Below are 144,179 nucleotides of genomic sequence, written 5' to 3'. Positions count from 1 at the left end.
AGGATCCCCTGTTGCCTCCTGAACCCTCCGGGATACCACTCGATGACAAATGGAGAGAGACTTCTCTACACCCGGTACTCAATACTTTGTCCGCTTCGTCCTGTGAGCCTGACAATGGGTACCCCAAAGTGGTAGTTGCCTACGAGTCTCTACACCCCTCCGACCAGGCGGAGGATCTCCAGTTGTCTCCTGAACCCTTCGGGGTGCTACCTGGTAGCGAAAGGACAGAGACTCTCCTATACTCTGTACCTGATACCTCGCTCGCTTCGTCCAGTGAGTCCAACTTAGTGTACTCCGAAGCAGAGGTTACTCCTGAGTCTCTACACCCCTCCGACCAGGCGGAGGACCTCCAGTTGTGTTCAGAATCCTTCGGGGTGCCACCTGGTGGTGAATGGACAGAGACTTTCCTATATCCTGGATCTGATACCTCGCTTGCTTCGTCCAGTGAGTCCAACTTAGTGTACTCCGAAGCAGAGGTTACTCCTGAGTCTCTACACCCCTCCGACCAGGCGGAGGACCTCCAGTTGTGTTCAGAATCCTTCGGGGTGCCACCTGGTGGTGAATGGACAGAGACTTTCCTATATCCTGGATCTGATACCTCGCTTGCTTCGTCCAGTGAGTCCGACCTAGTGTACTCTGAAGCAGAGGTTACCCGTGAGTCTCTACACCCCTCTGACCAGGCGGAGGACCGCCAGCTGTCTCCAGAACCCTTCGGGGTGCCACCTGGTGGTGAATGGACAGGGACTTTCCTATACTCGGTACCCGATACCTCGCCTGCTTCCTCCAGTGAGTCCGACCTAGTGTACTCTGAAGCAGTTGTTTTCTCTGAGCCTCTGCACTCTTCTGACCCGGCGGAGGACCTCCAGTTGTTTCCTGAATCCTCCGGGATACCACCAGATAACAAAGAGACAGTGACTTTTCCTCATTATGTACCTGATAACCCGTCTATTTCTTCCTGTGAGCTTGACAAGATGTACCTCGAAGCAGAGATTACCCTTAAGTCTCTGTCCCCCTCCAACCCAGTGAACGACTGGCCCTCGAATTCCCTGCGGAAGATTCTGGCAGGCCTGAAGAAGAGGGGGCGTAAGGGGGGAGGTACTGTAACATACCTGGCGGCGTCCTTGCATGGTGGTCCATCTCCCACTGTGCAAGAGGGCGCACTTGATCTCCTGTCCAGAATGTCTCTCTGGCTTCCCTCCATGCTGTCTGTTTGTGTCTGTTTCTGCTGCTTAAGGGCGGCGCCCGATCACTTCCTGCCTTTTGTACCTGCTGTGGGTCACACCCCTTGTGCGTCCTCAGCCTATTGCTGTCTGTCACTTGGTATATAGCTCAGCAGCTCCCTTCTATCCCTGCCTGAGCATAGTGTTTCCTTCAGTGTGTGCTTGCACTCTGAAGGTGCCAGGTCCCGTCTCTTGTCTCCTGCTTTTTGTATCAGTTCCCGTGTCTGAACTGAGTCCTGTATGTCTCCTGCTTTGCGGTATCAGCTCCCGTGTCTGAACTGTGTCCTGTATGTCTCCTGCTTTGCGGTATCAGCTCCCGTGTCTGAACTGAGTCCTGTATGTCTCCTGCTTTGCGGTATCAGCTCCCGTGTCTGAACTGAGTCCTGTATGTCTCCTGCTTTGCGGTATCAGCTCCCGTGTCTGAACTGACTCCTTTCTGTGTTCTCTTGTCTGTCCTGTCTGAACTCGCTCCTAGCCTGTTCCTCTCGCCTTCTAGTGGCCGATTTCCTAGACCCGCTCCTGTGTCTGGTCTGTCCTGTCTGAACACGCTCCTTGCCTGTTCGTTCCGCCTTCTAGTGGCCGATTTCCTAGACCCGCTCCTGCGTCTGGTCTGTCCTGTCTGAACACGCTCCTTGCCTGTTCGTTCCGCCTCTCTGGGGGCCGTATTCCCAGACCCGCTCCTGTATCCCTCTGCAGTGTCGGTCTCCTCCGTTCACTCAGTTCCAGTCTGAACTCTCTCCTGTCCTTTACCTGTTTTTGCCTCTATGTCCGTTCCCTTCCTTTTTCTGCAGAGTCTGAACTCGTACCTAACTCCTGCTTGTTGTCTCTGCAAGTACTGTGTGAGTATCTGGCTCTGTCTTTCCCTTCCTGTCTGTTCCGTGTGAACAGAGCCCTGTCCTACCTGCTAGTGCCTCCCTGTCTGCACTCTAGCTGTGCTTGCCTTTACCCCCCTGCCTGCATACCCGCCTGCCTGCATACCAGTCGTGCCTGCCTATACCCACCAGTCTGTGTGCCAGCCTACCAGCCTGTTCCTGTATTCCCCTGTGTGGGTCAACAGCCGTGTCCGGGGTCTGTCCTGGAGTAGCACCTGGTCCCTCTGCTCGGTTCCTCCTTGGTGCACTGGCGTCGTATGCAGTCGTGCGACCCTGGTCGGATCGGGTGAATACTTAGTCACGCCCCTCCAGGCATTCACTCTCCGGCACGGTCCAGTGGAATCACTACCAATCACACGCACACGCCGCTTAGCCCGGGCGTGTGCATAACAGTGGATTTCAGACAATTTTCTGAATTTTTGAAAATTTCACTGTTTTGTGAAAATATCCGCTAAATGAGGGAATGATATGTGTGAGGGTACCCCAGGAGAGTTCCAAATGTGTGGGTAGAATATATATCCCACGGTGGGTAAAATTGAAAAAAAGTTGAAAAAAAAATTTTTTTGGACTTAGTCATTTTTCCGGCGTTTGTCAGACTTTCAGAGAGGGGGAAATGTCAGTGAGCATGTCCGATTTCAGTTCCAGAGTGATTCACAGGATGAGTCCTTGATATTTAGTCATTTTCAGCCAATTTTCTGAATTTTTGAAAATTTCCCTTTTTCGTGAAAATATCTGCTAAATGAGGGAATACTATGTGTGAGGGTACCCCAGGAGAGTTCCAAATGTGTGTGGGTAGAATATATATCCAATGGGTAAAAGTGAAAAATATTTTTTTGGGGACTTAGTCATTTTTCCGGCGTTTGTCAGATTTTCAGAGAGGGGGGAATGTCAGTGAGCATGTCCGATTTCAGTTTCAGAGCAATTCACAGGATGAGTCCTTGATATTCAGTCGTTTTCAGCCAATTTTCTGAATTTTTGAAAATTTCACTTTTTTTGTGAAAATATCCACTAAATGAGGCAATAATATGTGCGAGGGTACCCCAGGAGAGTTCCAAATGTGTGTGGGTAGATTATATATCCCACGGGGGTAAAATTGAAAAAAAGTTGAAAAAATTTTTTGGGGGACTTAGTCATTTTTCCGGCGTTTGTCAGACTTTCATAGAGGTGGAAATGTAAGTGAGCGTTGCGATTTCAGTCATTTTTCCGGTGTTTGTCAGACTTTCATAGAGGTGGAAATGTGAGTGTTGCGATTTCAGTTCCAGAGCGATTCTCCTGATGAGTAGTGTTGAGCCACCCCCGTAGTGTTCGAGTTCGGTTCGGTTCGTCGAACACCAGTGTGTTCGCCGAACTGTTCGTCGAACTGTTCGTCGAACACCTTCGAACACCATTAAAACCAATGGCAGGCAAACAAAAACACATAGAAACACATAGAAAACACCTTCAAAGGTGTCCAAAAGCTGACAAACTGCTCAGAAGACACAACTAACACATGGAAAAGTGACAAGTACAATAGCCCGCTGTCTTGGGGTCATTTTTGACTCAGATCTTTCCTTCACTCCTCACATCAAATCACTTGCTCGTTCATGTCATCTACACCTCAAAAACATCTCAAGAATCAGGACTTTTCTCACCTTTGACTCAGCAAAAACTCTTACTGTAGCTCTTATTCATTCTCGTCTTGACTATTGCAACTCTCTACTGATCGGGCTCCCTCTTACTAAACTCTCCCCTCTCCAATCCGTCCTGAACGCAGCAGCCAGGATCATATTCCTCGCCAACCGCTACTCCGATGCCTCTTCCCTGTGCCAGTCATTGCATTGGTTGCCCATCCAATATAGAGTTCATTTTAAACTTATCACGCTTACCCACAAAGCGCTCCATGCTTCAGTACCGCCCTACATCTCCTCTCTTGTCTCAGTCTACCACCCTACACGTGCCCTCCGTTCTGCAAATGACTTGAAACTAAAATCCTCCATAATCCGAACTTCCCACTCCCGTCTCCAAGATTTCTCGCGTGCTGCGCCAATTCTCTGGAATGCACTACCCAGGACAGTTAGATTAATTCCCAATACCCACAGTTTCAAGCGAACCCTAAAAACACATTTCTTTAGACTGGCGTATCACCTAAACACCCTCTGTCCATCCCAGCTTTCCCCCATATTAAATCTTCTTCAACTTCGGGTTCAAACCAACCATGCACATAAAAGCCTCTGTCAGGACTGTACACATACTGGCTGGCGACCAGTCCATGTATTATTATTTATCCTATTCAGTATATCAAGGCTGCATTATACAATATATGTACTTTTTACCTTTTGTGTCTCCCCCACTTCCTCATAGACTGTAAGCTTGCGAGCAGGGCCCTCACTCCTTTCGATATGAGATATGCTTATTCTGTATTGTCTGTATATGTCCCCCCTTAAAAAAAAATTTGTAAAGTGCTGCGGAATATGTTGGCGCTATAAAAATAAACTATTATTATTATTATTATTATTATAGTCATGCGAAAAGAAAAGAGGTGGAGGAGTAAAAGGAGGGGGAGACACAAATATAGGCATGTCATGTCCTTCTAAAATCCAAAAAGTGAGAAGCCGACACGTTCAGTCCGCTCCTGCCCGTGCCACCTCCGTGTCGCCGGGTTTGTGCCAGAGCCGCGGTGAACCCTGACGGCCAGCCCCCCTCTCCCAATACTGGTGCCTGTCCGCTGGTGGGTCGAGCGAGCCCCCCTGTGGTGGAGGCAGCTCTAAGCTTTTTAATTTAAATTGTCTCTCTAATTTGAATGAATACACTTTAAATCCATTTACAAGGATCTATTGGAGGGCAAGTCTCATGCCAGCAGCCGCGTAATTCCAGCTCCAGTAGCGTCCACTAAAGCTGCTGCAGTTAAAAAGCTTTTATAAGGATCGAGCTCGGCTGTCCACCGCAAGGCATCCTACTGCCAGTCCCAGCCCCTATGCCTTGGGGTGCCTCCTGATGCTCTTCACTGAGTATCCCGTGGTCCCGAAGCATTTCCTTTGAAAAAATTAAGTGTCCAAACTACAGGTGGTGTAGCTTGCTTAACAGCCGGGATAATCCGCTGACTAGCAGACACTGCTACTAGGCACAAAGTATTTCCTGGGCTAGATGCAGTTAAAAATTTGTAATTAGATACTCTCGTTGGATGCTGAGAAAGCATTCCATAGAGTCTCCTGGCACGCCAAAATCACGGCCCTGTATCACAATACGTCACCTAGGCTGAAGATAAATGGAACTGTAGCACCCTGAGGGCTCGGTTGATACAGAGGTATTGCACCTCACCCAGAGGTGTGATATCTCACTCTCAGGTAAGGATGGAGTGTGGATCAGGACCCTACACCTGCATGCATTACACCACATTGCCGTGGGGCAGGGCGACCAATATGCCTCTGAGATGGGCACGACAGTCCCTGTCCCTGGCTGGAGTGGGGGGAGGGAACACTGAGGAAGGGGAACCCTGTAGTGCAGGAGCAGGGAGGAAGCAGTTCCTGGGTGCATTGAGAAGGGAGTATAAAAGGTGGGCACCATCTTAGTTCAGTGCAGAGAAGTCTGAGCAGAAGTGGCAGGGAGCAGGGGCTCTGCATGAGCTCTGCTCTGGAGGTGGGCCTAGTAACAGAGGCCCAGGCCTGGAAGAGGGAGAAGGAAGGAAGAGGAGCGGAGAAGGCTCCAGGAACGAGGAATGAAGGGATCCCAGGGGTGCGGACGGGCGAGTCGCCACCGCACGCCCGAATCCACCTGCGTGGAGGGGTCAGGCCAAAGGGGGAGACCGGTCCCCGAAACTAGTGGAGGCAGGAAATGACCCTCAGCTAGAAACCGGAGGCTCTGACATTTTATGTGGCGCAGCCCCTCGCTACACCCGCTAGGAAGGCACCACATAGGGTCAGGGAAACTGGCGCCAAGTTTACCAAGAGGAGGCCCGAGGCAGCCGGACAGAAGGGTTGGTAAGAAAGGCCAGACAAAGGACACACAAAGGGGGTCCTGTGAAGCGCTCCAAAGTTATCTGGGAGTTGTCTGAGCCCCTCACCTGGTGAGCACAGTACGACGTGGGCAGCCGTTACCTGCAGACGTGGTCTGGATAATAAGAACTGTGAGTAAAGGCCCTGGACTGCATCACTGACTCCGTGTCGTTACTGCTGCTGCCCTGCACCATCACCCCCATCCTCCGCATACACTGCCCTGAGGCTATACTCCTCCCGTGGGGAGTTATGCTACGCTCTGCTGCACCCACAACACCAGCCTCAGCGGTCTGCCCTGCAGCGGCGGTTCACTCTGACCGCAATCCACGGGTGGCGTAGTCGAACATTTAAACATCAAAACCACATAAATAGTTCCGCCACTGGTTTGACCACCCTGAGCCACGGAACCGGGTCGCCGCCACGAAGACTACAACCACCAGCATCCACCAAAAAGGGTCCGGCTCCGGGTGTCCCAAGGCCCAGGGGGTGCATCAGAACATTTTCATCACCTTTCACAATCACCAATGGGACAAGGCAGGGATGTCCTCTGTCCCCTCTCTTATACATCCTAGTGACGGAGCACCTGCTCTCATCAATTCGCCATAACCCCAATATTAGGTGGATTGAGGTGGGAGGCACCGAGTACAAGTGCTCTCTATTTGCTGATGATGTACTAGTATATATCACTCAATCACATATATCCATCCATGCTGTTATGGCTGAAATAGATCACTTTGTTACATGGTCAAATTTTAAAATCAATGCAGCGAAGTCTGAGGCCCTCGATGTCTCCCTCCCCAAATCCATATAGGATTCCATCCAGTCCAACTTTCCCTTTGCCTGGCCCTCACAGGGTATCAAATACTTAGGAATTCCTATTCATAGAGACCTCTCCCATCTATGTTATCTTAATTTTGGGCCCTTTATTGAACAACTCCATACAGACCACGGTTGGCAAGTTAGAACTGTAAGATTCACTACGTGAACCACTGGTGTTTTGTGGAAAAGCACATGTACACTGTGTTCCAAATTATTATGCAAAAAGTGTTTAGGAGTGATAAGGGAAGAATTTGTTTGTTTGTCAGTTAAACTCATTGATGGTGATGTGTGTCAGGGCTCTTTATATCACTGTAAGCAATTGCAGACACCTGTGCTAATGAGTTTGGCAGGTGTGTCCAATGAAAGGCAAGACTACTTAAGAAGGCTGTCTCACATTATTAAGCAGCCTACATTTTCTGCCAAAATGGGAAAGAAAAAGGATGTGTCGGCTGCTGAGAAGCAACAAATTGTGGAGTGTTTAGGTCAAGGCATGACTACAATCAACATTGTGCGATGATCAGGATGAAGTGTCTTGGCAATCAAGAAGTATGTAGCTGATTCACAGTACACACAGTATGTAGAAGAAATTTTAGAACCACTCTCCATAATCTTTGAAAATTCTTGGAGAACAGGAGAAGTCCCAGAAGACTGGAGAAGAGCAAATGTTGTTCCTATCTTCAAAAAGGGGAAGAAGGTGGACCCAGGGAACTATAGGCCGGTGAGTCTGACTTCTATACCAGGAAAGATCTTTGAACAAATTATTAAACAACATGTATGTAAGTACATGGATAAGAATGAAGTGATTAACCAGAGTCAGCATGGGTTTGTAACTAACAAGTCATGTCAGACTAACTTAATTTCCTTCTATGACAGAATCACTGACTGGGTGGATCAGGGAAATGCTGTAGATATAGTATATCTTGACTTCAGCAAAGCATTTGACAAAATATCTCACATCATCCTTATTGAAAAAATGACCAAGTATGCAATGGACCAGGCAACTGTTAGGTGGATTCATAACTGGCTTAGTGATCGGACTCAAAGGGTGGTTGTAAATGGCTTCACATCCAGCTGGATGAATGTCTCAAGTGGGGTACCACAGGGCTCCGTCCTGGGACCTGTATTGTTCAACATCTTTATCAATGATTTAGATGAAGGAATTGAGGGTAAACTGATTAAATTTGCTGATGACACAAAGCTAGGAGGGATAGCTAATACTAGAGAAGAGAGAGAGAGGATTCAAAAAGACCTAAATAAACTGGAGCAGTGGGCAGCAACCAACAGAATGGTTTTTAACAGGGAAAAATGCAAAGTACTACATCTGGGCAATAAAAATGAAAAAAGCATATACAGAATGGGAGGAATAGAGCTAAGCAACAGTACATGTGAAAAAGACTTAGGTATACTAATAGATCATAGACTGAACATGAGTCAACAGTGTGATGCACCTGCAAAAAAGGCAAATACAATTCTGGGATGTATTAACAGAAGCATACAGTCTAGATCACGTGAAGTCATTATCGGTCTTTACTCCTCTTTGGTCAGACCCCATCTGGAATACTGTGTACAGTTTTGGGCACCACATTTTAAAAAAGACATAGACAAACTGGAGCAAGTTCAGAGAAGAGCGACCAGAATGGTGACTGGTCTGCAAACCATGTCCTATGAGGAACGGTTGCAGGATTTGGGAATGTTTAGCTTGCAAAAAAGAAGACTGAGAGGAGACTTAATAGCTGTCTACAAATATGTCAAGGGCTGTCACATTGTAGAAGGATCATCTTTATTCTCATTTGCACAAGGAAAGACTAGAAGCAATGGGATGAAACTAAATGGGAGGAGACACAGATTAGATATTAGAAAAACTTTTTGACAGTTAGGGTGATTAATGAGTGGAACAGGCTGCCACGAGAGGTGGTGAGTTCCCCTTCAATGGACGTCTTCAAACAGGCTGGACAGACATCTGTCTGAGATGATCTAGTGAATCCTGCTTTGAGCAGGGGTTGGACCAGATGACCCAGGAGGTCCCTTCCAACTCTACCATTCTATGATTCTATGATTCTACACACGTGTGCGTGCTGATAAGGGCAAATTGAGGACTCTTTCCTACAGGCAATTACGTCAGGTTAAAAGAGCAGCGGCAAAAAAGCCTTGTCATAGCAGCAGACAAGTTTTTGAAGCTGCTGGTGCCTCCAACGTCCCCCGAACAACAAGATACAGGGTCCTTCATAGGTTTGCAGCTGTGCATACGCCATCCTGTCGACCTCCTCTATCCACTTCACACAAGCAGAAACGGCTCCAGTGGGCTAAACATTACATGAAGACTGATTTCAAAACTGTTTTGTTCACGGATGAGTGCCGTGCAGCGCTCGATGGTCCAGATGGATGGAGTGGAGGATGGCTGGTTGATGGACACCCCACGCAAACACGGCTACAGCGCCAACAAGGAGGAGGTGGAGTAATGTTTTGGGCTGGAATCATGGGGAGAGAGATTGTCGGCCCCTTTAGGATCCCTGAAGGCGCTAAAGATGAACTCCATAATGTATGTGGATTTTCTCAAACAGCACTTCCTGCCATGGTTCAAGAAGAAGAACCGTGTATTTCACAGCAAGATCATTTTTTTGCATGATAATGCACCATCTCATGCTGCACATAAAACATCTGCATCTCTGGCTGATATGGGCATAAAAGGGGACAAACTTATGGTGTGACCCCCATGCTCCCCTGACCTCTACCCCATTCAGAACCTCTGGAGCATCATCAAAAGGAGTGTCTATGATGGCGGGAGGCAGTTCACATCTAAGCAACACCTCTGGGAGGGTATTCTGTCCTCATGCAAAACAATTGAAGCAGAAACCATCCAAAACCTGACAAATTCAATGGACGAGAGAGTTCAGAAGCTCCTTTCGAACAAGTGGTCCTATGTGAAAATGTAACATCACCTAGAATAAAGTTTTGAGTTGAAAACTGTTTGATTTCAGTTTCTAATAACCTGCTAATGCTTATAATTTCAAAAATGACCATTTTTTTGGTCTTTATTAAAATGAAAAGGTTGATCGAAAAGTTTGGGGGATCTAAGAGTGTGGCAACCCAGTAGTCATGATTACTTCGAATTCTGACAATATGAGGGTCATGTTGCAGGTAGTGCAGCAAGAAGGCACTTATGTGTCTTGCGCATCTCGGAGCCCCAAAATTATTTTCCGGGCTAGATGCAGCTAAAAATTATTATTAATTTTAAATCTGGTGGAGCTTAGTATAGATGGCCTAATAGGATCAGTGCTGCACACTGCTACAAAGCCCAAATTATTTTCCAGCCAAGATACAGATAAACATGATTAGTAATTTTAAATCTGGTGGAGCTTATTATAGATGGCCTAATAGAATCAGTGCTGCACACTGCTACAAAGCCCAAATTATTTTCCAGCCAAGATACAGATAAACATGATTAGTAATTTGAAAGCTTAAAACGGTTGGTAGGGTGATTTTAACCAATCATCAAGCTTTTACTCTCCCCAGGATGACACAGGGGTAGAAAAGTCGTTTCGGATCCATGATTTGTTCATCTTTATGAACGTGAGTCTGTCTACATTATCAGTGTAGAGCCGCGTGCGCTTATCTGTCAGCACACCACCAGCAGCGCTGAACACACGTTCAGACAGAACGCTGGCTGCGGGGCATGACAAGATCTCCAAGGCGTAAGTGGCTAGCTCCGGCCATTTATCCAGATTGGAAGCCCAAAAAGAGCAAGGGTCCAGTGACACAGTCATGGCTTCAATGTTTACTTGGAGATACTCCTGTACCATCGTCTCTAGGCGTTGACTATGTGTCATACTTCTTGTCTCCTGTGGCCTTGCAAAGGATGGGCTAAAAAAGTGGTGAAATGATTCCGCAAAATTGATGTTACCTGGATCCGACTCATAAAGATTCTGGGCATCAGTGCAGATCATTTCCTCGTCTGGATTCACAGAAGCGCTGGAGTCGACCTCTGATTCCCAGGCTATAGTATGAGTAAACAGCTCTGCAGACTGAACCATCTGTTCTACCTCATACTCAGACGGGCAGCTGGAGATTTGGGAGCTGTGAGGAAGCAAGTGCGATTGGGGTGACACCTTTGAGGACTGGAGTATTTGTGATGTTGAAGTTGATGTGGAGGAGAGCCCACTTAAAGGAGCACTTGATATCCGTTGAAGCACCTGCTGTTTTTGTGCCTCATCTGGAATTTGTAGCGATTGGCGTGGCCGTAAGAAAGGGATCTTATCACATTGTCCGCTAAAAGAAGTAGACATTTTAGTTTGGCTGGAAGATGGTCTTTCTTCTGCAGATGTTACTGTTGCTTTAACACCTACCCCACGGACACAACCTTTTTTCCCCTTCCCAACACGCCTATTCCCCTTTCCACCAGCAGCAGGCCTTTTTCCACTCATTTTGGTGGTTAACTAATTCACAACTCTGGAGTTGTTTGCACAAAAAAAACAATGGATGGGAACCGAGCAGAGCTGAGTGGCCAAACTGTGGTATTAGGCCAAAACTATTGGCTGAGTTAGATGGAGAAAAAAATTATATTCGATTTGCAACCTGATGGAGGTCAGTATAGATGGACTAATAGAACAAGTCCCACACACAGCTAGAAGGCCAAATATTTTTTCAGAGCTAGATGCAGAAAAAAATTATATTCAGTTTGCAACCTGATGGAGGTCAGTATAGATGGACTAATAGAACAAGTCCCACACACAGCTAGAAGCCCAAATATTTTTTCAGAGGTAGATGCAGATAAAAATTATTTTTAATTTGCAACCTGATGGAGGTCAGTATAGATGGACTAATAGAGAAAGTCCCACACACTACTAGAAGGCCAAATATTTTTTCAGAGCTAGATGCAGAAAAAAATTATATTCAGTTTGCAACCTGATGGAGGTCAGTATAGATGGACTAATAGAACAAGTCCCACACACAGCTAGAAGCCCAAATATTTTTTCAGAGGTAGATGCAGATAAAAATTATTTTTACTTTGCAACCTGATGGAGGTCAGTATAGATGGACTAATAGAGAAAGTCCCACACACTGCTAGAAGGCCAAATATTTTTTCAGAGCTAGATGCAGATAAAAATTATTTTTAATTTGCAACCTGATGGAGGTCAGTATAGATGGACTAATAGAGAAAGTCCCACACACTGCTAGAAGGCCAACTATTTTTTCAGAGGTAGATGCAGAAAAAAATTATATTCAGTTTGCAACCTGATGGAGGTCTGTATAGATGGATTAATAGAACAAGTCCCACACACAGCTAGAAGCCCAATATTTTTTCAGAGGTAGATGCAGAAAAAAAATATATTCAGTTTGCAACCTGATGGAGGTCTGTATAGATGGCTTAATAGAACAAGTCCCACACACAGCTAGAAGCCCAATATTTTTTCAGAGGTAGATGCAGAAAAAAAATATATTCAGTTTGCAACCTGATGGAGGTCAGTATAGATGGACTAATAGAGAAAGACCCACACACTGCTAGAAGGCCAAATATTTTTTCAGAGCTAGATGCAGAAAAAAATTATATTCAGTTTGCAACCTGATGGAGGTCAGTATAGATGGACTAATAGAACAAGTCCCACACACAGCTAGAAGCCCAAATATTTTTTCAGAGGTAGATGCAGATAAAAATTATATTCAATTTGCAACCTGATGGAGGTCAGTATAGATGGACTAATAGAATGATGCTATGCCCAAAAGATTTTACTTCACTAGGTGCAGTAAAAAAATTGGTATTCTATACACAGGTGGTATATCTTGCAACACAGATAGGCTACTCCACTGACTAACACACTCTGCAATAGGCCAAAAAGGATTAGCTTTGCTAGATTCAGCCAAATGCTGTGAAAAAAACTTGCACAGCACTGGCACAGACCTGCCTGGCAAAAACTGATAGGAACTGATGTAACCTAGTCCTGAAAAGGACTGCAATTACAATTAGTCTTTACTCCCACAATCTATCTATTTAAGAGCACAAACCTGCCTGATAAAAGTCGTAGGAAATGCTGTAACCTAGTCCTTAAAAGGACTGCAATCACAACTATTCCCTACTCCCAAGCTATCTGTAGATTTGTGCGAAAATTGGCTTGAAATTAACAAGGTATAGCGCACACAGCAACAGCGGTGCCGTCTAACACGCAGCTGCAGCAGTGAGAAAATGGTGGCGACGGGGAAAATGGCTTGGTCTTATAGGGCAAGGACATGTGACATACACTGCCAATGACACATGCCGTTGCTTGTGTGAAAAACAGCAGTTCGCTCCGTGTGTGCGCTGCTGATAGGCTGACAGACTGCACCTCCCCACTGCAAATGCGGGAAAGAGAAAAAAAAATGGAGATCTTCATTATTCCTGCAGAGATCCATCCCCTGCCCCTCCCCCCACCCCGCTGTACACTCAAACTGCGTATTAACATTAATTTTCATCATTACTGAGAAAAAATCCAGTTATGATTTTGGTGCACGAACAGTTATCGAACATAACCTCGAACAGCCAAATTTTTCTCAAATCGTTCGTGTTCACCGAACGGCTCGAACACCGCCCAAAACAGCTCGAATTTGAGATTGGCGAACAGTTCGAGTAGAACAACGCTCATCTCTACTGATGAGTCCTTGATATTTAGTCATTTTCAGCCAATTTTCTGACTTTTTGAAAATTTTACTTTTTTTGTGAAAATATCCACTAAATGAGGCACTAACATGTGCGAGGGTACCCCAGGAGAGTTCCAAATGTGTGTGGGTAGAATATATATCCCAAGGGGGTAAAATTGAAAAAAAGATGAAAAAAAAAATTTTTTGGACTTAGTCATTTTTCCGCCATTTGTCAGACTTTCATAGTGGTGGAAATGTAAGTGAGCGTTGCGATTTCAGTTCCAGAGCGATTCGCACGATGAGTCCTTGATATTTAGTCATTTTCAGCCAATTTTGACTTTTTGAAAATTTCACTTTTTTTGTGAAAATATCCGCTAAATGAGGGAATGATATGTGTGAGGGTACCGCAGGAGAGTTCCAAATGTGTGGGGGTAGAATATATATCCAACGGGAGGTAAAATTGAAAAAAAGTTTAAAAAAAAATTTTTTTGGACTTAGTCATTTTTCCGCCATTTGTCAGACTTTCAGACAGGGGAAATGTCAGTGAGCATTCCAATTTCAGTTCCAGAACGATTCGCCCATTGAGTCCTTGATATCTAGTCGTTTTCAGCCAATTTTCTGAATTTTTGAAAATTTCACTTTTTCGTAAAAATATCTGCTAAATGAGGGAATAATATGTGTGAGGGTACCCCAGGAGAGTTCCAAATGTGTGGGTAGAATATATATCCCACGGGGGGTAAAATTGAAAAAAAGTTGAAAAAAAAATTTTTGGGGGACTTAGTCATTTTTCCGGCGTTTGTCAGATTTTCAGAGACGGGGAAATGTCAGTGAGCATGTCCGATTTCAGTTCCAGAGCGATTCACAGGATGAGTCCTTGATATTTAGTCATTTTCAGCCAATTTTTGAGTTTTTGAAAATTTCCCTTTTTTTGTGAAAATATCCACTAAATGAGGCAATAACATGTGCGAGGGTACCGCAGGAGAGTTCCAAATGTGTGTGGGTAGAATGTATATCCCACGGGGTAAAATTGAAAAAAAGTTGAAAATAAAATTTTGGGGGACTTAGTCATTTTTCTGGCGTTTGTCAGACTTTCAGAGAGGGGAAATGTCAGTGAGCCTTCCAATTTCAGTTCCAGAGCGAATCGCCCGTTGAGTCCTTGATATTCAGTCGTTTTCAGGCAATTTTCAGAATTTTTGAAAATTTTACTTTTTTGTGAAAATATCCACTAAATGAGGGAATAATATGTGTGAGGGTACCCCAGGAGAGTTCCAAATGTGTGTGGGTAGAATATATATCCCAAGGGGGAAAAATTGAAAAAAAGATGAAAAAAAAAATTTTTTGGACTTAGTCATTTTTCCGGCGTTTATCAGACTTTCAGAGAGGGAAAATGTCAGTGAGCGTTCCAATTTGAGTTCCAGAGCAATTCGCCCAATGAGTCCGTGATATTTAGTCGTTTTCAGCCAATTTTCTGAATTTTTGAAAATTTCACTTTTTTGTGAAAATATCCGCTAAATGAGCAATAATATGTGCGACGGTACCCCAGGAGAGTTCCAAATGTGTGTGGGTAGAATATATATCCCACGGGGGTAAAATTGAAAAAAATAAAAAAAAAATTTTTTTTTTGGTCATTTTTCTGGCGTTTGTCAAACTTTCAGAGAGGGGGAAATGTCAGTGAGCGTTCCGATTTCAGTTCCAGAGCGATTCGCCCTTTGAGTCCTTGATATTTAGTCGTTTTCAGCCAATTTTCTGAATTTTGAAAAATGTCACTTTTTTGTGAAAATATCCACTAAATGAGGGAATAATATGTGTGAGGGTACCCCAGGAGAGTTCCAAATGTGTGTGGGTAGAATATATATCCCACGGGGGTAAAACTGAAAATAAAGATGAAAAAATTTTTTGGGACTTAGTCATTTTTCCGCGGTTTGTCAGACTTTCAGAGAGGGGGAAATGTCAGTGAGCTTGTCCGATTTCAGTTCCAGAGCGATTCGCCCATTGAGTCCTTGATATTTAGTCGTTTTCAGCCAATTTTCTGACTTTTTGAAAATTTCACTTTTTTTGTGAAAATATCCACTAAATGAGGCAATAACATGTGCGAGGGTACCGCAGGAGAGTTCCAAATGTGTGTGGGTAGAATAACAGGGATAGCGGATAACAGATATTTGCATATTGCTGTAGGTGGGCTCCTAGAGTCAATTCCCCCTGTGGGCCCCAGACACCCCAGTCTGACCCTGGATACATTACAATTCTATAGTTTATAGAAACTGTAAATGGTCCTGTAAATGATTAATAGCTGCTGAGTAAAAAAACTGAGTGCATACGGACCGCACACAGATGACAAGTGAGAAAAAAATCGTCCCACTTTCCTGGATGAGAATGGGATCAATTATTTATATGCTATAACACTGGGGAGGAGGGGGGTGTGGATTGGAAGCTTACCACGCTGCTGACCATGAGTTCAATGATTCTACTGGAGTTTATCCCATGGGTGCTGCACCCACTGGTGACCGCTGACAAACACTGGAGAAAAGGATTGTTCGGTACGTCCAACAGGATGTAGATAAAAAAATATCTTTATTGGAAAGTAGATTAAAACATGACAAAAAATGAAACCTCAGCCGACCTGGCGCATTTCTGGTGCAGGAACGCATCCGTATTCATAGGAAAGCTTTCATAGGAAATTTTAGAGCACTTCATGCTTCCCTCCGCTGACAAGCTTTTTGAAGATGGAAATTTCATTCTCCAGCAGGACTTGGCACCTGTCCACACTGCCAAAAGTACCAATAACTGGTTTAAAAACAACAGTATCACTGTGCTTGATTGGCCAGCAAACTCGCCTGACCTTAACCCCATAGAGAATCTATGGGGTATTGTCAAGAGGAAGATGAGACACCAGACCCAACAATGCAGACTGTAGCGCTGGCGTCCCTGCCCTCTGCTAGGCAGGGACGCTGCTCCCCTCACCGCTCTGCTCCGTGCCCGGCGTCCTCTCCCCGCTCTGCTGTCAGCGCGCGCTCCTGCCCGGCGTCCTCTCCCCGCTCTGCTGTCAGCGCGCGCTCCGTCCCGGCGTCCTCCTCCTGCTCTGCTCTCGGCGCGCGCTCCTTCCCGGCCCCTGTGCTTAGGGCGCGCGCGCGCTCCCCTCCTCTTAAAGGGGCCGCGCGCGCCGCCCTAAAGAGTCCCCGGCCAATGGCCGGAGGACTTCATCATATAAAAGGCACCTCCTCCAAAATGGAGGTGCCCGAGCAATGTTGTTTGCACCTGTGTCTCACCTGTGCTTCAGCCCTCAGGTCCCGTTGCCAGTTACCTGCCAGTTTCCTGCCAGTTTCCTGCTAGTTACCTGCTTGATTCCTGCCTGAATACTTGTTACCTGTCTGCCAGCCTGAGGTCCGACGGTCTGCCTTACTACTCCTGTCAGTCTGTCTAAAGGACCAGCCTGCCCGCTCACCTGGGAGCGCATATCAGCTACCTGCCTGCTTGCCTGAGGTCCGACGGTCTGCCTTACTACTCCGGTCAGTCTGTCTATGGACCAGCTTGCCCGCTCACCTGGGAGCGCTTCTCCGTTATCTGCCTGCTTGCCAGCCCGGAGGCTCCGTTGTCACGTGCTGTGACCACCAGCTATCTCAGAGACTCTTGCCCGCTCACCTGGGAGCGCATCTCCGTTACCTGCCTGCTTGCCAGCCCGGAGGTCCCGTTGTCACGTGCGGTGACCATCAGCTATTCCAGAGACTCTTGCCCGCTCACCTGGGAGCGCATCTCCGTTACCTGCCTGCTTGCCAGCCCGGAGGTCCCGTTGTCACGTGCGGTGACCATCAGCTATTCCAGAGACTCTCGCTTGCTCACCTGGGAGCACACATCTACCACCTGCCTGCTAGCCTACCCGGAGGCTCTGCCATCACAGGTCGTACCTACCCCTTACCCAGAGACTGCCCTGATCACTTGCCGTAACTCCCTGTCCGTTCACCCAGAGACTGCCACCCGCTCCCTTACAAGGGCCGCCCCCTTGTATAGTAGCTCAGAGGTTCCGCCTCCCGGACCCGTTACAGTCCGCCTCCCGGACCCGTTACAGTTTGCTCGGGCCATGGAACCCGGTGGCACCCAAGCTCCCTCGCTCTCGGACCTCTGTCTTGAACTGTCCCGTCAGAGGTCCCAACAGGAGACCATCCTGGGTCACCTGCGGAATGTTAATACTCGCCTGAACACTCTGTCTGATCCACCAACAACCTCCGCCAGTACCATGGTATCCTTTTCCGGACCCCGGCTCTCTGCACCTCCTCGCTTCGGAGGCGACTCCGTCCTGGCTCGGGGCTTCATAAATCAGTGCACCCTGCATTTTGAACTATTATCCCACCAGTTTAACTCCGACCGAGCCAAAATTGCCTTTATCATGTCCCATGTCACCGGGGAGGCCCTGGCCTGGCTAAATCCTCTATGGGAGAGAGGAGATCCCCTGGTGTCCGACTTGCCTGCCTTTCTCATGGCTTTCCGGAAAGCCTTCGACGAACCCGGACGGAGGACCTCATCCGCATCTTCTCTGCTTCGCCTCCGTCAGGGAAGCCTCACCGTGGGCCAATATGCCATACGGTTCCGTACCCTTGCCTCGGAGCTGGCCTGGGATAACGAAGCCCTGGTATCCGTCTTCTGGGAGGGTCTGTCCGGCCGTATTAAAGATGAACTTGCTGGTCGGGACATTCCTACCACTCTCGATGATCTAATAACCCTTGCCACCCGGATTGACCTACGGTTCCAGGAGCGTGCCAAAGAGGTCACCCGTGAGAGAAGGATTCCACGTCTAGCTCCTACTTTCCAGGAACCCGTCATTCCTTCCGTTTCTCCACAGGTACACTCTCCTGAGCCTATGCAGGTCGACCAGACCAAGATGGTCAAATCCCGTCAGGATTTCCGCCGTGCCGAGGGGAGCTGCTTCTACTGTGGCAGTAAGGAGCATCTGATCCGTGCCTGCCCGGAGAGGTCGGGAGAACGCCTGTATCTAGGTTCACTCAGAGGGGTCGATCTAGACAAAAATAAATCCTCTCCATCCCTGCTGTTGTCAGTCTCAATCATCTGCGGGGAGAATCGTTATTCCGAACTAGCCCAACTTGACTCTGGAGCAGCCGGAAATCTTATTTCACAGTCCCTGGTGGAGAAATTCCGCATCCCCACCAAACCTCTGGCTGTACCCTTGTCTGTTGTTGCCGTGGATGGGGGCCTCTTACCTCGCCCCATCCAATTCATCACCGAATCCATTACTCTGCAGGTGGGATTGCTGCATTCAGAGAGTATCTCCTTTCACGTTCTGCCTGGTCTCCCTCACGCCCTCTTGCTAGGTCTGCCTTGGCTCCAGAGACATGCACCCGTGCTTGACTGGCAAACCGGAGAAGTCCTTCACTGGGGACAGGCCTGTCATAAAACCTGCCTGGTTCCCGTCCATTCCGTCCGTCCCTCTCAGGTCCCAGCTAATCTACCTGGACTTCCGATTCCTTATTGGTCTAGTGCTGATGTCTTTGTTAAGGAGGAGGCAGAGACATCACCACCTCATAGACCATGTGTCTGCCCCATCGATCCCGCCAGAGTAATGCAGGTGGCTCCCGTGAGTCTAAATTGTCTCCCTCCTGGTAAGACGTTCGTATCGGTACCTGATCGGGAGAGAATCCTACACTGGGGTCATTCGTCTAAACTAGCTGACCACGCCGGTCGGAAAAAGACCCTCCAGCTTATTACCCGACACTACTGGTGGCCTAACCTGCACAAGGATGTTATGGACTTTGTTTCTGCCTGTGTGTCCTGCGCCCGCAACAAAGTTCCGAGACACCTGTCGGCCGGCCGCCTTCTTCCTCTGCCAGTACCTGCTGCCCCCTGGCAGCATTTAGCGATGGACCCTCCTCAATTCCGTCCTGGGGATAAAGTCTGGCTCTCGTCCAAATATGTCCGACTCAAGATCCCTTCCTATAAGTTAGGGTCTCGGTTCATCGGCCCACTGGTGGTCATCGGTCAGATCAACCCGGTAGCCTATAAATTGAAACTCCCGGCCAACTTACGGATCCCTAACTCCTTCCATGTATCTCTCCTCAAACCTGTGGTACTTAACTCTTTTTCTAAGTCTACAGGTACGCCTCCTGCTCTGGTTTCTGCTGAGGACAAGTTTGAGGTAGAGAACATTCTTGCCAGCAAAAGGGTAAAAGGAAAGACCTTTTTTCTGGTAGATTGGAGGGGGTTTGGTCCTGAGGAGAGAACGTGGGAGCCCCGGGAGAACATCCATGCCCCTCTCATCCTAGCTAAATTTCTGTCTGGCCTAAAAAAGGGGGGGCCTAAAGGGGGGGGTACTGTAGCGCTGGCGTCCCTGCCCTCTGCTAGGCAGGGACGCTGCTCCCCTCACCGCTCTGCTCCGTGCCCGGCGTCCTCTCCCCGCTCTGCTGTCAGCGCGCGCTCCTGCCCGGCGTCCTCTCCCCGCTCTGCTGTCAGCGCGCGCTCCGTCCCGGCGTCCTCCTCCTGCTCTGCTCTCGGCGCGCGCTCCTTCCCGGCCCCTGTGCTTAGGGCGCGCGCGCGCTCCCCTCCTCTTAAAGGGGCCGCGCGCGCCGCCCTAAAGAGTCCCCGGCCAATGGCCGGAGGACTTCATCATATAAAAGGCACCTCCTCCAAAATGGAGGTGCCCGAGCAATGTTGTTTGCACCTGTGTCTCACCTGTGCTTCAGCCCTCAGGTCCCGTTGCCAGTTACCTGCCAGTTACCTGCCAGTTTCCTGCCAGTTTCCTGCTAGTTACCTGCTTGATTCCTGCCTGAATACTTGTTACCTGTCTGCCAGCCTGAGGTCCGACGGTCTGCCTTACTACTCCTGTCAGTCTGTCTAAAGGACCAGCCTGCCCGCTCACCTGGGAGCGCATATCAGCTACCTGCCTGCTTGCCTGAGGTCCGACGGTCTGCCTTACTACTCCGGTCAGTCTGTCTATGGACCAGCTTGCCCGCTCACCTGGGAGCGCTTCTCCGTTATCTGCCTGCTTGCCAGCCCGGAGGCTCCGTTGTCACGTGCTGTGACCACCAGCTATCTCAGAGACTCTTGCCCGCTCACCTGGGAGCGCATCTCCGTTACCTGCCTGCTTGCCAGCCCGGAGGTCCCGTTGTCACGTGCGGTGACCATCAGCTATTCCAGAGACTCTTGCCCGCTCACCTGGGAGCGCATCTCCGTTACCTGCCTGCTTGCCAGCCCGGAGGTCCCGTTGTCACGTGCGGTGACCATCAGCTATTCCAGAGACTCTCGCTTGCTCACCTGGGAGCACACATCTACCACCTGCCTGCTAGCCTACCCGGAGGCTCTGCCATCACAGGTCGTACCTACCCCTTACCCAGAGACTGCCCTGATCACTTGCCGTAACTCCCTGTCCGTTCACCCAGAGACTGCCACCCGCTCCCTTACAAGGGCCGCCCCCTTGTATAGTAGCTCAGAGGTTCCGCCTCCCGGACCCGTTACAGTCCGCCTCCCGGACCCGTTACACAGACGAGCTGAAGGCTGCTATCAAAGCAACCTGGGCTTCCATAACACCTCAGCAGTGCCACAGGCTGATCGCCTCCATGCCACGCCGCATTGATGCCGTAATTGATGCAAAAGGAGCCCCGACCAAGTATTGAGTGCATTTACTGAACATACATTTCAATAGGCCAACATTTCAGATTTTAAAAACATTTTTCAAGCTGTTGTTATAAAGTATTCTAATTTACTGAGATAATGTCTTCTACGTTTTCATTGGCTGTAAGCCATAATCATCAACATTAACAGAAATAAACACTTGAAATAGATCACTCTGTTTGTAATGACTCTATATAATATATGAGTTTCACTTTTTGTATTGAATTACTGAAATAAATTAACTTTTTGATGATATTCTCATTTAGTGAGATGCACCTGTATGTCTCTCATCCTGGTATATATGTCTCCCATCCTGGCAAATATGTCCCCCATCCTGGAATATATGCCCCATCCTTGGATATACAAGGGGGAAAAAAAGTATTTAGTCAGCCACCAATTGTGCAAGTTCTCCCTCTTAAAAAGATGAGAGAGGCCTGTAATCGACATCATAGGTAGACCTCAACTATGAGAGACATAATGAGAAAACAAATCCTGAAAATCACATTGTCTGATTTGGAAATAATTTTTTTTCAAATTTTGGTGGAAAATAAGTATTTAGTCAATTACAAAAGTAATTTGTTACTTTGTTATATATCCTTTGCTGGCAATGATCAAGGTCAAACGTTTTTTGTAAGTCTTCACAAGGTTGCCACACACTGTTGCTGGTATGTTGGCCTATTCCTTCATGCAGATCTCCTCTAGAGCAGTGATGTTTTTGGGGCTGTCGCAGGGCAACACGGACTTTCAACTCCCTCCAAAGGTTTTCTATAGGGTTTAGATCTGGAGACTGGCTAGGCCCCTCCAGGACCTTGAAATGCTTTTTATGAAACCACTCTTTCGTTGCCTTGGCGGTGTGCTTAGGATCATTGTCATGCTGAAAGACCCAGCCACATTTCATCTTCAATGCCCTTGCTGATGGAAGGAGGTTTGCACTCAAAATCTCACGATACATGGCCCCATTCATTCTTTTATGTACACGGATCAGTCATCCTGGTCTCTTGGCAGAGAAACAGCCCCAAAGCATGATGTTGCCACCCCCATGCTTCACAGTAGGTATGGGGTTCTTTGGATTCAACTCAGCATTCTTTCTCCTCCAAACACGACGAGTTGTGTTTCTACCAAACAGTTCTACTTTGGTTTCATCTGACAATATGACATTCTCCCAATACTCTTCTGGATTATCCAAATGCTCTCTAGCAAACTTCAGTCTGGCACTGCAGGATGAGTCCCTGGCGGCATAGTGTGTTACTGATGGTAGTCTGTGTAACGTTGGCCCCAGCTCTCTGCAGGTCATTCACTAGGTCCCCCCGTGTGGTTCTGGGATTTTTGCTCACCGTTCTTGAGATCATTTTGACCCCACCGGGTGAGATCTTGTGTGGAGCCCCAGATCGAAGGAGATTATCAGTGGTCTTGTATGTCTTCCATTTTCTAATTATTGCTCCCAGAGTTGATTTCTTCACACCAAGCAGCTTGCCTATTGCAGATTCAGTCTTCCCAGCCTGGTGCAGGGCTACAATTTTGTTTCTGGTGTCCTTCGACAGCTCTTTGGTCTTCACCATAGTGGAGTTTGGAGTGCGACTGTTTGAGGTTGCGGACAGGTGTCTTTTATACTGATAACAAGTCCAAACAGGTGCCAGTACTACAGGTAATGAGTGGAGGACAGAGGAGCCTCTTAAAGAAGAAGCTACAGGTCTGTGAGAGCCAGAAATCTTGCTTGTTTGTAGGTGACCAAATACTTATTTTCCACCAAAATTTGAAAAAAATTCCTTTCCAAATCAGACAATGTGATTTTCAGGATTTGTTTTCACATTTTGTCTCTCATAATTGAGGTCTTCTTATGATGTCAATTACAGGCCTCTCTCATCTTTTTAAGTGGGAGAACTTGCACAATTGGTGGCTGACTAAATACTTTTTTTCCCCATCCTGATATATATGTCCCCAATCCTGGGCCCATCCTGGTGTATATGTCCCCATTTTGGTATACATGTCTCATTTTACACTGCTCAAAAAAATAAAGAAAACATTAAAACAACAGAATATAACTCCAAGTGAATCAAACTTCTGTGAAATCAAACTGTCCACTTAGGAAGCAACACTGATTGACAATCAATTTCACATGCTGTTGTGCAAATGGAATAGACAATAGATGGAAATTATTGGCAATTATCAAGACACACTCAATAAAGGAGTGGTTCTGCAGGTGGGGACCACAGACCACATCTCAGTACCAATGCTTTCTGGCTGATGTTTTGATCACTTTCGAATGTTGGTTGTGCTTTCACACTCGTGGTAGCATGAGACGGACTCTACAACCCACAGAAGTTGCTCAGGTAGTGCAGCTCATCCAGGATGGCGCATCAATGCGAGCTGTGGAAAGAAGGTTTGCTGTGTCTGTCAACATAGTGTCCAGAGGCTGGAGGCGCTACCAGGAGACAAACACAGGCCAGTACACCAGGAGACGTGGAGGGGGCCGTAGGAGAGCAACAACCTAGCAGCAGGACTGCTACCTCCGCCTTTGTGCAAGGAGGAACAGGAGGAGCACTGCCAGAGCCCTGCAAAATGACCTCCAGCAGGCCACAAATGTTCATGTGTCTGCACAAACGGCTAGAAACCGACTCCATGAGGGTGGTATGAGGGTCCGACATCCACAGATGGGGGTTGTGCTCACATGTTATACAAAGAGGTGAAGCTAAGAGCCCACTCGCTCATTAGCACTTGCTGCAGAGCTTCATCCTGAGTCCAGGACGCATTTGCCACAGAACACCAGGATTGGCAAAGTCGCCACTGGCGCCCTGTGCTCTTCACAGATGAAAGCAGGTTCACACTGAGCACATGTGACAGACGTGACAGAGTCTGGAGATGCCGTGGAGAGCGATCTTCTGCCTGCAACATCCTTCAGCATGACCGGTTTGGCAGTGGGTCAGTAATAGTGTGGGGTGGCATTTCTTTGGAGGGCCGTACAGCCCTCCATGTGCTCGCCAGAGGTAGCCTGACTGCCTAATCCCTTCAGTGTTTCCCTCTGTTGTCTGTCAGTGCATAATTTGGGTGTTTTGTATTGTCATTTGGTTTGTGTATATACATACACTATTCCTCCCCACTTCCCTAGATGGGGGAGGGGACAGATAAAGGGTGATTCAGGAGAGCAGCAAGGTACGTGGCCCCAGCATCTTCGCCATCAAAAGTAACCTGGGGAACAGGGATAGATAGGGTGCCCCTAGTGTTAGGGACAGGGTAGGAGCCACTGGTCTCAGGTTGTCAGACAACAGCATTGTGACAGTTATATCGCAGTGAATGATATAATAACAGAGAACCAGCATGGATTCACGAAACATAAGTCATGTCTAACCAACATGTTGGGTTTCTATGAAGAGCTAAGTACAAATCTGAATGCTGGAAATGTGGCTCATGTGATTTATCTGGACTTTGCAAAGGCAATTTGATACTGTACCACCTAACAGTCTTATACTGAAGCTCTAAAATCAAGGACTCGGGGAAACTATATGCAGATAGGTAATACTGCCTCATATATTTTAAATATATTAAATGGGAGTATACTTGGGACTACAGAACATGTGAAGGACTTGGTATTCTGGTTACAAGTAAGCTGAGCAGCAGTACTCAATGTCAAGCAGCAGCTGTAAAAGCAAACAAGATTTTAGGATGTATTAATTGTATTAAAAAAGAGCAGTGATCCCAATATATTATTACCCCTCTATAAATCACTTGTTTAAACCACATCTAGAAAATGGGATCCAGTTTTGGGCTCCACATTTTAAATGGGATATTCGGAAGTTAGAGTCAGTTCAAAGGCGGACAATTAGATTATTACAAGGGATGGAAGGCCTCTCATATGATGAGAGGTTGTAAAAGTTTAGCTTGTTTAGCTCAGAAAAAAGAAGCCTCAGAGGAGATCTCATTTACATGTATAAATATATGTGGTCAGTACAAAGGACTAGCATATGACTTTTTCCTTCCAAAGACCATACTAAGGACCAGGGGGCACTCATTACAGGTGGAAGAAATGCGATTCCGGCACCTAAACAGGAAAGGGTTCTTTACAGTCAGAACAGTCAGGCTGTGGAATGCCGACCACAAGAGGTAGTGATGGCCAACACTATAACAACTTTAATAAAAAGGGCCGGATGTGAATTCCCCAAATTATGCTATACCCATCTTTCTTGAATGCAGATATCACCTTAGAAGAAATAAATATGGCTTTGGCAGATATGGCATCGAGCAAGGCTCCTAGACTGGAATGTCTACCATTAGAACTTTATCACAGATATCAGGATGCCCTGGTACCTCATCTCCTTGAGGTTTTTTTTCTGGAGCTTTACAGTGTGGTTCTTTGCCAGATTCCTTTTATGATGCTAACATTATTGTTTTGAAAAAAGATGGCAAGGACCCTCTGGAGTGTGGATCTTATCGTCCTATCTCACTGTTAAATGTAGATCACAATGTATTTACTAAAATCCTATCTATGAGGCTCAATAAAGTAATTGTTTCCATTGTACAACCAGATCAAAGGGGTTTCATGCCCGGCAAAAATACCTCAATTAACATCAGAAGAGTACAATGTATAGTCCAATAAAGTTCATTAATACAGGAGAATAGGTGGGCCCTGGCTTCACTTGATGCAGCCAAGGCCTTTGATTTACTAGAATGGTCTTTACTCTCGGCCTGTTTCGAGAAATTTGCATTTGGTTCCAGATTCCGTAAATGGATTCAATTGTTATATGCAGCCCCTAAAGCTAATGCTAAAATTGTAATAAATAATATTTCCTCCACATCATTTAGTTAGGGAAGAGGGACTCGTCAGGGATGTCCTCTCTCCCCAGCCTTATTTGCTCTTTGCTCTGGCAATCGAGGCACTGGCAATAAGAATGCAGTCATCACTAAATATTAAAGGGATTACAATAGGAGATAGAACTGATACCATTTGACTTTATACTTATGACATGATAATATTTATTGAACAAGTTGAGGAAACCCTTCCACATGTAATTTCTACCATTGATAAATTCAGTGAATATTCTGGTCTCTCTATCAATTGGGACAAATCTTCACTTATGCCTCTCTGTCTCATACCCCGATTGAGGAGCTTGAAACATTATCATCTTTACCAATGGTCTCTCACTTCAAATATCTGGGAATTGTTATCCAAAAGGACGGCAGGAGGGACATTCTCACAAACGTCTCTCCCTTGTTAGACTATGCAAAATTACAATTTTTCTCATGGGGGAATCCTCCATTAACAGTATCAGGACAAATAAACTTAATTAAACTGATTTTGCTCCCCAAATTTAGCTATATTTTACAACATAGCGCAGTACCAATCCCTAAGTCCTTTTTCAAATCTTTTAATTCATTGAGGTCCACATTTATTTGTGGTAGTTCGAAGCCAAAGCTTGAGTTAACCACTCTTCAGAGGCCAATAGATATGGGCGGTGCGGCTTTGCCTGACTTTTATCTGTATTATTTGGCACGTCAACTAAAGGCAATCTCTAGCTGGATGCCGGATTCTCAGCTACCTAACTCAGAGAATCATTTGGCATGTGTGGCTGGAGCTAACTGCTTGTAAGGCTATGTGCCCACGATGCATCTCCTTGCCAGAAAAAACGGGTGCGGAATTTAACACGTGTTTTTGCGCGTTTTTGACATGCGGAATTGCCTTGCGTTTTTCTAATGCATTGAGTAGGCAATTCCGAATGCGTAAACGCACAAATAATGGACATGCTGCGGATTTTTCCGCAAATAAAATCCGCTGCAGAAAATTCCGCAGCATAGGCACAGAATATGCGGATTGTCATTGGGGACCATGGGTCACGGATTACCAAGCGTTCTTCAAGCGTTTCCACAGTAGAAATTCCGCAGCAAAAACGCTTGAAAAACGCATCGTGGGCACGCAGTCTTAGGCTGTGTGCCCACGTAGCATTTTTCAAGCGTATATGCTGCGGAATTTCCGCAGCGTAAACGCTTGAAAAACGCATGTATATCCGCACCCCATGGTCCCCAATGGGATTCCGCAAGTTCTATGCACATGCTGCGGATTTTTCCGCAGCGTTTATGCCGCGTTCAAAAATCCGCAGCATGTCATTTAATTTTGCGTTTCCGCAAGCGGAATTGCCTTTGTCCAATGCATAAAAAACGCAAGGCAATTCCACATGTGGAAAACGCGTGATAAACGCGCGAAAAATGCGCGATAAACGCGTGCGGAATTCCGCATGCGTTTTTCCGGGAGAGGACTTGCATTTATGCAGCAGAAATTTTCTGCTTCATAAATGCAACGTGGGCACATAGCCTTAGGCTTTTTGGATCTAAATAAATCTACAGTATTACACCTAAAATGTTATCCTTACTTAAATTAGCACGCGCAGTGTGGGGACAGGCCAAGAGTCAAGTTGGTTTTGCACATGTCATAGCTGAAATGCTGATATGGGGAAATCCATACTTTGCCATTAATGGTACACCCTTCTGCCTCTTTCTGGAGTGCCGGTAATGTCAAGATGTTAAAGGACATATATGAAAGGAATGCATTGATGTCATTAGAACAAAGTGCAGATTAGGTTCTAGATCCTAGTTCTTCAGGTATCTTCAGCTCAGGGCAGCACTTCAGTCCCATCTGCCCAATTTGAATGCAAATAGATCTATTTTATCTTTTCCTTTGATAGGCTATGTGCCCACGATGCAGAAATGCTCTGGATTTTTTCCTGAACGTTTCTGCATCTCCTGGGCAGAAAAAAACGCAAGCGGATTGTACATGCGGATTGTACATGTGGATTGTACATGCGGATTGTACATGCGTTTTTCCTGCCAGGGACATGCGGATATGAAGCGTTCTTCACATGCATTTCCGCATGTGGGTTGACAAGCGCTTTCCAAGCGATTTTAGCATCACTTGGAAAGTGCTTGTCAACTTGGTCACACTATATAAATCCATGCAAACGGCATGGATTTATATACTGTGACCCAAGAGAATGTCAAAAAATTTTAAAAAAAATGTATACTTACCCTCCAATGGCCCCCGGTGTCTTGATTCCCTCCGTCCCAGCTGCCGGCAGCGGTAGAGTGAAGGACCTGCCGACGTCAGCGTCGCGTGACCTGTCACATGACTCTGACGTCAGCGCAGGTACTTCATTCCATCGCAAACTGCTGCCAAGCAAGGAGGAGCGCACTGCGGGCCGCCAGAAGGTAAGTATATATTTATTTTTTATTTTATTCTTTTTTTTACAGTTTTCAATGATACCCACGTCCGGAGGAGAGTCCCCTCTTCTCTAGACCCGGGTACCATCCGCACATTGGAACGCATGGATTCCGCATGTACAGATGCAGTGATGCGGAATCCATGCGATCTAATGCAAGTCAATGGCAGCAAAAACGTAGCACTTCCGCAAAATAATTGGTAGTGCTGCGTTTTTTTCCGCAATGATAACCCGCAGCGGAAATCTCCGCAGCATGTGCACAGCACATGCGGATTATCATTGAGGAACATGGCAGGCCTTCTACCATGCGTTTTTAAGCGTTTCTGCAGCGTTTTTGCCGCTGCGGAAACACTTAAAAAACGCATTGTGGGCACATGGCATTCTCAAATATCAGGGTCCTCAGGGTCTTATATCCCATTTATACACATACCTATTATCAACGGGCTTAAATTTAAATCATTTGACAGTAAAAGACAGATAGAGACTTTTAATTCCTAATATTCAGGAGGAGGAATGGCAGGGGATTCTGGAGTCCCCTACTCTCGTTTCTACCTCTGCCAATAATAAAAATGGTTCAACTTTATATTATTCATCAGTCATATCTTACTCCTCTCAGCGTTCTTCTACCTCAGAATGTCTATGGTGTCATGCATTAGACGCATATGATTTGGGCTTGCCCAATTGTTTCATCATTTTGGCGTGAGGTGACTACTCTGTTAGCCGCCTTGATATCCATTCCAATCCCGTGTGACCCATTGATTTGCCTGTTTGGAGTATTGGAGGATGACACTTGGGATCACTACACAGTGTGCAGAATTATTAGGCAAGTTGTATTTTAGAGCATTATTTTTATTATTAATCAACAACTATATTCTCAATCAACCCTAAAGACTCATAAATATCCAAGCTTAATATTTTTGGAAGTTGGAGTGGGGTTTTTTTAGATTTGGTTATCTTAGGAAGATATCTGTTTGTGCAGGTAACTATTACTGTGCAGAATTATTAGGCAACTTAATAAAAACAAATATAATCCCATCTCACTTGTTTATTTTCACCAGGTAAACCAATATCAGTCCACAAAATTTAAAAATAAACATTTCTGACGTGCAAAAACAAAAAAATTAGTGATCAGTATAGCCACCTTTCTTTATGATGACACTCAACAGCCTTCCATACATAGATTCTGTCAGTTGCTTGATCTGTTTTCGATCAACATTGCGTGCCACAGCCTCCCAGACACTGTTCCGAGAGGTGTACTGTTTTCCCTCCCTGTAGATCTCACATTTTATGATGGACCACAGGTTCTCTATGGGGTTCAGATCAGGTGAACAAGGGGGCCATGCCATTATTTTTTCTTCTTTTAGACCTTTACTGGCCAGCCACGCTGTGGAATAGTTTTATGCATGTGATGGAGCATTGTCCTGCATGAAAATCATGTTTTTCTTGAACGATACCGACTTCTTCCTGTACCACTGCTTGAAGAAGTTGTCTTCCGGAAACTGGCAGTAGGTGTGAGAGTTGAGCTTCACTCCATCCTCAACCCAAAAAGGTCCCACAAGTTCATCTTTGATGATACCAGCCCATACCAGTACCCCACCTCCACCTTGCTGGAGTCTGAGTCGGAGTGGAGCTCTCTGTCCTGTACTGATCCAGCCACTGGCCCATCCATCTGGCCCATCAAGAGTCACTCTCATTTCATCAGTCCATAAAACCTTTGAAAAATCAGTCTTAAGATATTTCTTGGCCCAATATTGACGTTTTATATTATGCTTCTTGTTCAATGGTGGCCGTTTTTCAGCCTTCCTTACCTTGGCCATGTCCCTGAGTATCGCACACCTTGTGCTTTTTGCTACTCCAGTAACGTTGCAGCTCGGAAATATGGCAAAACTGGTGGCGAATGGCATCTTGGCAGCTTCACGCTTGATTTTCCTCAATTCATGGGCAGTTATTTTGCGCCTTTTTTTGGCCAACACGCTTCTTCCGATCCTGTTGGCTATTTGCCATGAAACGCTTGATTGTTCGGTGATCACGCTTCAAAAGTTTGGAAATTTTAAGACTGCTGCATCCCTCTGCAAGACATCTCACAATTTTGGACTTTTCAGAGCCCTTCAAATCTCTCTTCTGACCCATTTTGCCAAAGGAAAGGAAGTTGCCTAATAATTAAGCACACCTTATATAGGGTGTTGATGTCATTAGTCAACACCCCTCCTCATTACAGAGATGCACATCACCAGATTTACTTATTTGGTAGTTGGCTCTCAAGCCTATGCAGCTTGGAGTAGGACAACATGTATAAAAAGTATCATGTGATCAAAATACTCATTTGCCTAATAATTCTGCACACAGTGTATATTAAGATTTTCTTACGAGAAACCTTGTTTTAGGTTAGGAAGTTGCTGGCTATGTGTTGGATGGGTACTTCACAGCGGTACTTCACAGCTAACTCTGCGTTCATGGATTACATTAGTTAATTCAATAATTCTGTATGAAAAAAACAGAATACCAAAATAGAGGATGCCTGTTAAAATTCTCCAAAATCTGGGATTTTTGGAATTCTTCACATATTACAATATCTTCTCATTGATGGGAATATAAGTGTTGGGAAAATGTTTTCTGGTATGTGGATGGATTGAGATGAGACTCATTATGAGAATAGAGTCATCACATGCAAGGATATGTACCTATGTCTATTATGATATGTTTTTGATATTAATATGTAAACCTGGCAGCAAAGTTGTTGAAGTTGGAAAGATTTTAATGTTGTTAACACTACAGGTTTAAAGTTTGAGTTAAACCTAAGTCTGTTACTCACATATTGGATTAATATCCATCTATCCAGAAAAATCAATGACTTTATGGGAAAAAAAGGAAAAAGACACATAAACACCAATGTTTTTCTTTATTTTATTTCTATTGATTTTGTATACCTTTTTTATTTGATAACAAATTTCTCAATAATGTGCTGTAATCTGGATGGTATATTGTGATTTATACTTGTTTGGAAAATTGTTGTAATATCTACTCGGTTCTCAGTGACAACTGCTCGGGGCTCAGTGACGACTGCTCGGGGCTCAGTGACGACTGCTCAGGGCTCAGTGACGACTGCTCGGGGCTCAGTGATGACTGCTCGGGGCTCAGTGATGACTGCTCGGGGCTCAGTGATGACTGCTCGGGGCTCAGTGATGACTGCTCGGGGCTCAGTGATAACTGCCCGGTTCTCAGTGATAACTGCTCGGGGCACAGTGATAACTGCTCGGGGCCCAGTGATAACAGCCTTGGGCTCAGTGGCAACTGTCCGGTTCTCAGTGACAACTGCCCAGTTCTCAGTGATAACTGCTCGGTTCTCAGTGATAACTGCTCAGGGCCCAGTGATAACTGCTCGGGGCTCAGTGACAACTGCTCAGGGCCCAGTGATAACTGCTCAGGGCCCAGTGATAACTGCTCGGGGCTCAGTGACAACTGCTCAGGGCCCAGTGATAACTGCTCGGGGCTCAGTGATAAGTAACCAGTTCTCAGTAATAACTGCCCGGTTTTCAGTGATAACTTCTCAGTGATAACTGTTTGGGGCTCAGTGATAACTACCCGGTTCTCAGTGATAACTTCTTAGTGATAACTACTCGGGGCTCAGTGATAACTGCTTGGGGCTCAATGATAATTGCTCGGGGCTCAGTGAAAAGTGCCCTGTTCTCAGTGATAACTGCTCGGGGCTCAGTGATAACCGCTCGGGGCTCAGTGATAACCGCTCGCGGCACAGTGATAACCGCTCAAGGCTCAGTGATAACTGTTCGGGGCTCAGTGACAACTGCTCGGGGCTCAGTGACAACTACCCAGTTCTCAGTAATAACTGCCCGGTTTTCAGTGATAACTTCTCAGTGATAACTGTTCGGGGCTCAGTGATAACTACCCAGTTCTCAGTGATAACTTCTCAGTGATAACTACTTGGGGCTCAGTGATAACTGCTCAGGGCTCAGTGATAACTACTCAGGGCTCAGTGATAACTACCCGGTTCTCAGTAATAACTGCCCGGTTTTCAGTGATAACTTCTCAGTGATAACTGTTTGGGGCCCAGTGACAACAGCTCGGGGCCCAGTGATAACTGCTCGGGGCTCAGTGATAACTGCTTACGGCTCAGTGATAACTGCTCAGGGCTCAGTGATAACTGCTCGGGGCTCAGTGATAACCGCTCGCGGCACAGTAATAACTGCTTACGGCACAGTAATAACTGCTCGGGGCTCAGTGATAACCGCTCAGGGCTCAGTGATAACTGCTCGGGGCTCAGTGATAACTGCTCGGGGCTCAGTGATAACCGCTCGGGGCTCAGTGATGACTGCTCGGGGCTCAGTGATAACCGCTCGGGCTCAGTGATAACTGCTCGGGGCTCAGTGATAACCGCTCGGGGCTCAGTGATCAGTGATGACTGCTCGGGGCTCAGTGATAACTGCTCGGGGCTCAGTGATAACCGCTCGGGGCTCCGTGATGACTGCTCGGGGCTCAGTGATAACCGCTCGGGCTCAGTGATAACTGCTCGGGGCTCAGTGATAACCGCTCGGGGCTCAGTGATAACCGCTCGGGGCTCAGTGATGACTGCTCGGGGCTCAGTGATAACCGCTCGGGGCTCAGTGATAACCGCTCGGGGCTCAGTGATGACTGCTCGGGGCTCAGTGATAACCGCTCGGAGCTCAGTGATAACCGCTCGGGGCTCAGTGATAACCGCTCGGGGGTCAGTGATAACCGCTCAGGGCTCAGTGATAACCGCTCGGGGCTCAGTGATGACCGCTCGGGGCTCAGTGATAACCGCTCGGAGCTCAGTGATAACCGCTCGGGGCTCAGTGATAACCGCTCAGGGCACAGTGGTGACTGCTCGGGGCTCAGTGATAACTATTCGGGGCTCAGTGATAACCGCTCCTGGCTGTCTATTCTAAACAGATTGTGCTAAGTTACTGCCATGCTCTGTATCACAGTGGTGTCAGCGCCAAGTTCTGTACCACCAAGCTCCGCGCCCCCTCTCTGGCCTGTGCCCCGCCCTGAGCTCTTCCCCTGTGCCATCACTGCACCGGTCTCACGCTGACAGCCACGTCTGGGGCCCAGGGCCACAGCAATATGGCATAAGTCATCAATACATTCCTTATTCGGGAGTGCACCCACCATTGCTATATGTCACACAGGTTCTCCGATGGCATCAGCAAGAAAATCTATATATTGGAAAGCAAATACCTGGAAAATGACAGCTGTGTGACTAGATGGAACGGAGCGCGATGTAATTCTACCTGTTTCCTCCTACCAGCTGTGTGTAGACATACCTCCCGCTACCACCAGGCGGAGCTCTGCTCCGAGGCTCTCGCGCTGCGCCTACAAGCAACAGTTGTGTCACTTTAATTCAGAACACGCCCTTCTCTCTCCAGCCAATCACAGTATGGAGCGCGTGTCCACACGACAGAGGTGACAGCGCTGTGCAGGGGAAGCCGGAAGTGTTGTGGTGGAAGCTCGGGGAAGATGCCGGTTATACCGCCGCTGCTGAATGCGGTCTTCCCGTTGCTGGTGAATGCCTTCTTCTCGCTGTTGGGCGGCCTGGCAACGGTGGCTCTGATCCCGGCTTTCCAGAATCACTTCATAGCGGCCAGACTGTGCGGGGTGGACCTGAACAAGCCGAGCAAGAAGGAAATGTAGGTGGCTGCACTGGAGGACGGTGCAGAGCTGGGGCCGTCCCATCCCGTGTGCCCGGGGCCGTCCCATCCCGTGTGCTGGAGGACTGTGCAGAGCTGGGGCCGTCCCATCCCGTGTGCCCGGGGCCGTCCCATCCCGTGTGCCCGGGGCCGTCCCATCCCGTGTGCCCGGGGCCGTCCCATCCCGTGTGCCCGGGGCCGTCCCATCCCGTGTGCCCGGGGCCGTCCCATCCCGTGTGCTGGAGGACTGTGCAGTGCTGGGGCCGTCCCATCCCGTGTGCCCGGGGCCGTCCTATCCCTTGTACTGGAGGACTGTGCAGTGCCGGGGCTGTCCTATCCCGTGTGCCGGGGTCCACGCTATCCCGTGTGCCGGGGGACGGTGCAGCGCCGGGGCCGTCCTATCCCGTGTGCCGGAGGACGGTGCAGCGCCGGGGCCGTCCTATCCCGTGTGCCGGAGGACGGTGCAGCGCCGGGGCCTGCCCTATCCCGGGGGGCGGTGCAGCGCCGGGGCCGTCCTATCCCGTGTGCCGGAGGACGGTGCAGCGCCGGGGCCTGCCCTATCCCGGGGGGCGGTGCAGCGCCGGGGCCGTCCTATCCCGTGTGCCGGAGGACGGTGCAGCACCGGGGTCCGCCCTATCCCGTGTGCTGGGGTCTGCCCTATCCCGGGGGGCGGTGCAGCGCCGGGGCCATCCTATCTCTTGTGCCGGAGGACTGTCCAGCGCCGGGGCCGTCCTATCCCTTGTGCCGGGGCCGTCCTATCCCCTGTGCTGGAGGACTGTCCAGTGCCGGGGCTGTCCTATCCCGTGTGCCCGGGGCCGTCCTATCCCGTGTGCTGGAAATCGGTGCAGTGCTGGGGCCGTCCTATCCCGTGTGCTGGAAATCGGTGCAGTGCTGGGGCCGTCCTATCCCGTGTGCTGGAGATCGGTGCAGTGCTGGGGCCGTCCTATCCCGTGTGCTGGAGATCGGTGCAGTGCTGGGGCCGTCCTATCCCGTGTGCTGGAGATCGGTGCAGTGCTGGGGCCGTCCTATCCCGTGTGCTGGAGATCGGTGCAGTGCTGGGGCCATCCTATCCCGTGTGCTGGAGTACGGTGCAGTGCCGGGGTCCGCCCTATCCCGTGTGCTGGGGTCTGCCCTATCCCGGGGGGCGGTGCAGTGCCGGGGCCGTCCTATCCCGTGTGCTGGGGGACGGTGCAGGGGCTGGGAGACTGTGGAGGGATGGGGAGGTGAATGGGGTCTGTGCCGCTGGGGCTGTCTTGTCCTAGGGGACTGTGGGCACTGTGCAGACATTAATGAGCTGCCATACAACAGTGTACATCAGGGGGCGCTAGCTGGGCTTAGTGTGGAGACTACAATTCATGTCAGTTGTATAGTTTCTAAACTGTAAGACCAAAGCTATAGGGATTTTTTTTTTTATAGCATGCATGATAAGAAGCATCTGTGTAATATATCTCATCAGAGAGATCTGCTTCTTTCTCCTCCTGGTCTGATCATTTATTCTCAGTTCATGGGAGCAAATTGTCTCTTCAGAGAGGAAGAGGACCAGAACTCTAGTGCCACCTACAGGAAGTAGCAATCCTGAAGGTCAGTATTGACCCTTTAACGAGCCTTGTCACATGACTTAGGATATAAGCCAGAACCAGAAACTCAGTTTACAGACACTGTGTTTCAGGGTACTGCCCCTCATCATTGCAAGGTGTGAGTTCTGGTTTGGCTGGGAGAGAGGCGTCAGACCGGTATCTAAGGGGTAACAATTCTCCTTGCTGAGAGCGACATGTTAAGCATGTCACAGTGAGGAGACTTTTAAAGGGCAATACTCCTCTGGGAAATATGCAAATTGTCTCTTCAGAAAGGAAGAGGACCAGAACTCTAGTGCAACCTACAGGAAGTAGCAATCCTAAAAGTCAATAGTGACCCTTTAACGAGCCTCCTCATCGTGGCATGCTTAACATGGCGCTCTCCGCAAGGAGAAATATTACCCCTTAGATACCAGTTCATGGGTAAAATGTGTGTTCAGTGAAGATAGACTATCCCATTGCTGAGAGAGGAGATGGCTGGAGACAGACACAGACATTCTGCTGCAAGTTCTCCTGAAATGTCACTTAGTTCTCCATAGAATGTTATGAGCACCAGCTGTCATCTCCTTAATGGGAAAGTTTGTGTTCACTGAAGACAGATTTACATGTGAATTGGGAATTTTGATAATTATAGAAGTGGATTTCTATGATAAGAACTTTTTCTTGTGTATTACTGATTTAGGGAAAAAAAAAAGTTAAAATGAAAGTCACTCTTTCATAGATCTTTCTTTTTAAATCTGACTACCATGCTGATAGTAACAAACAATTGGTGGTTGTGATGTTCATCACTTCTTGTTTCCACAGCCCGGAGTCTCAAGGAGTGATCAGCGGCGCTGTGTTCCTGCTCATCATGTTTTTCTTCATTCCAGTGCCATTTTTGAGTTGTTTAATTGAAGAGAAGTGTAAAGAGTTTCCCCATCACGAGGTGAGATTATTGTCCCATTTTCTAAGCACACGTATGGATCCTGACTCCGGGGCATGTCCTCGCAGGACTTAAGGCCCCATACACATTAGACAGCTGTCAGCCGAACCATCAAAGGCTCTTCCTCTTCCGACTGCCCCATGCACAGAAACGCTCAGATCTCCTGTTCTCCAGGATTATCTCTGCATGGAGCAAAAAGATTGGCTGTTGGGGGAGATTTGCGAGGCCCCATACACATCAGACTGTCGGGCGAGACCCCTAATATAGCTAGGTATGGCTGACTTTAATGTGTAGGCGGACAATCCTATGTATTACAAGGGGTGAAAATCCCCTCCATTACTTTACAAAATGAGCTCAGAGATCCGGATTCATGAATTGTTCATCTGAGCAGAGAGAGCTTTAACGTTATGGAGAAAGCTGGGGGAGGGGGTGTCTCTGTTTCTGTACCCACATATCCTATATGTACGCATTGATGTGGCTTACGTGACCCATGGGACCAATTGGTTCTCCTGTATCTGTTAAGACGTGGTGCAAATTATGGCTGCAAATCCACAGCAAAAGTCACAGCTTAGTAACTGCACTGTCCGCCCTGCATTCTGTGCAGCCTCCGTCTGCCTGCCCGTCTTACAGAACCAGGAGCTCGTCTTCTACTTTTATGGTGGATTTTCAGTGTAGAAATGTGATCTTTACTTGTCTTGTTCCCTGACAAAGCAGAACTCTTGTAATTGCACATTAGATCTCCGTATCTTCTGTGAGATATCACCGACCTCCGCCATCACTGGCAACTGTACTAAAACATTTCTCATGTCTTTTTTTTTTCAGTTTGTTGCCCTTATTGGATCTCTTCTTGCCATTTGTTGCATGATCTTTCTTGGTTTTGCTGATGACGTCCTAAATCTCCGCTGGCGACATAAGCTGTTGTTACCCACAGCAGCGTCACTGCCATTACTAATGGTCTACTTCACCACCTTTGGCAACACTACTATTGTAGTGCCCAAACCCTTCAGGCCGATCCTCGGGCTTCATGTGGACTTGAGTAAGTTTCTTCACCTGTGTGTATGTGGTATTATTATTATTATTATTATAATGCATATAGATGTAGAGTAGTACAAGTGGAGATGAGGGCAGGGATTTCTTTCAGTAACCACAAAGTTGTGTCATTTTTGGTTCTATTAAATTGCGACCAAAACTGCAGATTTGGAGGCAAAGTGGGAGAAATTCTTTAATACCTCCCTCCCATTAGGACTTACTCCTGTAGAGCTGAGCAGAATGTCCTTTTTCTTGCGCTCTGGCACAGCTCAGGATAATTAGTTTATGGTTATCTGGGACCGCCAAAAATAAAGGGTTGGAAATGACATGAAACAATAAAAGAAGGATGAGCGGCTTAGCGAATTCACCACCACTCTGATGCTTCCCACTGTGTTTTGTAATAAAAATAATTGCAATAATTGGTAGCAGTACTTGACTGTCAGACTGCAGCCAAGTAAGCCAAGACCGATGGACCATTAGCAGCTGTGGATTTATCAAAAAATTATTGCTTTCTTTGCCCATTGTTTTTAATAGTGTCCCTTTTGTCTATGCCGAGCCAATATGGATTTTTTTCTGCTATATAATGTAAATGCTTTTATGCCCAAAAATGACAAAACTATTCTCGGAGTGATACCTTTTATTGGCTAACCAGAAAAAATATATATATGCAAGCTTTCAGAGGCCTCTTCTTCAGGCAATATTACAAATGCTAATCCATACTACTATAATGGAACATTCTGCTGTATAAGGGTGCCTGTGTGCTCCACCTTCCCTTAGAGAGAGGCACAGACGTTTGCATTGGGAAACACTCTCATCATATCACTTCAATTAAATGAAAATTGATATGAGTTCCTTTAAGGCCCCATCACACTTAGCGACGCTACAGCGATCCCGACAACGATACGACCTGTCAGGGATCGTTGCTGCGTCGCTATGTGGTCGCTTGTGAGCTGTCATACAGGCAGGCTCACCAACGATCAGGGGAGCAGCGACATCGTGGAAAGAATCTTTCCACGATGTCCTGCTCCTGGTTACCAGCCTGCTGAAGCAGGAGCAGGCTGGTAACCATGATAAACAGCGGGTTACTAGGGGCACACGCGCACCTAGTAACCCGCTGTTTATCATGGTTACGAGCCTGCTACGGTGAGCGGGAGGTTACTGCTCACCGTAGCAGAGTGGTAACCATGATAAACAGCGGGTTACTAAGTGCGCGTGTGCCCCTAGTAACCCGCTGTTTATCATGGTTACCAGCCTGATCGCTGCTCCCGCTGGTCACACACAGCGATGTGTGCTGACCAGCGGGAGGGCAAAGACCAAAAAATGGTCCAGGACACTTTGCAGCGATCAGCGACCTCACAGCAGGGGCCTGATCGCTGCAAAGTGTCACACATAGCGACATCGCTGGTGAGGTCGCTGTTGCGTCACCAAAACCTTGACTCAGCAGCGATCTCGCTATGTGAGATGGGGGCTTAAGTCCTGTCGATAACTGGTGTAAGTCTGAGCTCTGTGATCTTCTGACATCTATGACATTAGATACTTGCTGACCTCAGTATGACCACTCTACACTCACTGGATAGCGGCATGCCGCCACTGTAAGGTTAACCCTTTCACTGCTTTATAGTTTAGATATTTCTTTTTTCTGAGTATCTTTCTGTTATATATTTTCTCCTTTTTGTTCGTAGGCGTCCTGTATTATGTATACATGGGCATGCTAGCAGTTTTCTGTACCAATGCCATCAATATCCTGGCTGGAATCAATGGTCTGGAGGCCGGTCAGTCTTTGGTCATTGCTGGTTCCATAATCATCTTTAATATTGCAGAACTCAATGGTGAGTACTGGGGGGGGGGGTCTTGAGTGAGTATTGGGGGGGGTCTCTCTCCTTTTCATTTGTTCAGCGCTCCCTTCTCCAGGGGAGAGGAGGTGACTAGGTCACACACACTTGGAGCTATATCCATTAGAGGGTGTTCTAAAACTCCCATAAACTACAATAAAGAGAGACACACATCCTGGAGATACACCACAAATGTCTCATATAAGAATACTACTATAAATCAGAAATCTTGCTAACACTGATGCACAAGTTGTGCCTGAGCATTAATGTACAGGACACAAGGAATCGGAGCACTAAAGAGAGAATAGCAGTCATGGTTGTACTAGGAATACCAAAATAACAGCTGCTTTAAAATGTTTAAAATACAACTTACACAGCCTTGCAATGCCCCATTACAGTGTTTGCCTCATGGCTGGGGCCTCACAGCAAGGCATCATGGACCACAGGTTGTGAACCCCTGATATTGTGGACGGCAAAACAACCTCATTTAATTTTACTTTGCAGGAAAAAATATTGCTTGGTAAGCCCAGAATGAAAGAAATTCACCGTAACCACTGTGCACCATCACTATATGGAGCAGGTGAGCTGATTTGGTAGCTGAGCTCACTCCATACAGTGTGGGTTTGTTACATAGAGTATCTGGTGAAATCAGAGCTAGCTCCAGTTGCAACAGTTTAAACTTTTAAATGCCATTTTTAAGCATGGTAGTGGTATTTAAAAGGGAGTCCTTGGCACAATGCCACAGTAGCGTGCCGACTGGTTGACATGTCAGTCAGGGGATTACTGAAGTCCCCCCCGTGTCTGCCAACTCCTATGAAAGAAACCCAGCCATGAAACAAAATCCTGGAAACCCCATATAAAAGTATCCAGCTTTCAGAAGATAACCATTCACCATTACCATCATGCTTGTATATATTTATAATTCATTTGTGCTGCAAATGATTGTGCCTCCTGGTGGGGGGGGTGTAATTTTTATTTTATTTTTTCTTTTAATTGTCCAGCTCAGACTGGTTGGTTAAAATGTAAAACTTTTGAACACCGTGGAAATCACTGGGCAGTGCGGTGAACTGCCTTAACTAGTGATTGGCAGAGCTGGCATTTCATGTGGATGGACACAGGTCCAGGTAGTGCAGGCCAGCACGGACGGGTAAGCATTACAACTGCAGCAACTGTGGGTGATCGGTGACATTGAAAGAAAGTGACTAAGCGCACCACCAAATCAACAACATTGGAACACTTAAAGACAAAGTTAAAAACGTTTAAAAAGCCGTAAGGCTATAGGCATTCTAATACAGGTGTGCAAAAATATAGCATTCACCTTTCCTCATCTGCCCCACAATACCACCCTCAAAACTGCAAACAGCAAGAATGAAAGTGATATACTGCCATAATCAATTAATTATTGTAAGTGTAGCATATCATCATTAATACCACTATCAACAGCCACATGCTGAATGAACCCAAGAGTTAGAAAAGTAACCAGTATCAAATCCTACCAAAACCCCACTAATGGTTAAATAACAGGGGATTTTTTTTCTCTTAAGGTGTAATTTTGTGATGATTAGGGTGAATCTATGCTTCAGCATTCAAAACCATTTTAGATAATAATGAGCAACTGTCCTCTATGGGTAATATCAATGTGAAGAATGCTAAACACAAATACAAACCTGACCGCTGGTCAGATGGCCTGGTATAGGACGAGCAAGTCCCGTAATACAGTCCTATGGATGGGGCAAAAATAAAGATGAGGGGGAGCCAAATTTACAGCAAGGTGCTATATTTTTGCACGCCTTTACTAGAATGTTTACAGCCTTTTGACTTTCAATGTTTTTAACTTTGTCTTTAAGTATTCCAATGTTGTTCAATAAAATGTAGTAGGTGATCTCAAATGGTATATACATACATGTTTTTGTTCATTGATTGGAGAGATTGTTACTACTTTTCTTTATTTTCTTACTACTTAGAACCCTTTATTAATATTTATCCCCTGGACCACTTCATTAACCCCTTTACAACATATGATGTACTATTACATCATGTGTCGGGTCCCTGTCTTTGATGCAGGATCAGGAGCCCGCATGTGCCAGCAAATGGTGGCAGTGTTACACAGCAATGAATGACCTCGAACAGCAGCAAATGGAGCTGAGCTCCTCCCGCTGCTGTTAACCACTAAATGCCACTGTCAATCTCTTAAATGATAGCTGCATTTATAGGAACCAGGAGGCTCTTCGGTTCATGCGCCCATCGGCCTCCCATGACACGATAATGGGGTGCTGATGGCTACCTGCCACCAATCCCGGGCAGAAATAAACTTTAAAGGAGTGATAGAAGGAGAACAGAGGCATATATAGATGGTAAGTAAATTGTAAACTTGTTTTATCTCTCACTACCTACTGTTATTTCTAATTTTTGATGTGAGAGTAACCCTTTAAAGGGGAAACTTTTTCTCATTTTTCTGAGCTTTTTCATGTAATGCCATTTTTCTCCCAGTGCTTTTCTGCCATCTCATATTTGTATATTTAGGTGTTTCTGGTGCTTTGTTACTTCCCAGCACCTCCAGCATGTTCATTTCACTTTCTGCTTTTTAGGTGACTGCCGTGATGACCATCTCTTTTCCCTCTACCTCATTATTCCTTTCTTTTTCACCACGTTGGGATTGCTGTACCATAACTGGTAAGAGCTGTTTTCTCTATAACTTGCACTAAACATTTTCAGAATATGTGCAGTCTGATATTCTGATTGATGGAAATGATTTATGATGTTTTCTGTTAAGTTTAGGCTGTGTAATGAGTTTCCGACGCTACATAATTTTGCTGTGCAAAAAACCCCAGAATCATACAGTTTCAGCAAAGTGGATGGGATTTATAGAAGTCTCATCTCATGCCCACTGTGCTTTTTCTTTTGTTTTTTCAGCGTGTTTCAAATCTGCAAAATTGTAATTTCTCGTATGATTACGCTTAGGTTTATGTGTGGATTTTCTCCATAGAATTGCATTAGATGCAGAAAATCCCACAGGTAAAAAATGCATATGCATTTTTCATGCTTTTCTGCTTCAGAAACTAAAACACATTTAATCCGCACATGAATGTATCTATAAAGGGGAAAGAAAACACTGACCAATTTTGTTACAGATAACAACTAATCTCAAAGCCAAATACCAGGAAGTATCAAAAACAAAGTAGCTTTATTTAAGCAAGCACTCCTCCTCCTTCTCCTCCTCCTCCCATCAAAGTTTTTATCCTCTTAATATACTGCAGCCATCATATTATATGGCACTGTGTACTTACAATTGCTCATTTTGCCTTTCTACCCAGCTAATTCTTCTCTTTTCTCTGCTCTATGTAGAAGCAGGAAGTCTCTTATTCCTGCATTTATCATCCCCCACTTCACCTCCTGACCCAGCTGCTCGCTTCCACCCCTGCCGGGAACTTTTGCAGAGGAACATGCAGGGTTCAGAATAGGCAGAGGAACAAGAGATGTAATTGCTACCATTAGATGGAAAAGGCCAAAGAATACAACAAGGAGATCTATATTTGCTTCATCAACTACAGCAAAGCCTTCGATTCTGATTACCAGAAGCCTTGGAATACCATGATGGATATGGATGTGCCGAACCATCTGATCAGCCTCATTAGGAACCTTTACATCGACCAAGAAACAGTCCGAATGGGACACAGCATGGTTCAAAGCAGAGCGAGGCGTCCGACAAGGCTGCATTCTGTCACCATTTCTCTTCAATTTATATGCAGAAGCTATTTTCAGGATGGTTAGACTCACCGAAAAAGAAGGAGGAATCAAAATTGCTGGATCAACACTATTAAATAAGCAGACAATGCAATATTGATAGCAACAAGTCTAGATGGAATAAAGGACTTATTACGGAGTGTCAAGACGGAAAGCTGGAACATGGGACTGCTACTCAATACAAGGAAGACCAAGATATTGACTACTGGCAGGTATGATCGGAACACATTTGAGATGGACGGCGATGAACTGGAAGTTGTAAAGGGCTTCAACCTACTCGTATCAATCACTCAAGATGCAGCGACAACACCGGAAGTCAATAGAATAGCTATGGGCAAATCAACAATGAAGTCACTGGACAAGATCATCAAATCGAGGAACATTTCACCGATGACAAATGCACGGCTCGTACATAGTCTGGTCTTTTCTGTAGTAGTATATGGATGCGAAACCATACAGAAGAAAAACAAAGACAGAAGAAAAATCAATGCCTTCGAAATGTGGTGCTGGAGAAGGATGCCATTAATACCGTGGATGGCGAAAAGAACCAATTAATCAAGCCACACATGTCACTCAAAGCAAGGATCACCAAGCTACAACTTGCCTACTTTGGACACCTCATATAAAGACAGCAATCACTGGAGAAGGACATCATGGTCGTGAGAATAGAAGGAACCAGGTGAAGAGGAAGACCAGCAACCCGATGGCTTGATACTATCAAGATAATGGCGGAGGAAACCCTGGTGGACCTATTTAGGCTTGTACAAGATCGATCTTCCTATAGATTGTTCATTCATCAAGTCACCATGGCTGGAGATCAAGCTGAAGGCTGTTAATAAATAAATAAATAAAAATATGACTCATACAGGGAAAATGTACCTCCTGTTCCTACATAGAGCTTAGAAGAATTCATCTAATCAGTTTTTAATCACGTAATGTCATAGACCTAATGGAAAAGAGAAGAATTAGCTAGGTAGAAAGGTAAAATGAGCAGTTGTAAGTACACAGTGCTATATAATATGATGATGGCAATATGAGGATACAAATTTTGATGGGAGGAGGAGTGCTTCTTTGAAACATGAAATAATAAAAAGATACAAACTGCACTGTCACAAATGCAATAAAAAAGCATGTGAAAAAACGCAAATCGCTAATCTAGGCTATGTTCACATGTTGCATTTTGCTGCGGTTTTTTTTTTTTCTGTAGGCAAAACTTGCTCTCTTGGCAGTAAAGAAGCTGCTTATAAAACAGTTTTTGCTGCATTCTTATCGTCTCTTGTGCTTGCTGATAAAGTTTAGTGCCCCCCCCACAAAAAAAAGATGACGCAACTTCCTTAGGTTTTTGCACCAAAAGCACAGCAAAACCTGATACCTGCGTTTTTGGCTGCATTTTTGCACTTACTCATTACTTTCTATGGGTGAAAAAACGCTGAAAGTGACAAACTCAACGTGTGAACATAACCTAATGGGTGCAAAAATACTGCAGAAAATCTGCAACATCAAATACTCATCATGGGAGAGTAGCCTTAGGGCTTCTTCACATGTTGCGTTTTTGCAGCAGTTTTACAGTACCAGCAAAGTGAATCAGTTTTCTGAAATGACATGCACATCTTTCTTCTTTTCTCCATTGCAGATTCAAAACATCAGAGCGGGTTTTCACATTTGCAGCATGTCAATTCTTTCAGTGTTTTGCAGCATTTTCCCCCCATTCAAGTGAATAGGGAAAAAATGCATGTAAAAATGCAAAAAAAAACCAAAACATGTTTTTCCTGCCAACATTCCAGTATTTGCGTCAGAAAACAAACTTGCGCACATATCCTTGATGTTTCTGTAATGCCAATTTTACTACAACCCAGTGCTGGAGCCACAATCATTCACATAAACAGATGATTGTATACTGCAATGTGTGAGTGGGGCTGAAGATTACTGGCGTGTTTTACAAATTTATATATATCCATATATTTTGTGTAGCATGGATTTTATTTTAACTCTTAAAGGTGTCTCTTAACAATAGACAGCACATTGTTCCCCTGCAGGGACCCAGAGACCAAGTTTATAATCCAAGGCCCTTATTTATAAAGAATACCAGTGATGTTCCCATTTTACTACATTAGTACTGCATCAGTACATTTGTTCCTATTGGCCATGTGTGGAAACATAGGAGTTGAAACCTTGGCTCCACTGCTCGGTCTGCAGCTCCCTCTCTGTGGAAATGGTAATCTGTACAATGCAGGACAAGTATTTCAGAGCCAAAGACGCTCCGTGTACACACACTCCAATCTGTGACCTTCCCCGTCTATGATGGGGGCATCCTGGGGACCGTCCCCATCTATGATGGTGGCATCCCAGGGACTGGACAGGAAGCTATGCGGGGAATGTGAGTAGAATTACTATTTTTAAAACTTTACCATTTATTATGCTCTGGGTGTAGAGAGATCTCGGAGTGAACATACTGAGACATATTCAATTCTATTTGAATTTCCGGGAAGAAGCTGAGCGTTTGTGCTGTATTCGTTTCTGCAGATTTGCTCAGCCTTAGTGAAGAGTTCCACAGACTTTGAATTTGAGCGACGGGGCACCTGCACAACCAGCTAGAGGAGGAACACTATGTCTTTAAGACACCGGTAGATCCATCAAGGTTTTCCTGGGCTAAGCCGCTCTAAGAAAACGCAGGCAGCCTTTTTCCAGAAGCGGCTTCACTGGTAGTCTTATATGCTGCTGCTCCACTCTATGCTTACAACTATAAAGCGAGAGCAACTTCCATACTAAGCTGCTAGAAAAATGAATGTTACTACTTTATAGCCTCTTAAAGGGAATCTATCACCACATTTGACCTATCTAACCTTTTAATCTGGACATAAAGGTTATAGACTGCTGAGGATAGTGATCCCTGTGTGTCTCATGCCTTGTTGTGGATAAATATCATTTATGAATGAGCTCTTCCAGGCTGTGGGGAGGACGCTGCCTCCAGAGATTATTGTACATGGAGGAGGAGTTACCAGTGTGATGTGTAATGCCCGCTCTCTGCTCTCCTGATCTCACTGCAGAGCTGTGTGTGATTATACCTGACACATCTGCAGGTTCCTCTCAGCTTCCATCTAACAGGCAGACAGGGGGTGGTATTGTTACAATACAGCAGAGCTGTGACAAGCAAAACATGTTTGCAAGAAGACAAAGTTCATTTCTCCCGTTCTGTGTTAATTACTTGTCTCACACTAGTAACTCCCCCTCCATGTACAATAATCTCTGGAGGCAGAATCATCTTCCAGGCAGCGTCTTCCCCACAGCCTGGAAGAGGTAATTTAAATAAAAAGTGATAAAAGAAGATTTCCCAACTACAAGACATCTGACACGAGACACACAGGGATCACTCTCCTCAGCAGTCTATAACCTGTATGCCCAGATTAATAGTTTACATAGGTCACATGTGGTGACAGATTCCCTTTAAAGGTTTCCTAAGCCTGACCCTTTATGCATATGGCTCTGGAGTGTTTTCCCTTTATGGATATTTGTGTCTCTTTCCCCAGGTATCCTTCCCGAGTCTTTGTTGGTGACACATTTTGTTACTTTGCTGGAATGACTTTTGCTGTGGTTGGAATCATCGGACACTTCAGTAAAACTATGCTGCTGTTCTTCATTCCTCAAGTATTGAACTTCTTATATTCATTGCCACAGTTACTGCACATAATCCCTTGTCCACGTCATCGCCTGCCAAGGTAACGCTTCATCGCTGGTGCACTCGTCTTACAGGGCTTGTATTATTATAGTTAACCCCATCATTTTGGGAGGCACAGCAGTTTTTCTCCTTTGATGCCCATGTGCACTGACAGGAGTGATTGTGACGGAATATCGACTTTTAGGCCAGGTTCACGAGTGTATTTGACAGTCCGAATGCAGACTGCAATGCCCAAACTGACCACAAGTCTCATATATTTCGCTGAGTCTGTTAGTTTGGGTCCGGGCGTTGCAGTCCAGTTATGGACACTGAAATGCGCTCGTGTCACCCTGGCATCAGTCTGCTTTTCACTGGTGTCATGAATGATAAACAGATCTATTATGATCTGCTATGAATAGTTAAGACTAGATCAGGTTTTCTCCATTGGCTTATAATAGACCAGTCCGCTATCTGTCAGCTACACTACTCTCACCATCGAGAAGAAATAATACAGGTGTGTAGAGAGCCTAAGTCCTGTACTCCTCGTATAGACTGTAAGCTAACTCTAGACAAGCTGTATACCTGGTTACAGAGATATAAGTGGTGACCAGTACGTGTAAGCATGCCCTTATACAACACACGTCATCATTGATTCCTATTAACCGCGTGTCTGTATATTTCTTCAGGTTTGACCACAGCACAGGAAACCTGAATATGAGCTACTCCAAATTCAAGATAAAACATCTGTCAGTAACAGGATCGCTTTTTATAAAGGTAACTGTATATCTACACCATGACGTGGATGCAGGAATAATCGTAAGCGCTGTCAATAATCTGATTTATGTCCTTTCTCCTTCCCATCTGTTTGTTTAGGTTGCAGAGGTTCTTCGTGTTGTTGACATCAGACGATATCAGGGTGATGAAGAATTCGTGGAGATGAGTAATTTGACCCTCATTAACTTTGTGCTGAAGATTATTGGGCCCGCTAAAGAGAAATACCTGACCATGCTGTTACTGATGATCCAGGTGAGCAGGATTAGCTTCTGAGTGTTTTAGCATTATTCCCAATAGACTACATCGATGCTCCCTTTTCCCACAAAAATGTTACTTTAGCCCCAAATTTTGCATTTTCACAAGGGTTAACATTAGAAAATGCACCATATAATTTATTGTGCAATTTCTCCTGAGTACACAGATACCTAATATGAGGTGGAAAACTACTGTTTGAGTGCACAGCTCAGAAGGAGCACAAAATTGGCTGGAATCTGGGCTGCCTCCAGGGGGCCCGGGGCTCCGGGGTGTCTATGGCCAGATTGCCCTCATTATATGTGCGGCAGACAGTGGCGGTGGGACCCCCGGACCGCTCTCCCAGCAGCGCCGCACGGCCACTACTTCTTCTTCGGCCAGGCCAGCACTGCAGCTGTTAACTTCCCTGTGCTGGCCCGGCCACGTCACAGCTAGGAGACACGGCCCTGTGCGCGGCCCTGTCTCCTAGCTGTGACGTCACGCAGTGCGCGCCCGGCCTGCACTGCTGCACCGGAGAGGAGCAGGAGGACTGGAGCTGAGCCGGGTGATGGTGTGTGTGTGTGTGTGTGTGTGTGTGTGTGTGTGTGTGTGTGCGTGTGTGTGTGTGCGTGCGTGCGTATATCGTTGTGTGATGTCTGTTAATATGTATTTTTGTGTTTCAAATGTGTTTATGCGTGTATGTATATGTCTGTATATGTTTGTGTGTGCGTGACTGCGTGCGGCCTCCCGCTGTGTGTAGGTGGCTAAGTGCGGCCTCCCGCTGTGTGTAGGTGGCTACGTGTGCTCAATATTGAGTCATACAATTAATGCAAGGCTATGTGCCCACGATGCAGAAATGCTCCTTATTTTTTTTGAGCGTTTCTGCATCTCCCTGGCAGAAAAAAAAGCATGCGGATTGTACATGCGGATTTTACATGCGTTTTTCCTGCCAGGGACAAGCGGAAGTGAAGCGTTCTTCACATGCATTTCTGCATGCGGGTTGACAAGCGCTTTCCAAGCGATTTTAGCGTCACTTGGAAAGTGCTTGTCAACTTGGTCACACTATATAAATCCATGCAACCGGCATGGGTTTATATAGTATGACCTTAAAAGAATGGTAAAAAATAAATATATAATTACCTTCTGATGGCCTGCTGACGTCAGCGGTCGCATGACCCGTCACATGACTAAATGACGTCACGGCAGGTCCTTTTCAGACCATCACGAGCTGCCGGCAAGCCAGGACGCATCGGATAAAGACACCGGGGGCCATCAGAAGGTAAGTATAATATTTATTTTTTATTTTATTATTTTTTTTACAGGTTCTATGGTACCCGGGTCCGGAGTATAGATCCAGTGATGCGGATTCCATGCGTTCCAATGCAAGTCAATGGCAGCGAAAACGCCACGCTTCTGCAAAATAATTGGTAATGCTGCGGATTTTTCCGCAGTGAAAATTTCCGCAGCATGTGGATTATCATTGGGGAACATGGCAGACCTTCTACCAAGCGTTTTTGAAACGTTTCTGCAGCGGAAAAAACGCATAGTGGGCACACAGCCTAAAAAAAATTATTATTATTATTAATATTGTGCCAAATTAATTTCACGTGAACTATCACATGATCTATCACAGGGGATCATGTGACATGTGATACATCAGTGTGTGTGTGGGGGGGGCACGCCTTCTAAACTGCCCGGTGCCCTTGCTACTCTTAATCCACCCCTGTATATACCCATCGACTATAGCCAAGCTGACCAATTGGTGTGAAAATAGTCGGAAAAGCAACCTTAAGTAAAATACAAACTGGTCCAACAGAGGCATTTAGGAAGGGCGGGTGCTTTGTCCCCCAATGAAGATTTTACAGTGAATACACAAAATAATCTTCTTTTCTCTATCACTTCTTTGGGGCACACAGGAAACCATGGGACATCCCAAAGCATGCCCCAAGGGTGGGTAGAAAAAGGACTAGCAAAAGGTAAAAGCAGAGACGAGAATCCCAGGTTGGAAACTGGCCACTGTAATATCCCAAACCCTTGTGCTTAGGCCCGAAACTGCCAAGAAAGGAAGTGAGTACTCTGTAGAACCTGAAAGAAGGTAAGAATAGAAAACTAAGAAGCAGCCTAGAGAGCTGCCAATAGAGGCCTGATGACGAACGGAGTAGTAGGCCACAGGCACAGATGAAGAGAGCAGGAAAGACCGTGATGGCGTTCTGTCCCATGACAATATGCGTCCAGAATGATAGAGCGGATCCACACTGGTAAACCTTATGATGACTCTTCAGACCACGAACAAGGAATCTGAGCGTCTGAAGAATCAGTTCTTGACAGATGGGGACACTGAGACGCTCTCTGACAAGTTATAATATATTCTAGAAGACTGATCAGCAGGCTGAGGAGGAGAAGAACATAGAGCGAGAGAAGGCTATCTCATAAAGAAGAAGAGCGGACCGAACCCTGGACCACCATAACCAGAAGGTCAGGAAGGGGAGAGAAACAGGACTGGGCTGTCAACTCTGAGACTCGCCCAGAAGCGATCGGAAAACAAGGAAGGATGACTAGAAGGGCGTACGAGGAAGAGTGCTGTAAGTCATTCAAAACCAGATGAGGGCCCTCAAAGATCCACCGGAAGCCACTAGAGATTTATTTAGTGTGCGCACTCCACAAGAAACTTGAACAGAGAAAAGTGGAAACTAGTTTCCTTTGAAAGGAAGGTAGAAGCCTGACCTTAGGGAGCTGGGGAACAACTCAGATTCAAGGCCTGACACTAAGGATGCCAGGAGGGAGGAAAGAGGAACGGAAAATTAGAATTAAGAGGGTTCCCCGCTTTGATCGCAATCTAGACCTGATCAAAGGAACCGGAGCTTGAATGCTGTGGTTCACAAGCCAGGCCGTGAAACTGAAAACAGTAAAATTTGTGATGGGACTGGAAAACAGACATGGAAGTTTCCAAGAGGAGTCTTTAAGAAAGTAAGACTACCTTCACGCTACAAGAGGGTGGAAGGAAAGGGGGGAGGATGGGAGTCCAGGAGACCACGAAAGTGTTGGAGAATAATCACAGAGCTTGTAAGTGGATTGAAAGACCCCGTAAAGCACTCTGGATGTCATCGGATCGATGTTGAGTATGTTCCGCTGTAAACGACTTTGGACGAGAGCAATCTGATGAGACAACCTCAAGAACCGTCTGATGAGACAACCCCTCTCCTGTCTAAGGCCTTTCGTAGGTTAGGAACTCGGTAGAACATAGCTTACTGTGGACGAGAACTGCTGAAAACACTGCAAACCTTGTTCAGTCCATGACCAGATACCTCTGCCGAGGTTGATCGGGATAGTGTTCCACCTTGGAAAGGAAAAGAGAATCCTACTATTCAGAGTTCCAGATGAAGAAGAGAGAGAGGCTTACCTAGCCTATGGGTGATCCAGAACTGTGCGACACTGGAATAAAGTTCCCAGCTGAAAAAAAAACATGTCCGTCACGAACTTCCTTCAATCTGGAAGGGTCTCTTGTGAGGAATGAGGATAGAACACTGCTACCAGGCCAAGAATAAGAGCATTCTCAGATGAGAGGAACATGGAAAAGTAGAGAACCGTTCTGCAGGGAGAGGAAACCTGCTTATGCGGATCGAAACAGCATGCTCCGAAAACTAGACACTAGGTTGAGATGGCAGCTGATTTGAACTGTTGAACCCAAACGGTAAGTGTTCTTCGAGAATGTGTAAAAAAAAAAAAAAAAAAAAAAAAAAAAAAAAAAATCTTGCAGCCTGCAGAAAAAAGGAGCCTTGAACCATATGTATGATCCTCGTAAGAATACTGGAGCAGAGGCGAAGCCGAATGGTAACGCTAAGGGATTCTTGGCCTCTTTGGCAGTCCAGAAGAAGGTGAACAGAGGCAAATTCAAGCGCACTGGGTGGAGGAAGGCAGTAGATTCCATGGCGTTATCCATGGAAACGGGCACTCCATCCTGGAGGATGCTGAGGGACACATCAGTACGTAAGCGAGAGATCCAAAATTGAAGGAGGGGTATCGTCCTACCACTGGACCAGAAGAAATTTAAATGAAAAAACCCTGAGTGGCTGGAGTAAAGCTACGCAAACATGGGAAAAGACCTACAAACTCCCTGGAAAGATGTCTATGGTGAGATCTGAACCCAGAACCCAAGTGCTAAGAAACAACCGTGCGAAGCCGAGTTAGGAAACGAATGAATAGCGAAAGAGGATGACAGTGATGAGGATTCTAATCACTTTGAGGATGACTGGTTCAGCCTATGGCAGCAGGTACTGATAACCTGAGGCTTCTTGGGTAGCTCTTGTCTGACCCAGACCATCCTGGAAAGGAAGTGGGCGAGGATCCTCACATGCGGAATCGCTTACCTTGATATGAGCCACAACGCGACAGATAATCACGATTAAGGTTGAGGAATGACGGCAGCTGTAAGAAAAACAAATGATGGGAAATCTGTCGAGGTCCAACCATTCAAAGGAGGGACACCGGAAGGATGCCTAGCGCAGGTAACAGGACAGGCGGTGACAGACTCACCGGCACAACCAGCTGGGCACGAGTACTGACCTTGTGTATCGCAGGGTCAGACTTAGCCAGGGGTTCTGAAAACTGGTATGAGCTGTTCTGGTGAGACAGCACTGGGCCTGATAGTCATAATCTAATCAATGGGAGGGAAGCCTCAGAATTACGACTCTAAATACTGAAAAAGGATATAATTCTTGCCGGAGGTGGGAACTCGTTTATGTGATGTTCGGAAATCGGATCCAGGGCTGAAGAGACTCTCGTACTTTGTAGTTTGCGAAAGATAAGGTGTTATCTGATCTCTGTAAGTAAGAGAAGGTAAGTACCGACAAAACGACAAAGGTGCTGAGATAATGAGGATGCTCAAGGCCCATTGGATCGGAGAATCATGGTAGATGTAGGATCTGCCTCTCTGGATAGTGGACAGAGCACTAGAATTGCTACTTCTATCAGCCATGTAGGTCTGGCTCACAGGGTAGTTAGTAGTGCACTTGGACTGCGCTGCGGACGGTCATGTGGTTCACGGTAGATGGAGGTTCTGACTTATTGGATAGTGGACAGAACGTTTTGACCGCTGCAACGATTAGACATGAAGTTCTCGGCAGATGGCGATTCTGACTCACTGAATAGTGGACAGTGTGCATGGATTGCGGTGTGAGCGTTCACATGGTTCGTGGTAGGTCTGACTCCCCAGATGGTGGACAAAGCACCTGGACTGCAATCCTAATCAGCTTGAGGTGTGTGTGGTAGAAAGTGGGTCTGACTTGCTGGATAGTGGATAGAGCACTTGGACTGCTGCTGTAACCGGTCATATGGTACGTGGTAGATGGTGCGTCTGACTTACTGGATAGAGGACAGGACACTAGTACCTGCGAATGGCCCTATAGTACCTTGCTTCTGACTCACTGTGGATGGAATACCAGGTGGATGTGGGCATAGGAAAAACCACTCCATTGCTGCTGTTGCGGTCTGGATGCTGTAATCGGATCTGACAGCTGCAGGCATAGACTAAAGGAAGTCTGTCCTGGGGTCCTGTCCTGTTATACTAATTTGGGGGGGGGCATGCCTGGGGGCTTGAGTGTGAGAGGAGTACTTATTAAAAAAAAAATTGCCAAGGCATAAACAAGCAGAGAATCTCTCAGGATGACCGCACTACCCTGGACTGGAGTCGGTGACTGTGCCTCTGCGGTCTAGAATGCAGCAGCTGGGGTTGTGGAGGCTGCAGGAGTGTAATGCCAGCATCGGATGATGTAAAGTTGGCACCGAGGAGTGGGGGGCGTCAAAAAGAGCACACTGAGTTCCTGTGCGTCTATTGGTTGTGATTGGATGAGGGTGGGGAGTGCGTGACAGCCCGTGCGACTCATTGGTTGGTTTTCCGGGGGCGTGTCCCACCTGAGCCTAGCGAGGGACGAAATTTAGAGACTCGGCCGCCAGAGAGAACTAGGGTGACGTGGAGGCCATTGGTTGGGCCAGAAGGAAAAAGTAAATGAATCTGAATCGATTCTAAGACTTTTTCTAAGGCCTTTACCTCTCAAATATTGTTCACAAATTTGACTTAATCTGTGTTAGTGAGCTCTTCTCCTTTGCCGAGATAATCCATCCACCTCACCGGTGTGGCATATCCAGATGCTGATTAGACAGCAGGATTATTGCACAAGTGTGCCATAGGGTTGCAATTCATAAATTTGGCACTTAGTAAAAAATTGTCTTTTTTTTTTCTTGTTGTGAATTGTTTTTTTTGTGGCTTTATTGCTCAAAGTCACGCATTTCACAAAATGGCACAAATTGTGGCAGAATGCTGGCACACTCAAAAATACATCGGTTGGGGAGGGGCTGGAGTAAACTTGCACCAAATTTTGCAACTTTAAAAATTAATTTGCGCTAATATATATATATAGATGTGTGTGCATCTCACAAAATTAGAATATCATCAAAAAGTTAATTTATTTTACTACTTCAATACAAAAAGTGAAACTCATTATATAGTCATTACAAACAGCGTAATCTATTTTAAGTGTTTATTTCTGTTAATGTTGATGATTATGGCTTACAGCCAATGAAAACACAAAAGTCATTATCTCAGTAAATTAGAATACTTTATAACAGCTTGAAAAATGTTTTTAAAATCCGAAATGTTGGCCTACTGAAATGTATGTTCAGTAAATGCACTCAATACTTGGTCGCAGCTCCTTTTGCATCAATTACTGCATCAATGCGGCGTGGAATGGAGGCGATCAGCCTGTGGCACTGCTGAGGTGTTATGGAAGCCCAGGTTGCTTTGATAGCTGCCTTCAGCTTGTCTGCATTGTTGGGTCTGGTGTCTCTCATTTTCCTCTTGACAATACCCCATAGATTCTCTATAATAGATTCTCTATAATAGATTCTCTATAATAGATTCTCTATAATAGATTCTCTATAATAGATTCTCTATAATAGATTCTCTATAATAGATTCTCTATGGGGTTAAGGTCAGGCAAGTTTGCTGGCCAATCAAGCACAGTGATACTGTTGTGTGTAAACCAGGTATTGGTACTTTTGGCAGTGTGGACAGGTGCCAAGTCCTGCTGGAAAATGAAATTTCCATTTCCAAAAAGCTTGTCGGCAGAGGGAAGCATGAAGTGCTCTAAAATGTCCTGGTAGACGGCTGCACTGACTTTGGTCTTGATTAAAACACAGTGGACCTACACCAGCAGATGACATGGCTCCCCAAACCATCACTGATTGTGGAAACTGCACACTAGACCTCAAGCAGCTTGGATTGTGGCCTCTACACTCTTCCTCTGGACTCTGGAACTTTGATTTCCAAATAAAAATTGGAACTCTAGGACCTTGTGGAGTGTGTCAATGACTGCCTTCTGTAAACAATGGTGCAGCAGTCTCAGGGAGCGCCAAAGGAATACTGGACAATTTAATAGATGATAACCGACCTTTATTCTTCCTCCAATACCACTGCCACAACGCGTTTCGACGGTCTAAGCCGTCTTCATCAGGTGGGGTCTCTTTACATGTGAGATATCTCCATACGGAGCCAAAGCGGCAGGAGCAGCCTGGCATATTTGGATGTTTGAGGACCTGCGGTTATCCAGCCACCGGGATAAACAACTGAGGACCTGCGGTGACATGGTATCCGGTCCGGCAGGATCGCGTGACCACTCGAGGAGCACGGAGTTGCGATGCAAACACCGACAGGACGGTGTTACAAATAGAGAGAGGCGACCTTGAGCCTCATTAATCACACGCTTAATCTTGGTTGTGTAGACGTACACAACCATCACAGGTGAGTGCACTGGCACTTTTTAATTTATATAAATAGCCCTGTGAGTCTACACATGCGCCCTTTCACTTTTCTTTTTGCATATGACTGCCTTCTGGACGTCTGTCAAGTCAGCAGTCTTCCCCATGATTGTGGAGCCTACTGAAACAGATTAAGGGATCTTTTTAAACGCTTAGGAAGCTTCTGCAGGTGTTTTTTGTTGATTATTCTAATTTACTGAGCTAATGACTTTTGTGTTTTCATTGGCTGTAAGCCATAATCATCAACATTAACAGAAATAAACACTTGAAATACCTATTTTTCGGACTGTAAGACGCACTTTTTTCCTCCAAAATTTGAGGAAAATGGAGGGTGCGTCTAATAGTCCGAATGTTGGGGGGGTGTATATATATTTGCGGGGTGTGGGGGGAGCGGTAGCGGGGCACAGGAGGCAGCAGCCGCCCGCTCCAGCCTACACTGTCCCCGCTGCTAAAGAAAATGAATATTCACTGCTCCCCACGCCCGTGGGGAGCAGTGAATATTCATGCTCCTTAATAGCAGCACACAGTGTAGCCGCGCTGCTGCTCCTGCCGGAATCGCCTGTGCCCGCTGTTAAAGGGCATCAATATTCAACCTCTCTCCATGCCCATGGGCGTGGGGAGGGGTGAATATTCATGCCCTTTAATAAGCGGGCACACGCGATAGCCCAGCAGCAGCGCGGCTAAACTGTGTGCCGGCTATGAAGGAGAGTGAAGTCACTGCTCCCCACGCACACAGTCCCGGCGTGGGGAGCAGTGACTTCCGGCAGCTGATCTCTCCATGTGAGCCGCGCATGGTAGTGACGTCACGCACGACTCACATGGAGAGATCAGTGAGGGCAGACAGGATGCAGCGCTGGAGGAGAGAAGAAAGGAGAGTATGAGCGTTTATTTTTTATTTATTTATTTATTTTTTATGTGCAGCCTGATGGGGATGAGGGGGCCATACATAACAGGGTAACGCTGAGGGGGCCATACATAACAGGATATAGATGAGGGGTGCTGGGCATACCAGGATGGGGATGAGGACCACGTATAAAAGGAAGGGGGGTGCATATATACCAGGATAGGGGATATTGTCAGAATTGGGGGATATTACCCCTATACCAGTGTCAGCAGAAGACCCCCTCCCCCTTAAAAGTGCATCAAGAACATATTTTTTGCTTAAATATTTTTTTTTATTTTCCTCCTCTAAAACCTAGGTGCGTCTTATAGTCCAAAAAATAAGGTAGATCACTGTGTTTGTAATGACTCTATATGAGTTTCACTTTTTGTATTGAAGAACTAAAAAATTAACTTTTTGATGATATTCTAATTTTGTGTGTGTGTGTGTGTGTGTGTGTGTGTGTGTGTGTGTAAGAGCAATGTAATCGCTTGTGTATTTTACATCTACAATATTTTATTTTTCTACTTTCCCTAGTGTATGATTAGAGGGATCCTGCCAGGTTCCCTTTGAGACGGTGGATACACGTCAAGGCACAAAGATTGTGATGTTTCAGGAGCCAGCACATCTTAGGAGTGGCAGTGGGGCTAGATCACAGCTGTAATATAATAATCAGATGCATGAGATGTCACCATGTAGCCCTCCCTTATTACAGATACCATTGTATAAATCATGAATGCAGTATATAAAAAGGCAATGGTTTCAGCATGAGTGTTGTCTTGGCAGGTTCTGGGAAGCTGCTGTGCCTTCTTAATCCGGTACCAGTTGGTTAGACTCTTCTATGATGTGTGACGTCCACCATGGCCTGTACATTTACTCACCTCGCTGCTGCTCTAAGGCCATCCCCAGGATCTGATGTGACTATTTTATCAGAAAAGCCATCACACAACGGGATCCATCTCTACAACAATGCACTAACCTTGTGGGTGGACTTGGACTAAGTACAGTTACAGACAATTTGTTTTGAAGGAACTAAAGCAGGATTATTTTTTTTTCTAAATATTAAAAGATTTATGTTTTTAATTAATTTGCATTTTTATTTGACTTCACCCTTTAAGTGTGAATTTTAGGAGGGTAATTCATAAGATCTGTTACCTTTTATAAAAGCGTATTAGTATGGCAATCGCTATCAATATGATGGTGGACCTATCTAAGCTTGCACAAGATCAATCTTCCTACAGGTCGTTCATCCATCAAGTCACCATGGCTCAACATCAAGCCGAAGGCCATTAAAAAAAGAAAATAAAAAAAGTAGCGGATAACTACCTGGTAATATCAAAATATGTAAGGAGGTACGGCACTCCTGGGATAGCGTTCCATCCCATAAAATGTAAGCATTGAAAGGATCCAGCACTGACGTGCTAGAGCTACTGCTTGTACATGTTACCTGAGTCAGTGTATAGGTGACCTCTCATCTTACCGCCCTGCACCGGACTTGTATATTGTGAAGAAACAGCAGGGAGCAGTGGTACTGGGTTTTATCAGTCACTTATTTATTCACTCTGATTTAACACATATGTAAAATGTACAGGCCCAAATTCTAGGAGAGTATGTCCATACTTTGGTATCTAGGGACAGCTCCACAACTATTTGGGGAAATATGAAAGTGTACATCGTCATACAGAAGAGGTACAGTAGGACCTCAGACGTCTATGCGCCTTATTACCTCTCTGTACAACTAGGAGCTGTAACCCAGACGCGTGCATGATGTCTTGTAAGCCTAGGTGCACATGGCAGTATCTTCTCTCATCAGAGAATCGTCCGAATATGCAAACCACACTCTGATCAGTGTCCGTATACTGTGATCTGATTTTCTCAGATGGGGGGGAAAAAAAATATCTCCATCTTCTCCATTCTGCCAGTCCATAGAAATCAGACTGCACTCAGTTGTCATCCGAATGCAGTCCAATGTTTTCCGTGAACTTGCATGTCCGACTGATTTGAATATTGGATCAAACCAGGCATCTTTTTTTTCCCCGAGAACAGATTGTCTGAGGGGGGGGGGGGAACATACACGGTCATGGTCCCATAGAATAGCACTGGTCTGAGTGTGATCCGATGACCGAAAATACGATCGTGCAGGAGCCCTATGGAGAACCAATTAGAGGAATAATTGCTCCTTGGACAACGATAGTAATGGATAGTAAAGGACAGTTGCTCTGGAGTAGGACTGAATTTTCTGTATACTGACAAAAACAATGAGTACAATAAGTGTGAGGCTAATTCATGCATATTTTCCAAGTGACAAATAATTCTGTTATCTCTCCATGAATGTTTCAATAAAAATATAAAAATCATGGCCAAATCTCAGCCAGCTGTGATGTGTCCCAACCCCGTGGCTGCTGCTCTGTGAGAGGTGAGACACCCGATTGGTGCAGCGTCTCTAATATTTAGGGACAAAGTTTTATTAAAGGAGTTGTCCAGTACTTATTATTTACTATGGCCCAAATGTCCCCTAATGTATTTACTCTGTTCAGATAAGGGTTTTTGTAAATACCTTTCGTTGTCATCACATGATCCCAGCTGCAGCCAGCTCTTAATTCCGCTGATGTCACGTCAAGTGAGGTGTGACATCAGGGATGCAGGGGGTAACCTCGCCCACAGCCCAGCATCCACCATGGAACGCAGCACTGAGTCACCCCCAGCTGCAGCCGGAACTTGACGTGACATCAGCGGATGTGGACCCCGGCTCTGTGATGTCTGTGTACTGTCAGCGATAGCGCCACTCACAGGCAAGAAGGACAAAGAAAGGTATTAACAAAAACCCTTCTCTGAAGAGGGTAAATAAATTGGGGGACATTTGGGCCATTGTAAAGTACTGGACAACTCCTTTTCACTAGTTGCAGAGTGAGGCCGGCGCTGTGAACATCTGACGTCTTTCCGATATCAGCTGCTCTTGCCCTCCAGCTGCTGACCTTCCTGACCATGATTAAAGAAGGTTTAATCATAATCACAGACGCGGATTCTTTACTGTAAGAGCAGTGAGACTATGGAACTCTCTGCCGCATGATGTTGTAATGAGTGATTCACTACTAATATTTAAGAAGGGCATGGATGCCTTTCTTGAAAAGTATATTATTACAGGTTATATATACTAGATTCCTTAATAGGGCGTTGATCCAGGGAACTAGTCTGATTGCCGTATGTGGAGTCCGGAAGGAATTTTTTTCCCCAATGTGGAGCTTAGTGTTTTCCACATGTTTTTTTTTGCCTTCCTCTGGATCAACATGTTAGGCTATGGGTTGAACTAGATGGACTTAGTAACATAGGCTTCCTTCAACCTTAAAAACTATGTATATCAATCTACTTGACCCCTGCTCTACACCATGGTGCCTGCAGATGGGACAGCATGTTTATGGTGACGGACACAGCACTCTGCTACATTGAGGGGCGCCATGCTGCCCTTACAGCACAATAAATGGGGGACAGATTTCCTTTTAATGATCGTAGAATCGGACAGCCTCCATATTAATACTCATCTAGTCACATCACCATACAAATGGGATAAGACCGTTTTATTAGGTGTTTTGAGCAAGGCCAGATGATATACGCAGTTTCTTCTGCCGAGATTGCTGAACCTTCCAACAAGTCATTATGTTCACATAGCGCCATATTATTGTCTGCAGCATTTACTAAACCCAATAATTCCCAGATATGCTGCAGCATTTTTTGATGTAAGCTTTTCCAGCAGTGTACCTGGTAGAGCAGCTTCTTTATTGTACATTGTAAAGAATGATCACAGCCAGAAAGTTACAGAATTCCACATCTTAGCAGCACATTATAAAATACTGACCATTTTCATCTGTATGTTCTAAGAGTGAATGATATCTGCTGGCTGTGTAGGAGGCCCGGCTCTAATGACGTGGCTATCTCTACACTTCCTATTGTGTAGGCTGCACTGTCTGGAGAACCTTGGCAGATCATGTCATTATATGTTCTCCAGACAGTGATACCTACAAAATAGAAAAAGTGATTGAACTTCGTCTTTGTCCGTACTATGGTGTGCATTATCTGGCATCATTCAGCTGTCTTGCCACGGTCAGGATCTCTTTAGCACCTTTGCTCAGTAGTAAGTCTGCTAGTTCTGTTCCTAAATATTCTGCAGATGCCAAGGCCTTACGTGGTACACCAAGTGCTGTGATTCCTACGTGCTGACTATCATCATTTGGTCCATCAACATCCTATATGGGAGGGAGAAAAAAGTGTTACTCAGCATTAGCTAGTGTTCAGCAGGAATGTAACAAAAGAAAAAAGGTTCAACCACAATTCTGCTTGGACGTGTCAATCTGTGATGACAGCAGGCTAAAAACAAACTCTGCATCAATGCCATGGTTAGGGTCTAGGAAGAGCCAAGGGCCTTCTCAGCAAGGTTCTGCAAATGCATTATTAGCGTGTCACGTCTCTGGGCCCGGCCATACAGGAAAGAACAAGTCTTTGGGTTTGCAGTGTTTATCAGGTTGATAAAGGTTGCGCTCCTGTCTTACCTCATCCGGGAACATAACAGTTCTCTGCATCGTCTCCTTCAGGCAGTCGGATCCGTCCAGACTGTATACAGCTCCAGTAAGATACAGCTAAAGAAAAGCGAGCAGAATGAGAGGAACGCAAGAAATAGAATACTAAAAAAAATGTGAAAACATGGAGATCCATTACCTGAGAATCCTGGATAAATGTGCACACTGCCACGGGCACACTGCAACCACCCTCCTGAAATCACAGCACAATGTCAATGAGAACATTCCATACACACACTCAGTCTTACAGGGAACCCGACAGGTCTCCATGTCCTTCAAACCACCAGCATGTGTACATTCATATATTAATGCCCTGCCTAGTGTATAACTCATTAACATGTGTCAAAAAACTTTTTAAAATTCTGTTTTCAATATGCAAATATGTTTCAGACTAATCGATGGGGCGTTGGTTTCGCCAGACAAGTCATCCCTCTCACCATGTTATCTCACCACTGTGGGCTGCCGTGGCGAGAGGGATGACTTGTCTGGCGAAACTAACGCCCCATCGACTAGTCTGAAACATACAGCTCTGGCAAAAATTAAGAGACCACCGAACAGTTTTCTGTTGGAAAGCATGGAAAGACTGGTGGAAAGCATGCCAAGACGCATGAAAGCTGTGATTAAAAATCATGGTTATTCCACCAAATATTGATTTCTGAACTGTTTCTGAGTTAAAACATGAGTAATTTGAGGTGTGAAAGCACTGCTTCTTTTTTAGTATTTTGACCTTTTATCATTTTCTGCAAATAAATACAAAATTTTTAGCTTTGAATTTCGGAGACATGTTGGCAGTAGTTTATAGACTAAAACAACAATGTACATTTTACTCAAAAATATACCTAGAAAGAGATAAATCAGAGAAACTGAAAAATTTGCAGTGGTCTCTTCATTTTTGCCAGAGCTGTATTTGCATATTGAAAACAGAGTTCAAATAGTTTTTTGACACACGTTAATGAGTTATACACTAGGCAGGGCATTAATATATGAATGTACACATGCTGGCAGTTTGGGGAGCATGGGGGACCTGCCAGGTTCCCTTTAAGAAAACCTGAAAATAAAATTACATGTGGAAGGATGAACAATGGTTTATGGGAACTACAACTCATACATATGAGCATTTAAAATATCACTTAATAGTATACAGAAAAATATATTAAAGGTGCAAATAAAAAACCTTCATTCAAATTGGGATAGAATATACCAATATCTTTCCATAAACGCCACCACAGAACAATATAGCGGGCCTCTCATCCTATTTTACCCTAATAAACTATTATAGCCCTGGTACCATAAAGACTCCTGCCCTTACAAGGGCAATCCACAACTAGCCCTCCATTGATAAGCCCTAGTAATACCCCAAGTTTCATCCTTTCAGAGAACTGCTCGATCTGCTGCAGAGAAAACGGATTTTATCAAAACTACAGCAAGCAGCCTAGTAAGTTACAACCCTGTAATCAGGGTCTCTGCCCCTGCATCATGCTGCTCTCAGATGCGGCTGCAAAAACCCAGTGACTGATTCCCACTAAAGGACTTCTTAAACTTGGCTTGGTGCATATATTGGCATTGATAAGTTCTAAAAAAGTAGAATAATTATTGCAGATCTTAAATATAATACATCCTAGTAAAAGGGAAGGTGGGCACAGCTGGTGACATCACTCGTATTCCATTCTGGAAATACAATGAGGCTGACTCATTAGGGGCCTACAATGATTAGACACTTGCTATATGCTCCTGATGAGGGGGTGACAGCAGGCGGACCAATATTATTCAATGGGGAAGTGCATATAAACGATTTTTTTCACTAACCGAATCTGCTTGTGAAAAAAAGAAAAAAAATCACAGCAAGCGCTAGTTTCTTCTGCAAGTCGAATGAGACTCACCCATTCAAGTCTATTGGGGCGTAAAAATAAATACAAGGATGTCATATGGAGCCACAGTATAACGTCTGATTTTCAGCAGCAGAAAGGAAGGAAGGGAGACAGATCCATTACTAGTGGGTAGGCGGAGCCCCACAGGATAGTTCACCTCAGATTAGGTAAAGTGACGACCGGCCCCTCCAGCTTAGGCTCCTCCTACTCCCATGTCCTTCAGTCTAAAATTTGAGGTCGCAGAGGATAGTCGCTGCCTTTGCAGCTCCTCAGAAGAATTTTTTGTTTTATAATTTCCGGAGACCTGGACCCCCCGTGGTCTAGAGCAGTGGTCCCCAACCTTTTTTGCACCAGGGACCGGCTTGAAGCAAGATCATTTTTCCATGGCCCAGCAAGGAGGGGGTGGGGTGGGCGGGGCTTTGGTCATATGGGGGCGGGGTAATGGAGGGATTTGGAGTTTAGTGCATACTTATCATATAGTGTAGACCAGGTACCTGCCAGGAGCTATGCCAGGAGCCCCAGATAATGTGCTGTGCCAGGAGCCGCATCACTGAGGCCCCATCACGCCCTGCAGCAGGACAGGGCAGCTGTCCTGACAGCTGCTGTTCAGCTGCATTTACTTCATCCCAGGGGCGGACACAGACTGTAGTGGGCCCCTGTGCAAGAAATTTTTTGGGGCCCCCCCCGCCCTTCATAAGGCAACAAAGTTATGTAAACATAACCCCCCCATGTGCATCTCTCACCCCCCCATGTGCAGCTCACCCCCGTGCATCTCTCATCCCCCTCCGTGCATCTCTCATCCCCCTCCGTGCATCTCTCATCCCCCTCCGTGCATCTCTCATCCCCTCCGTGCATCTCTCATCCCCCCCGTGCATCTCTCACCCCCCGTGCATCTCTCATCTCTCCCCTCCCTCCCATGTGCATCTCTCATCTCTCCCCTCCCCCATGTGCATCTCTCATCTCTCCCCTCCCCCATGTGCATCTCTCATCTCTCCCCTCCCCCCCATGTGGATCTCTCATCTCTCCCCTCCCCCATGTGCATCTCTCATCTCTCCCCTCCCCCCCATGTGGATCTCTCATCTCTCCCCTCCCCCATGTGCATCTCTCATCTCTCCCCTCCCCCCATGTGCATCTCCCATTCCCCCCACTCCTAGTTAATTGTATTTAAAAAAAAATAAAACTTGTTATACTTACCCCCATGCGATCCCTGCAGAATCCTGGCGCTCGTCCAAATCGCTGACACCAGGTTCTCCTGACTTCCGGCCATGTGACGGCGCCGTCACATGACCGGAAGTCAGGGGAATCATGAAGGTGCTGCCGCAGCAGCGCAGCGCTAAGATGTCCCGGACCCGGCGCTTAGCATGCGGCCGGGGGCCCCATGAGGAGAGAGACGCACAAGAGGGGGGCTCCGAGGGGGCTCCTACCGGCCGGGCCCCATACTGGAGTCAGGGCAGTCATGCCCTGATGGCGGCCCTGCTGGAGGCTGGAGGGGCCCCCTCTCCCCGCGGACCGGCTGAAAAACCCCAACGGCCCGGTCCTGGTCCGCGGACCGGCGGTTGGGGACCTCTGGTCTAGAGGTCTCAGGGGGTCTCGGCGCTGCTGGGACCCCTGACCCTCCCCTGGCAGATCTGCGTACCCCCTAAGGAGGTCCCCGCAGAAGCCTGCCGGCCCCCAGGGGATACAGGGCGCTCCCTGGCGGAGACGCACACCACTTCTGTGGGGTCCCTGCGCGCTCCGCCGTGGGGGGAGCAAAGGGCCACGGCGCCACACATCCCTGGGGGTCCCTGTGGCGCTCAGCTGGGTAAGTGCTCTCATGGTTTGAGTGCTTCAGCGACTTACTGTTTCAAGTGGTGACTGCTGTGTTGTCCTTGCAGGATATCACCGCTGCAGGCGTTTGTGTAATTCTCTGCTGGCAGGGGAGCAGGGACGGAGGAGCGCGGGCTCCGTTAGTATGCAGCGGCGGGGGGCGTGGCTTCGCGCCTCTCTGCTGCCTGTCATCATAGCCTCAGACAGGAAGTGCCAGGAAAGCGCACGCTGGAGCTGACCCAGCCCCCTCTTCTTCTTCCGGCCATTACCTCATGCAACCTCCTGCTCCCCGCTCTCTACACCAGAAATTGGGTCCCCTCTCCTGAAGTGGACGTGCCATTGTCTCAGCTGAGCAAATCCTCTTTGCTTCCTGTTAAAGGGAAGGCGAGTCTACAGGAACCGCTGGACAGAAGGACGGAGTTAGCGGCGAAGTCCATCTACGAGGCCGTGGGTCATGGATTCCGAGCGGCCTTGGGAGCCATGTGGGCTGGTGAGGCTTCTCTGCGGTGGTTGGATCAGCTGCGGACGGCGTGGCAAGATGGGACTCCGCTGTCTCAGGTGGAAAGGCTCTTCCAGCTGTTGGAAGAGGCGGCCCGATATGGCAGGGACGCAGTGCTGGATACTATTTCGGTTCTGTCCAGGGCTCAATCCTCGGCAGTCACAGTCAGGAGAGCACTGTGGCTTAAACAGTGGACTGGAAACGCAGTATCCAAACAAGGTTTGCCGAGTCTGGCGTACAAGGGCGGTCAGCTTTTTGGTTCAGACCTCACGGAGCTGATTGCTAAGGCCAAGGCCAAGGATTCGGCTTTGCCGCAGTGGAAAGCAGCGGCTTCTACGTCTGGCAAGTCAAGTGCCGGTAGTGGTAGTCGGTCCTTTCGGCCCAGGGGACGGTTCGGTCAGCCCTCTTGGAGATCGGGTCGTCCCTCGTCTTCCGGAAAAAAGACCAGCCAGAAATCCCGTACTCCCTGGAAACAACATTTCCGTCAGGACAAACGGGAGGTTGACAAAAAGCCCGCTAAGGCGGACTGACGCCAGGAACCCTCTCGAGGGCTCTCGGGTGGGAGGTCGTCTGCTACAATTCGGGTCGATTTGGGCGTCCCACGTATCGGACGCCTGGGTGACGCGGGTTATGTCGGCAGGCTATTTCATAGTTTCATTCTCGACCCCCAGACAGGTTTCGTCAGTCACGCATCCCGTCCGAGCCCAAGCTGGCTGCCGCACTGCTGCGGGAGGTCGACTCTCTTCTGCAGCAGGGGGTGGTGGTTCCGGTTACGCCGGAGGACCGGGGAAGGGGGTTTTACTCCAACCTTTTTGTGGTCCCCAAAAAGGAGGACAAGTTTCGCCCCATTCTGGACCTCAAAGAATTGAATGTTCATGTCCGGACCCGGAAATTCCGTATGGAGTCTCTTCACTCTGTCGTGGCGGCCCTGTCACAGTACGATTTCTTGGTGTCGATCGACATCCGCGACGCCTATTTGCATGTCCCTATCGGCAGGGCTCACCAGCGCTTCCTGCGTTTCGCCATAGATCAGGCCCATTACCAGTTTGTGGCCCTACCATTCGGGTTGGCCTCGCCGCCCAGGGTTTTTACAAAGATTCTGGCGCCGCTCGTGGCGCTCCTTCGAAGGCAAGGAGTTACGATTCTCCCCTACCTGGACGACCTGTTAATTGTGTCGCCCACAGCGGAGGAGGCGGTGACTGCTCGCGATCTCTCCCTTCAGCACCTGGAGGACTTCGGGTGGCTGGTCAATTGGAAGAAGTCGTCATTGGAGCCGTCGCAGTCAATCCTGTTCTTGGGGATGCATTTCGACACGGTACGAGCAGTGGTGTCCCTGCCTCCGGACAAACAAGCGAACCTTCGTCACCATGTCCAGACTATGAGGTCGGCGATGGCGATGTCCCTTCGGAAGTGTATGCGCCTTCTGGGTCTGATGGTGGCGGCAATGGAAGCGGTACCGTTTGCACAATTTCATTCCCGGGGTCTCCAAGATCTTATTCTGACCCGTTGGGATCGATCGCCGGCTTCGCTAGATCGCTGTGTCGGTATCTCCCGCAGGGTGCGAGAGTCTCTTGGATGGTGGTTACGTCCGGAGACTTTATCCCTGGGGAAATCCTTCCTCCTCCCACGGTGGTCGGTCATTACCACCGATGCCAGCCTGACAAGCTGGGGGAGGGGGGGTTTGGAACGATCTCTGGGTTCAGGGGGTCTGGTCGTCAGAGGAGTCGTCTCTGCCGATCAACATCCTGGAGTTGAGAGCGATATTTCTCTGCCTCCGACATTGGACGGTCCCTTTGAGCGGTCTGCAGGTCCGGATTCAGACGGACAATGCGACAGCTGTCGCGTATATCAACCATCAGGGCGGGACGAGGAGTTCCAGACTCATGATGGAGGTCTCTCGGATCCTGGTATGGGCCGAGTCCAGGGTTCCAGCCATCTCCGCGATTCACATCCCAGGAGTGCTGAATATCACGGCGGACTTCCTCAGTCGCGAGCAGGTGGATCCCGGAGAATGGAGTCTTCATCCGGAAGTTTTTGCACTGCTGTGCTCCCGTTGGGGGACTCCCCAGGTGGACTTGATGGCATCCAGGCTGAACGCCAGGGTTCCGACGTTCATGTCCAGGTACAGGGACCCGGAGGCTGTGACGCTAGATGCTCTAGTGGCCCCGTTGGACCAGTTCGAGCTGAGCTACGTGTTTCCGCCGGTATCCTTACTTCCTCTGGTGATCCGGCGGATCAAACTCGAATGAATTCCGGCGATTTTGGTGGCGCCGGATTTGCCGCGGAGGGCGTGGTATTCAACGCTGGTGTCTCTTCTGGCGGCGCCTCCGTTTCCACTGCCTCTTCGCCCGGACCTGTTGACCCAAGGGCCCATTCGTCATCCGGACCTGAAGTCGCTTCGTTTGACGGCGTGGCACTTGAGACAGAGATCTTGACCCGTCGTGGGTTTTCGGCCGAGGTCATTGCCACCTTGCGGGCGGCCAGAGGTCCAGCTACGACTAGGATTTATCACAGAACTTGGGAGGCCTTCTATTCATGGTGTTCTGGATCGTCAAGGAACCCGGGGGTTTTTTTCCATTCCCAACTTCTTGGCTTTTCCGCAATGTGGTTTGGCCAAGGGTCTGGCAGTTGGTACCTTGCGCGGTCAGGTATCTGCACTATCCATGCTTTTTCGGAAGGCTATTGCCTCGCGCAGGGATGTGCGTTCGTTTTTTCGCGGGGTTGCACGTCAGTTTCCGCCTCGGAGGGCGTTTGTGGCTCTTTGGCGGCTCAATCTAGTCTTGGAGGCTCTTCAGCATGGGCCGTTTGAGCCTATGGATTCAGCTACGCTTTACTTGCTTTCTTGGAAGGTGGCCTTCCTGGTGGCGGTCACCTCTTTGAGAAGGGTTTCTGAGTTGGCGGCACTGTCTTGCTCACCCCCTTTTCTGGAGTTCCACTCGGATCGCGTGGTGCTTCGTACCCGTGGCGATTTTCTGCATAAAGTGGTGTCGCGTTTCCACGTCAATCAGGACATCGTGTTGCCCTCCCTCTGTCCGATTCCGAAGAGTCCAAAAGGAGCGAGCCTTGCACTCGTTGGATTTGGTGCGGGCTTTGAAGTTCTATCTTACAATCACGCAAGGGTTTCGGAAGTCGGACTCGCTTTTTGTGATTCCTGCTGGTCGTCGGCGTGGTCAGCGGGCTTCCAAGGACACTATAGCTCGGTGGATACGTTCGGCTATCCTGGAGGCGTACCGGCTCAAGGGCGAGCCTTGTCCGGTTAAGGTTCGAGCTCATTCCAGAGAGCTGTTGGTTCGTCGTGGGCTTTTTGTCAGGGGGCCTCGGCAGCGCTGCTCTGCCGGGCGGCTACCTGGCGCTCCGTTCACACTTTTACTGGACGTGAGTGCTTCCGCCAATGCGGCCTTGGGACGCAGGGTCCTGCAGGCGGCGGTGGTTTAGGTTATCTCTTTATCTAGTTTTGGCGCTTGTTGCGCGCTTGCCTAAGTTGTTGGGGTGTTGGCTATTCTGCCACTCTTTCCCACCCTTGAGTTCTGGACTGCTTTGGGACGTCCCACTAGTAATGGATCTGTGTCTCCCTTCCTTCCCTTCTGCTGCTGAAAGACGGATTTTGGTAAGACCTTACCTGTAAAATCCTTTTCAGCGAAGGAAGGAAGGGAGACACAGCACCCTCCCATGGCAGAAGTGTATTATTGTTTTCCAGATGCGGCGCGACTCCTCTCTGATGGCGGTCATCTGGGCTGGGGTCGGCGCGCTAGGGCTCTGTTCCAGCATTGCCAGCTCATCGCAGTTGTCAGGTCCAGTGAGTAGTGCCTGGGACTGTGTGGTTTTTCTGTTATATGCATAACCTGTTCTCTCGCATTTCTGAATTTTCGGAAGGGGTTGTGTTGTTCCGCTGGTGTAGTCTGCTCTTCCTTAGCTTGTGTACGGACTGGAGAATCATGGGAGTAGGAGGAGCCTAGGCTGGAGGGGCCGGTTGTCACTTTTTCTAATCTGAGGTGAACTATCCTGTGGGGCTCCGCCTACCCACTAAATAATGGATTTGTGTCTCCCTTCCTTCCTTCGCTGAAAAGGATTTTACAGGTAAGGTCTTACCAAAATCCGTCTTTTACAGATACATTGCAGTTCTGTAACATGGGAAACTGTAAATGGTCCTGTCCATGATTAATAGCCGCTGCGGTAAAAAAACAGATCGCATACAGACAGCACATGGACGACAAGTGAGAGAAAAAAAAAACGTCTGAGCTTTTTGGATGAAACTGATTTTTTAGAGGTGTGTGTGAAGCTAACCTAGGAGACATTTTGGTGTGCAGGTCACAATCTGTTCTCACATATCTAGAAATGTATTGGCTTTAGCATTCTGTGATCACATCGATTACTTTGCTCGGTTATTCGGGGGTCTTACCAGTCTTCTCATGAATGCTCTTTCCGCAATGCAGCACAACACAGTCTGAGGGTCCTGTAAGGCACAAACCATCTGCAGTATGTCCTGGTCTCTGGCTCGGACCTCTACAGCTAATGCACCCTAAAGAAACAGAAGGCAATCACAGAAGATACAGTGACTCCAATCCTTACATTTTAAGATCAGAAATGTAAAAATATATTCAACAATATTCAGCCAATGCAAATAATTATATGAAAATAGAATGACAGAAAAGAAGGAAATGCTGCCAATACGTACCTGACCCACTGCATACAGGCACTGCTCCGGTAACAGGATCTGAGCGGAGGAGAAGGGATAAAAATGAACAATGGACAACAATTAAAGAGCTTCCCTATGTCAAAGTAGAATATCCACTGTACACCCAATCGATGCTAACAGTTTATTGGAGACAGTGCACAGCAATGAGAAGGTAATAGAGCTCTTTGGGTGTGAACATCGGGACGTTTTGATTTTCAAATAGTCACTATGAAAATCGAAATAGAAGAAAATCAAATAACTATACGTAACTCCACGGTCAGCCTAACATGTCAATGTACATCACAATTATTTATTGCACTAGTTGACGTGGGATTGTAAATCCCATTGTATGTATATATGTAAATATTGTATACATGTAAACCCGTTAATTATTATGCTTGCCGGTACCCATCATATGAATATGTACCCCATGTTGTGTTTGTATCAGCCCTGTATGTCTCTCTTCACCTGTTTTGTATAGTTATTTGATTTTCTTTTGTCTCGATTTTCATAGCGACTGTGTGAAAAAGGTTCCTCAAACCGAAACGTCCCGATGTTCACACCCAAGGAGCATTATTATCTTCTCATTGCTGTGCACCGTCGTCTCCAATAAACTATTTGCACAGATTGAGTGTGCAGTGGATATTCTACTTCTTATCACATGCACTGCGCATTCAACAAGTGTGTGCACTCCGTATTTTATACTAGAAACGTATTATATGGCCTGAGATACCAGATCTGATGGAAGATGCTGTCATATTCTTATCCGTACTCCCCAGATTTATGGATTCTGTCCCGCCCTTGGACAGTGAAAACGTAGGCGAGTCTGACATGCTCCAAATGTATCAGTGCCTCACGCTGGATGAGAATTACACACTTGCCTAACTTTACACCACCTTCTGCCTATTGTGTGCCACCTTGTTGCATTTCAGCCACGTCACTTTCCAGCTAATCCACGTGAGCCGCAAACAGTAATAATAAACTCTAGTTCAATTTGCACAAATATATGAAGCATTTTTGCAATTCCAAAAGAAAATCAGCCCCGTATCCGTGTAAAGCAAAGCAGTAAACTGCCCGTGTATTTATGGCAAGAACACAAACCATCTCCTTACCTGATCAATGCGGTTCTCCCAGCCCATGCGACGCAGACCTGCAGCAGCCAAAATAATGGCACTAAAATCATTATGGTCATCCAGCTTTTTCAATCGAGTGTTTAAATTACCCCGCTGAGGAGTGAAGTATTAAGGATGAACACAGCAAAACTTACAAAACAACAACTGTAAATATGCAGTATATGATCACTTTCTGAACAGAGGTATAAAAAAACAAAAAAAGGACAGGCATTTATTTCCAATACTTATATCCAGACCAAAAAAAAGGCTTTTGTTTGAAGGAACAATTCAGCTAAAATAGAAACGTGAATTTCTGATATTTTTTAATGTGCACTCATCAGGCAGAATATAGATTATGTGCATTCGAATGAGCTTAAAAAGCAGCAAAAAGTCATTTTCTTTTGAACACCCATTGTGTAGACCACATATAGGAAGATCTGAGCGAATACAGGAGGTCTTGTGTTAAGGAGCCTCATATTTTGGCTCAAGAGGAAAACCATTACACAAAGCATCTTTATAGGAGCAGTAAGCACACAACTTATTGTTTGGAGTGAGCAGTGTAATACCTCACTTCTCCTGTGGAGGCACTGTAGGGAAATTAAAGGCAACCTGCCAGGTCGCTGAGCCTCAGGGGCAGACCTTCAATGAAGAATATGAATCCAGCCAGACAGTGGTCAGTAAAGAAACGTCCCATGTACATTTGGACATGCAGAGGACAGCATTATAAGTTCATTTTTCCGATAATAACCGCTTATTGTCTCAGGTATCAGAGACATCACTGGTAAACTGGATTCACGTTAAATTGTACTGCAGGCGGTTTGGTGGGCCTCAGGGGCCGGACGGGCTTCTTCAGGCACTTGCTGATCGCTGGGCTTCCACTAGTACGAGCCCATTTAATTGTCAAAAGGATACAATATCTTTAAACGCTAAATGAGGGTATCGCTTTTTCAGCTGAGCGGCCCTGCGAAGAGAGCTGGTCCCAATTGTGCTGAAAAAAAATACACAAGTATTAACATTATAACGATTAATATTTTATTAAATAAAACGGATTTTGATTTTAATCGTAGATTATATGACTGTACGGACGGTTAATAGTCAAGATGACTGGAACACCATTTACTCTGTTGAAGAGTTACAAAGATCAGAATTCTGGCTCGATTTGTGCTAAAAAGCGGACATACACGTCTTGCACCACAGTCAGGTCTCGTTCACATGGCCATTATTCACATACCAACTCTGTGCTCTTCACAGACAGAAAGCGAACCCATTATAGTCTAGACACCAACCAAAAATGGGTGAATAAGGTCACTCACTCTGAAGCAATGGTGGTTTTCTTCTTGTACAAATAAATTAAATAAGCGGACGTCTGAATGAGGGCTTATGTGTTTTAGACATTTTTTGTCCCTCCCTCGACATGTGGATGCAGCCTAAGCTAAGCTGGGTCATGGGCTACAGTAACACATAAGGGACTAAGGAAGCACCAAACTTTTCATACAGTATGAACCACCGTAATAAAGGTGCCGCACTTTTGGACTGTCTAGTCTAAGCTTATGCAATGTAAATATTAAGCAAGTAAATCGCCCCCAGTGGGTGGAAGCAGAGGGGAAATCACTCACTGATCTGCTCCAGTTTTCAATAACTTGCTGCAATTTACACCAGAAACTGTCCAACTATAGCAGAAATCTCCTCCTTGCTCCCGCCAGGCCTAGATCTCAATTTCTACCTTACAGTGGGTACGGAAAGTATTCAGACCCCTTTAAATTTTTCACTCTTTATTTCATTGCAGCCATTTGGTAAATTCTAAAAAGTTATTTTTTTTCTCATTAAAGTGCACTCTGCACCCTATCTTGACTGAAAAAAACAGAAATGTAGACATTTTTTGCAAATTTATTAAAAAAGAAAAACTGAAATATCACATGGTCATAAGTATTCAGACCGTTTGCTCAGACACTCATATTTAAGTCACATGCTGTCCATTTCCTTGTGATCCTCCTTGCGATGGTTCTACTCCTTCATTGGAGTCCAGCTGTGTTTCATTAAACTGATAGGACTTGATTTGGAAAGGCACACACCTGTCTATATAAGACCTCACAGCTCACAGTGCATGTCAGACCAAATGAGAATCATGAGCTCAAAAGGAACTGCCCAAGGACCTCAGAGACAGAATTGTGGCAAGGCACAGATCTAGTCAAGGTTACAAAAGAATTTCTGCATTTCTCAAGGTTCCTAAGAGCACAGTGGCCTCCATAATCCTTAAATGGAAGAAGTTTGGGACCATCAGAAGTCTTCCTAGACCTGGCCGTCCAGCCAAACTGAGCAATCGTGGGAGAAGAGCTTTGGTGAGAGAGGTAAAGAAGAACCCAAAGATCATTGTGGCTGAGCTCCAGAGATGCAGTAGGGAGATGGGAGAAAGTTCCACAAAGTCAACTATCACTGCAGCCCTCCACCAGTCGGGCCTTTATGGCAGAGTGGCTCAACGGAAGCCTCTCCTCAGTGCAAGACATATTAAAGCCCGCATAGAGTTTGCTCAAAAACACATGAAGGACTCCCAGATTATGAGAAATAATATTCTCTGGTCTGATGAGACAAAGATAGAACTTTTTGGTGATAATTCTAAGAGGTATGTGTGGAGAAAACCAGGCACTGCTCAGCACCTGCCCAATACAATCCCAACAGTGAAACATAGTGGTGGCAGCATCATGCTATGGGGGTGTTTTTCAGCTGCATGGCCAGGACGACTCGTTGCAATTGAAGGAAACATTAATGCGGCCAAGTACAGAGATATCCTGGATGAAAACCTCTTCCAGAGTGCTTGGACCTCAGACTTGGCTGAAGGTTCACCTTCCAACAAGACAATGACCTTAAGCACACAGCTAAAATAACAAAGGAGTGGCTTCAGAACAACTCTGTGACCATTCTTGACTGGCCCAGCCAGAGCCCTGACCTAAAGCCAATTGAGCATCTCTGGAGAGACCTCAAAATGTCGGTCCACCAACGTTCACCATCCAACCTGACAGAACTAGAAAGGATCTGCAAGGAAGAATGGCAGAGGATCCCCAAATCCAGGAGTGAAAAACTTGTTGCATCATTCCCAAGAAGACTCATGGCTGTACTAGCTCAAAAAGGTGCTTCTACTTAATACTGAGCAAAGGGTCTGAATACTTATGACCATGTGGTATTTCAGTTTTTCTTTTTTAATAAATTTGCAAAAATTTCTACATTTCTGTTTTTTTCAGTCGAGATGGGGTGCAGAGTGTACTTTAATGAGAATAAAAATGAACTTTTTAGAATTTACCAAATGGCTGCAATGAAACAAAGAGTGAAAAATTTAAAGGGGTCTGAATACTTTCCGTACCCACTGTATATTACATATGAGAAAAGGAGAAGATCTTGTCCTGTTTAGGTAGACTGGAGAAGTAACACAGTAATGTCCTACAGTGGAAGAACAAGTGCAATGGAGAATTTATCCTACTGCTCACTGTCAATTACACTTTTCGGTTCTGGTCTTTGAAGAAGCTCCAAAAAAAAAAAAAAAAGAGCGTTGCTGTAAAATATTCATTGTGACTGCAGAGATGTGATAAAGGATACCTGCAGTACAGTGATCTCGCCCCGGGCTGGACGGCTCTCACAAGTCACATAATAAGCCTCATGTGTTAGTGGTCTGTGAGCTTCTGGAGGGGGCAGCTGCAGAGTTTACAACAATATACTCATGCTAATCTCACCTATTTTGGGGCAAACTCTCCAATGTATTTCCCACATTCATAGGGTGAAAAACAACGGCATCATACGGACTTTCACGCCTATGGGGAAAACATGAGAATCACAACGGGGACAGAAAAGAACAGCACAAAATCTATTATCTCTACAGATAAGTCAAAGCCTTTTTCAACATGTGGTTTTCTGCTACTTCGACAACCCCTACTTAAAAGGGAATTTGTTACCAGGTTTTTCACACCTAATCTGAGAGCAGCATAATGTAGGAGCAGAGACCCTGATTCCAGTGATGTGTCACTTACTGGGCTGCTTGCTGTAGGTTTTATAACATCACTGTTTTATCAGCAGGAGATTATCACTAGAGGACTAATCACAGAAAGCGGCCAATCAGTGGTGTGGGTGGGGTTACAAAGGGCCCATCATTCAGAGAACTGCTAGATCTGCAGCAGAGAAAACTGAATTTGTCCAAACTACAACAACTGGCAAATTACGAGATACATCGCTGGAATCAGGATCTCTGCCCCAACACCATGTTGCTCTCAGATGGGGTACCAAAAACGTGGTGACAAGATTTCTTTTAAATACTGTATTCCTAATCCCCACGTTGGGTCTCCCAGCGCTTGCATGACGCATGACATTATGTCATATGACCATTGCAGCCAAACATCAGCTGCTGTGACCACACACAGATCATTGGAGGGAAGTGTGAGTGCTGAAGACCAGGGATGGCCGCGGCGCTGATGTGACAAAACGCCATGCGAGAGTTGGAGACTCTGGAATAGCGCGAATACAGGAGGGGAGTTTAAGCTTTTTTTTCTTCATTTACTTTACTTGGGGGGGATACAACACTAGAGAAGCGGTTGTCCAAGAAGTGGATAACCCCTTTAATGAGATGTTTTCGACCAAATGTGTTTTATAGGTTAAGAAGAGACTTAGATCTCAACACAGGGTAACGGAATTAACCAAGGAGATTTTGGGAAGTCCTTCCCTCTTGGTATTATGTAAAGGCTCAATCTTTTTTTGATGAAAGATTGTGGATCTCCTGAATGAGAGGAGCCTTAGATGATAAAACCACTCACTTGCATACGGCTCCAATTGTAAAACCAGGAGGTAGAGTTGTTGGTAAATCTTTCAGTGAATGGATGACAAGATCAACCCTAAAAGAGATGGAGGGCACACATTTAATCGAGTGAATCTTCTAGGCTCACCCCAGCATCATGGCTACCATTGTTACAGGATCTATGCTGTAAATCCATTTTTTTATGAATCCTTATTTCTCCAAATGACTTATCCTGGCCTGCAGTGCTCGGCCATATAAAGAGCAGCTAATGGAAGGCCGGCCAGTAATGGGTCACAGCTACCCAATATACCCAATAGGATCACAAGTACCCCAGCCACTTACTCATTTCTCTCCAGGGCATTCTCCAGCTCCTTTGTAAATAGACTTTTTTCACCTATCTGGAGAAAAGGCGGCAAAATATACATAAATTATATGAAGTGTCCTTTGCTTTGCAGACATGGCACTTGCTCTTTCTTGGATAAGACAACCGCCTCCTTTCATAGATATGAGGACAAGACCCTTCCCCATTATCCATATTGGTTAAATGTGATTTAGAAAACAGCACCACACCTGCCCACAGGTTGTGTGCGGTATTGCAGCTCAGCCCCCCTGACTAATAGAGCTGAGCTGTAACACCACACAACCTATGGACAGGTATGCTGCTAGTTCAAGAAAAAAGTAACCATGTTATTCTAATACAATAAAATCTGTTTTTAAAAAGGCCACTTATTTAACCAAAGAGGTGCCTGTAATCAGAAGAGGACTTTAGGTTAATTATTTGCTGTGATTGACCCCAGGCAGCCCATAGAAAGCCACATGCTGATGCTACACTGCGCCATCCCTGACTTTCTGACGCTTACTGGTAATTCTCAGTACACTCACCTTAGATAGTGCAGTATCTAAAATCTTGTCTCCCGTTGTTGACATGGCAACTGGAAAAAACGTAATTCACAAAAGTGAGACATAAGTTTTACTATGTGCACATAACCACTGTACTCATTAACACCAAACCCTTTATCAGTAAGGTTGTGAAGAAACCATGTACCCCGTAAGGGCATGTTCACACCTTTGCATATATCCCCACAAAAAACGTATTGTTTTACTGCTCCAGCAAACTGAATGAGAGCTGTGAAATCTGAAGAACATGATGCTTATTTTCCCTTACAGATTTAAAGCACTTTCTAATCTGCAGAATGTTGATTCTTTTAGCATTTTTGCAGAACTCATCATCCAATCAAAATGCATCAAAAACAAATCCATCAAAGAGTTTTTCCTGCCAACACTCCAGTATTCACGGACTTTTCTGCTGCAAATACCGATTGGGAGCACATATCCTAAGAGGGACCACCATCCGAAAAGTGTCACCTCTGGTCATAGAGGACCTTAGAAATACAGTAATCTGCACATGAGTTACCTGTGGATGACAGAGTCTTCCCTGCTCACACTGCAGCCCGGCCGGGGTTGGGAAATAGTATTCTTCAATTCCTCCCACCCAAGAACAACGTAGGATAGTCAAGATCAGAACCCTCCAAGACACTTTACATCTACAACCCCTGGCAAAAATTATGGAATCACCGGGCTCGGAGGATGTTCATTCAGTTGTTTAATGTTGTTGAAAAAAAGCAGATCACAGACATGGCACAAAACTAAAGTCATTTCAAATGGCAACTTTATGGCTTTAAGAAACACTAAAAGAAATCAAGAAAAAAAATGTGGTACTCAGTAAGGGTAATTTTTTTCAGACCAAGCAGAGGGAAAAAATTATGGAATCACTCAATTCTGAGGAAAAAATTATGGAATCACCCTGTAAATTTTCATTTCCAAAACTAATACCTGCATCAAATTAGATCTGCTCGTTAGTCTGCATCTAAAAAGGAGTGATCACACCTTGGAGAGCTGTTGCACCAAGTGGACTGACATGAATCATGGCTCCAACACGAGAGATGTCAATTGAAACAAAGGAGAGGATTATCAAACTCTTAAAAGAAGGTAAATCATCACGCAATGTTGCAAAAGATGTTGGTTGTTCACAGTCAGCTGTGTCTAAAATCTGGACCAAATACAAACAACATGGGAAGGTTATTAAGGGCACACATACTGGTAGACCAAGGAAGACATCAAAGTGTCAAGACTGGAAACTTAAAGCAATATGTCTCCAAAACAGGAAATGCACAACAAAATAAATGAGGAACGAATGGGAGGAAACTGGAGTCAATGTCTGTGACTGAACTGTAAGAAACTGCCTAAAGGAAATGGGATTTAGATACAGAAAAGCTAAACATAAGCCATCATTAACACCTAATCAGAAAAAAACAAGGTTACAATGGGCTAACGAAAAGCAATGATAGACTGTGAATGACTGGATGAAAGTCGTATTCAGTGATGAATCGCGAATCTGCATTGGGCAAGGTGATGATGCTGGAACTTTTGTTTGGTGCCGTTCCAATGAGATTTATAAAGATGACTGCATGAAGAGAACATGCAAATTTCCACAGTCATTGATAATATGGGGCTGCATGTCAGGTAAAGGCACTGGGGAGATGGCTGTCATTACATCTTCAATAAAGGCCCAAGTTTACATTGATATTTTGGACAGTTTTATTATCCCAGCAATTGAAAGCTGTTTGGGGATGATGACATTTTTCAAGATGATTTATGCATCCTGCCATAGAGCAAAAACTGTGAAAACATTCCTTGAAAGAAGACACATAAGGTCAATGTCATGTCCTGCAAATAGTCCGGATCTCAATCCAATTGAAAATCTTTGGTGGAAGTTGAAGAAAATGGTCCATGACAAGGCTCCAACCTGCAAAGCTGATCTGGCAACAGCAATCAGAGAAAGTTGGAGCCAGATTGATGAAGAGTACTGTTGGTCACTCATTAAGTCCATGGCTCAGAGACTGCAAGCTGTTATTAAAGCCAGAGGTGGTGCAACAAAATACTAGTGATGTATTGGAGTGTTCTTTTGTGTGTTCGTTTTTCATGATTCCATAATTTTTTCCTCAGAATTGAGTGATTCCATAATTTTTTTCCCTCAGCTTGGTCTGAAAAAAAATTACCCTTACTGAGTACCACATTTTTAATCTTGATTTCTTTTAGCGTTTCTTAAAGTCATAAAGTTGCCATTTGAAATAACTTTAATTTTGTGCCATGTCTGTGATCTGCTTTTTTTCAACAACATTAAACAACTGAATGAACATCCTCCGAGCCCGGTGATTCCATAATTTTTGCCAGGGGTTGTATGATCCTCTACTTATAATGGAGTAAGAGAAATGCAAATAAAGAATTCAGACTGAAAAATAGTTTCCTTTACCCTGACAAATAACAGAATGGAAACAAAGAAGGAAAGCCTCAGCGTCCTCCGTACTCAGGAAACCCACTGTGTCAGGAGATCTTGGTGGGTTGTTACATTTCACAAATATCTAATACCAGTAGGTGATTGCTTGACACCACAAATGTCAGTCTATTTGACAACTAAAGACAGATCGGGCCCAAGTATATTCTAAGTTATTCTCAAACAGAACGAGTCCAAAATCTATCTCATCTACTCTGAGCAGCAGCCGACCATGGGGAGATCATGACTGTTCCCCAAGGTCGGCTGTCCATGTGACGCAGGGATCTGCCAAGACCTCCGCACCTACAGATGCTCCTTGCAGTCACTGTCCACATGGTGCAGTAAAACAAGTGTCCTTATCAAATCAATATCTAATTTCCCTACTTACCAATCTCAAAGTGAGCCTCCGGAAACTTGTGGGACAGCATTTCCACAACGCTGTCCGTCTGGATACGTGCCAGCTGTGTGGAGAGAGCACATCATATGCCAGATTGTAACACGAATGGTTAGAATAAAGGCCCATTCACACAGACAGTTCTGCCAACTACAAATTAAACACCCCTGGACGATATAATGTGTATGGTCATAGGATCTGTCAGCCCCCATATAGCTTACAGTGTGGACAGAACATCCACTGTTCCACCAGCTAAGATACACTGACAATAATGGGGAAGGAGGGGATTATTAGGGTCTCATCTCACATCTCAAAGGAGGTAAAACAAAAAGATTTGGTGATGTGACATAAAAGTAAGAGGTTATACAAGTTATTGTAACAGAGAAGAGAATACTCATTAAATTGTATAAGAAATGAAAGGGTCAATCATGGAAAAGATACAAAATAATGCAGCCCGGCTCACCTGACTTTTCCTTGTACCAACTCGTATGACATTTCTTTGTTCCTGCAGCAAAAACAGCAGAGTACACATGACTCCAATATTCACAGACACACTCCAGATATAAGACAGACGTTTCTATTAGATCAGTCTGGAAATATTGCTCGGGCCAGGTTCACACTAGCGTTTCAAGTTCTGCTTCTCTGTTCCTTTATGGCAACAGACAAAAAGAACTTCTGAAGAAAGGCCCCTTACACGGTTAACACCAGTGACGCCAGACGATCCTCATTGACTAGAAGTTGTTATTTAACAGACTGAATAGGACAAATCAGAAAAACTGCAGAAAGTGTCTTAATATAGCAGTAATTGTGTTATATACAGGCGTCCTGGAGCACCAGCGGCATATACAGGCGTCCTGGAGCACCAGCGGCATATACAGGCGTCCTGGAGCACCAGCGGCATATACAGGCGTCCTGGAGCACCAGCGGCATATACAGGCGTCCTGGAGCACCAGCGGCATATACAGGCGTCCTGGAGCACCAGCGGCATATACAGGCGTCCTGGAGCACCAGCGGCATATACAGGCGTCCTGTATAGGCTATATACAGATGTCCTGGAGCACCAGTGTGCACAGTACATCACAGCTGGCAGACTGGCAGTTACCTGCACCTTCCTAATCTCCATTTTCCAAGTTTGCCCGTCCTGATGTCCACGTGTCTTCTCTCACCGACAGTCCTTATTACAGTGACAGCTCGGAGGATCAGTGAGAGACAATGTGCTCGCCCTGATAAATGCAGGAGGCGGGTGGTGGGATAGATAGTACGCCTGCACCCCACCCCGCTGGATAATTCCACCTGGAAGCCCTAATGTTATCAGCGGGGCTCAGGCCGGATTTTAATTCTTATAACCACAGCTAAGTGTATGCCACAGAGGTCTTATCTGGGCACAGATGGGCGACTCCCCTGCTACTGCTGAGCTGCAGAAACTAGAGCTCTCATCTTCCCACCAAACCTCTATGTAACCAGTCTGCCGAACACAGGAGTGACGGGAGCCATGTCATTCACACACAAGAGTTTGAGAAAACTAATTCTCTTTTTGTAACTGCAGCTTGTTTTACTCGTGGATTCATTAGAGAAATAGCGTGCGCCATTCTGATAGTTACATAGCAAAGTGATTAACGACATCACAGTCTACACCTCGCACTATAGGCCATGTTCACACACAGCATTGTGTGCCAAAACCTGCTCTCTTAGCAGTAAAAATGCAGGGTTAAATTTGTGGTGCTTTTGGGTGCGGATTACAAGTGTGCTTGGTTTACTGTACATGTTTAATAAAGTTAGTTTTATTCACCAAAAACATTGGTTGCGTTTTTTTCTTCACTTTCTCATTGCTTTCTATGGGTGAAAAAATGCTGACAGAAATGACCTGCTGCAGATATCAAACACACTGCAGTTCTCAAATTAAGTCAGGAAAAAGGGTTTGCATGTGATTCCTGAAATCTCACAGCTTTTGCTGGTACTGAAAAAGCAGCTTTTAATTTGCATAAAAAAATGCCGCATGTGAACATAGCTTTAAAGCAATTGTCACCAGCTCCTCTGCACTGATCAGCGAAGGCCAGCACTGGAGAAGTGATCAGTGAGAGACCCTCCTGCTGCCAAGTCCCACAGGGGTCCTATAAGAATGGATAGCAGTCCTGCAAGCTCACATAGACGAGGCAGCACTGGCTGTGGTGTGCACAGGACCCTATGGCTATGTGCACACGGTGCGTTTTTGATGTGGTAAATCTGCGCGGATTTGGCCCCAAAAACGTATCGCAAACCTTTTCCCAGCATTTTCTAAGGGGTTTTGGAAGATCTGTGCACATGATCAGGAATTTTCCTGACAGGATTTCATGTGCGTTTAAATAAGCAGCCTGTCCATTCTTTGTGTGTTTTTGCCTGCATTTTTCCTATACAATGCATTGGAAAAAACTCATAGCATATCCGCAGGCAAAAACGCATCAAAAAAACACATCAAAAACAAGCTGAATTTCCGCAGCGTTTTTGATGCCAAGAGGTGCAGAACCTTGTAGAAACGCTGCAGAAATTTCTGCAAGCAAATACTGATGGTGCGCACATACCCTTATAGCTCTCCCAGATAGGGAGTAGTATAACAGGTTACTATGTAGAGGCAGACTCAGATCCAGGCTGTCTAACCCCTTAGATGACACAGTCCATAGCATCCAAACAGTTAAAAAGAGGGAGGGGGCTCCTTCTGTCCCCTCCCCCACTCTGACAGTGCTATTGCGGGATGCTGATGGGTTGTCATGGCAGCTGGAGGTCTTGTGAAGGCCCAGTGAGCGGCCATTTTCTTATTTTTTATTTAAAATTAACAAAGAAAAAACAACCAAAATTGCTTTTTTGGCACCTCCCCTCCCAAAAAGTTTATAAACTTTATAAATTTGTTTTTGTCTTGTTCATATCAATCCACAGAATAAAGTTCACACATTTGCACAATTAAGCTTTTAGCCCTAGATTTCTGGCAGAAAAATCTTTGAAAAGTCAAAAAAAAATTGCGCAACCCAAGGCTGTGCTAAAATTCTACATCAATTTTCACCCAGCTCCAACAGAGTTGGCGGATCTGGGGCAGGGGCATGGGGAGTGACGCTTATCAAATTCATAATGAGCAGTGGCCACAAATCACTATTCCAGCAGGGACTGGAGTAAGAGCAAGAATCACCTGACAGGTTCCCTTTAATGTTAGTAGCTGGGGTATGTGCTTACACAGAATGCTCCTGTCCTCTCAGTTCTGACAGCGTTACACTGTGTCGGGGCATGCCTTCCATGAGGAGAAACCTAACATCCAGTTGATGATTTATAAATGAGGAGGAGGAATAACAGGACAGCACAATTTAGGGATATAAGAAAGGATCCTCCATTATTGCTATTTTATGTGGAATATAAGTATTTACTAGATGTCCCGTCAAGAGAGAGGACATGCAGAAGTGGTCTGCTGAGGCTGTGGAGTGTGGGGAGCATGGCGGCTGTGTGGTTTGTCTAACCAAATAGTCGGCCACTCGGCCTATGACCAGTGTCATGAAAACAACACCCACTCTTGGGTCAGACCTTGCAGCTCTCTGGCGCCCCCTTATCCTGCTGGTCAAACACGGTATTGACAGAGGATAAGCACGGGTGCAGCTGCTCTAATTTATGTCGACTATTGCGGCACGTGATGTGACAGGACGTATATATACCACCAGTTCCTTCCAGGAACGTATATATACCTCCGACCAGCCACCCTCAAACCACAATATCACATAAATACTGGTATACTGCCACCACCGATCGCTTAACAGGTGGATCGGGTACCCGTTAGGTAACGTGAATTAGCGGGTGAGGAACGTGTTTGCTCGACATAGGACAAGAAGAACGAAACTGGTAAAAAATAATGATTTACTCCCAAAAGGGGGGCAGTGTTTACAAAATATATACAAGATATTATAAAGGAGACAATTTACATGTATGCATAAACAGTTATTAAAATAAAAGGGATAAGTAATAGCAAAACCTGCTTCACAAGGTGATGGTCTCAGATTCTGTGGGAGGGACGGCTCCCCGGAAATTAGAGGTGATTCTTCTTACGCCGCGTGATGTGCGTGCGTTCGACGTCCCTGAGAAGAATGACCTGAAAATGGCCGATTTGCTTTTTAGTAAGCAGCCAAAACTCTGGGGAACACCCCTTATTTACCTTACAAGGGGGGCTCGGCTTTGCGAGCCCACCCAGCTGCAGAAGACCTAAAAAATCCTTCAGATTCCATATCTTGGTGTGGGGGGGTCCCACATCCAAGAGGGAGATATCATCTGGACCGTCACCAATATTCATGAAGATAGATATTAAATATGAAACCTCTATGACGCTCAGAAGCTCAGAATCCATTATCTCAGTTCCCGATCATTCCTCAGTTATGCAAGTTATACTATTGTAATGGGAAAAAGGTAAGCATTCAAAAAACGTGGTTCCGATGTTTCTGTCAGACCTGTGCATGATTAAAATTGGCATAAAACGTTTAATTGTACAAACAATGGGATTTTTTGGAGGGATTTTCCGGTTTGTACCAGCGCTTGCCCTGGACTGAGGTTTTATGGCGGGTCATAAAAATTCCTGGTTTGGGGAAAAGCAAAAGTGAATTCTATGTCTTCACTTACAAACAGATAGGGGGTGGTTTTTTTTTTTTCTTTTTTAAAACATCTCTCATTTTTTAAAACTCGGGCAAAAATACCTTTTGCCTGACACCTCCCCCTTTTTGACTGCGCTATGGAGGTAGGACCTTCTGGTACTCCTCCAAGCGTATGTCTGGAGGCTCCCCTCGCCGGGACAACCCATCGGCATTGCCATGCTCGCTGCCCCTGCGGTGTTGAACGGTAAAGTCGTACTGCTGGAGGGTGAGGCTCCAGCGTAACAACCTTCCGTTGGCACCTGACATGGTGTGCAGCCAACTCAGGGGGTTGTGGTCAGTCACGACAGTGAAGGGGCGCCCGTACAAGTAAGGCTGTAAGCGGTTGAGGGCCCATACAATGGCCAGGCACTCCTTCTCTATGGTGGAATAGGCCACTTCCCTCGGCAGCAGTTTCCGGCTTAGGTACAACACGGGGTGTTCTTGGTTCCCCGAGTCGACCTGGCTGAGTACAGCACCGAGGCCAAACTCACTGGCGTCGGTCTGTACTAAGAGTGGCCGTGTGCCGTCGACCGCCTTTAGTACAGGAGAGCTGCTCAGGGCAGTCTTCAAAGCCCTAAAGGCCACCTCGCATTCATCCGTCCATTTGACGGAATGGGGTAGGCTCTTCCTGGTGAGGTCTGTCAAGGGCTTCGCAAGGCTACTATAGTCCTGCACAAAGCGTCTATAGTACCCTGCGGTGCCCAAGAAGGACTGCACCTGCTTCTTGGTCCTGGGGGTGGGCCAGGACACGATAGCGTCCACCTTCCCAGGCTCTGGCTTCAGAGTACCCCCACCTACCCGGTGCCCCAGGTAGTGGACCTCGTTCATGCCCATCTGGCACTTTCCCGGCTTGATGGTCAAGCCCGCCTGGTGAATGCGCCCGAGCACCTGCTGCAGATGCTCGAGGTGATCCTCCCAGGTGGGACTGAAGATGGCAATGTCATCCAGGTACGCCACTGCGTACCTCTCCAGTCCCTGGAGCAGATGGTTGACCATTCGCTGGAACGTGGCAGGGGCATTCTTCATGCCGAAGGGCATGACCGTGGATTCATACAATCCGAAGGGGGTGATAAAGGCGGACTTCTCCTGGGCCCCGGGGCTCAAGGGAATCTGCCAATATCCCCGACTCAAATCCATAATGGAGAGATAGCTCGCGCTGGCTAAAAGCTCCAGCAGCTCCTCAATGCGTGGCATTGGTTGTGCGTCAGAGGCGGTGATAGCGTTGAGCCCCCTGTAGTCCACACAGAACCGGGTGGTCCGGTCCTTCTTAGGCACCAGGACTACAGGTGAGGCCCACGCGCTCTTGGACCGCTTAATCACCCCCAACTGCAGCATCTCCTCGACCTCCTGGCGCATGACATGCTGCACCTCGTCGGAGATTCGATAGGCTGTCCGCCGGAGTGGGGCATGATTCCCGGTGTCCACTTCATGGACCGCCACTTCAGTCCTGCCAGGCAGGTTGGTGAACACTGCTTGGAAGGGTTTCAGCACTGCTTGCATCTGAGACCTCTGGTCTGCGGATAGCAAGTCGCTTAGCTCTACATCCTCTAGGGACCCGCTGGCCTTCGCTTGGGCGAGCATGTCCAAGAGGGGGTCATCCTCCCCATCCTCGGGCAGGTTGCAGACCGGTAGGACGCAGGTTCCACGTTCTTGATGAGCCTTCATCATATTAACGTGAAACGCCTTCCGCCTACCCTGCTCGTGGTCCAGTGTGATCACGTAGGTGACCGGGTTGAGCTGTTGGTGAATGACCCACCTTCTGACCCACCTGGTAGGTCCGTTCTCGGGCGTTCTGGTCGTACCAATGCTTCTGGTCAGCCTGGGCTTGCGCCATGTTGTCATGCACCAACTGCGTCAAGGTCTGCATCTTGTCACGGAAGCGCATGACATACTCCACGATGGACACTCCTGGGGAGCTCGGCTCTTCTTCCCAGAATTCCCTTATCAACCCAAGGGGTCCTCGGACACGCCTGCCATACAGGAGCTCAAAGGGGGAGAACCCCGTCGAGGCCTGTGGAACCTCTCTGTAAGCAAATAGCAGGTGTGGGAGGTAACGCTCCCAGTCGCGACCCTGGGTCTCAACCAGCATTTTTAACATCTGTTTGAGGGTACCGTTGAATCGCTCACACAAACCATTGGTCTGTGGGTGATACGCACTCGATACCAAATGCTGCACCTGCATTTTCTTACATAGGGCCTCCATTAAGCGTGACATGAACTGAGTTCCCTGGTCGGTAAGCATCTCCCTGGGAAATCCTACTCGCGAAAAGATGGCCAAGAGGGCGTCCGCCACCTTATCCGCCCTAATTGAGGACAGGGCTACCGCCTCCGGATACCGGGTAGCATAGTCTACCACGGTAAGGATGAATCGTTTTCCAGAGCTGCTGGGTATGGCCAGTGGTCCCACAATGTCCACAGCAATCCTCTGGAAAGGCTCCTCTATCACTGGCAAAGAGATCAGGGGGGCTTTGGGGGCCGGCCCTGACTTTCCCACTCTTTAACACGTGGTACAGGATCGACAGTAGTTCACCACATCTGTCCTCATTTTGGGCCAATAAAAGTGATGAGACAGCCGGGCCTTGGTTTTGCTGACCCCCAAGTGTCCAGCGAGTGGAATTTCATGGGCGATCCGCAACAACTCATCCCTGAATGGGTAGGGGACGACCAGCTGTCTTTCCCTCAGCCACTCCTGTTGGGGTGTACAGGGAACTGTCTCCCGGTACAACCTCCCTTGGTCCCAGAATACCCTCTCCTTATCCGACTCGGAGGTGGGTTTCTCCGCAAGGCTCCTTAACGTCTCCAGGCTAGCATCTGAGTGTAGAGCTGCCTGAAACTCCTGGCTGGAGGAAGCCCGAAGTGAGGTTAAGGCCACGTCCTCACTGGGACCCTCTGGGACCGGCTCTGGGTCCATACCTGATTCAGTTATTCCTCTGTTCGAGGGGGGTCCAGAAGGCAGGGCGTTACTTGCGTTCTGGGCACTCTGACTGCGGGTAACAGCGGCTATATAGGCCGTCTCCCCAGGGAATAACCCCGTCTCATTAGCCTGCGAGGCCATGAGAACTACTTCTCCATCATCCTCCATTACCTCAGGCACAGTGCTACGTATGGGGCAGCGACTATCAGCCAGGTCACCATCTGTTGTGACACTGGTCACTGGCACAGCACCACCTGCGCCATGGTCCTCGTGCCTCTCACCATTACCCTTGGCACTGACCTTTGCTCCTGCTAGGGGATCCTCAGCAACATCACCCCGCAGAGTGACATGGCTGAGTTCTCCTGCACCTTCCAATACAACATCATCATCATCATCATCATCAGGTAAAGCCTTGACATTCACATTATCAGCATTAACCTTACCAACCGTATCAGATCGGGGAGGGGTGTCAGGGACATAATAAGCAAACATCCTCCCCAAATCAGTTCCCAACAAAACATTTGCAGGTAGGTGTGATGAAAGCCGGCCGGTGGGTGCAGCTCTCTGGCGCCCCCTTACCTCTCAGGTCAGTCAAGGTACTGCACCTAGAGAAAGTAGTGCCAGGTAGCTGCAACCAGCGCAGGGAACACGGTAGTGTGTTATCCCTTCAACGTCACTAAACCGTAACGTCACTACACAGCACAACTCGCTAGCGCCCTCTTAGCCTCAGGTCAGTCAAGGAACTGCACCTAGGATAAGCGGTCGCCAGGGAGACTGTCCTGTAACCTACTGGGTATCGGGGCCCTCTGTAGTGAGGGCGGTATATATATCTTCCTTGGCCGCGCCAGGAATATATATATCTGAACCTCCGACCGTCACTACCAGCCTTCCCCAATCCCCAGTTGGTATGCTGCCACCAGTCCCTATTTTAGATATACGCCCAGTCCGTGAATGGGCCTATATCGGGTCAGGAACCAACCCTGGGTAGCGTTTTGGCTTGAGCCGAGCTCACACGGACGTGCGTTCGTTATGCAGAATAAAAGGCAGGCCCACAATTACTTGAGGTAATTGATTATAATAATACACTAGATACACGATATACAACTAAATATACACAGGTATAAGGTCAGGCTAAACTATACAACAATGGAATACAACACACAGAATCACCACAGCATATCAGTTACCGGTTTCTTGATTTTCTTGTGACGCAGGGAGAGGATTCTGCGGTCGCAGGCACGGTTCTTTGTTACAGGCTGAGGCCTACCACCGCATGGTCAAACTGCTCCTCCCCTTGGTGGCCTCAGCTGGTGCTCAGATGTTCAGCACCCCACTCTTGGGTCAAGACTGACTTGTCTCTTGTCTGTCCTGCTATCTTACCTGCCCCGTCCCGCCCACTGCTGGTGAGGTCAGCTGGCTCAGTCTCCACCCTCAGGTCTAACTTCGATCAGAAGCCCAAATTCTATGGAACCCAATAACTTCTTCTGGGATGGTCTCATGATACCCACAGGGGTTCCCACGGATTCGGGCCGCCGTAACCGACCTTTTGATATCAATTATGATACCATACGGTCCTCAGGAATGGCTCAGCGCTATATCTTGGCTTCCAGAGCACGTACAAACGTCTACCGCGGAGGCTTGTGTGCGCAATGGCTCCGGGACACCGTGATATTTTTTTATTGGCCCATCCCACGCAACATGCGTGTACTTTTCATGTTTCTATATCTTATGCCTCCATGCTTGTGACAGACAAAGAAACTAGTCCTATGGGACAAACGGTCAGTTACAGATGGACGAAGCACCCCCCCCTGCTGGCTGTGTTTCCTCTCGAAGTCTTTGAAGCTCCTAGCATTCAAGTGTTAAGTAGGCTTCTTATCTTACAGGAGCCTGGATGGGGGGAAACTATCTAGTTGACGTTTTAACAGAAGGTCCCAAGGGTGGGGGCTGCTGAAGTGTGGCCATCCCTGGATATGATTTATCATTACCAAGATGGCGGCTACAGGTTCATCACACCTCCCCCTATACGAGGGCGCGAGGGGGTAGCACATTCCTGTGTTCCCCCGTGCGTCCTTCTGCACCCTCCCCTTGCCGGGATAACCCGTCAGCGTTACCGTGGTCACGGCCTTTTCTGTGGCGAATGGAGAAGTGGTACTGCTGGAGAGCGAGGCTCCAGCGTAGCAACCTGCCATTCGACCCAGAGACCGTGTGTAACCAGCTGAGGGGGTTGTGGTCCGTCTCCACGGTGAAATGGCTCCCGTACAAGTAGGGCTGCAGACGCTGCAGGGCCCATACAATTGCCAGGCATTCTTTTTCCACCGTGGAGTAAGCCACCTCCCGGGGCAGTAGCTTCCTGCTCAGGTACAAGACAGGATGTTCCTGGCCTGTCGTGTTGACCTGACTTAGCACAGCACCGAGGCCAAAGTCACTGGCGTCGGTCTGTACCACAAACGGCCGGTCGAAGTCGGCAGCTTGCAGTACAGGGGAGCTACTTAGGGCGGCTTTGAGTGCCCCGAAAGCTGTCTCGCAGGCGACTGTCCAGTCGACTGCGACGGGCAGCTTCTTCTTGGTGAGGTCCGTCAGGGGCTTGGCCAGGGTGCTATAGTGTGGGACGAACCTCCTATAGTACCCAGCGGTCCCCAAGAAGGACATCACCTGCTTTTTGGTCCTAGGAGTGGGCCAGGATGCGATGACATCCACTTTCCCAGGTTCTGGCTTCAGAACCCCCCCGCCTACCCGGTGACCCAGGTAGAGGACCTCACTCATGCCCAGCTGGCACTTTTCCGGCTTGATGGTCAAGCCTGCCTGGTGGATCCGACCGAGCACCTGCCGCAGGTGCTCTAGGTGATCCTCCCAAGTGGGACTGAAGACTGCAATATCGTCCAAGTACGCAGCCGCGTACCCTTCAAGTCCCTCAAGCAGCGTATTGACCATCCGCTGAAAAGTGGCAGGGGCATTCTTCATGCCGAATGGCATCACTGTGGACTCGTACAGTCCAAACGGGGTGATAAAGGCAGAGCGTTCCCTTGCCGCGGGGGTCAGAGGAATCTGCCAGTACCCCCGGCTCAGATCCATGATGGTCAGGTACTTAGCCCCGGCCATCCGATCGAGCAGGTCATCGATGCGTGGTATGGGGAACGCATCGGTGGCCGTTACAGCGTTGAGCCCCCGGTAGTCCACGCAGAACCGTGTAGTTCGGTCCTTCTTTGGTACGAGGACTACAGGCGAGGCCCACGCGCTGCTGGATGCCTGGATCACCCCCAGCTTCAGCATCTCGTCTATCTCTTGGCGCATGTTTCCCTGCACCTCGAAAGAGACCCGATATGCTGAACGCCGGATCGGCGGGTGATCGCCAGTGTCCACGTCGTGGACAGCCATCTCAGTCCTTCCGGGCAGGCTGCTGAACAGCCCCCGGAAGGGGTGCAGGGTGGTCCCCAGCTGGGACCGTTGGTCCTCCGTGAGCTGGTGGCCAACCCCCACATCCTCGATGGACCCACCCGCCTTGGCTTGGGTGAGCAGATCCAGGAGGGTTTCTACCTCTCCTTCCTCGGGAAGGTTGCACACTGGGTGGGCAGTCGCTTCCCGCTCATGATGAGCCTTCATCATGTTCACGTGGAAGGCCTTCCTCCTTCCACGGGCGTGATCCAGGGTGACCAGATAGGTGACGGCATTGAGTTTCTGGTGCACGAAGTAGGGACCTTCCCAGGCTGCCTGAAGCTTGTTCTGTGGTACGGGGACCAGTACCCACACCTTTTGACCCACCTGGTAGGTCCTCTCACAAGCATTCTGGTCGTACCACCGCTTCTGGTCGGCCTGGGCCTGGGCCATATTGTCCTGCACCAGCTTTGCCAAGGCCATCATCCTGTCCCGGTGGCGCACGACATACTCGATGACCGACACCTCGGGGGTGGCCAAATCCCCTTCCCATGCTTCCTTCACCAGAGCCAGGGGGCCCCGTACCCGTCGCCCGTACAGGAGCTCAAAGGGGGAGAACCCCGTTGAGGCCTGCGGAACCTCACGGTAAGCAAATAGGAGGTGTGGGAGGTAACGCTCCCAGTCTCTCCCGTGGGAGTCGACCAACATCTTAAGCATCTGCTTTAAGGTGCCATTGAACCGCTCACACAGGCCATTAGTCTGTGGGTGATACGGGCTGGCCACCAGATGTTGCACCTGCATTTGCTTACAGAGGGACTCCATCAGCCGCGACATGAACTGGGTCCCTCGGTCGGTGAGCATTTCTTGGGGGAAACCCACTCTGGAGAAGATCTCCAGTAAGGCGGTAGCCACCTTGTCGGCCCGAATGGACGACAAAGCTACCGCTTCCGGGTACCGGGTGGCATAGTCCACTACCGTGAGTATGAAGCATTTCCCGGAGTGGCTGGGAGTGGACAGAGGTCCAATAAGATCCACAGCGACCCTCGAGAAAGGCTCTTCGATGATTGGCAGAGTTACCAGTGGGGCTTTGGGGCGCGGCCCCGCCTTCCCCACCCTCTGACAGGTGTCACACGAACGGCAGTAGGCACCCACCGCGGCTCCCATCCCAGGCCAGTAGAAATGCTGAGCTATCCTGGCCTTGGTTTTAGCGATCCCTAGGTGTCCGGCCATCGGAATCTCGTGTGCGATCCGCAACAATTCCGCCCTGAACGGATAGGGTACCACTAACTGTCGGTCCCTGGGCCACGCCTCCGGTGAACCCTGCTGGACCGTTACCCGGTACAGCCGTCCCTGGTCCCAGACCACACGCTCGCAGTCTGACTCCATGGGAGGCTGTGCCGCCTGTTCCTTGAGAGCTTTCAGGCTGTCGTCTGCTTCCAACGCAGCCTGAAATTCCTGACTTGATGTGGCCAGAATCGACGAAACTGCCACATCCTCCGTCAGCCCCTCCGGGCATGTCACCTGGCCGCTGTCTGACCCGGCAGACACTTGGTCAGAAGTGGGGAAGCCGTCGGACCTCTGCAAGGCTCCTTGGGCTCCGGCGCTCCCACTCCTGGTGACAGCGGCTATGACCGCTGTGACCGTGGGTAGTGCCTGCTTCCCCTCTGTTTCTGACCAAGCCGCCCGATCAGGCAGGCTTCCTAGGCCTTTGGACATCTCGGATGTGGGGAACTCCTGCCCTGGGGTCTTACCTGGCGGCTCCTCTCTTGGGACACCCCCACCCCCCATGGCCTGTTCCTCCCCCTGCAGTGGGCCTATACTCAGCAGCCTGGATACCCCTGGGAGCCCTACACTGCCGGTAGCTGCCCCCCTCTCCATCCCTGAGCTTCCCTCTACAGAATCCTGCCCGCCCCCTCCCTCACCGGAGGACAAGAGGTCACGGCACGCCGGCTGAGCACCTCTGCGGGCATCCCCACACTCCCCACCTGCTTTCACTAACCCTGTTTGTGTTGTGTCTGTGCAGGTGTTACCCTCAGGTTTCACTCCCTCCTCCTCAGCAGGACACACACTACATACAACATGGTTGGCATTAGCAGCAGACAAATCAATACACTCTTGGGGGGCCGAACTTGGGGGTTCAGAGGGTACATACTGCGATACTAGACGCCCCAAGTCGGTCCCTAATAAAACATTTGCGGGAATATTTGGCGTTACTCCCACCTCCCGCATCCCCCTTCCGGCACCCCAGTCCAAATACACCATGGCAACGGGAAGTGCCGGCTCCACGCCTCCAACCCCGGAGACGGAAAGAGTCTTTCCTGGTACCAAGTCCTGGGGGGACACCACCTCAGGCCGTACCAGTGTTCGTTCAGCGCCCGTGTCCCGCAGTCCCATGACCGCAGAACGGCCTATGGTGACGGGTTGGATGTTGTCCAGGGACCTACCACCACCCCCTCCCACACACAAAACATTGGGCGCTCTCTGGGACTGGGATGGGGTCTTTTGGCGCTGGGGACACTCAGCCCTAAAGTGTCCTGGTTTGTTGCATAGATGACAACGTCTTACGTCTGGTCCTTGCCTGGAGAGGGCAACAGGGGGATACACCCCTTGTGTTCTAGGGGCCGGGGAAACAGGGGCATGACTGGGCTTACCCCCTCTCCAGGTGCTGCTGGCAGACTTCTTCAGCTCAGGCGCCCTGTTATTGGCATACTCGTCTGCCAGGGCGGCTGTAGCAGAAGCCCCTGTTGGTTTTCGGTCACGGAGGAACTGTCGGAGGTCCTCTGGGCAGTTCCACAAGAACTGCTCCGTGACGAACAGTTCCTGGACCTCCTGGCGGGTAGTAAGCGCTAGACCCGAGGTCCAGTGCTCTGCGGCTCTCAACAGCGCCCGCATATGATCGGTCCAGGTGTCCTTGGGGCCACGCAGCAGGCTCCGGAACTTCTGGCGGTACGACTCGGGAGTGAGGTTGTACTGCCGGATCAGGGCCCGCTTGATGCAGTCGTAGTTCTGTACCTCCCCGGCAGGTAAGTCCCCCAAGGCATCCAGGGACTTACCCCTCAAACGGGGGGTCAGGTATCTGGCCCACTGATCCCGGGCCAGATGGTGCTGAAGACAGGTCCGTTCAAATGCCACCAGAAAGGAGTCCAGGTCCCCATCCTTCTCCAGTAGAGGGAAGTCCTCAGCTCGGACTTTGGACGACTTGGTCTCCTGATGGGTTGGTTGCTCTAGCGGAAGCCCCCGCTGGGCCAGGTCCAGTTGGTGCTGGCGCTCCGCAGCTCGCTCTGCACGCTCCGCAACCTCCCGGCGCTCTGCAGCTTCACGCTCCGCAGCCTGCTCCGCAGCCCGCTCCGCAGCCCGCTCTGCACGCTCCTCCTCCGCTGCCTTCTCTGATGCTGCCAGGAGGGTTTTGTAGACGGCATCGCCATGAGACTGGAGACTTGCCATAGCCGCTTGTAAAAGGGCTTGTGATCTGGACAGGCTGGGCTGGGTAGGTGGTGGGCAGCCCACTGCGGGACCGTATACTGGGGACTGGCTCCCTGAGGTGCCCGGGCTGGACTCCTCCTCGCCATGAGTAACAATGTCCTCCCCTCCTGCCACACGGACCGTAGCATTAGCCTCTTGCAGGGTCTTGCTCCTGGTGCCGTCTGCCATCTTGGTAACCGACACCGCTGCAACCCTGAGTTTGCACACACCTTGTTATACTTTTAGCCTGACCGTCTAACGTTGGGCTGACCTTAAGACTCCAGCAGTGGAAGTTACCACTGGCAGTCTTTAGTGCCTGGGAGTAGGGGTCCCACAACACTATTATTCTGCAATCCCACCGCTCTGCCACCAATGTGATGAAAGCCGGCCGGTGGGTGCAGCTCTCTGGCGCCCCCTTACCTCTCAGGTCAGTCAAGGTACTGCACCTAGAGAAAGTAGTGCCAGGTAGCTGCAACCAGCGCAGGGAACACGGTAGTGTGTTATCCCTTCAACGTCACTAAACCGTAACGTCACTACACAGCACAACTCGCTAGCGCCCTCTTAGCCTCAGGTCAGTCAAGGAACTGCACCTAGGATAAGCGGTCGCCAGGGAGACTGTCCTGTAACCTACTGGGTATCGGGGCCCTCTGTAGTGAGGGCGGTATATATATCTTCCTTGGCCGCGCCAGGAATATATATATCTGAACCTCCGACCGTCACTACCAGCCTTCCCCAATCCCCAGTTGGTATGCTGCCACCAGTCCCTATTTTAGATATACGCCCAGTCCGTGAATGGGCCTATATCGGGTCAGGAACCAACCCTGGGTAGCGTTTTGGCTTGAGCCGAGCTCACACGGACGTGCGTTCGTTATGCAGAATAAAAGGCAGGCCCACAATTACTTGAGGTAATTGATTATAATAATACACTAGATACACGATATACAACTAAATATACACAGGTATAAGGTCAGGCTAAACTATACAACAATGGAATACAACACACAGAATCACCACAGCATATCAGTTACCGGTTTCTTGATTTTCTTGTGACGCAGGGAGAGGATTCTGCGGTCGCAGGCACGGTTCTTTGTTACAGGCTGAGGCCTACCACCGCATGGTCAAACTGCTCCTCCCCTTGGTGGCCTCAGCTGGTGCTCAGATGTTCAGCACCCCACTCTTGGGTCAAGACTGACTTGTCTCTTGTCTGTCCTGCTATCTTACCTGCCCCGTCCCGCCCACTGCTGGTGAGGTCAGCTGGCTCAGTCTCCACCCTCAGGTCTAACTTCGATCAGAAGCCCAAATTCTATGGAACCCAATAACTTCTTCTGGGATGGTCTCATGATACCCACAGGGGTTCCCACGGATTCAGGCCGCCGTAACCGACCTTTTGATATCAATTATGATACCATACGGTCCTCAGGAATGGCTCAGCGCTATATCTTGGCTTCCAGAGCACGTACAAACGTCTACCGCGGAGGCTTGTGTGCGCAATGGCTCCGGGACACCGTGATATTTTTTTATTGGCCCATCCCACGCAACATGCGTGTACTTTTCATGTTTCTATATCTTATGCCTCCATGCTTGTGACAGACAAAGAAACTAGTCCTATGGGACAAACGGTCAGTTACAGATGGACGAAGCACCCCCCCCTGCTGGCTGTGTTTCCTCTCGAAGTCTTTGAAGCTCCTAGCATTCAAGTGTTAAGTAGGCTTCTTATCTTACAGGAGCCTGGATGGGGGGAAACTATCTAGTTGACGTTTTAACAGAAGGTCCCAAGGGTGGGGGCTGCTGAAGTGTGGCCATCCCTGGATATGATTTATCATTACCAAGATGGCGGCTACAGGTTCATCACAGTAGGTTTTTGGATACTCCCACTTCCTTCACCCCACTCCCCGCACCCCAATCAATAAAAACCCGGGCCATGGGCAAGGGGCATCGGACGCCCCCAATCCCAGTGACAGTCAGGGTCTTTCCTGGAATAAGCGCTTCAGGGGACACCAGTTCGGGTCGGATGAGGGTTCGTTCGGCCCCAGTGTCCTTGAGGCCTACAGTGAGAGTGTTCCCCACCCTGACAGACTGAAAGTTTTCACAGGCCCTCCCAACCGGCCCACCCACCAAAAGAACTGAAGCATTAGGCCCTGGGGCCTTGGATGGGGGGTTCTTCCTCTGCTTCTCTGGGCAAGTGGCGCTGAGATGACCAGTCTGGTTGCAGGAATAACACCTGCGGGCATCGGATGCAGGCAGGGCCTTGGCAACGGGAAAAAGGCCTCCGGAAGGTCGGCTGGCAGGGGCAGGGATGGTGGTTGATGGCTTACCCCCTTTCCAGCTGGCGACGACCGGCTTCCGCACCTCTGGTCTCCGGTTGGCCTCGTAGGTATCTGCGATCTGCGCTGCTTTATTGGCATCAGGTGGCTCCCGATCCATCACGAACTGCCGTACCTCAGTCGGACACAGATGCAGGAACTGGTCTTTCACCATCAGGTCCTTTAGCTGCTCAAAGGTGGTCGCTGACAGTCCTTGGATCCACTGCTCAAAGTTGGTTCTGAGCCCGTCTAACACATCGCTATAGGTGTCATGTGGTCCACGTTGGAGGGTTCTGAATTTTTTCCGGTAAACCTCCGGAGTCAGCTGGTACTTTTTTATCAGGGCCTGCTTGACGGCCCCATAGTCTCCATCCTGCTCTCGAGGGAGGGAAGCAAACACCTCTAAAGCTTTTCCTCTGAGCCCTGGAGTCAAATATCTTGCCCATTGGTCGATGGGCAGCTGATACTGCCTGCAGGCCTTTTCAAAGCCTCGCAGAAATGTGTCCAAGTCCCCATCCTTTTCCATCACAGGGAAGTGCTCAGGACGAGGTTTAAAGCAGCTGGCACTGTTGGACTCACGGGTCTGCGTAGAGGGCGACTCCTTCTGAATCCGGGCTAGCTCCAGCTGGTGTTGTCGGTCAGCTTGTCGCTCAGCAGCCTCTCGGTCAGCTTGTCGCTCAGAAGCCTCTCGGTCAGCTTGGGCTTGTCGCTCAGCAGCCTCTCGGTCAGCTTGGGCTTGTCGCTCAGCCCGCTCCTGGAATTTCAGGATCAGCTCCAGTCGTCCATCATGATTGTCTGTGGCGAGCTCCTCCAAGGCCATCTGCAGGTGGGGGTCCACACTACCCTGGTTGCGGGTATGGCTGGCAATCACAGGTTGGACCCCTGCAGCAGCGCCATCCGGGCCTTGGCTGGCCGCCCCCTCATCAGGGCTCTGCTGTAGGACGGGCTCTGCAGCACCTTGTAACAGTTCAGAAATCATTTGTTCTTTGCTTTTGCCGTGGGGGTCAATGCCTTTGATTATACATATTCCAGTAAGAGTGTCCTTTTTCTGCTGGTGATACCAGGACTCCCCAACTACGACCATGATCACCAAAATAAGAATAGAAAAGAAAAAACGAAGAAGGGTAGGGGTAACTGCTACACATACAGTATTGTCTCAGATCTAATAAACACTGAGTTCGATCTTCAAAACTTTTGTGCAAGTTTTTAGTGAGAGGAATGATTGCTCAAACCCGATCACTAATGTCCTATGATCCCACCGCTTGCCACCAATTTGTCATGAAAACAACACCCACTCTTGGGTCAGACCTTGCAGCTCTCTGGCGCCCCCTTATCCTGCTGGTCAAACACGGTATTGACAGAGGATAAGCACGGGTGCAGCTGCTCTAATTTATGTCGACTATTGCGGCACGTGATGTGACAGGACGTATATATACCACCAGTTCCTTCCAGGAACGTATATATACCTCTGACCAGCCACCCTCAAACCACAATATCACATAAATACTGGTATACTGCCACCACCAATCGCTTAACAGGTGGATCGGGTACCCGTTAGGTAACGTGAATTAGCGGGTGAGGAACGTGTTTGCTCGACATAGGACAAGAAGAACGAAACTGGTAAATAATAATGATTTACTCCCAAAAGGGGGGCAGTGTTTACAAAATATATACAAGATATTATAAAGGAGACAATTTACATGTATGCATAAACAGTTATTAAAATAAAAGGGATAAGTAATAGCAAAACCTGCTTCACAAGGTGATGGTCTCAGATTCTGTGGGAGGGACGGCTCCCCGGAAATTAGAGGTGATTCTTCTTACGCCGCGTGATGTGCGTGCGTTCGACGTCCCTGAGAAGAATGACCTGAAAATGGCCGATTTGCTTTTTAGTAAGCAGCCAAAACTCTGGGGAACACCCCTTATTTACCTTACAAGGGGGGCTCGGCTTTGCGAGCCCACCCAGCTGCAGAAGACCTAAAAAATCCTTCAGATTCCATATCTTGGTGTGGGGGGGTCCCACATCCAAGAGGGAGATATCATCTGGACCGTCACCAATATTCATGAAGATAGATATTAAATATGAAACCTCTATGACGCTCAGAAGCTCAGAATCCATTATCTCAGTTCCCGATCATTCCTCAGTTATGCAAGTTATACTATTGTAATGGGAAAAAGGTAAGCATTCAAAAAACGTGGTTCCGATGTTTCTGTCAGACCTGTGCGTGATTAAAATTGGCATAAAACGTTTGTACAATTAAACAATGGGATTTTTTGGAGGGATTTTCCGGTTTGTACCAGCGCTTGCCCTGGACTGAGGTTTTATGGCGGGTCATAAAAATTCCTGGTTTGGGGAAAAGCAAAAGTGAGTTCTATGTCTTCACTTACAAACAGATAGGGGGTAGTTTTTTTTTTATTCTTTTTTAAAACATCTCTCATTTTTTAAAACTCGGGCAAAAATACCTTTTGCCTGACAACCAGTATCATTGCGCTCCTGCTCCCAGCGCTCACAAGCCAGACACTAAGGTCAAAGACGCACACATCTGACTTCTGCGTCTGCCCAAATGTGGCCTGCGAAATCCATGTACTTACAGCAGACAAAAAAAGAAAAAGGAAATTCAGCTTACACTACAAGCAACGCCAAAAAATCCATGAAGTCAGAGCCCAGAACCTCCAGGCCGGGGACCTCGACCTTTGGATTGTTTCATCTTGTTGATTTCCTGGGGCATGTTCCCTAGCTTCAATTTCCAGGGGGAAAAAAAAAAATCAGTATATATCTGCTAGTCAGAGACATACGAGTTACCTAGGAATAAGGACTTAACTTCGTCCACGATTTTCTCCCCTCCCTGGTTTTATTCTATTTTAATTATGTAAGCTTCGCAATAAATGTGATTTCTTATTCCTATTTTGCCTACGGTGCTGGAAGCTTTCCTCTCCTCTCCCTCCTTTTGGATTACTTACTTCCAGCAGACACAACCCTATTCAGATGAAGTGACCTGATCTTCATTCAGAGAAAATACTGCAACAAATGTCCCCTGATGTAACTCCATCAAAGTAACGGTGCATGCACACCTGTATATGACTGTGCGCTGCCAGATTACTGATCAACAGCACACACCCACTGACACCGTCCGATCCTGATCCTCAACATTGGATCAGAGCAGGACATGCTCCGAGTGTCACAGATCTCATTCTCGGATCCATCATTTTCACAGATCTGAGACACTATGGATCCAAATGCTGTCCAATAAAAACAAAAATCCAACAGCACCCAAATATTTCACAAGGATGTGTGAATGCACCCCAAGAGTGTGTATGGACGGGACCAGGAGCGGAGCCTGCTCCATACTGGACAGAGGCAGGCTGTGTTGGAAAGCCAGCATCTGCCTGTAACAGCAGCGACCAGAGCTGGCTCTGATCATTACTCCTCCAAGGGCTTGTCCGGTCCAAATCAATAAGTCTGCAGTCACTCTGTGTGAATGCAGACTTATGAATCCCCCCAGTGATTGGCTGGGGATATCCGCCAGTATTCTGACCTGGGAACGGAGGTATGTATGAGTTATACATACTCCTGGACAGAGGTGGGCCAGTGGGAGCGGCCTCTCTCCATACACTTGTATGGAGCGAGGCCACGCCCACTAGACGGGCTCTGGCTGGGAATATGTATAACTTATACATACCTCCAGTCCCAGGTCAGAATAAAGGTGAATACCGGCATCGCACAGTGCCTGCGCTGGGGGAAATCCATAAGATTGCAGACGCGCAGAGCGACGTGCACACGTATCGATTTGGACGGGACAACCCTTTTAAACCAAACAAATGCTGAAGTCAATCATTGCCAGTGGCATATACATAGTGATTGTTAGTGTGCTTCTGCACCAGCTCCTATCGGCTCCCCCACCACAGGATCGTGGGGTGCCAAAGGATTACAATGACAGCAGGCCCCCAGCTTATAGGCTGTGTTTCATAGAAATACTTCAATTGAAGTATATACTGCAATACTGTGGTAATGCAGTATATAGTATAAGCAATCAAATAACAGGTTTATAAGTCCCCTAAAGGAACTAAAAAATATAAAGTAAAAAAAACATAAGGTTTTAAGAACGTATTTGTGTAAAAAAAATATATAAACGTTAAAATCACCCCCCTTTTTCCAGTTAACAAAACAAAATATAAATATATTTGGTATCACCATGTCCATAAAAGTCCAATCTATCAAACTATGAAATAATTTAAACCAGAAGTGTTAAGTGCTGAAAGAAAAGAGGAAACAAAATGGCAGATCCGCGCTTCTTCAGTTGCTGCAATTCCCCCAAAAAATGCAATAAAAAGATAAACACGCCATATCTATCATACTGCCAGGTCATGTTTACCGCACAATCAATGCTATAAAAACAATCAGAATTGCATGTTTGTTTCCACAATTTCAACCCATTTGGAATTTTCTCCCCATTTTCCAGTACAGTATATGGTAAAATGGATGGAGTCATTCAAAAGTACAGCTCTTCTGCAAAATAGAAGTCCTCACACGGCTATGTCAACCAAAAAATAAAAAACTACGGTTCCTGGAAGGAGGAAAAGGAAACAGCGACATAGTAGGACAGCTGGGAAGGGATTACAGTGCAACTAATTTTTTTTCTTAAGTTAAACCTCCTTACACATCCTGTAGATCTGAGTCCTGAGACCCCCAAGATCACTGAAAAGACTGCTGCATGAGCGGCGTATAAGCTCAATAGAAAGACTACAGGTCCGTACACCATTCTGTGCATGTGCTCCAGGAGGAGCTGAGCTCTTCTCAGCTGTCTTTTGAGCAATTGAAAGGGGTCTCAAGACTCGGACTCCACAGATCTGCATGACGTGTATAGGAATGTCCCATTAAAAAAAAACAAAAACAAACCTAACATTAATTGATAGTTATACTTTAAGTCATTATAAATTCCGTAATATCTTTAACAATCAAATGAAAAAAAAAGTTTTGCCTAGAAAGATTATCACTGTAATCTACTGCCTTGTTACATGGACAGAAAGCTGTCATATATAGTTACCAGCACATTTTCCTGTGAGCATGTGCAGTAGAAGCTTTGCCACCTCCTTCTGTAGTAGGATGTGCACCCAGTGGTTATACTGATCTAATACTGGAGATACCAGGGTGCTGAGGCAAGAAGAGGCTGCTCACACAGCTGCCCACCCTGTCTGTCTATCTGCTCTAATACTGGAGACACCAGGGGAGCTGAGGTAAGAGGAATCTGCTCACACTGCTGTCCATCCTGCCTATCTGATCTAATACTAGAGATACCAGGGGTGCTGGGGTAAGAAAGTCCGTTCACACTGCTGCCCATACTGTCTATCTGATCTAATATTAGAGATACCAGGGGTGCTGAGGTAAGAGGAGGCTGCTCACACAACTATACTCCAGTTCTATCTGATCTAATATTAGAGATACCAGGGGTGCTGAGGTAAGAGGAGGTTGCTCACACAACTATACTCCAGTTCTATCTCATCTAATACTAGAGATACCAGGGGTTTTGAGGTAAGAAGAGGCTGCTTACACTGCTGTCTACCCTATCGGATCTAATATTAGAGATACCAAGAGTGATGAGGTAAGAAGAGGCTGTTCACACCAGGGCTATGGAGTTGGAGTCGGAGTCGTGGAGTCGGTATCGGTATAAAATGGATCGACTCTGACTCCTAAAATATATAATAAATTGGGTACAGTAGTTCAATGCAGTTTGTAGGGAATATTTTTTTCATAGAAATGTTATGAAATGTCCTATAAATGTCTGTCCTATTCCTGATCTAAGGGTCTAAACTTTTAGCTGAGATGAATCTGTGCTACAGTAAATTTATCACTTAAACATGAGCCATGTATGAGGGAGTCGGAGTCGGTGTCATAGAAATTGAGGAGTCAGAGTTGGAGGTTTGGTTTACAGACTACACAGCCCAGGTTCACACTGCTGTCCTTCTTGGCTATCTGATCTAATACTTGAAATACCAGGGGCACTGAGGTAAGAAGAGGCTGCTCACACTGCTGTTCACCAGGTCTATCTGATCTAATAGTGGAAATACCATGGGTGGTGAGGTAAGAAGAGGCTGCTCACACTACTGTCTACTCTGTCTATCTGATCTAATACTTGAGATACCATGGTGCTGAGGTAAGAAGCGACAGCTCACACTGCTGTCCACCCTTTCTACCTGATCTAATACTGGAGGTACCAGGGGTGCTGAGGTAAGATGAGACTGCTCACACTGCTGTCCACCAGGTCTATCTGATCTAATAGTGGAAATACAAGGGGTGCTGAGGTAAGAAAAGAAAGCTCACACTGCCATCCACCCTATCTGATCTAATACTGGAGATACCGGGAGTGCCGAGGAAAGAAGAGGCTGCTCATAATGCTGTCCACCATGTCTCTCTGATCTGATACTGGAGATACCAGGTTGCCAAGGTAAGAAGAGGTTGCTCACAATGCTGTCCACCCTATCTGATCTAATACTGGAGATATCAGGGATGCTGAGGTAAGAAACAGGGTTGTGGAGTCGGCAAGCCACACCTCTGACTCCAACTCTGACTCCTCAATTTCCATGACACCGACTCTCTCATACATGGCTCATGTTTAAGTGATAAATTTACCGTAGCACAGATTCATCTCAGCTAGAAGTCTAGACCCTTAGATAAGGAATAGGACATTTCATAACTTTCCCAAATTCTTATGAAAAAAATATTCACCACAAACTGCATTGAATTACTGTACCCAATTTATTATATATTAGGAGTTGGAGTCCGTCCATTTTATACCGACTCAACCTCCACAGCCCTGGTAAGAAGAGGCTGCTCACACTGCTGTCCACCCGGGCTATCTGACCTAATACTGGGGATACCAGGGATGCTGAGGTAAGAAGAGGCTACTCATGCTGCCTGTCCACCATGTCTATCTGATCTAATGCTGGAGATACCAGGGGTGCTGGGGTAAGAAGAGGCTGCTCACACTGCTGTCCACCCTATCTGATCTAATACTGGAAATACTTGGGTGCTGGGGTAAGAAGAGGCTGCTCACACTGCCGTCCACCCTATCTATCTGATCTAATACTGTAAATACTTGGGTGCTGGGGTAAGAAGAGGCTGCTCACGCTGCCGTCCACCCTATCGGATCTAATACTGGAAATACTTGGGTGCTGGGGTAAGAAGAGGCTGCTCACACTGCTGTCCACCATGTCTATCTGAATACTAAACGGCTGCAGTAACCTGGAGATACCTAGGTAGTAGAATTGATCATCTCCAGGTCACAGCGGAGTTTCCTATTACACATGTGCACTGATCCTAGTAACATTTTAGGACTAGTTTTTGACAATGTAACAAGACGGTGGACATATTACTGTACTATAGTGATGACCACACAAGAGAAAAAGAATGGGATTTGCTGACTGAAATGAGTTTATTCATAATGACATACCCTTTATATTTGTATGTCTATTCCTGGAGAATCCCTTAAATGAGCGGCCAGTGTGAGCCCTTCTGTCATGCTGAGAAGCAAACCTGGGGAAACCATATGGACATACAGCTGCTATGCGCGGCAGGCCACACACACACGTTACAGGGGCCATCCTCTAACACTTTATATGAATGGCCACATCTCAGTATTGTACAGAAATGTCACATCTTAAAGAAGCAACAGAGCTGTATGCAGCAGGCGGCTGCAGTCCATACTGTGCCTCTACATGGCTCTGTATTATATACGTCCAACATGACGACCCCCACAATACAGCTCAATGGATTGTGCTGCCAGTCACATGAGATCCCGTGTGTGATAGGATTACACGGGGGGAGGGGGCGGTGTCATGGCACACTGACGCGTCCTGGTGTCTGCAGCTCTATAACGCGCACTACAGCGCCGCTCTGGACACGTGATCAGTGCTGTACCAGCAGCCGATGTCCTACACAAGTGCACACAGCGTTGGTGAAGCCCCCTGGTGCCGAGAAGAACCAATCACAAGACAGCTTCTCTCTCCTACAGCCCCGCCCCGTAATCAGCGGTCACCGGCACAAGTCATTGCTGATAACTCACCATGATGTCTGCTCATGCGGCCTCTACTCCCTACAGAGTCCCGGACTACGCCTGAGCAGCACTGACTGATTAGCCCGCATATTCCACCGCCGGCGCCTGCTCAGCCACAAGCCGCAGCCAGCTTCAGCGTGCGCCGTGCGCCTGCTACGTCACTTCCGCTTTCTACCTGTCATTTTTTCTTTACAACTTTATTGAGTATTTTGTTCATAAAGTTTCTAGTCCGTCAGTAAGGATATTTGTGGGCAGGTGGGGCTGCTGGTGAGGAGGCAGCGAGTAAGCCGGCATGTGCTCGGCCTGTCTGGCCGCTAGTCGGCGCTGTCAGCTGTCCCGGGAGGACAGAGCCACAGCTATGCACTCACCGCTAGAGAGAAGGTCCCGGCTCCACCAGACACGTGATCAACGGCATGGCTTTTTTTTTAGTCTCCTCTTCTCCAGACCCGGGTACCATCCACACCCCGCTCCTATATCATATCATAGACCCCATAACACCGGTCACCCAGCTCCTATATTACATCATAGACCCCATAACACCGGTCACCTTGCTCCTATAGCACATCACAGACCCCATAACACCAGTCACCCCGATCTATAGCACATCACAGACCCCATAACACCGGTCACCCCGCTCCTATATCACATCACAGACCCCATAACACCAGTCACCCCGATCTATAGCACATCACAGACCCCATAACACCGGTCACCCCGCTCCTATATCACATCACAGACCCCATAACACCAGTCACCCCGATCTATAGCACATCACAGACCCCATAACACCGGTCACCCCGCTCCTATATCACATCACAGACCCCATAACACCAGTCACCCCGATCTATAGCACATCACAGACCCCATAACACCGGTCACCCCGCTCCTATATCACATCACAGACCCCATAACACCGCTCTCCCCGCTCCTATATCACATCACAGACCCCATAACACCAGTCACCCCGATCTATAGCACATCACAGACCCCATAACACCGGTCACCGCGCTCCTATATCACATCACAGACCCCATAACACCGCTCTCCCCGCTCCTATATCACATGATAGACCCAATAACACCAGTTACCCAGCTCCTATATCACATCAGCGACAGACCCCATAACACTGGTCACCCCGCTCCTATATCACATCATAGACCCCATAACACTGGTCACCCCGCTCCTATATATAGTCACAGACCCCATAACACCAGTCACCCCACTCCTATATCACATCATAGACCCCATAACACCGGCCACCCTGCTCCTATAGCACATCACAGACCCCATAACACCAGTCACCCCGCTCCTATATATAGTCACAGACCCCATAGCACCGGTCACCCCGCTCCTATATCATATCATAGACCCCATAACACTGGTCACCCCGCTCCTATATCACATCATAGACCCCATAACACCGGCCACCCTGCTCCTATAGCACATCACAGACCCCATAACACCAGTCACCCCGCTCCTATATATAGTCACAGACCCCATAACACCGGTCACCCCGCTCCTATATCATATCATAGACCCCATAACACTGGTCACCCCGCTCCTATATCACATCATAGACCATATAACACCGACCACCCTGCTAGTTAATGGGTCAAATAAGCTGCAAAAACGAACATAGAATGGTACCTGGGTCGGCTGGAGAAAACTACTTCTCCCATCATCCGACCGCCGCTCTGGCTGTTAACAGCGAGAGTGACGCGGCTGAGGGGAGCAGTAGTCTCGTTTGTGCGGCGAGTGTAAAAAAAAAAATAATAAAATAAAAAAACAACACCTATGCTTACCTGTCCAGAGGCCCCCGGTGTCCTCACAATGTCCCCCGGCGTCCTGATCCCTTGGCGGCCGGTGGTACACTGACGAGGGCACTCGTAGTGTACATTGCTATGCTGCAGGAGTGAGGTCATGCGAGTTCACAGCTGGAGATCAGCTAATGAGCTCAAGACCTCACTTTACGGCACTGGTGCTGCGTGAGAACACTTGTGAGAATGTTCCCACGTACCACTGATGCTGAGGTCACCGGGACTGATCAACTGATCTTCAGCTGATGAACCCAAGTTACCTCACTCCTGCAGCACAGCGATGTACACTGACAGGAGTGATTACACTCCTGTCAGTCTACAGTGCTGTCTTCTACATCAGTGATTGATGTGGCTGCTGTAGAAGTGACCCGGATCGCTGAGGGACCTTCTGAATTACGTCGTGATGGCGGACAGGTGAGGGATATCGTTGTTTTTTATTTTTGTTTTTTTTTTTACAGAAGATTGAGGGATTCGGGGACTGGGCGTGTAATAAAAAAAATGATTAAAACCGTAATTTTATTTCAATAAAATACTTTATTCTGGCCATGTCTTTATTGAAAAGTCGTAGAAAACCTACTACGTACTTAGTAATGGGGGCATCTTACTAACTTGTTAGTAGAAACGCGTCTGAAGACGTTTTTAATGATTTACCTCAGCTGCGACTATCTAGATGTTTTTTATCCTGCTCTACTCACCGTGATCCAATAAAGGTATTTCCTGGAAGCTTATGCGCTGGAATTTTTTTGTTTGTTTTTTTACTTGGATTTCTCCAGTGCACTTGGAGATCCGTGCGCTGCTTCATCCAGGTGAGCTGAATTTATTCTGTTTCATTCATCTTATAGATGCCCTCCATTCCTAAACTGGGCTTCATGGTCAGCCGCCAATACAAGGGACTGCTGAAGGGTGATATTATTAGCCGCGGAAGGGGCTAGTATCCATGGCCCCTTCCCTGGCTATTAATATCAGCCCGCAGCTGTTTGTTTAGCCTTTTCTGGTTAGATTTTATAGGGGGACCCTACTTCAATTTTTTTCTGGGGTCCTCCTGTAATCTAGCCAGTAAAGGCTAAGCAAACAGCTGTGGGCTGTTATTAATAGCCTGGGAACATTTTTGCCTGATGGCCCCTTCCCCGGGTACTAACATCAGCCCCCAGGGGTCGGCTTTCCCTCTGCTGGTTATAAAAATGACGCATGAGCCCACGCCATTTTTTTAATTTTTTTAGGCTATGTGCCCACAATCTGAATGTAGCAGCGCTTTGAACATGGCCTCAAAACTACTAGAACAACATGTCCATTCTGAACTGTCCTCCCACCTCTCCTCCTGCTCCCTCTTTGACCGCCTACAATCTGGTTTCTGACCGCTTCATTCTACTGAAACTGCACTGACTAAAGTCACCAATGACCTATTAACCGCCAAATCCAAGCGACACTACTCTGTCCTCCTCCTCCTAGACCTGTCATCTGCCTTTAACACAGTGGACCATTCCCTCTTACTACAGACTCTCTCATCTATCGGCATCACAGACTTGGCCCTATCCTGGATCTCCTCATACCTAACAGACCGGACATTCAGTGTCTCCCACTCACACACCACCTCCTCATCTCGCCCCCTATCTGTCGGTGTCCCCCAAGGTTCAGTTCTAGGACCGCTGCTATTCTCCATCTACACCTTCGGCCTGGGACAGCTCATAGAGTCTCACGGCTTTCATTATCACCTCTATGCTGATGACACACAGATCTACCTCTCTGGACCCGATATCACCTCCTTACTAACCAAAATCCCACAATGTCTGTCCGCTATTTCATCTTTCTTCTCTGCCAGATTTCTAAAACTTAACATGGACAAAACAGAATTCATCATCTTTCCGCCATCTCATTCAACCCCCCCAACTGACCTATCTATCAACGTCAATGGCTGCCCACTCTCCCCAGTCCCTCAAGCTCGCTGCCTTGGGGTAACCCTGGACTCTGAACTCTCCTTCAAACCACATATCCAAGCCCTTTCCACTTCCTGCCGACTCCAACTCAAAAATATCTCCCGGATCCGCACATTCCTCAACCGTGAATCTGCAAAAACACTAGTGCACGCCCTCATCATCTCCCGCCTTGACTACTGCAACCTCCTGCTCTGTGGCCTCCCCTCTAACACTCTCGCACCCCTCCAATCTATCCTAAACTCTGCTGCTCGACTAATCAACCTGTCCCCCAGCTATTCCCCGGCCTCTCCTCTCTGTCAATCTCTTCACTGGCTCCCCATTGCTCAGAGACTCCAGTTCAAAACCCTAACCAAGACATACAAAGCCATTCACAACCTGTCTCCTCCTTATATCTCTGACCTAGTCTCCCGTTACATACCCGCACGCAACCTCCAATCCTCACAAGATCTCCTTCTCTACTCCCCTCTTATCTCCTCCTCCCACAATCGCATACAAGATTTCTCCCGTCTTTCCCCCCTACTCTGGAACTCTCTACCCCAATGTATCAGACTCTCACCTACCGTGGAAACCTTCAAAAGGAACCTGAAGACCCACCTCTTCCGACAAGCCTACAACCTGCAGTAACCAGCGCTCCACCATACCGCTGCACGACCAGCTCTACCATCACCTACTGTATCTTCACCCATCCCTTGTAGATTGAGAGCCCTCGCGGGCAGGGTCCTCGCTTCTCCTGTACCAGTCGCTGTCACATTGTGTTCAAGATTATTGTAATTGTTCTTGTATTATACCCCTTTTTCACATGTAAAGCGCCATGGAATAAATGGCGCTATAATAATAAATAATATTTTTGCTCTGTCCAAAACGCTGTGTTCTATTGAAAGCAGGTAAATCCACATGTTTACTGAACTTGCCGGATTTATCGCATTTAGTACTTTCTAGTTATCAAATTTCTGTTGCGGAGACTAGCGACTCCGCAAGAGCATTTGACATGCTGCTGTCCTGAAAGACGCACCACATGTCATTGTCCACGGGTGATCCGCAGCCTCAAATGCACGCATAGTGGACATGGGATTTCTAGAGTTCCCATCCACTATGCTGTAACATCTGGATGCTATGGGTTTGACGTCGCATAAATACACAGCTTCAAACCTGCAGTAGCTCCTGAGCGTGACCACGTACCCAAACTCACCCGCAGCCGACCAGCTGTTACCGATGCTGGAGGCGGCCGCTGGCCGGAAGTCCTTACCTGCGGTGCTTGGCCGTCAAGTTGTAGTGACCGCCGCGGGGTACTGCACATCTGGCTCCCATTGAATTGAATAGGAGGCGGATGTGCAGTAACAAGCGCCGGCCACTACAACTTGACGGCCAGGCACCACAGGTAAGGAAGGTAAAAAAATTTAAATAATTGTCGGGTCACAGAAGAGCAGATCTCACAACTTTCCATCCTTTACATAGTAATTTTCCTCCTGCTGAAGTCTTAGATCCCTATTTCATTGCCGCATAAAGTGTGATTCCAACAAAAGTGTCCCCCAAACACAGTATGATACCCCCATGGGTCAATTCCTCCACATGCACAGTATAATGACCATACTGTACCCCACCTCAATTCCCAGGGCAAAGTATGCTGACCCCAACACAGTATGATCCCCCAACTGTGAGCCCTGGAGCTAGAGAGGATGGTAGGCAATAAGGGACGGTGTTATACATAATAAGAGATGAAACTATATAACTAATGACGGCGCTATGCATAAGAAGTGAGTACACTATATACTAAGTGACTGTGCTATACATAATAAGGCTACATTCCTGCATCTGTGTGCAGTGTTGGTGTGAACAGGACATTCTCTGACCCTCACAGGTCTCATTCTCAGATCCGTGATTTTCATGAATGTGTGAATGGATCTATAAAACTGTACGAGTCCTTGGACCATCCGATAAAAGAATCTGGCAGCACACAGACATTTCACACAAATGTGAGAATGCAGCCTAAGGGATTTTACAGATAACATTATCACTTCAAGTCACACAGTGCAGATACAGAATAATATTTACATCCAGGCTCTTACTGCTGACATCTCATCTGATGAGTCGGTTTCTGCTGCTTCTTCTCTATCTGGTCAGACCTTCATGTCGCCATCTCCCAGCCCTTGACTTGTCTTCTCACGATGATCAGTGCAGCCCTAATAATAACAAGGTTACATATATGTGTCTCCCCCGCACTGCACCCCTGACTACAGATATGTACCCCCCCCATTAATATACTATTAGCCACTTAGCAATCAAAATATAAAGTGATAAGCAGCACTGTGCCCCCCATTAACTATAATCTGCCGCCCAATAATATAAATTATTCAGTCTCTGTGACTCTCCCCAATTAACTGAAAGGCTATGTGCACACAGAAAATATACAAGACTTTACAGTACAAGCAAAGTGAAACCCCCTTCATTGCTCTCTCCTAGCACCCCCGTCATTGCACTCTTCTAGCACCCCCCTCATTGCTCTCTCCCTGCAACCTCATCATTGCTCTGTCCTAGCACCTCCCGTCATTGCTCTCTCCCAGCACCCCCGTCATTGTTCTCTCCTAGCACCCCCATTAATACTCTCTCCCTGCAACCCCCGTCATTGCTCTCCCAGCACCCCCATCATTACTCTCTCCCAACACCCCCTGTCATTGCTCTGTCCCAGCACCTCCCGTCATTGCTCTCTCCCAGCACCTCCCGTCATTGCTCTCTCCCAGCAACCCCCGTCATTGCTCTCTCCCAGCACCTCCATAATTTCTCTCTCCCAGTACCCCCATCATTGCTCTCCCCATCCTCACTATCCCCATCATTGCTCTCCCCAGACCCACCATCCTCATCACTGCTCTCCCCATCCCCACCATTCTATCATTGGTCTCCCCATCCTCATCTTTGCTCTCCCCAGCTCCATTAGCCCCATTATTGCTCTCCCCAGCCCCACCATCCCCATCATTGCTTTTCCCAGCCCCACCACCCTCATCATTGCTCTCCCCAGCCCCACCATCCCCATCATTCCTCTCTCCAGCCCCACCACCCCCATCATTGCTCTCCCCATCCCAATCATCCCCATCATTGCTCTCCCAAGCCTCACAATTCCTCTCCCCTGCCCCATCATTGCTCTCCCCATCCTCATCAGCCCCATTATTGCTCTCTACAGCCCCATCAGCTCCACCATTGCTCTCCCCACCCCCATCATTGCTCTCCCCAGCCCCATTATTGCTCTCCCCAGTCCCACCATCCCCATCATTGCTCTCCCCTACCTCCTCTCCCCAGCGTTTCAGTAAAAAAAAAAAAAATACAACACTTACCTCTCTGCCCATTCCCCCGCAGGCCGCAGCAGCCTTGTTGTCTGCAACTGCCTCCCTCACACAGGCCCACACTTCATGATGACGTCATCAAGCAGCACGTGCCTGTGTGAGGGAGGAAGCGCCGGGCAAGAAGCAGAGGACAGATCCCTCCAGCTCCGCTGCCATTCTCTCCTGTCAGCAGCGGAGCTGCAGGGATCACTCCCTGCCCGCCGCGAGCAGGCAAAAGCTGCACCAACGGGCCCCCCGGTGCAGCTGTACCGACAGCAGTAAGTCCGCCCCTGGACTGCTATGGGGCCCCCCTCAGCTCACGGGCCCCATAGCAGTCGCGTGGCTTGCCGCCATTGGCGGTACGCCAATGCTTGAATACTATTAACCTACAGATTATCTCCATATCTGCAAGTTAATAGCGTTTTTTCACATGACAGGTTCCCTTTAAATCTAGACATGTGCTGCCTCTTGATGAAATGACTTCAGGCAGCGAATTCTGTGGAGGTGCCAGCACATGGGCCAACTCCCGCAAGACCATCAGAAGCCTACTGAGGTGCGCTGCCCCGTCTGAGGAGACAACCCTGGGCAAGGATTCAGCGCCAGTACAAAATCTTGCCAGGGGAAGAGTGGAATGATCTCTCCGTTAAGACTGAAAGTGGTTGGAGAAGTAAGAAGACAGGCATTACAGCTGCAAGTGCAACGTTTGCCCACTGCACTTACCATTAAAACTTTTAAAACTTCAGAGATGGCTTGCTCTGTTTCTAAACTAAATACTGTAAGAAAGGTATGCATGTAATAGGCATTGAGGGGCCTTTACTTTACATGCCTTTAGTTAGGGGTCTAGTGTCCCAATGACAGGTTCCCTTTAAATATGAGTGGGTGGGTTCATCTTGTAACCTTACTAAACACCTGTTGAATGCATGAAGCTGAGCTTAGTGTGTGCCTGTATGAGGAGCTGGGCAGCATGTACTTGCACTTCTCAGACAGAGCAAGATATGAAAACCTGCATTTATCTACTGGCTTAGAAGATTGGGACATGGTGGAGGAAATGCAGCAGTGTATGACTATTGACCAGTACTTTGTGGGTAAGACCCTGGCCCTTATGTGACTAACAGAGGTGTGCTGTGTTGGGTAGGTGTGTCTCCATGCTGGCTGTCTATAGCAATGTACAGTAACATCTTATCTCTAAACTTAGGTTACTGATGTCTGATCCGCAAAGCGTTTGTGATTCATTCATTTTGGAGAAAAATTAACTAAAATTTAAGAGAACCTGATTTCTAGCTGCACAAACTGAGGGCAGGATGAATCAGAGCCTGCTATGTCGTTCTATAAAAGTTTTGGCGTTTCAGAAAAAATATACTATAAAGACCCAGCAGAATTCTGTAGCCGGAGACATAACTAATCTGGTACTTCCTCTGCCGCCTTCGCCCTGCACTTCTGTAGGTGATTCACAGGCCTCTCGTTATGGGAGAGACCCATCGATCAGCTGCAGCAGCTCTGGGAGCAGCCGGCTGATAGAGAGACCTGTCAATAACCTGGAGCAGCGGGGGGATCTTTAAGGTCTCATATGGCCGTGTTTTTCAAATGAAAAAAAGTTTTATCAGTGTTTGGTCAGTGTCAGGTTTTGCCATTAGCTTCTGTCACTGATTTTCACATATGGATAAATAAATTACAAAGCTACTTCTATAAGTCCAATGTTAATTACGGACAGTGCAGGATTGCACACTGATGCTGTCCGTGAAAACTAACCCATAGACTTGCACTAGCACTTTTCATCTGTGATGCCAGTTAAAAAAAAAAGAAAAACAGCCCTGTCTCCATTATTTTCGCATGGACACACGGTCCTAAAAAAAAAAAACACTTGCATATTATCAGCTCCATAGATTATAATGAGGATGTGTTCTGTCCATGAAAATCACTGAGCGCGTACGTGAAAAACTGATATCTAGAAGTAGATTTTCTCTGTAAACTTGAGTGTTTTAGAGAAAAAAAACCTACTGGGCTGCAATGGCACAGATAGGATCTCACGCCTGGTGCCTGTGGATATGGCGGCATGAATCAGGTGACACGTTCCCTTTAAAGAAGTACTAAGTGGCATACTTCACTCACCGACTGAGGAGGGTGTCACAGGCGCCATCTGATTCAGATTTTAATTCGGAAGTATAAAAGAAAAGTTCTACTCCCCCCCCCCCCCCCCCCCTTTTTTTTTTATCTTCTTAATCTTTCTTTTGGCTTTATAAACTACTTTAAAAAAGAACACGCGTCCTTTTGACACAGTTTTCCGACCTACTAGAAATAAGATCTACTTCGGACTCTACGGACCAGATTAATACACGCAGTGCAAAGGCAACTCTGGCACTCAGCTGTACTATGGATGAGCACAGAGCCAGTCACATCCACAGTTTGTGGACCCAATTGGCCTGATTTCCACCATCTTACAAAAAAAAAACACTGTATGAACTTACCCATAAAGCTATTTCGTGTGCTTTAAGGGTTTTCCTTGGTCTTTTGCCAGATATACTGTACATCATCTCTGTAAAACTGCAGCATTTTATGTCTTTTTTTTTTTGAGGGGGGGTAAATATTGTTATAAAAAGATTAAAAAAAATTTGAATGTGTGAAAAAATCTAGCAAAATATTGGGACCATTTAAAGGGGTTTTTATCCACAAACAAAAGTTTATTTTAATCAATGTCTGTGTCTGACCGTATACAGAACATACCACATCTCCTGGGCAGGGGAGGAAGGAAAAGACAATACAGACATTACAGCAGGGGATCGCAGAGGATTCATTTTCTGAGGTAAAACATTTCTCTGCCTGTTTTTAAACAATATTTTACCTCACAAAATGAATCCTCTGCGATCCCCTCTGTAATATCTGTATAGTCTTTTGCTTCCTCCCCTGCCCAGGAGATGTGGTATGATCAGACCATGTTCCGCACACAGTCAGACACAGCCATTGATTTTAATGAACTTTTGTTAGTGGGAAAACCCCTTTAAGGTCTCATTCACACATCTGATTTCTCCATGTCTGAGACAAACAAAATGGACCGGTGAGTTTGACCAGCGTTTATTTTGTACATGGAGAAATAATTAAAAAAATAAATAAATAAAAAGTCTCCACCTTCTCCATTCTGACAGACTGTGAAAATGAGACTGCATTCAGATGTCATCCAACTGCAGTCTGACTTTTTTTTTTTTTACGGACCCATTGACTTGGAACTGCCGATTTTGATCTGACCCTCATATCAAAATCTGACATGTCTCTGATTTTCTGAGGACCAGATTTTCTTCTCTGTTTGCAAAAACTTGTGAACATGTGAATGGCCCCATAGCGCTTGTACCTGTGATAGTCTATCTGTAAAAAACACGGAGAGCACTCGTACGTGAAAATCAGATGTGTGAAGGAGGCCTCACAGTAAGCAAACCATTTGCAATTGATTTCTAAGACCTCCTTCACACATTTAGTATTTGGTCGGTATTTTCCATCAGTATTTGTAAGCTAAAACCAGGAGTGGGTGATAAATACAGAAGTGGTGACGTGTTTCTATTAGACTTTCCTCTGATTGTTCCTCTCCTGGTTTTGTCTTACAAAAACTGATGTAAAATACTGAACATGTGAATATAGCCTGATATATCGGAAAACTGCTGCAACTTTTGGAAGAGGCTTGTTAGTAGTCACACCTTGGACAGACACTACATTTGTGCCTCGTATAAATAGAGGTGTCTCGTAGCACTCCGATATTGGGCAATGGTATAGGGCACCCAGGCCCAAAGAAAGACGCACCGTTAAAGTAGTCCCAAGGAGTCCACTTGGAAAAAATTCAATAGAAGAAAAAGACAGCGCCCAAATTCGGGTGAAAAAAACAAAAACCTTCAAAATGTAATTTATTCTGCCACAGATGCAACGTTTAGAGTTTCGACCAGCCATAGCATGCTTGAAAAAGACCTACAGCTGGTCAAAACGTCACATCTATGGCAGAATCAATGGCATTTTGAAGTTTTGTTTTTATTTCACCTGAATTTGGACACTGTTTTTTTCTTATAATACATTTGTGCTGATTATGACATGGGACAGGCTGACTGCAAAGAAACGAATCTGTCACCAGGTTTTTTCTACCCCCATCTGAGAGAAGCAGAATGTAGGAGCAGAGCCTCTGATGACAGGGATGTATAACTTACTGGGCTGTTTGCTGCAGTTTTGATAAAATCACAGCTCTATCTTCTGTAAATCTAGCCATGCTCTGAATGCTGAGCTCTGTATAACCCTGCCCACACCACTGATTGGCAGCTTTCTGTGTACACTGTGCATAGGCAGAAAGCTGCCAGTCTGGGATGGGTTGGGGTTATGCAGATGCAGCCTTTTGATTGTGCTCAATCTGGAGTGGATTCCATCAGGAGGCGTTCCATAGAAACATGCACATGGAAAAACGCTCGAAACACTGAACATATCATGCACAGTGCAATGAGTCTCCGTGGCTGCTAGAGCGCATGCACAGTGCAATGAGTCTCCGTGGCTGCCAGTGCGCATGCACAGTGCAATGAGTCTCCGTGGCTGCCAGTGCGCATGCACAGTGCAATGAGTCTCCGTGGCTGCTAGATCGCATGCACAGTGCAATGAGTCTCCGTGGCTGCTAGATCGCATGCACAGTGCAATGAGTCTCCGTGGCTGCTAGATCGCATGCACAGTGCAATGAGTCTCCGTGGCTGCTAGAGCGCATGCACAGTGCAATGAGTCTCCGTGGCTGCTAGAGCGCATGCACAGTGCAATGAGTCTCCGTGGCTGCCAGTGCGCATGCACAGTGCAATGAGTCTCCGTGGCTGCTAGAGCGCATGCACAGTGCAATGAGTCTCCGTGGCTGCTAGAGCGCAAAGGACGCATGAATAAGAGAGGGCAGTCAGTGTGTGGCCCTCCAGGGCACTTCTCTCTAGCTCAGCCAACCAGCCCAGTAAGAAGTAAGAGAGGCACCCATCAGCTCATCATCACTGAGCCTTTACTTCAGGAAGGATCAGCAGTCACCACAGTACTGACTTATGGCATGCAGCGGTCTGGCCTGTGTGAGGGGCTTCAACTTAGCCCAGGTCAGTGTGTTCTCTTCCACTGAGGAGGATTGATGTGGTCAGACATGCCAGCAATATCACATCAGTGTACATACCCTCAGGTTGCTGTTACTACTCTGAGGCGAACACCTCATTGGTACAACCTGTGCAGCCCCTCAGGGGCCCAGGAGGTTTTGGGGCCGCTACCATCTATAAAGCAGGTGGAATTGTGTATAATCATGAGCTATGGAACTGCAAAGGGCCCATATTGTGTTCTTGCACAGGGGCTCTTTTCTGTCTGTGTCCGCCAGTGACTAAACTTTGTGGTGTTAACATTGAGTAGTGATAAAAATTAGGCTGCTTCCATATTGCAACTGTGGCACCCCAGGGGTCTGGTTTCCACAGTAATAGCAATATTACGTCTGTGAGCAGGTGGGAGGTCTCCTGGGCAGGAATCCTAAGCATGTCACACCTCCTGCCCAGTCCTGGGAGGGGAAGAACTTCCCCTACATAAACTGGGGCTGAGGCAGGGTTAGGAGAGAGGAGTTCCAGACAGAGACGGAGTCTGGTCTGGACACGCAGAAACAGGGACAGATAGACATCAGGAGCTCTGTAGGAGCCAAGGAGAAGCGCCAGGGGCTGGAGCTGTGCAGAGCTCGCCCTGGGAGAAGGTACTAAAACCGGACACAGGAGTCCGAGGCTGTGGGGACTAAGATATATCCAGCAGCAGAATCCATCCGGCAGGGGATTCCAGGTCCTCTGGCCATAAAAGCCCGGAGGCTCAGTCACAACGAAGGGACCAGCACCGCCATCCCGGAGCGGAGGCTAACAGGAGGCCCCAGGTCACCAGCCATACGGGTGAGCACCACACGGTATACCCAGGGACGTGGGCTACTTGTAACCGCCGAAAGCAGGGTAGCCAGGAAGGGTACAGACTAACGGGAAGGCCTACAACTCCACCTGGCCAGGGAAACTCCGGCTTACTCGCAGACTAACCAGGCCCCAACTACTAGCCAGTACTCCCGGGGGAATTTGCCTTGTACCATCAGTAAAGACCCTGAACTGTACCCTCGCGTCTCCGTGCTTCCTTGTCGCACCATTAGTGCTGGGACATCCACACCATCACTCCCAACATCAACCTCATCCTCTGCCCTGAGGCCATACCCCTCCCGTTGGGGGTTATACCATCCACGCTGCACATCCGTACCACCGGCCTCAGCGGACTGCCCTGCAGCGGCGGCTTCATAGCCGCATTCAACGGGTGGCGTAGTCGGACACTAATACCATCATACCAATAACTGCCACTTAGTTTGACCACCCTGGGCACGGACCGGGTCACCGCCACACGAAGACTACTACCCCCATCGGATCCGGCTCCGGGTATTCCCCACGCGCACGCGCGCCGCACTACAGCACTGGCCCAGGGGGCGCGTCACAACAGTATTTGCTCTGTCTGCCATCTAAACTGCATCCCTTTTTATACATTTCTTTCATGTAGTTACATTTTCTGGTGAGAAGCCATCCCAGAAGTATCATGGGGTCAGTGCTACTGATACACTACACTCATGACAAGATTTCATCTGTAAAGTCTGATGTGGAAACCCTTTTCTTTAGGGAAAGCTTTGGAATAGACAGCAAAGGATCTTCACATTGCCAGTGAGATTCAAATTAAAATCATCGATGAAGGAAGGGAGACAAAATACGTGCAACATGCTGTCCTTGATGGGAGCCTCTCTAGGTGGTGCTTCGCCTACCTGATCGTGGGGTCTGGAGCGTGGATCCCGGGATCGATGCGAGGGATAATACGGAAGGGGCTGAAGTTGGAGATCAAAACCATTACCAGCGACACCGTCGGGATTTCAGCCCCCAGAGGCCTAAGAGAACAGATGGCCCTGCAGCAGGAAGTACTCACTCTGGTTGTGAAGAGGGTTCTAGTAGAAACACCAGTACCCGAGCAAGTGAGAGAATTTTACTCAACGCTTTTCCTAATAAAGAAACCGGATGGCTCCTTCAGAACCATTGTCAACTTGAAGAAGCTGAACGACCATTTAATTTACAGGCCATTCAAGATGGAGTCAATAAAATCGGCCATAAAAATGTTGTTTCCAGAGTGTTACATGTGCGTCCTCGATTTGAAGGACGCTTACTACCACGTCCTGCAGGGCAACAGCATCTGAGGGTAGCTGTACAGTTCGACAAGCACATAAAGCATTTTCAGTTTGCAGCTCTTCCCTTTGGCATCTCCATGGCTCCAAGGGTTTTCACAAAGATTATCCTGGAAGTCACGGCACATCTAAGGGAAAAAGATATCCTAGTCATCCCTTACCTGGATGATTTTTTGGTGGTGGGCAGATCAAAACAACTTTGTGCACTGGCTCTGGCAGAAGTCATGGCCAGTCTAAATGGTTTGGGATGGATTTTAAATTTAGAAAAATCGAAACTAGAACCAAAAAAGGTTCAGTCCTTTTTGGGCCTCATTTTAGACTCCGAGAACCAGACTTGTCTTCTGCCAGAGGACAAGAAATTGAGGATCAATTCCCTCATCTCACGCGTAATCAGAAATACATCCATGACCCTGAGAAATGCAATGTCTCTATTAGGTAAGATGACATCTTGTATCCCAGCAGTGGGCCCAGTTTCATTCCAGACGTCTACAGCAGGAGATCCTGACAGCAGACAGACAGCTCAGAGGTCACCTGGATGGAAGAATATCCCTTTCAAGTTCGGTAATCAACTCGCTGGATTGGTGGATGAATCCGGTAAATCATCTCTGGGGGTTCCTTGGTCATTCCAGGTGTCAGATACGATTATGACGTGTCCCCTGGGTCGTGGGGTACTTGGTAGCAGGGCCGGTCGTTGCTGGGGGATGTCACAGTGGCGGTGACCCGGTCCGTGACCCAGGGCTGTCAATAAAAAGGGAATATATAGTTTTTAGTTTAATGTTCGTGACGCCACCTGTGGTATGCGGCTATATGGAGCCACCGCTGCGGTACAGATCCTCTGGAGGTGACGCAGCAGAGTTGGTTCAGCTCTCCACAGGCAGAGCTTAGTTCCAGGGCAGTGTAGATGTTGCTGTGCAGGTGACGGCACAGATAATAATTCTAGGACACAGTGGGGTGCAATCTTCAGATTTACTCACAGTTGTTGAACTCCAGGCTACCAGTACCAGAGTAACCTCCCACGTCATCCTGCGTTCACCAAGGAAGGGGTTCAGCAATCTCTCAAGTAACTCAGGAGTACTTAAATGGGACCCTGTTCTATGTGCCTTCCTCGGTCGTCTTCCTGCGCTGGCTCACCCTCCTGCCCTGCGCCTCACAATTAGTGTCCCAAGCCGGTAGCCTCGGATCTTGTCAGGTGACCTGCAGTCCCCTGGACCCTCTGTGGCCACCTTTTCGGCTAATTTAATTGTGGTGGTTGGCAGTTGCACCTTGCAAGTACAGCAGCCTCCGGTTTCTAGCTGAGTCTTGTAGTACTCCACTAGCTTAGGGGCTGGTCCCCTCTGCGGCCTGATCCCTCCACGTCCGTGTAGATTCGGGCGCACTGGTGGCATCCGCACTTCCTGTGCCCCTAGGATCCCTTCTGTTCCTCTTGGAGTCTTCCCTGCTCCCTTCCTCGTCCTGCCAGTCCTCCTGGGCTTCTCTCTCTAGGCCCGCTCTTCTGAGCAGCACTCCTACAGAGCTCCTGCTCCCACTCCTCCTCCTCAGGCTGTCTTCTCTGACTGGACCCCCTCTCTCAAGATGGTTCCCCCTTTTTATACACCTACTGAAGTGCTCCCCTAAACTCCTTCCTCCACCCACACCCACTACATGGTTCCACCCTCCATCCAGGGACCAGGGACTGTGCTCTCCCTTAGGAGTGGGCTCGTCCTTCCCTCTGAAGTGGAGTGTAATGGATGCAAGTGTGTGGGTCCTGGGCAGTACTCCATCCTTACCTGAGAGTGGGATACCACTCCTCTGGGTGAAATGCAGTACCTCTGTGGTTTTCTCTAGGTCTAGTCGCTACTCTACTGGCAAATAGGAAGCCGGTGACTACTAGAATCTATGGCAGAACCTGGGCTAAATTTCTGTCTACCTCGGGTCAGTCCGCCAAAGGGAGGGTTCCTATTGGGCCATTCTGGAGTAACTTCAGAAGGGCTTAAACCTAGGGTTAGACACCAGTACCCTTAAGGTACAAGTATCAGCTCTGGGGGCACTATATAATTGCGACTTGGCAGCAAATGGGTGGATCATCAGATTCATTAAAGCTTGCAGTAGATCTAGACCCATTCCTACTCCAAGGATGCCTCCTTGGGACCTTAATCTGGTTCTAGAGGCGCTAACCAAGCCTCCCTTTGAGCCCTTTTAGAGAAGGTTTCGGAGAAAGTTCTCACCTTAAAAACCAGTCATGCTGGTAGCTCTAATGTCAGCTCGTAGGGTTAGTGATCTGCACGTGCTGTCAATAAACCATCCGTTCACTCAAGTGTGTATGGATAGACTAACCTTAAGACCAGACCCGGCCTATCTTCCAAAAGTAGCCTCCAAATTACATTCCAAATTCCATAGGACGCAACTAATTACTCTCCCTTCCTTCTATCCTGATCCTAGGGATTCAGAGGAACAAAGGCTTCACACTTCAGATGTAAAAAACGTATTAGTCCAGTATTTGGAGGTGATGAAGGGCTGGAGGAAAAGTGGCGCCTTATTCATCTCATTTCAGGGGGCTAGAAAAGGGCTTAAGGTAACGAGGGGGACCATAGCTAGGTGGGTCAGGGACACCATTGGTTTAGCGCACTCTTCTAGCAATCTGCCAGTTCCAGAGAACCTGAAGGCCCACTCAACCAGGGCTGTAACTGCTTCCTGGGCTGAGAAGGCGGATGTGCCCATTGACATCATATGTAAGGCGGCAACCTGGTCATCCCCTTCTACATTCTACAGCATTACCGTCTTGACCTTTCCTCTTCTACTGATCTATCCTTTGGGAGAAAAATGTTGCAAGCGGTGATCCCTCCCTCTGGTGTCTGATCTCTCTAAATCTCTCAGGTGGTGCTGTCATGGGAGAAGGGGAAAAGATCCTAGTTACTTACCGGTAACAGGATTTTACAGAGCCCATGACAGCACCCTATTAATTCCCTCCCCTCTATCACTTAATGATGTGCACTTCTAAGGGTGTTTTTATAAAGAAATGTTTTGGTGGTAGTTGTGTACTAATCTGTTTTTCGGAGGCCCTCTCATGTTCTGAAACAAAAACTGATGAAGAGAGGTATCGCCTTTTTATTCAGTAGGATCCTGTCCTTGGTGGGCGGATACCCTCTCTCAGGTGGAGCTGTCATGGACTCTGTAAAATTCCGTTACCGGTAAGTAACTAGGATCTTTCTTGGATGTGGAGAAAAATATCGAGCCACACTCGGATGTCATCTGAGTGCAGTACAATGTTTTTCTCCATGAATGGGCGACTGCCATCCTATTGTTAGAGGCAAATCATGCACGCTGCGATTTCCTCCCCAATCGCAGCGTTAATATTCCACATCAAACACCCTATAAAAGAATTATCCTGTATGCTACTATAATAGCTGAGGTGAACAGTCTGGGGACCGCATAGGTTTCTTTTTAGGATGATGCCATGAGTGGATCCGAACGAAAAAGTATAAATAAAAGCCAAATATTACAGCTATTTTCGTTCTAATTCTTGATCAGGTGCTGAAGAAAAGGTGGACCGCTACTCTATAAAGAGACAACCCGGCACCGAGGTGTCGCCACGCAGACCTGAGGACGAATCTCCAGAGAGTAAGTAGGACATAGTACGTCATATAGTGTAATGGGTTAGTGGATTCAGCAGGATGCAGATTCAATGGGTATTTTATTGTTAAAATGTTAATCAAAAGTGTGTGTGTATGTACAGTACAGACCAAAAGTTTGGACACACCTTCTCATTTAAAGATTTTTCTGTATTTTCATGACTATGGAAATTGTACATTCACACTGAAGGCATCAAAACTATGAATTAACACATGTGGAATTATATACTTAACAAAAAAGTGTGAAACAACTGAAAATATGTCTTATATTCTAGGTTCTTCAAAGTAGCCACCTTTTGCTTTGATGACTGCTTTGCACACTCTTGGCATTCTCTTGATGAGCTTCAAGAGGTAGTCACCGGAAATGGTCTTCCAACAATCTTGAAGGAGTTCCCAGAGATGCTTAGCACTTGTTGGCCATTTTGCCTTCACCTGTGGTCCAGCTCACCCCAAACCATCTCGATTGGGTTCAGGTCTGGTGACTGTGGAGGCCAGGTCATCTGGCGTAGCACCCCATCACTCTCCTTCTTGGTCAAATAGCCCTTACACAGCCCGGAGGTGTGTTTGGGGTCATTGTCCTGTTGAAAAATAAATGATGGTCCAACTAAACGCAAACCGGATGGAATAGCATGCCGCTGCAAGATGCTGTGGTAGCCATGCTGGTTCAGTATGCCTTCAATTTTGAATAAATCCCCTAACAGTGTCACCAGCCAAGCACCCCCACACAATCACACCTTCTCCTCCATGCTTCACGGTGCGAACCAGGCATGTAGAGTCCATCCGTTCACCTTTTCTGCGTCGCACAAAGACACGGTGGTTGGAACCAAAGATCTCAAATTTGGACTCCTCAGACCAAAGCACAGATTTCCACTGGTCTACTGTCCATTCCTTGTGTTCTTTAGCCCAAACAAGTCTCTTCTGCTTGTTGCCTGTCCTTAGCAGTGGTTTCCTAGCAGCTATTTTACCATGAAGGCCTGCTGCACAAAGTCTCCTCTTAACAGGTGTTGAAGAGATGAGTCTGCTGCTAGAACTCTGTGTGGCATTGACCTGGTCTCTAATCTGAGCTGCTGTTAACCTTCGATATCTGAGGCTGGTGACTCGGATAAACTCTTCCTCAGAAGCAGAGGTGACTCTTGGTCTTCCTTTTCTGGGGCGGTCCTCATGTGAGCCAGTTTCTTTGTAGCGCTTGATGGTTTTTGCAACTGCACTTGGGGACACTTTCAAAGTTTTCCCAATTTTTCGGACTGACTGACCTTCATTTCTTAAAGTAATGATGGCCACTCGTTTTTCTTTACTTGGCTGCTTTTTTCTTGCCATAATACAAATTCTAACAGTCTATTCAGTAGGACTATCGGCTGTGTATCCACTTGACTTCTGCACAACACAACTGATGGTCCCAACGCCATTTATAAGGCAAGAAATCCCACTTATTAAACCTGACAGGGCACACCTGTGAAGTGAAAACCATTTCCGGTGACTACCTCTTGAAGCTCATCAAGAGAATGCCAAGAGTGTGCAAAGCAGTCATCAAAGCAAAAGGTGGCTACTTTGAAGAACCTAGAATATAAGACATTTTCAGTTGTTTCACACTTTTTTGTTAAGTATATAATTCCACATGTGTTAATTCATAGTTTTGATGCCTTCAGTGTGAATGTACAATTTTCATAGTCATAAAATACAGACAAATCTTAAAATGAGGTGTGTCCAAACTTTTGGTCTGTACCGTGTATGTGTGTATATATATATATATATATATATATATATATATATATATATATATATATATATATATATATATATATATATATATATATATATATATATATATATATATATATATATATATATATATATATATAATATAATATATAATAAAAATTATTTTTACTTTTAGCTTGCTTCAATCGTTTCCATGGAAGACTAGAAGCAGCACTTGCCTGATCAGCTCTGCTTCATACAGATGATGAGTAGATCGCCTGTATGTAGCAGATTTGCTCACTTGCTATGAGCGCCGACCTCTGGGTGGCGCTCATAGCAATCTGGACATGACAACCACAGGGGACTCCTGCAGACCCCGGGTTGTCATGCCAACCCATCGGTGACCCACGATCCTGTGACGAGGTCACCAATGGGCATGGCAGTTGACATGTGCCCGGGTTAGCACCCAGGGGTTACGACGTGGTGCGTACTATTACATACCACATTGTAAAGGGGTTTTCCCACAAACAAAAGATAATTTTAATCAATAGATCTTTGGAATAATAATAACTTCCACAATTGGATGTGTTTAAATAGCCGGGGAATCTTTTAAATATTATCTCAGCGCAGGAACATTTTATTTAAACGCATCCAATTGTGGAAGTTATTATTATTCCAAGATGTATTCATTAAAATGAACTTTTGCTTGTGGGGAAAACCCCCTTTAAATTAGTGGTGCAAAGTCCATGTGACACGTGTCAACACCAGACCATTGTCTTCATTATGAATACTCATGAGTCGACTAATGAAAATGCCTGTACTGATACAAATTACCAGAACATGGATTTCATGCCTGTTTGTTTGTTTTTTTTATACCTTTTTTGAGTAACTTTTTAACAATTAAATGCTTATTTACTCTGTCCCGCTGGATCCACTTTGTATTCCATCAGGACTTCCATTAGTGCACGACACTTAGTATTTTTCTCTGAAGTTAAGTTAATTATTTGCATGGAGCCCAGACATCAGAAACGTTCCTGAGCTGCAGCTGCAGCTACTTGGCCCTATACCATACACCGGCCTCCAGTATTGTGCCTGATTGTTGCACAGCCCCCTAAGGAGAGCAGTTTTGTGCTGGGTGGCACTATCCTGGGGTTACAAATTCAGTTTCATGTCATTATGCAAGGAGACAACATGCTTTTTTTCCCCTTACGACATATACCCTGCACACAAAAAAAAAATAAAAGGAACACTCAGATAACACATCCTAGATCTGAATGAATGAAATATTCTCATTGAATACTTTGTTTTGTACAAAGTTGAATGTGCTGACAACAAAATCACACAAAAATCATCAATGGAAATTAAATTTATTAACCAATGGAGGCCTGGATTTGGAGTCTCCCCCAAAATTAAAGTAGAAAAACACACTACAGGCTGATCCAACTTTGATGTAATGTCCTTAAAACAAGTGAAAATGAGGCTCAGTATTGTGTGTGGCCTCCACGTGCCTGTATGACCTCCCTACAATGCCTGGGCATGCTCCTGATGAGGTTGCAGATGGTCTCCTGTGCGATCTCCTCCCAGACCACAACCAACATTCAAAAGTGACCAAAACATCAGCCAGAAAGCATTGGTACTGAGATGTGGTCTGTGGTCCCCACCTGCAGAACCACTCCTTTATTGAGGGTGTCTTGATAATTGCCAATAATTTCCATCTATTGTCTATTCCATTTGCACAACAGCATGTGAAATTGATTGTCAATCAGTGTTGCTTCCTAAGTGAACAGTTTGATTTCACAGAAGTTTGATTTACTTGGAGTTATATTCTGTTCTTTAAGTGTTCCCTTTATTTTTTTGAGCAGTGTATTTAAAAACTCTTAATTTTAGAATTAGAACTTCTTTCACAAGTTCTGCTCATTTTTCTAAAAAGTTGACGCTGGTTGTAACTGTCAAAAAAATGACAAAAGTTGCAATATTATTGGACACAGAGTTGCACAAAAAATTGCAACATTTCAAGGAGCTTTATGCTATAATTCTGGTGAAAATGCCTTGATGAATTGGGGCCAGTGTGTATTTTGCCTTCAGTTTCATCTCAATTATTTCCACATGCTTAATGCAAAAGTCAAATGTGTAAACTGGACATGTGGTGCAACCAGAACCCAGTGCTGACTGAAGAGGGGAAAAAGCATCTGCTGAATTTTAATATTTTGCATCTTAAAAATAATGCGCTTTTACTTTTTTCCCCTCTAGAAAGCACTTTTCATCCCACGCTATGGCTTATTGTAGATCCTAATGTGGTAATGCAATGTCCTGAGGCGTCTTCACCCCCTCCAGAGCCTCTCGTCTCCGCTTCCTACAAGGCCCGGTCTCCTGTTGACTGTTCAACCGTAGAAGATTCTGATGAAGAAGCGCTAACATCCAGCAGTGAACTGGTAGAATAAATTGTATTGCCGTCTTTCTCTATATGTAAAGTGTTCTTAACATAAACTAGATAAAGCTAGGGCACTGGTAACAATTTAGTGTTTGAGTCTTTATAACCTAATAACCTTTATAACCTAATAAACAAGAATTATTTACAGTGTTTAGGAATTTTTTTATAGTGTTGTTTAATCTTCGTGAAGAAATCTGGAACACTGGCAACATGTAGTAGTAGTAGTAATAATAATAATAAAAGCCTAAAAGAATAGGTGGTTTAAAGAAGTCATCTGCCTCCCGGCTTCCTACTTGCTGTGTTTCCGTGTAGCTGTGATCTCAATAATTTCTCTTTTACCAGTGTACAGAAGATGACTGCATAATGTCCAGCTCACCTTCCACTCGCAGACCAAGAGTCAAGAACGGAAAGGGTCAAGTTCAAAAAACTCCATATGAAACATGGCCTCGTCCTCCTATCAACTACTGCAACCTGATCTCACTGGCTCTGAGGAACAGCGAGGACGGCAGCCTGAATGTACAGCAAATCTATAGCTTTGTCAGGTAGTGATTCTGGAAACCCTATATACAACTCGTATGAGCTGGAGACCAGGGGCGTAACAACCGCTGTGACCTGGTCTGGCGGGTGAGGAAGCTGCCGACGCCAGCAGAAGCTTCAAGGACGCACATTCAGCTGAAGTGTATTGCATCACGCAGACCCATCAGTCTGTGCGCGGCAATACACGCTGCCGGCCAACCAGAGACCAGCAGCTGACATCGGCGTGCGCATGGCTGAAGTCAGCTGCCAGATTCACAACGGGACGCCGCACGGCGTGGGAGCGAAGGGAAGGTAACTGTTTTGGGTTTTTTTCTTTATTAAATAAGTGGCCATACTAGTACATGGATGACTACTGTGGGCTGTGCAGTATCTTAAATGAAGGACTATGGGATGCATTGTACTTCTTCCAATGTACGCCCCTGGTGAGTATAATGGTTTACTTTCTTCTATACATTAAAGAACAGCAGCAGAACAGGGGGCATATACCAAGATAGGGGATATATATACCAGGATGTAGCCAAGGATAATGGACATATACCAGAATGGGAGGTAAATATGCCAGGATGAAGGACATACACACGTGGTCAAAATTGTTGGTACTCCTCGTTTAATGAAGGAAAAACCCAAAATGGTCACAGAAATAACTTGAATCTGACAAAAGTAATAATAAATTAAAAATCTATGTAAATGAACAAATGAAAGTCAGACATTGCTTTTCAACCCTGTTTCCACAGAATTAAAAAAAAAAAAAAAAAATTAAACTCATGAAATAGGCCTGGACAGAAATGATGGTACCCCTGAAAATAATGTGACAAAAGGGACATGTTAAATCAAGTTGTGTCCACTAATTATCATCACAGGTGTCTAAAATCTTGTAATCAGTCAGTGGGCATTATATAGGGCTACAGATACTCACTGTGCTGTTTGGTGACATGGTGTGTACCACACTCAACATGGACCAGAGGAAGTAAAGGAAAGAGTTGTCTCGGGAGATTAGAAAGAAATTATAGACAAACATGTTAAAGGTAAAGGTTAGAAGACCATCTCCAAGCAGCTTGATGTTCCTGTGACTACAGTTGCACATATTATTCAGAAATTTAAGATCCATGGGACTGTAGCCAACCTCCCTGGTCGTGGCCGCAGGAGGAAAATTGATGACCAATCAAAGAGACGGATAATACGAATGGTAAAAGAGCCCAGGATAACTTCTAAAGAGATTAAAGGTGAACTTCAAGCTCAAGAAACATCAGTGTCAGTGTCAGATCGCACCATCCGTCGTTGTTTGATCCACAGTGGACTTCATGGGAGATGACCAAGGAGAACACTATTGTTGAAAAATCAATCATAAAAAAGCCTGACTGGAATTTGCCAAACTACATGTTGACAAGCCACAAAGCTTCTTGGAGAATGTCCTATGGACAGATGTGCCAAAAACTTCCATTTTTGTCTAGGCACATCAGCTCTATGTTCACAGATGGAAAAATGAAGCATATCAATAAAAGAACACTGTCCCTACTGTGAAACATGGAGGAGGCTCTGTTATCTTCTGGGGCTACTTTGTTGCATCTGGCACAGGGTGTCTTGAATCTGTGCAGGGTACAATGAAATCTCAAGACTATCAAGGGATTCTAGCGAGAAATGTGCTGCCCAGTGTCAGAAAGCTTGGTCTCAGTCGCAGGTCATGGGTCTTGCAACAAAATAATGACCCAAAACACACAGCTTAAAACACACAAGAATGTTTTCCTCTTAGCCAATGGACTATTCTGAAGTGGCCTTCTATGAGCCCTGACCTAAACCTGACCTAAATCCTATTGAGCATCTTTGGAAAGATCTGAAACATGCCGTCTGGAAAAGGCAACCTTCAAACACGAGACAGCTGGAGCAGTTTGCTCATGAGGAGTGGGCCAAAATACCTGTCGAGAGGTGCAGAAGTCTCATTTACAGTTACAGGAATCGTTTGATTGCAGTGATTGCCTCTAAAGGTTGTTCAACAAAATATTAAGTTAAGAAGAACCATCATTTCTGTGGAGGCCTATTTCATGAGTTTCATCTTTTTTTTAAATTCTGTGGAAGCAGGGTTGAAAAGCAGTGACTGACTTTCATTTGTTAATTTTCATAGATTTTTAATTTATTACTTTTGTCAGATTCAAGTTATTTCTGTGACCATTGTGGGTTTTTCTTTCACTAAACGAGGGGTACCAACAATTTTGACTGTGTGTGTGTGTGTGTGTGTATACACCTTCTCATTTAAATATTTTTCTGTATTTTCATGACTATGAAAATTGTACATTCACACTGAAGGCATCAAAACTATGAATTAACACATGTGGAATTATATACTTAACAAAAAAGTGTGAAACAACTGAAAATATGTCTTGTATTCTTGGTTCTTCAAAGTAGCCACCTTTTGCTTTGATGACTGCTTTGCACACTCTTGGCATTCTCTTGATGAGCTTCAAGAGGTAGTCACCGGAAATGGTTTTCACTTCACAGGTGTGCCCTGTCAGGTTTAATAAGTGGGATTTCTTGCCGTATAAATGGGGTTGGGACCATCAGTTGTGTTGTGCAGAAGTCTGGTGGATACACAGCTGATGGTCCTACTGAATAGACTGTTGGCTGCTTTTTTTCTTGCCATAATACAAATTCTAAGTAAAGAAAAACGAGTGGCCATCATTACTTTAAGAAATGAAGGTCAGTCAGTCAGAAAAATTGGGCAAACTTTGAAAGTGTCCCCAAGTGCAGTTGCAAAAACCATCAAGCGCTACAAAGAAACTGGCTCACATGAGGACCGCCCCAGGAAAGGAAGACCAAGAGTCACCTCTGCTTCTGAGGATAAGTTTATCCGAGTCACAAGCCTCAGATATCGAAGGTTAACATCAGCTCAGATTAGAGACCAGGTCAATGCCACACAGAGTTCTAGCAGCAGACTCATCTCTTCAACACCTGTTAAGAGGAGACTTTGTGCAGCAGGCCTTCATGGTAAAATAGCTGCTAGGAAACCACTGCTAAGGACAGGCAACAAGCAGAAGAGACTTGTTTGGGCTAAAGAACACAAGGAATGAACATTAGACCAGTGGAAATCTATGCTTTGGTCTGAGGAGTCCAAATTTGAGATCTTTGGTTCCAACGACCATGTCTTTGTGCGACGCAAAAAAGGTGAACGGATGGACTCTACATGCCTGGTTCCCACCGTGAAGCATGGAGGAGGTGTGATGGTGTGGGGGTGCTTTGCTGGTGACACTGTTGGGGATTTATTCAAAATTGATGGCATACTGAACCAGCATGGCTACCACAGCATCTTGCAGCGGCATGTTATTCCATCCGGTTTGCGTTTAGTTGCGTTTTTCAACAGGACAATGACCCCAAACACACCTCCAGGCTGTGTAAGGGCTATTTGACCAAGAAGGAGGGTGATGGGGTGCTACGCCAGATGACCTGGCCTCCACAGTCACCAGACCTGAACCCAATCGAGATGGTTTGGGGTGAGCTGGACCACAGAGTGAAGGCAAAAGGGCCAACAAGTGCTAAGCATCTCTGGGAACTCCTTCAAGATTGTTGGAAGACCATTTCCGGTGACTACCTCTTGAAGCTCATCAAGAGAATGCCAAGAGTGTGCAAAGCAGTCATCAAAGCAAAAGGTGGCTACTTTGAAGAACCTAGAATATAAGACACATTTTCAGTGGTTTCACCCTTTTTTATTAAGTATATAATTCCACATGTGTTAATTCATAGTTTTGATGCCTTCAGTGTGAATGTACAATTTTCATAGTTATGAAAATACAAAAAAATCTTTAAATGAGAAGGTGTGTCCAAACTATTGGTCTGTACTGTATTTATTCAGGATGGGGGAGGGCCCGGTCCAAGTCTTACACCGGGGCCCATCAGACTCTAGTTACGTCACTGCTGGAGACTGTACTGTAAGCTGGATATAAGTCAGTAGAAAAGAAACTTTTCATGTTGCTATTTTTTTTTCTTGTGGGGGGTGCTGCAGATAGATGTTCATTTAAAGTCTTTTGCTAAACCTGAGAAACGTATCGTGAATAAGCAAAATGATAAAGTGGAATCAATGTATTAAAGATGTGAACCACTTGTTGGCACATTATATTGGTACATATTGTGGTAATGTTACTCCCTTCTCTACTACTGAGGTAGACACAGGAACACTGTAGAAACCCACACAAGTCAATGGTTGGTTTATTACTTCATAAACCAGTAAAAACAAAATAGTAACACAAAATGGCCCATTCTCGCGTAACTGAGTGGCCTAGCCAGTCTCCAGAACTTAATCCCATAGAAAACTTATGGAGGGAGTTGAAGCTCTGAGTTGCCAAGCGACAGCCTCAAAATCTTAATGATTTAGAGATGATCTGCAAAGAGGAGTGGACCAAAATTCCTCCTGACATGTGCGCAACCCTCATCATCAACTACAAACAACGTCTGACTGCTGTGCTTGCCAACAAGGGTTCTGCCACCAAGTATTAAGTGCTGTTTGCCAGAGGAATCAAATACTTAATTTTTTTTTTTGCATTTTCCAGTGAGAAATAAGTATCTAATTTACACAATATGATTTGATTTTCTTGATTTTTTTTTTTTTATTATTTTTTATTTATTTATTTTAATCTATCTTTCAATGTTAAAATTAACCTACCCCTAAAATTATAGACTGTTCATGTATTTGTCAGTGGGCAAACTTACAAAAACAGCAAGGGATCAAGTAATTATTTATCCCACTGTATCTCCCCTCAAATACATTGCCTGTGCCCTGTCACAATATGTAACACCAGTCATGAGGTGGTATATGGAAATGTCTAATATTCCCAGTAAGTTATATCTAATAAATCATGGAATGTAGGCCATTTCCAGAAAATTGGCATAGTTAGAGAGATTTGTGCCAACTATTAAATGCATACAAATCTCCCTAATAGAGAAGCAGAAACCTGATGCAGCTGATAAACTGTAAAATAACCATGTATCCATGTGAACCAGCGAGTGATGGCCTTGGTGTTCGTGTGTGATATTCCTCATTGCTGCAGTAATTTCTTATAAAGTGACCGGTCTAATAGCAATGGCCAGAGGATACATTGATTTGCTAACTTTAACCCCTTTAAAGCCCATGACATACTAATACGCGTCTGTGCCCTGGGACTTAAGAGCCTGACCCGTGTTAGTACGTCATTGCGATCGCGCGCGCACACAGGCTGTGCGGGAGCGATCGCCACCGGGTGTCAGCTGATAGTACCGGGTGTCAGCTGTGACAAGGGGAGGTGATCGGTATACTCACCTCCTCTTCCGGCCTCCAGCGCTGTCTGCCGCGGCTTCCAGGGTGTTGCCATGACGACCCGATGTAGTCATGACAACATCCGGGTCACCAGACAGCAGGAAGATTGTTTGGTCATGCGCAGTGCATGACCAAACAATCTTCTCACTGTGCATCGCTGACTGCCTGCATGGCACAGGGATGGTGCTCCATCCCTATGCTATGCAGGCGATCAGAATAAAAAAAGTGAAAGTCCCATAGTGGGACAAAGTAAAAAAATAAAAAAAACTTTCAGATAGTGAAAAAAAAAAAAATAATCCACCAAAAATAAAAATATAATGTACCCATCAATAAATATTATGAAAAAAACAACAACAAACAATAAAAGTACACCTATTTGGCATCGCCGCGTCCGTAACGACCTGACCTATAAAACTGTCCCACTAGTTAACCCCTTCAGTGAACATGGCAAAAAATAAAAAACAATGCTTTATCATCATACCGACAAACAAAAAATGGAATAACACGCGATCAAAAAGACGAATATAAATAAAAATGGTACCGCTGAAAACGACATCTCGTCCCGCAAAAAACAAGCCGCCATACAGCTCCATCAGCCGAAAAATAAAAAAGTTATAGCTCTCAGAATAAAGCTATGCTAAAAAATAATGTTTTCTATAAAATTGCTTTTATTATGTAAAAGTGCAAAACATAGAAAAATGATATAAATGTGGTACCTCTGTAAACGTACTGACCCGAAGAATAAAGCTGCCTTATCAATCTTACCACACGTGGAGTAGAATAAACAAATTAAAAAAATAAATAAATTCCTGAATTGTTGTTTTTGTTTATTCTGCCTCCCAAAAGCTGGAATAGAAAGCCATCAAAAAATGTCACGTGTCTGAAAATGGCACCAATAAAAATGTCAACTCATCCCGCAAAAAACAAGCCATCAAATGACTCTGTCGGCCAAAATATGGTAAAATTATAGCTCTCAAAATATGGCGATGCAATAACTAGATTTTACAAAATATGTGTCTTTTAGTGTGTGACAGCTGTCAATCATAAAAACCAGATATGATTCTGGTATCTCTGTAGTCGCACCGACCCAAAGAATAAGGTCGTCAAATCACTTATACCGCACTAGGAACGACGTAAAGAATAAACGCTAGGGCTGGGGTTGGGGTTAGGGTTGTGCTAATGTTAGGGTTGTTTTTTTTTTCAAAAGTTAAAAAAAAAAAAAAAAAAAAAAAAGTGACGATATGGCAACTAGTGTTGAACGCAAGTGCTCGCTACTTGAGTTTGCATCTGGTGCTCGGGTATGCATTGAGTATCGCGGGTGCTCGAGTCTCCGCCCCATATGCTTCGCGACCAAAGAAACCTCGCGAGGATTGCCTGCCATGCACGAGCGATCCCCGCATGTTTTTCTGTGGGTGTCTAATAACCGTGAAACCTGTGGGCGGGGACTCGAGCATGTCACTCGAGCACACGCAGTACATGGTGCATACCTGAGTACCCGATGCAAACTCAAGTAGGGAGCACTTGCTCTCAAGACTAATGACAACTTATTCAATATGATGACCTAATGTTATCAAATTCTGTGTCGTACCTCTGGGTTCAAAATGTTCACTATACCCCTTGGTAAAATCCTTCAGGGGTGTAGTTTCCAAAATGGGGTCACTTGTGGGGGGTTTCAACTATTTAGGCACATCAGGGGCTCTCCAAACGCGACATGGCGTCCGCTCTCGATTCCAGCCGATTTTGCGTTCAAAAAGTCACACAGTGCTCCTTCCCTTCTGAACTCTGCCGTGCGCCCAAACACTGTATTTTCCCCACATCTGGGGTATTGGCGTACTCAGGAGAAATTGCACAAAAGTTTTTGGGGTCCATTTTCTCCTCTTACCCTTGTGAAAATCAAAAAAATTGAGGCTAAAACATCATTTTTGTGGAAAAAGTTTGATTTTTTTGATTTTTTTTATTTTCACGGCTCCATGTTATAAAATTCTGTAAAGGAATTGGGGGTTCAAAGGTGCTCACCACACATCTAGATAAGTTCCCTGAGGGGTCTAGTTTCCAAAATGGTGTCACTTGTGGGGGGTTTCCACTGTTTAGGCACATCAGGGGCTCCCCAAATGCAACATGGCGTCTGCTAATTATTCAAGCAAATTTTACATTCAAAAAGTCAAATGGCGCTCCTTCCCTTCCGAACCCTGCCATGCGCCCAAACAGTGGTTTTCCCCCACATATGGGGTATCTGCTTACTCAGGAGAAACTGCACAACAAATTTTGGGGTCCATTTTTTCCTGTTACCCCTGTGAAAATAAAAACAATTGGGTCTAAAGTAACATTTTTGTGAAAAAAGTTAAATGTTCATTTTTTTTCTTCCACATTCCAAAAATTCCTGTGAAGCACCTGAAGGGTTAATAAAGTTCTCGAATGTGGTTTTGAGCACCTTGAGGGGTGCAGTTTTTAGAATGGTGTCACTTTTGGGTATTTTCTGTCATAAAGACCCCTCAAAGTGACTTTAAATATGATGTGGTCCCTAAAAAAAATGGTTTTGTAAATTTTGTTGGAAAAATGAGAAATCGCTGGTCAACTTTTAACCCTTATAGCTCCCCAATAAAAAAAAAAAAAAATGTTGGTTCCAAAATTGTGCTGATGTAAAGTAGACATGTGGGAAATGTTATTTATTAACTCTTTTGTGTGACATATCTCTCTGATTTAAGGGTATAACAATTCAAATTTTGAAAATTGCAAAATTTTCTAAATTTTCGCCAAATTTCTGTTTTTTTCACAAATAAACGCAAGTGATATCGAAGAAATTTTACCACTAACATGAAGTACAATATGTCACGAAAAAACAATCTCAGAATCAGGGGGGTCCGTTGAAGCGTTCCAGTGTTATTAGCTCATAAAGTGACAGTGGTCAGAATTTAAAAATTGGCCTGGTCATTAACGTGCAAACCACCTTGGGTTGTAAAGGGGTTAATGTTAAAGCAATTAACAAACTAACATCTGTTTGGCTACTTTTTGTTCAATTCTTTATTGTGTAATAGTTTACAATTTTCCCCCCATTAGAGAGCATTTCCCCTTTTTTCGGGTTGCTCCAGATGGCTGGAAGAACACAGTTCGGCACAACCTATGCTTCAGCAGCAGTTTTGAGAAGAGCGCTGGGTGGGTCTGTGCGGATGGACACCGGCGTTCCTGTCTGTGGAAACTAACACGACAAGGGAGGATGAAGTTCAGAACAGATATGCATTTGCTGTCCAATGAGCTGCTGCTTGTGTTACGTAGAAGCATGAACAAACCAGGTAATTGTAAAGTCGTACGAAACCACTGCCATTCCACCTGCTTCTGCGAGCATAAATGTCACATGGAAATGCATTTTTACACTTCCATATTTGGGAAATTTGTTGCAGATTTGTTTGGTTCATTTATCCAAAACAAAATTTTAGTTACAATCTCAATTTTTTTTTTTTTGCAACACATATGATGTGTTTAAACATACCCCAATAATAAAAAATACAATGTTTAGGAAAAAAAGGTTCTGCATGCGATACAAAGCATTGGTATTTTAGCAGGTTTCTTGCATAAGAGCTAAGCTTTGTTTTAATAAAAAATATAATAATTTATAAAATGTTTTTATTGTATTAATTTTAATATTTAATGTGGTAAGAAATTGTAAAATGTCCTGCAAATTAACCAGAATAATACATTGAGGCTAGTAAGAATTTTTTTTGTTTAATTTTGTAGCACTGATGGAATTGATGTTTGGGATGTGACGTGCCTACTGTCTTCATCTCTTCCAGAATATATTGTCTTGTTTTCGTCAGAGCTTAATCTATACTGGGACTAATTAAGAAAAATTAATTTAAAGTATTCCTGAATTCAAGGGGTTTTCTCAGTTATGTTGCACTTTATCAGATTTTCTTCACATTAAAATAATATTTCTCTCCAATCTGTATCTGGTATTTTTATTAGAAAAATAAAGATTCATATTATGTCCCAAATTACTGGGACACATGTCTATTCCGTGGCCTCACTATCAGGATTTGGTCAATATTTGGTCAGTATGTTTTCTCAGGAGTGGGAGCCAAAACCAGGAGTGGGTGATAAATTCAGAATTGGTGACTTGTTTCTATTATACCTATTCTCTGATTGTTCCTCACCTGGTTCTGGCTCCCACTCCTGAGAAACAATACGGACTCCTTAATCAATGAATTCAGATTATTCATGCAGTTCCAGTCCCAAAGGTGTATAAAATCCAGCCCTACGCCATGCCATCTGCCTTTGCTATCATTTGTGAAAGTACGACTTATCCTATAGAGCTGACTGATACCAGTGCGGTCCTGTAATAGGAGTCACCGGTGTAACAAGTCAATCTATGAAATATCCTCCTTCCTAAATTTTTTCCACCATAACCAGTAAATGAAAAGTGGAAGTGTTTAGCAACAGCAGCAACTCTGCCATAAAGGGAGGACCATGAAAAGTTACAGAGCGGGGTCACCAAGTGCTGAGGAGCAGAAGGCAGAAAAGTTGCCAACACGCTACCTCCTCTGGCATTAACATCAGAATAAGTAGGGAAGGAGAAAAAATGGTAATCGACTGATCTTCAAGGGAGGACAATTCAGTGTGAAAACCACTTGTATTCACATAGGAACCCTGGAGGAACTTGTTTGGTCTGGGTGTGGTGCACAGAGTGTAAGAACACATGGCCCAACTATTATTCTATTTGGTTAATTCCTTTAGTTTGGATGATATTGATTCTAACATGACACAGACCGCTGTTAAAAGATACGGACATCACGTCGACTTAGCAGCGGCTTCTTTTCAGCTCTGCTCTATTAACAGGGCGTGACTGCTGATTGACAGCTGGTGCTCCACAGTTATGCAGCTGTCAATCAGTGTGATGTTGTCAGTCACGCCCTATTGACAAAGCAGCCCAGAAGACGAAGAGCTGCTCTGTTGTGGAGCAGCTGAATAGCGGTCAGTGATTGCTCTGATCCGGTGCCAGGTAAAACAGGCAGGTAGTAGCTAATTAGTTAGCAACTGTCTTCCTGTTATTTTTCAACTTCTCCCATGACAGTACCACCTGAGAGAGGGTATCCGCCTATCCAGGACAAAAAAACTACTGAATAAAAGGGCATTACCTCCCCACAGCATCAGTTTTGGTTTCCTTTCCTTAAAGGAACCTAGAATGTAAAGGATGCTGACAGATCTGGAGACACCACCGCCAGCCAGGAGGCTGGGGTGTGCAGTTGCGTGTAAACCTCTTTGTGAAAAGTCTCCGACTGACATGCTGACCCAGGTCTGCGCATGCCGGGGTACGTGTTTGGCGTGCCACGTATGGAGTGCGCCACAAACATGGCCGCCCAGGTCTGTGCACGCGCAAGGTGTGCTAGTGAGGTGTCCAACATGCCCTGGTGACTAAGTGAGCCTTACAGCCGTCCAGGTCTGCGCAGGGTACACTAGTGAAGTATACGGCACGCCCTGATGACGGAGCGCACCGGAATGTAATACAGCGGTAAAATGCCTGGTCTGCGCATGCGCAGGGCTCGCCAGATGGCTCCCTGCACACAGTGCACCGGAAAGAAGAGTCTGACCCAGAAATAATGTGAGATTTCCGGCAGAGGTACGGAGCAGACACTAGAGCTGTGTCTGTGGCATCCCTCCGGTATATAGTGGAGGGATGACCACCAAACAGTGGAGGCCTGCAGCTTTCCTCTTGATGCCATGGATATGCTAGAAGAGCAGCAGCCACCACCTCCAGGGGAGAACGGTCATGGGAACTGATCCAGCCTCCATTTCCAGTACTCTAGATTGAACGGTGAGTGATCTTCGTAAAAGTTCACAATGTTAAATAGGTCCTTTTTCGCTCTGTATTCTTTACTAGGAAAGGCCTAAGAAGTGTAGTGCCAAGCTAAAAAATAAAGAATGTGTGCTGTCAGGGTATAACTTACCCAGCATGTGTACGAAGCAACTCTGCCCAAATTGTATTCAGAAGACCATCTCTGAAGAAACCTCCAACTTTCCCTGGATTTAAAATCTGCAATTAGGGCAGAAGTTAAAGACTCCATTAAGGCACTGATTCAGCAGGAAAGGTGCAAAAAGGAGGAAACGCCCAAACAGCGGGCAGCTGATTCGGACAAGTCGGTAATATCTGAAGATAGAGACAAATCGGATTCCTCTTCTTCCTCCTCCTCCTCATCCTCTGATAGTGAAACAGGGGGAAGACCGTGTTTTCCTATGGAAGACACGGATAAATTGGTAAAATCAGTTAGAACCACTATGGGCATATCAGATACTAAAACCCTAAAACGGTCCAGGACATGATGTTTGGGGGTTTGAAACAAAAGAAAAGACGAACATTTCCTGTTAATTAAAAAATAAAATGCTGGTTAACAGGGCATGGATAAAGCCTGAGGAAAAAGGGTCCGCTGCCCTAGTCATCTAAAAGGAGGTATCCGTTTGAGGAAGAAGCGGCCATGTGGGACAAAACCCCTAAGATAGATTTGGCGGTGGCTAAGTCACCCAAGAGATTTACCTTGCCCTTTTGAAGATCTGGACACTCTTAAGGGGAATCTGTCGCCCCTGGGACTTTTCAGACCACTAATATGGGCATACAGGTGATAGAAATGTGAATCTATACTTACCTGTATGGCCCATATTAGCGGTCTGGTTGCTGTGTAATAGCAGAAATAATTTAATAAAAAAGCTAAGCTTTGCGTCCCCCGGATGCCAAGAAGTGCCCGCCTACTAGCCCTATTTCCATACTCGCCCCACCTCCCCTGCACGTCACAGGGCCCTGTGACGTGCAGTTCCCGGCCGGATCCCGCGCCTGCGCCGTTTCCTCTGTACGGACGGTGCTCTTCTCCCTGCTGTCAGTGTAGTGCTGTGCAGCAGGGAATTTGTGTGCAGGCGCTGGGAAGGCTGAGTGACTCACCGGCGCCTGCTGCACAACACTACACTGACAGCAGGGAGAAGAGCACCGTCCGTACAGAGGAAACAGCGCAGGATCATGCCGGGAACTGCACGTCAGATCAATGATGATTTGGTTGCTTCAGTTAGAAGATCAGAGTAAGAACAACGTCCCTAGGGATAAGATCCTGTCTAATCTCTCGTTAATGCAAGGAGCTGCTTTCCTAGCAGACACCTCGGCAGACTCAGTGAGGTTGGCAGTCAGGTCGGCAAACCTATCAAATGCAGCCCGTAGAGCACTATGGCTCAAGAGCTGGCCCGGGGGATGTTCAATCTAAGGCCAAGTAATGCTCCATTCCATGTGAAGGAGACTCTTTTCGGACAAACACTAGATGATATACTGGACAAGGCGGAAGACAAGAAGAAAGAATTTCCCAGTTTGCCTATGCCACAATATAGGAAATCCTTTCATAAAAGATTATAATCGGAACAAATCCCCTAGAGATCAGGGGAAATGGAAAGACAGGAAACCAAAAAGTGGAGGTTTCATGTTTGTGGGCCCTTCCTTGGAGTAGAGGAAGCCTTCCAAGTGACAGACTTTCCCAGGTAGGAGGAAGGCTGCCTGCTTGGGAAAAGATTTCTCATCCAGCGCCTGGATACATGGGATAGTACGATCAGGGCTAAGACTGAATTTCAAGTCTGTTTCCTGGCACACCTTCAGAATATCATCTACCAGAGATCCTAGAGAACAACTGCCTCTGGAGACGGAAGTTTTGAATCTGGTACACTAGCAAGTACTGACGGAGGTACCAGTACAGGATCAAGGGAAGAGATTGTAAGTGATGGCACTTTCAAGACTATATTGAACCTGAAAGGGTTGAACAAATTTCTAGTCTACTGGCCCTTCAAAATGGAGTCCATTAAAATGGGCCATAAAGATGCTATTTCCACACTGTTATGAGGGTGCTAAACCTGAAGGACACCTATTATCACATCCCAATCCATGTGGAGGATCAGAAATTCTTGAGGATGGCCTTGTATGTAAACAAACAAGTTAGGCCAAAGGGTAGAGCTCTGTACTGGAAATGCCTAGCTATGGCTCCGAGGGAATTTACAAAAATTATACTGTAAGTTGCAGCGCATCTCCAGGAGCAGAATACGCAAATACTCCCGTACTTGGATGATTTTCTAGTAGTCGGCAGGTCAATAGAGCACTGCAGTTATCAACTAATAGCAGTCTGGACCAGTCTGACCAGGGATGGCTGCTGGAACCACAGAAGTTTGTCTTTTTTAGGGCTTATCTTGAACTCAACCGAGCAGACATGTCTACTGCCGGAAGAAAAGAACAAGATCATGACCACAGTCTCAGCAGCAGTCACAAAACCTGTTATGACCCTAAGAAGGGCAATGTCTCTACTAGGGACAATGACTTCTTGCAAGTTCAATGGGCCCAGATACACTCCAGGCATTTGTAACAGGACAGTCTAAGGCGAAAAAAGACTCAAGGGCTGTTTGGAGGGAAAGATAACACTTTCCCCGGTGACTATTGACTCCATGACATGGTGGTTGGAAATAGAGAATCTGTCACAGGGAGTTCCTTGGTCAGATCAGATCAGATCAAGGATATAATAACGACAGATGCAAGCTCGGATAGATGAAGAGCACATCTGAGGAATTGTGCAGTCCAGGGAGTTTGATTGAAAACTAAGAAGGGTTATTCATCAAATACGAAGGAGTTGCTGGCAGTAATGAACATCATGTTCACATCATGTCAGACAACAGTTGTCTACATCAACCGTCAAGTGGCTCTCTAATGTTGGCGGCAGAAGAGATTCTTCAGTTTTCGGAACAACATTGATTGATGTTGTTTCCCGCAGTGTTGAGGAAAGTCAGGGAGGAGCAAGCCAGAATCATTCTGATTGCTCTATTCTGGCCCAAGAGACCATGGTTCTTTATGGATAAGGATGATGTCTGTTATCAGATCCATGGGTCCTCTCGGATGTTCCGGATCTCCTCAGTCAGGGTCCAGTTTTCCATCCACAGAGATCAGGCCTTCATTTGATGGCCTGGAGTTTGAAAGGGCATTATTAATTCGGAAAATTTCTCCCCAAACTTAGTCTCTACTCTGCTTAAAAGCAGAAAGCCAATAACAATTAAGATATCTGGAAGAACGTGGGCAAAGTTTTTGGCTAGTTCGTGACAAACCTTAGAAGGTAAAATACCAATAAATGCCATATTAGAATTTCTCCAGAAAGGTATGGAAATGGGCTTATATACTAGCAATCTTGGGGTGCAGGTGTTGGTTCTAGGGGCCTTTTAGAACTATAATTTGGCAGCTAACAGGTGGATTATTTGATTCATCAATGCATGTGGCAGATCCAGGCCAAAAACCTGCCTCAAGAATACCTCTACGGGATCTAAATCTGATCTTGGAAGCGTTAACCAGCCCCCCTTTAAACCACTAAAGGGATTGCGAGTCAAAACACTCACCCTAAAGATGGTGACATTGGTAGCTCTAACATTGGCCAGTAGAATCGGCGACATTCAGGCGTTATTGATTAACCACAAGTTTACGCAGATTGCTGAGGATAGGCTGCGTCTGGTCTTAATGCAACTCTATAGATTCTAAATTCTTTAGAAGCCAGGAAATTATTTTTTCCTCCTTTTTAATCATCCTAAAAATGCAGAGGAGCAGAGGCTTCACATCCTAGATCAGGGGTCTCAAACTCGGCTGGGTATATGGGCCGCACATGGAAAAAATTTGAATTTGGGGGGCCGCATTCTTTGTTCAATGTGACATTTTTAGTGATACCATTTTTTTTGTATACACCTTTTGAACATTTTTGCCGTGTTTATTTTTTTATGGCTTGGGTCGTTATGGATGTGGCGATTAATAAACGTGCACTTTTTTGTGTTTACTTTAGTTTACATATAAAACAGCATTTTTAGTGCCCAATATTTTTTCATGCTTTATTTTATTTTTTATTTTTTTTACAATTTTATTTCCCCCAATTGGCCACATACAGTAATATTGTCTTACAATTAGCATCATATAGTAATAATGGAAAACATCTTGTAGTAATGTTCCCCATTCAAGTCCCCATCTTGTACTAATGTGCCCCATCCAGGTCCCCATCCTGTGGCAACGTTCCCCATCCTGGCGCCCATCTTGTGGCTATGTGCCCCATCCAGGTCCCCATCTTGTGGCTCTGGTCCCCATCTTGAGGCTATGTGCCCCATCCAGGTCCCCATCTTGTGGCTATGTGCCCCATCCAGGTCCCCATCTTGGGGCTATGTGCCCCATCCAGGTCCCCATCCTGTGGCAATGTTCCCCATCCAGGTCCTCATCTTGTGGCTATGTTCCCCATCCAGGTCCCCATCTTGTGGCTATGTGCCCCATCCAGGTCCCCATCTTGTGGCTATGTGCCCCATCCAGGTCCCCTCTTGTGGCTATGTGCCCCCTGTGCTGTTCTTCACACACATAAAATAGAAAAAAAAAGATGATTCTCACCTGTCCTCCGTTCCCTCGGCGGCCTTCCTGCAGATGTGGCCCGCAGGCACCACAGAGTCCGACCCCTTGACGATCCCGACCTGGTCCAGGAGGAGCCGCCGACAGCAGCGCTGAATTGCCACACAGAGACTGTCTCCCAGCACAGCATTTTCAATGTCAGCCGCCGGCCAATCAGAGGCCAGCAGCTGACATCTGCATATGGCAATGACGTCATACTCGCTGCGCCGACACGCAGATATCAGCTGCTGGCCTCTGATTGGCCAGCGGCTGGCATTGGAAATGCAGTGCTGGGAGACTGTCTCTGTGTGGCAATTCAGCGCTGCTGTCGGCGGCTCCTCCTGGACCAGGTCGGGATCGTCAAGGGGTCTGTGCCTGCGGGCCACACAAAGCAGCCTCAGGGGCCGCATGCGGCCCGCGGGCCGCGTGTTTGAGACCCCTGTCCTAGATGTTAAACGGGTTCTGGTTGAGTATTTGACTGTGATGAAACTGTGGAGAAAGAGTGAGGCCTTGTTTATTTTCTTCCAGGGAGTTAGGAAAGGCCTCAAGGTAAGGTAACAAGGGGTACCCTAGTTAGATGGATCAGGGAGAACATTGGGTTAGCCTACTCCTCTAGTAATAGAATTAGCCTTCAAGTTCTCTGGAACTGACCTACCAGCGCAGGTAACCTCCTGGGCAGAGAAGGTGGAAGTGTCTATCTACAGGTGACAACATGGTCCTTTCTTTACACCTTCTATAAACCTTATCGACATGATCTGTCTTCCTCTGATGATCAAGCGTTGATCCCTCCCTAAGGTTTTTGTTCTATATAAATTTCTCAGGTGGTGCTGTCATGGGAGAAGGGGAAAAATCTAAGTTACTTACCGGTAACGGGATTTTGCAGAGCCCATGACCGCACCCTTATATTCCCTCCCTTTTATCGCTGTCTGGTGTGCATTACGTTATTGGGTGTATAGTTAGGAATGTTTGTGTGGCGCCCCTGCTGCGCATGAGTGCCACAGATCCTAGAGGGGTGCATTAACGGATTCCTCCACAAGAGGCCCCCACAGCATACACACCTCCACCTTCCACCTCAGACCACCAGAGGGAGCCCGATAGGGATATAAATAGGGAAGGTGGAGCTAGGCAGTTCAGTTCCTGCAGAGCAGCTCCTCTGGAGAGATCGGCAAGTGCAGATCCGAATACAGAGTCGAGCTCAGTCCAGTCTGTTGAGAGAGTTCTCCTCAGGAAGTGAGTGGAGACAGAGAACAGAGTTCCTGCTGACAGGCAGAGAGGAACAAAGTCTGCTTATGGAACAGAGTCAGTTCCAGCAGCAAGCTCAGGTTAGTGAGCTAGGAGCGTGCCGACGCTCAGAGAGCGGCAGAAGAAGCAGCCAGCTATCTGCCAGTGTGTATAGCCTAGTGAGGGCCTCGAGCGAGGCTGGAGGCTAGAGGAGTGAGTAGCATTGGGGGCAGAGGAGCTTTACCAGCTCACCCCAGAAAGCATATACCGGACACCGGTTCCGCATCTACAGGGCCGTATATCCTCCTGTAGAGACAACCGGAGACCCCTGGAAGACTTCAGGTCCCAGGATCACCCAAGAGCTGATACGTAACAGAGCCAGGAGTCACAGAGGCCCCGCAAGCTGGGAGTGTGTACTCCAAGAGAAGGCCCTACCACAAAGTTAGCCGGTGCAGGACAGAGACAAAGTTAGGCCTAGCTCCAGGCAGGTCAGAAACTTACCAGACAAAGGCAAGAAACAGGAGGCCCTATACCCGCTCC

General features: G+C 46.7%; 3 protein-coding genes across 4 annotated transcripts; 2 read left to right on the top strand and 1 right to left on the bottom strand.

Annotated features, from left to right (window-relative positions):
• Positions 1–33,704: 33,704 nt before the first annotated feature.
• DPAGT1 (dolichyl-phosphate N-acetylglucosaminephosphotransferase 1) lies at positions 33,705–58,485 on the top strand. The gene is made up of 9 exons (XM_073656607.1): positions 33,705–33,970; positions 36,349–36,469; positions 37,289–37,502; positions 39,178–39,324; positions 41,916–42,000; positions 46,599–46,787; positions 47,413–47,500; positions 47,600–47,752; positions 57,210–58,485. The coding sequence occupies exons 1-9, from the start codon at positions 33,801–33,803 to the stop codon at positions 57,273–57,275; spliced, it is 1,233 nt and encodes a 410-aa protein (XP_073512708.1). The 5' UTR covers positions 33,705–33,800; the 3' UTR covers positions 57,276–58,485.
• A 1,693-nt stretch (positions 58,486–60,178) lies between these two features.
• On the bottom strand, positions 60,179–104,379 carry HMBS (hydroxymethylbilane synthase). Of its 2 annotated transcripts, none has more exons than XM_073656609.1 (14): positions 104,202–104,379; positions 79,920–79,961; positions 79,451–79,523; positions 76,611–76,660; positions 76,071–76,126; positions 75,748–75,825; positions 74,677–74,754; positions 71,867–71,942; positions 70,955–71,068; positions 69,843–69,881; positions 69,567–69,686; positions 61,134–61,187; positions 60,968–61,054; positions 60,179–60,664 (listed from the first exon to the last, which is right to left on the bottom strand). In XM_073656609.1, exons 1-14 carry the CDS (start codon positions 104,202–104,204, stop codon positions 60,491–60,493), a joined length of 1,044 nt encoding a protein of 347 aa, XP_073512710.1. In that variant the 5' UTR covers positions 104,205–104,379; the 3' UTR covers positions 60,179–60,490. The 2 variants fall into 2 exon arrangements, with proteins under 2 accessions (XP_073512710.1, XP_073512709.1); XM_073656608.1 differs by lacking the exon at positions 104,202–104,379 and adding an exon at positions 80,559–80,665.
• A 7,842-nt stretch (positions 104,380–112,221) lies between these two features.
• Positions 112,222–135,774, top strand: FOXR1 (forkhead box R1). The gene is made up of 6 exons (XM_073657831.1): positions 112,222–112,342; positions 121,969–122,058; positions 126,018–126,199; positions 126,541–126,740; positions 135,071–135,303; positions 135,746–135,774. Exons 1-6 carry the CDS (start codon positions 112,222–112,224, stop codon positions 135,772–135,774), a joined length of 855 nt encoding a protein of 284 aa, XP_073513932.1.
• Positions 135,775–144,179: the final 8,405 nt, after the last annotated feature.

This window comes from Phyllobates terribilis, unplaced genomic scaffold, assembly GCF_046119375.1.
Source record: "Phyllobates terribilis strain yellow unplaced genomic scaffold, ASM4611937v1 Scaffold_12__6_contigs__length_324123572, whole genome shotgun sequence".
Taxonomy (NCBI): Eukaryota; Metazoa; Chordata; class Amphibia; order Anura; family Dendrobatidae; genus Phyllobates; species Phyllobates terribilis.
This window is presented reverse-complemented; position numbering and strand designations above follow the sequence as displayed.

Excerpts from the sequence above, each read along its gene's own strand:
- DPAGT1 (XM_073656607.1), top strand. The coding sequence starts at position 33,801 with ATGCCGGTTATACCGCCGCTGCTGAATGCGGTCTTCCCGTTGCTGGTG. Across the intron at positions 39,325-41,915 it reads TAATATTGCAGAACTCAATG|GTGACTGCCGTGATGACCAT; the intron begins GTGAGTACTGGG and ends TCTGCTTTTTAG. Across the intron at positions 42,001-46,598 it reads GGATTGCTGTACCATAACTG|GTATCCTTCCCGAGTCTTTG; the intron begins GTAAGAGCTGTT and ends CTCTTTCCCCAG.
- HMBS (XM_073656608.1), bottom strand. The coding sequence starts at position 80,579 with ATGGAGATTAGGAAGGTGCAG. Across the intron at positions 76,661-79,450 it reads GGAGGCTCACTTTGAGATTG|TTGCCATGTCAACAACGGGA; the intron begins GTAAGTAGGGAA and ends CGTTTTTTCCAG. Across the intron at positions 71,069-71,866 it reads ATTTAGCGTTTAAAGATATT|CGGGGTAATTTAAACACTCG; the intron begins GTATCCTTTTGA and ends TTCACTCCTCAG.
- FOXR1 (XM_073657831.1), top strand. The coding sequence starts at position 112,222 with ATGTACTTGCACTTCTCAGACAGAGCAAGATATGAAAACCTGCATTTA. Across the intron at positions 122,059-126,017 it reads TGAGGACGAATCTCCAGAGA|AAAGCACTTTTCATCCCACG; the intron begins GTAAGTAGGACA and ends TTTCCCCTCTAG. Across the intron at positions 135,304-135,745 it reads TAGAAGCATGAACAAACCAG|CACTGATGGAATTGATGTTT; the intron begins GTAATTGTAAAG and ends TTAATTTTGTAG.